We start from the raw sequence: 143,661 nt of genomic DNA on the forward strand, positions 1-143,661 counted from the left end.
TTTAAATAAAGTAAATACATGCTGATATGCTACTATTTACATAGGGTAACATGCTGATATTTAGTCCTGCAGTTCTGACTATAATGTCGACAGACATAATAAGTACTTTCCCCCTCCATTTTAGTTGCATAGATTCAGAGAGGGCTACATTCAATGGATAGTGCTGCAAAGCTAATTAGAAGAGCATAAGCAGATATAGACCCAGACATAGCAGAATTGAAGGAGGATGAGGATGCCATTGTGGAAATTCTTACACACTTACTCAAAGTCAATCTTAAATGAATAAATGTTTATTTGTCAGTGCACTGGAAAGGTTCCAACAAACTTAATGTGCCATAGTGAATGTCTGGCAGAAGCTCTGCCTGGGCAGTCCAGCGGTTGTGTCATGCCCTGACCTTAGTTATCTTTGTTTTCTTTATTATTTTGGTTAGGTCAGGGTGTGACAAGGGTGGTTCGTGTAGTTTTTGTATGTTTATGTTTTTTTTCTAGTCTAGGTGTTTTTATGTCTATGGTTGCCTAGATTGGTTCTCAATCAGAGGCAGCTGTTTATCGTTGTCTCTGATTGGGGACCATATTTAGGTAGACATATTCCTTGGATTGTTTGTGGGTTGTTATGTCTATGTGTAGTTGCGTGTCAGCACTAGTGGTTATAGCATCATGGTCATTTTGTTAGTTTGTGTAAGTGGTCTTCGTTTTAATAAAATAATGTATTCATCTCACGCTGCACCTTGGTCTCATTGTTATGACGAATGTGACCGGTTGTATTACATACGGCTGGCTATACACAGACAAGTTATATTTGCATGATTTAGCATAATTATTGAATCATTACCGTTTTGTTTCATCCATGTGACAGACCAATGCTGGTTCATAACATGTGACAGACTGAGACCTTGAAACTGAGATCTTTCGTTCTTTCTCAAAACAAGATCTGGGTGTACTGAAATGGCAGCTACTGATAGTGAGGATTTGTATGGTCAGCCACTTGCATGAACACAGAAATTGGTTATTTAGAACAGCACATAAACAGAACACAGAAATTAGTTATAAGAATAGCACAATCGTTAACATTTCCCTTACAATGCCATCATAGTGTCACACCCTGATCTGTTTCACCTGTCTTTGTGCTTGTCTCCACCCCCCACCAGGTGGCTCCCATCTCCCCTCATTGTCCCCTATGTATTTATACCTGTGTTTTCTGTGTATGTTGCCAGTTTGTTTTGTTTGTCAAGCCTACCAGCAGTTTTCCCCTTGCGCCTGTCTTTTTTAAAAGTAGTTTCTGTTTTCTAGTTTTCCCGGTTTTGACTGTTCTGTCTGTCCTGAGCCTGCCCGCCGTCCTGTACCTTGCCCCTACCCTGAGACTGCTTGTCGTTCTGTACCTTTTGGACTCTGATCTGGATTACTGACCTCTGCCTGCTCTTAACCTGTCGTTTTGCCTGCCCGCTGCTCTAGTAATAAAACATTACTTTTACACTGTCTGCAACTGGGTCTTCCCTAAAACGTGGTACAAAGACATTAATGTATCTTTTGATGGCACTTGGCATGAGAGGATTCACTTCCCACTAAGGGATAGATGTGTGCATTGGTGCTGGTACCAGCAAGCCCTAGAAAATGGTGAAGATCCACCCAGTCACAAAAACCACGGAGGCCATACATTTTTAATAGTGGTTGCCCAGAAAGTGGTGCATGTATATCATAGGATGTCAAATGATAACCTTCTCAAAATAATGTTTCACGGAGGAACCCAGAATGCAAATGAATGTCTGAACTCTGTAATATGGTCGCAATGCCCCAAAACTGTCTTCATGGGCAAAAGCTTCATTGAGGCAGCCACTGCTATATCAAATCTGATGGACAAATTGCGGTTTGACAGCACTTTGGTGACACTAGAAGCAATCCGAGAGAAGGATATGAGGTGTGTTGTGAGTGCTGACGCTGCTTCAACGGAGTGTGCCAAGGGTAGGCACAGGTCCCATTACACGGTCAAGAAAGTAAAGCGGCACCAGCAACCACTCAGAGGGCCTTACATATGGGGCAGGCATAGCTGATTAATGTTCTGCACATTTAAACAGCCAAACCAAAGCCTTATATGTGACATTGAGAAAATTGATATGAGAATTTGCCCAAAACTGCAGATTTTCCCAACAGACCAGCATTCAAAGCATATTTTATGCTCTATTGCTTGAAACAAATGTATTAAAGGTGCTCATGAATTTGTAAAAGGTATATTGATGTTTATTTGTCAGTTTAGAAGTGATATATGAATGAGATATTAATGTGAGAAATTGTCATATTTATGGCCAGTACATTTGAATTGCATTAGCTTATCTTTAATACAGTTCTCTCTATTCCTTCAAAATGTCATGAGGCATTCATGATTTGATTTCCTTTATTTATTTGATTGTTTATTGATTTAGTTGACATTGCCAATATGTGAAATAGAGTAAAAGACATGCATTCACTCTTACAATAGTTGACAATGTCGGCTGGTGTCCCGCCCTGGCCTTGGTTATCTTTGTTTTCTTTATTATTTTGGTTAGGTCAGGGTGTGACATGGGTGATGTATGTTTTAACTTGTCTAGGGGTTGTTGTATGTTTATGGGGCTGTTTCCCTTCTAGGTTTATTGTATGTCTATGGTTGCCTAGATTGGTTCTCAATTAGAGACAGCTGTCTATCGTTGTCTCTGATTGGGAACCATATGTAGGCAGCCATATTCTGTGGGTACTTTGTGGGTGATTGTTTCCTGTCTTTGTGTTCTCTGCACCAGATAGCACAGTTTCGGTTTTGACGTATTTGTTGTATTTGCGTAGTGTTCACGTTTTCGTCTTTCATTAAAACATGTTGAGCACGTACTACACTGCGTATTGGTCCGATCCCTGCTACACCTCCTCTTCAGAAAAAGAGTAGGAAATCAGCCGTGACAGCTGGTTACTTTGAGGGGCTTGTTGACAGTGCTTACTGTGGAAATGGCGCCACCTAGTGGGTTTTAGTGGTGTCTGATGCTACTTATTTCAATGGGCCAAAATCTGGAGTGGAAAAATTTCTGCTGTAGCTCCACTCAGGATTTTGGTAACTTTAAAATCCACAAGGTCAAACAATTGATTAACTCTTACTGTGATTTATTTTTGATTAAATAGATTCTAGCTAAGTATTCTATCAGATGAATATCCCAGCCTGTACTAGCTAAACAGTCTTGTAGCCTCATGTTTGAATCTGAAAGTTCGCTGGTTTGAATCCCTGAGCTGGCAAGGTGGAAAAATCTGCTGTTCTGCCCTTGAGCAAGGCAGTTAACCCCCAACAAAATCTGCTCCCTGGGTGCCGATGACATGGATGTTGGTCATGATCAAGAGTGTGTGCGTGTGTGTGTGCAACTGGGGCTGAAGTTTTATAAAATATAATTTATGGTTCAGCTGCTATTGGCATAGAGAGACACCCACACCCTATAAGGGCTGGCAAAATCTGGCAGAGAGAGGGGAACAGGACAGGGGGCAGGACAGGGCCTGGAATCAGACTGAGTAATGACGCAGTGAAATGTACCCGGATTCTCTCAGTACGCCAAGACACTTTAAATACACTACGTGACTAAAAGTATGTGGGCACCTGCTCGTCGAGCATTGCATTCCAATGTCATGGGCGTTAATATGGAGTTGGTCCCCCCTTTACTGCTATAACAGCCTTCACTCTTCTCGGAAGGATTTCCATTAGATGTTGGAACATTGCTGCAGGGACTTCCTTCTATTCAGCCATGAGCATTAGTGAGGTTGGACACTGATGAACCATGAAAAACAGCCCCAGACCGCTATTCCTCCTCCTACAGTTGGTACTATGCAATCGGCAGTGGTGGAAAAAGTACTCAATTGTCATACTTGAGTAAAAGTAAAGATACCTTATTAGAAATCGACTCAAGTAAAAGTGAAAGTCCCCCAGTAAAATACTACTTGAGTAAAAGTCCAAAAGTATTTGGTTTTAAATATACTTAAGTATCAAAAGTAAAATTATAAATCATTTCAATTTCCTTATATTAAGCAAGCCAGACGACACTATTTTCTTTTCTTTTTTTATTGACGGATAGCCAGGGGCACACTCCAACCCTCAGACATAATTTACCAATGAAGCATTTGTGTTTCGTGAGTCTGCCAGATCAGAGACAGTAGAGATGACCAGGGATGTTCTCTTGATAAGTGTAAGAAGTACTTTTGGGTGTCAGGGAAAATGTATGGAGTAAAAACTACATTATTTTCTTTAGGAATGTAGTGAAGTAAAACTAAAAGTTGGCAAAAAACGACTTAAGTAGTACTTTAAAGTATTGTTACTTAAGCGCTTTACACCACTGGTATTTGGGCAGGTAGCGTTCACCTAGCATCCACCTAACCCGTATTCGTTGGTCAGACTGCCTGATAGTAAAGCGTGATTCATCACTCTAGAGAACGCGTTTCCATTGCTTCATTGTTCAATACTGGTGAGCTTTACACCACTCCAGCTGACTCTTACCATTGCACATGGTGATCTCAGGCTTGTGAGCTGGTGCTTGGCCATGGAAAACCATTTCATGAAGCTCCCGACGAACAGTTATTGTGCCGACGTTGCTTCCTGAGGCAGTTTGGAACTCAGCAGTGAGTGTTGCAGCCGAGGGCAGGCAATATTTATGCACTACGCGCATCAGCAATCTGCGGTCCTGTTCTGTGAGCTTGTGTGGCCTACCACTTTGTGGCTGAGCCGTTGTTGCTCCTAGACGTTTCCCGTTCACAATAACAGCACTTACATTTGACCGGAGCAGCTTTAGTAGGGCAGAAATTTCACGAACTGACTTGTTGGAAATGTTGTGGCTCGTTGAATGTCACTTCAGTAAGGCCATTCTACTGCCAATGTTTGTCAACCGAGATTGCATGGCTGTTTGCTCGATTTTTATACACCTGTCAGCAACAAGTAGGGCTAAAATAGCTGAATCCAGTCATTTGAAGGGGTGTCCACATACATATGTATATATATTGTACGTTACCAAGAACCAAGACTGTATTTCACAACCCCTGTTCAAATGCTAGAGCCAAATTCAAATAAATTCAACATGCCACATTGGCTTCAGAAAGCACCAGAAACTTGTTTAAGAGAGTGTTTGATTCATACTGCTCTCTTCTACCATTCCTTGCTGGCAAAGTACCAGGATGTTGTCTCTGGTTTTGAATCTGAATTTGAAAACTGAATCTGAATGCATCTGAGAAGTTGAATAAATGACACTTTGGTAAACTTGAAATGATGGTTTGTAAACGTGATACACAGACAATTAATGCAATATCTACATAGCCTTGGGAAGTAGGAGTGCTGAGGGTGCTGCAGCACCCCTTGATAAATAAATTAGAAGACAAAATTATAATATTATTATTTCTTTAAATCCACAGAAATAGTGAACTGGGCCTTTATTACTCCTCTGCAGAGCAGAGAAAAATACTCTCTAGCATATTGAAGCTGAATATATAAAAATATTACATTTGAATAGTCAATTAAATTAAAGTGTAACGCAATATTGATTCAATTCAGTTTCAAATCATGAAATACAAGTTCAATTTATTAATTCAATGATTACATTTGTGCATTCCACATATTGGGATGAGCACTAACAATGCAATGACACAAACAATTGTGTGTATGTGTATTTTGTGTGTTCATGTATGTGTACAGTATTTAGCAACATGTTTTGTTAGGCAGGCCTCAACAGAAAGGAGTGGTGCTGTGCACAGGGTGTTTTCCACTGCTCTGGGTGAAGGCCTAGCCTGTGCCTGTGCTTAGTGTTGGGAATGTGGTTGTACCGTATAGGCAGGGCGTGTGTTAGGGGTGACCCCCAGCTCCCATTAGAGCCATGAGGGGTCAGGAGTTATTTCATTCAAGTAGAGACATTTGGGTAAACAGTTTTATTCAGCGGACAGTGATGACTTAGACATTAGCTCTACAGCCTGCATGGAAGGGGGATCTCCTCTGAGTTTAATCACTTATTTAAGCTGAAGGTTAGTGTGATCAACTAGGGTTTCGACCAAGGTTTCAAACCTGGGCCTTCTGAGCACCACAAGGCTGTCTTAGCCCATTGAGCTAAAAACCTAGGCACGTGTCAGGTAAGGTAATTCATCACACCTCTGCATCCCTGGTGCCAGGGTCTTTTGTCGGGTTACTTACAGATGCAGGCTTTCTGGTGCTCAGACAGGATAGGAAAATAATCTGCCACAGGAACTGGAACTGCCAACCCAGTGGTATAAGCTACAAAAGTACAGTACGTGTCATCCATGGTCATATACTGTCCACACATCCCTGGTCACATACTGTCCCCGCATCCCTGGTCATATACTGTCCACACATCAATGGTCAACCAACTCTCGCTTAGGGCACCCAAAAGGCTACAGCCGACCCTCCAAGAGTACGTCCTGTACATCACAGGATGTTGGTGGCACCTTAATTGGGGAGGACAGGCTTGTGGTAATGGCTGGAGCGGAATTGTGGAATGGTATCAAATAAATCAAACACATGATTTCCATGTGTTCGATGCCATTCCATAAGCCCTGTTCTAGCCATTATTATGAGCCTTTCTCCCCTCAGCAGCCTTCTGTGCTGTACACACATTTTGGGCTGGTGGCTTTGTAGCATGCATTTTTATGCAGAGTAGAACCTACATGATACAGTATACTGTGGTCAATTGAATAAAATTTTTGCTGAACATAGGCTTTCTGGGACTGGTTAGCCTGGACTAGATATTAGGGGTAGAAAACAAACAAGACAGTTTAGGTAGGTGGGGGGGAAGTGTTTGCGTTTAATGGTGGACACCCAACCCCTGTAATAAATATAGCCTCCACCTGACCACACAGTACACGTGACTGGGCAGGCTCTGGTTTCAATGGGGGTTGACCGACCAGCGATACCCACCACCATGCAAACAAGCACTCCTCTCCCTCCTCACTGTCAACCATATAATAGCACTGATCTTTAAATAGAAAGTTCAATAAACACAAACTGCGTTCACTAGATGTCTTAGTAGTCGGTTTATTGGTCTGTTTTCAAAATACAGGTGGGCTAGTTTTGTGGGATTTTATACATAATTTCCCCAAAATGTCAAACAGCAGTTAACATGGTGGTGAATAAAATTGTGGTCATAAAGATTGTATTTGTTGCGGTTTAAAAAAAAGCTGAAACAACTTTATATGATGTTCAGGATGAGGTGAAGACAGATCTTATTTATTTCTCAAAGGCCCAGTCAAAAGTGTGATTTTCCTGTTATATATATATATATATATATAAATATACACACACATACATAGAGTTGAAGTGGAAGGTTTACATACACCTTAGCCAAATACACAATTAAACTCAGTTTTTCACAATTCCTGACATTTAATCCTAGTACAAATTCCCTGTTTTAGGTCAGTTAGGATCACCACTTTATTTAAAAAATGTGACATTTCAGAATAGTAGAGAGAATGATTTATTTCAGCTTTTATTTATTTCATCACATTCCCAATGGGTCAGAAGTTTACATGCACTCAATTAGTATTTGGTAGCATTGACTTTAAATTGTTTAACTTCGGTCAAACGTTTCGGGTAGCCTTCCACAATAAGTTGTTGTGAATTTTGGCCCATTCCTCCTGACAGAGCTAGTGTAACTGAGTCAGGTTTGTAGGCCTCCTTGCTCGCACACGCGTTTTCAGTTCTGCCCACACATTTTCTATGGGATTGAGGTCAGGGCTTTGTGATGGCCACTCCATTACCTTGACTTTGTTGTCCTTAAGCCATTTTGCCACAACTGGCCAAACAGCTCTATTTTTGTTTCAGCAGACCAGAGGACATTTCTCCAAAAAGTATGATCTTTGTCCCCATGTGCAGTTGCAAACCGTATTCTGGCTTTTTTTATGGCGGTGTTGGAGCAGTGGCTTCTTCCTTGCTGAGCAGCCTTTCAGGTTATGTCAATATAAGACTCGCTTTACTGTGGATATAGATACTTTTGTACCTGTTTCCTCCAGCATCTTCACAAAGTCCTTTGCTGTTGTTCTGGGATTGATTTTCACTTTTTCCACCAAAGTACGTTCATCTCTAGGAGACAAAACGCATCTCCTTCCTGAGTGGTTTGACGGCTGCGTGGTCCCATGGTGTTTATACTTGCGTACTATTGTTTGTACAGATGAACGTGGTACCTTCAGGCATTTAGAAATTGCTCCCAATGATGAAAAAAAAAATTCTGAGGTCTTGGCTGATTACTTTTGATTTTCCCATGATGTCAAGCAAAGAGGCACTGGGTTTGTATGTAGGCCTTGAAATACATCCACAGGTACACCTCCAATTGACTCAAATTATGTCAATTAGCCTCTCAGAAGCTTCTAAAGCCATGACATCATTTTCTGGAATTTCCCAAGCTGTTTAAAGGCACAGTCAACTTAGTGTATGTAAACTTCTGACCCACTGGAATTGTGATACACTGAATTATAATTGAAATAATCTGTCTGTAAACTATTTTTGGGAAAATTACTTGTCATGCACAAAGTAGATATCCTATCTGACTTGCCAAAAGTATAGTTTGTTAACAAGAAATTTGTGGAGTGGTTGAAAAACTAGTGTTAATGACTCCAACCTAAGTGTATGTAAACTTCCGACTTCAACTGTATATAGGTCCTGGATGGCAGGAAGCTTTACCCCAGTGATGTACTGGGCCGTACGCACTACCCTTTGTAGTGAGTTATGGTCAGATGCCGAGCAGTTGCCATAACAGGCGATGATGCCAGGTGGTACATTTGCTAAAAGATCAATAATAAGAGATTTCAAAAACTCTCTGCCAATAACAGCTATTTTTCAGTTTTCCACTTCCCACAGACCGTTCCCCGAAAGTCCACGTTAAATTATTGCTTGAGAAATGTAAGTAATTCCACAAGAGGAAGGATCAGGGTAGGATTATGGACTTGGAAATGTTATGAGGAATCCTAACGGAGCCCTCTTTGTTGGATGAGTAACCCCCTCCACAACCCTGCTCCTTTGTCTCCCACCTTAAGCACTGAGCCAGAAGTTGAAACACCTTATGTTATGTTCAGTCGTGGCCAAAAGTTTTGAGAATGACACAAATAATCATTTTCACAAAGTCTGCTGCTTCAGTGTCTTTAGATATTTTTGTCAGATGTTACTATGGAATACTGAAGTATAGTTACAAGCATTTCATAAGTGTCAAAGGCTTTTATTGACAATTACATGAAGTTGATGCCAAGAGTCAATATTTGCAGTGTTGACCCTTCTTTTTCAAGACCTCTGCAATCCGCCCTGGCATGCTGTCAATTAACTTATGGGTCACATCCTGACTGATGGCAGCCCATTCTTGCATAATTCAATGCTTGGAGTTTGTCAGAATTAGTTGTTTTTTGTTTGTCCACCTGCCTCTTGAGGATTGACCACAACTTCTCAATGGGAGTAAGGTCTGTGGAGTTTCCTGGCTATGGACCCAAAATATCAATGTTTTGTTCCCTGAACCACTTAGTTATCACTTTTGACATATGGCAAGGTGCTCCATCATGTTGGAAAAGGAATTGTTTGTCACCAAACCGTTCCTGGATGGTTGGGAGAAAATGCTCTCGGAGGATGTGTTGGTACCATTCTTTATTCATGGCTGTGTTCGCAAAATTGTGAGTGAGCCCATTCCCTTGGCTGAGAAGCAACACCATACATGAATGGTCTCAGGATGCTTTACTGTTGGCATGACACAGGACTGATCCAATCCCTGTACCTTTTGCAGAATATCAGTCTGTCCCTGATGTTTTTCCTGTAGAGAAGTGGCTTCTTTGCTGCCCTTCTTGACACCAGGCCATCCTCCAAAGGTCTTCGCCTGTGCGTGCAGATGAACTCACACCTGCCTGCTGCCATTCCTGAGCAAGCTCTGTACTGGTGGTGCCCCGATCTCGCAGCTGAACTAACTTTAGGAGATGGTCCTGGCACTTGCTGGACTTTCTTGGGCTCCCTGCAGCCTTCTTCACAACAATTGAACTGCTCTCCTTGAAGTTCTTGATGATCCAATAAATAGTTGATTTAGGTGCAATCTTACTGGCAGCAATGTCCTTGCCTGTGCCTTGCCTTTTTGTGCAAAGCAATGATGACAGCACGTGTTTCCTTGCAGGTAACCATGGTTGACAGAGGAAGAATAATGATTCCAAGCACCACCATCCTTTTGAAGCTTCCAGTCTGTTATTCGAACTCAATCAGCATGACAGAGTGATCTCCAGCCTTGTCCTTGTCAACACTCACACCTGTGTTAACGAGAGAATCACTGACATGATGTCAGCTGGTCCTTTTGTGGCAGGGCTGAAATGCAGTGGGAATGTTTTGGGGGGATTCAGTTCATTTGCATGGCAAAGAGGGACTTTGCAATTCATTTCAATTCATCTGATCACTCTTCATAACGTTCTGGAGTATATGCAAATTGCCATCATACAAACTGAGGCAGCAGACTTTGAAAATAAATATTTGTGTCATTCTCAAAACTTTTGGACACGACTGTATGCCTATGTAGTGTTCAGAATCAGGTTTCAAAAGGCTATAAGTATTTTTGGAAGCTGCAGCTTGGCGCCATGCTGTTCTGACATGGGTTGTAAAGTTGACATGGCTACCTCCTCCAAAGGGTCAAGTTGTACGGATTCCAAGCCTCTCTGCCTTTGTCAGCTTCTCTGATATGTTTTATTTTTCACCCTTTAGTTGATATCTGAGTCACAACGTTTGATCAAACATAACAATGTGGATTTAATCATATAGTACATTTAAGGTGGCAGGTATCCTAGTGGTTAGAGCGTTGGACTAGTAACCGAAAGGTTGCAAGATCAAATCCCCGAGCTGACAAGGTAAAAATCTGTCGTTCTGCTCCTGAACAAGGCAGTTAACCCACTGTTCCTAGGCCATCATTGAAAATAAGAATTTGTTCTTAAATGACTTGCCTAGTTAAATAAAGTCAAAATTTTTAAACATTGTTTAAAGTGTACTGTCACATCTACTCCCGTTCCTCTCCTTCAGCGTTCGACGTCGCTGGTTTACTAAAAAACGGTCCTGGCATTCATCATTATGAACACCTGGCATTCATCGGAGTGGGAGCTGTCACCTCTCACTCTGCCTGCCCTGTAAGAAGCTGAGCCCCTGGTTTGTGGGGCTGTTCAAGTTTCTCCGGAGGGTCAACGAGGTGACGTATAGGTCACATTAACTCCTGTTCCTCCCCTCCGGCAGTCGACATTGCCTGTTTACTAACCATCGATCCTGGCATTCATCATTCATCATTAGGTACACCTGGACTCCATCACTTCACTGATTACCTCCACTACATCGGTCACTCCGTTAGTTCTATGCCCCAGGCAGTATTGACTATGTGTTTCATGTCTATGCGCTACTCATGTTTGTTATATTGTTCTACATTCCGTTTTATTTTTATTAAACTCACCACCTGCACTTGCTTTCCTACTCCCGGCATATACGTAACATGTACAAAGATGACAGAAACATGGTTCAGGTATTTCCTAACAGCTGTACATTTCGATGAAACATGGTGAAGCCCCAAAATTGTCTTCCTTGTAAGCCTGTGTTTCAGACATAAGGAAGTGGATGGTGGAAAATGTTCTACTTTTAAAGTCGGACAAAACAGAGATGCTTGTTCTAGGTCCAAAGAAACAAAGATATATTCTGTTGAATCTGACAATTCATCTTGATGGTTGTACTGTCACGGCTGTTGAAGGATGAGAACCAAGGTGCAGCGTTGTGGTCGTACATTTTCTTTATTAACTTGTTATGGCTGCAATCCCGATATCGGGATAAGTGTCAACAACAACAGCTGAATAGCATAGCGCTACATTCAATAAATATTACGACAAATATTTATATTCATGAAATCACAAGTGCAATATAAGAAACACAGCTTAGCCTTTTGTTAATCCACCTGTCGTGTCAGATTTTTGTGTAAGCGTTTGTGTAAGTTTATCGATCGCACTACAAAACATTAAGTACACTTAGCATCAGGAAGCTTGGTCACGAAAATCAGAAAAGCAATCAAATTAATCGTTTACCTTTGATCTTCGGATGTTTTCACTCACGAGACTCCCAAGTACACAACAAATGTCCCATTTGTTCCATAAAGATGATTTTTATATCCAAAATACCTCCATTTGTTTGTCGCGTTATGTTCAGAAATCCACAGGAAAGAGCGGACACGACAACGCAGACGAAAATTCCAAATTGTTTCCATAATGTTCACAGAAACATGTCAAACGTTTTTTATAATCAATCCTCAGGTAGTTTTTAAAATATATAATCGATAATATATCAACCGCAAATGTCTTTCACAGTAGTAGAGGGAAAGGAAATGGCTGTCCGAATTCTGTTGCGTGAGCAAAACTCATGTGACCACTTGACGCGATGTTATCGTTCTGGCTCATTTTTCAAAATAAAAGCCTGAAACTATGTCTGAAGACTGTTGACACCTTGAGGACACGATAGGAAAAGGAATCTGGTTCATATCCCTATGGAACAAGGAGTTTTCAAAATAGAAGCTACTTCCTGTTTTGATTTTCCTCAGGGTTTCGCCTGCAATATCAGTTCTGTTATACTCATAGACAATATTTTGACAGTTTTGGAAACTTTAGAGTGTTTTCTATCCAATACTAATAATAATATGCATATATTAGCAACTGAGACTGAGGAGCTGGCCCTTTACAAAGGGCACCTTTTCATCCAAGCTACTCAATACTGCCCCTGCAGCCATAAAAAGTTAACTCAAAATGATGCCAAACAAAACAATAAACACTACAAAACCAAACCGTGAAGCTCAAAGGCTAGGGACATAAAAAGGATCTCTAAGGTCAGGGCGTGACAGTATCCCCCCCCAAAAAGGTGCGGACTCCGGCCGCAAAACCTGAACCTGAGGGTCTGGGTGGGCATCTATCCGCGGCGGCGGCTCAGGTGCGAGACGCAGACCCCGATCCACCGCTGGCTCACCCCACTTTGGTGGCACCTCTGTTGCGGGGACCCTCACCGCCGACCCCGGACTGGGCGCCCTCGTAGCGGGCCCAGGACTGGAGGCCGTCGTCTCTGGAGGCTCCGGACTGGAGAGCGTCGCTGGAAGCTCCGGACTGGAGGGCGACTCTGGAGGGACCGGGCTGGAAGCCGTCTCTGGAGGCTCGGGGCTGGGCGCAGGCACAGGACTCACCAGGCTGGGGAGACACACAAGAGACCTGTCTTTGGGAGCAGGCACAGGACTCACCAGGCTGGGGAGACATACAGGAGGCCTCTTCCTTGGCCGAGGCACCGGATACACTGGGCCATGGAGGCGCACTGGCGGTCTCGTGCGCAGAGCTGGCACCACCCGTTCTGGCTGGATGCCCGCTTCCACCCGGCAAATGCGGGACGCTGGAACCGAGCACACCGGCCCGTGAATGCTCATCCTCGACATAGTGAGCATCACCCCATAGCACGGGGCCTGACCAGTCACATGCTCGCCACGGTAAGCACGGGGAGTTGGCTCAGGTCTCCAACCTGACTCCGCCACACTCCCCTTGTGCCCCCCTCCCCCCAAAAAATTCTGGGGGCTGCCTCTCGGGCTTCCTTGCCAGCCGTGTTCCCTCATAATGTTGCCGCTCCGCCTTAGCTGCCTCCAGTTCCTCCTGTGGATGGTGATACTCCCCAACCTGCCTCCAGGGTCCCTTACCATCCAGGATCTCCTCCCATGTCCAGGAGTCCTCTTTACCACGTTGTTTGGTCCTTTCGTGGTGGGAGGTTCTGTTACGGCTGTTGAAGGATGAGGACCAAGGTGCAGAGTGGTGAGCGCACATTTTGATTATTAACTCAAAATGACGCCAAACAAAACAATAAACACTACAAAACCAAACCGTGAAGCTCAAAGGCTATGTGCCCTAAACAAAGTCAACTTCCCACAAACACAGGTGGGAAGAAGGGTACCTAAGTATGGTTCCCAATCAGCGACAACGATAGACAGCTGTCCCTGATTGAGAACCATACCCGGCCAAAACATAGAAATAGAAAATCATAGAAACACAAAACATAGAATGCCCACCCCAACTCACGCCCTGACCAAACCAAAATAGACATAAAAAGGATCTCTAAGGTCAGGGCGTGACATGTACAGTCGTCTCAAATAAAACTGTGAAGGACCTTGGCGTTACTCTGGAACCTGATCTCTTTTTTGACGAACAAATCAAGACTTTCAAGGACAGCTTTTTTCCATCTATGTAACATTGCAAAAATCAGAAACTTTCTGTCCAAAAATGATGCAAAAAGATTTACCCATGCTTTTGTCACTTCTATACTAGACTACTGCAATGCTCTACTTTCCCAGGTAAAGCACTAAATAAACTTCAGTTAGTGCTAAACACGGCTGCTAGAATCTTAACCAAAATTATCATATTACTCCAGTGCTAGCCTCTCTACAATGGCTTCCTGTTAAGGTTAGCCCTGATTTCAAGGTTTTACTGCTAACCTACAAAGCATTACATGGGCTTGCTCCTACCTATGTTTACAATTTGGTCCTGACGTACATACCTACACATACACTACGGTCACAGGACGCAGGCCTCCTTACTGTCCCTAGAATTTCTAAGCAAACAGCTGGAGGCAGGGCTTTCTCCTATAGAGCTCCATTTTTATGGAATGACCTGCCTATCCATATGAGAGATGCAGACTCGGTCTCAACCTTTAAGTCTTTATTGAAGACTCATCTCTTCAGTAGGTCCTATGATTGAGTGTAGTCTGGCCCAGGAGTGTGAAGGTGAACGGAAAGGCACTGGAGCAACAGTGTGTACGGGTTCGTGCCGTGGGGGAGATCTTCGTGGACTATACTCGGCCTTGTCTCAGGATAGTAAGTTGGTGGTTGAAGATATCCCTCTAGTGGTGTGAGGTCTGTGCTTTCGCAAAGTGGGAGGGGTTATATCCTGCCTGTTTGGCCCTGTCCAGGGGTATCATCGGATGGGGCCACAGTGTCTCCTGACCTCTCCTGTCTTAGCCTCCAGTATTTATGCTGCAATACTTTGTGTCGGGGGTCAGTCTGTTATATCTGGAGTATTTCTCCTGTCTTATCCAGTGTTCTGTGTGAATTTAAGTAGGCTTTCTCTAATTCTCTCCCTCTCTTTTTCTCTCTCTCTCTCTTTTTCTCTCTGAGGGCCTGAGCCCTAGGACCATGGCTCAGGACTACCTGGCCTGATGACTCCTTGCTGCCCCCAGTCCACCTGGTCGTGCTGCTGCTCCAGATTCAACTGTTCTGCCTGCGGCTATGGAACCCTGACCTGTTCACCGGACGTGCTACCTTGTTCCAGACCTGCTGTTTTAAACTCTCTAGAGACAGCAGGAGTGGAAGAGATACTCTGAATGATCGGCTATGAAAAGCCAACTGACATCTACTCCTGAGGTGTTGACCTGTTGCACTGTCTACAACAGCTGTGATTATTATTATCTGACCCTGCTGGTCATCTATGAACATTTGAACATCTTGGCCATGTTCTGTTATAATCTCCACCCGGCCCAGCCAGAAGAGGACTGGCCACCCCTCATAGCCTGGTTCCTCTCTAGGTTTCTTCCTAGGTTCCGGCCTTTCTAGGGAGTTTTTCCTAGCCACTGTGCTTCTACACTTGCATTGCTTGCTATTTGGGGTTTTAGGCTGGGTTTCTGAACAGCACGTTGTGACATCAGCTGATGTAAATACATTTGATTGATTGATTGATACTGTATCTACAACATTACATGAAATAACATTTCTAACCAAATTTGGCTATTCACATCCCTTGGTCAGTTTACCTTGCACTAGCTTCTATAGGATAGGGGCAGCATTTGGAATTTTGGATGAAAAGCATACCCAATTTCAACTGCCTGCTACTCATCCCCAGAAGATAAGATATGCATATTATAAGTAGATTTGGGCCGGAAGTTGAACAGAATTTTGACAACATTCAAGTTTGTGCTCAAATGAGAGGGACCGTTAGCCAACGTTAGCCAGTTAGTTTGGGTGATTGACTGCCGTTGTGTGGTCAGAACACTCGGATCCTAGGCGAAAGTGTCCAATGTGCGCTCTGAACATTCCGACAGCGAAACGCTCAAAAATGTACAAACAGACAATCTGACCACGCTCTGCACTCCAGATTGAATTTAGGAACACACCCTTTATGACCATATTATGACAGGTTATGACAGGTTATGTCAGCTGTTATGACATATAATTGTCATAACGTGTCATGACACTGGGTGTCAACTAAAGTGTTGCAAAAGTATCTGCAGTCTATGTGTTGAGGTGGTCGGACTATGAGGAGAGAGGGTTTCCATATCCTGTGTAGTCATAGTGCTTTCGTAGCTTCTGGAGTGTAAAGTTCTGTCGGTTCACATGCATCGTACAATATAGCGGCCCTCCATTGCATAGCTGTTCCAGCTCAGATCTGGGCAGCTGTAGTGTGTGAAATGTTTGCAGCTGCAATATCAGGAGACCGAGAGACATTCTCAGACACTGCTACTTGCCTCAGACCTACAGCTCGACTAATGATTATGGGGAAGAAACACACTCAAAAAACACAGGCCCATTACTGCACTGCTGAGGTTTTCGCTATCAAGTTGTAAGTTAAGGGTTGTCTGCCCATGCCAGCCAAGTAGACTCATTCCAATTTCATAATGCAACAACATCTTTAATTTAGAAAGTATATCCATTGCAAAAATCTGGATGGTCAGCTTTAATCAGAGCGACATTTAAAGATGCAGTAAGTCATGTCAGAAGGTAGCAGATTCTTTACTTAGCATCAACAGCTGCAAATTCCAATGAACCTACATCACGTTTTGAATTTCACTTTCCTTGCTTTGTCTGACAACACTACTATGAGCCTAGCAAATAAGTTTTGTGGGTCAGAGTGCAGTATTTATTTAGTTTCATAGACCAAACGTTTGCATGTTTTGCTCACTGGGTTTAGCCACAGAGGGAGCAAGGTTGCCCTGGCAAGTTCAGGGGGTTGTGTAGCAACTTCTGCATTGCACGACAAAATCCCATGATTGGTGAATCTGTTCGGAATTAACAGCTAGAGTGACAGCTAAAATGGCTTGAAAAAATACGATTTCAACTAATAAGGAAAAGTATCTAACAAAATAACAACATTATGACATTCACTAATCATAAACTATTTACATATAATAGACATTTCGGTACATATAATTTACAATTTGTGGACAAAATTCTTACTTACTCAGTCTTTAAGAGTGCTGATGAGTGACGACTGTTTAGGAATGTGTGGGAATGGGCATGGGGAGGCCAGCAAGGGGTGGGTGGCGGGAACTGGGAAAGAGCCCAATTTGGTCATCCGCTGTTGATGGTGAACATGCAGGAGACGGCTGTGTAACAAGAGAAAGGGTTTTGATTCAGGGCAAGAACATCGTGACCAGCCCACACCCTCCATATCCGCTCACGGTGGTAGTGGAGGGAGGGGTAGAAAACATGCGAACGCAATCATTTAAGCACACTTCAACAAAACAACACCGAGCTGTGCATGAGGGCCTCCGCTGACCCGCTGACCCACTGCTAAATAGCTAACAAAATGGCTACCCAGACTATATTCATTGACGTTTCAATTTTATTTTTGGACTGACTCTACAAACACTCACACACTTCCACTCCATCACACACTCACACACTTAATTTGCTCACACCCACATAACACATTCATACTGAGTCTACACACATGCACACATACAATCATCACATACACCGCTGCTACTCTGATCATCATATACTCTGATGCCTGATACATATAGTATCTAGGGGTCTATTTTAACAAACCTAACGCACTGGTAAATCTATGCGCTGGCGGTTTCGCTATAGGTTATGGGGTGTGTCAGAAATATTTGTAATATTTTCACTATCACAATTATCAGCCCACTTGCTGCCGTTGGCGCGAAAGGGCTGTGAGTGTGCCCCTCACTCACTAAAATTGCACTTAAATGAGCTTGCCTGGCACAATTGAACCAATGGAATTCATGGGTTTTACGTTGCATCACAATATTGTTATGACGATTCTCTTGAGCACTGCTCCCCGACTGAGCATTTTACTTAAATAATTTTCAGTTGGTGCTGATAAAGATTTCGTCCAAAGTTCATCATAGTGGCTTGGAAAGCAAATAATTAGCAGGAAAACCTTTGTCATCATTGTGATTGACTTTAGACGCACTATAAGTTTTTCTAGCTACAGTAGCTAAGATTGAGGGGACAGCACCATATTTTAGCTAGCTAATGTTAGCATTTCTAGCTATTTTTGACAAACTTTGCAAGCTAATGGCAACATGAACATCTCTAGAATACATTTTACAATATCATAATGATAGCAGTTATGTAGCAATGTAAACGTTTTTCCACACCACTATAGTTTAATTTAGATTAAACAGTTATCAGCCACCATTTAGAATGACTGGGCACCACTAATTCTCCGGCAAAACTATGGCTGAGGCATCTTTAGAACATTCATAATAATGGCATGAAGTGAACGAGTGACAGAGGTGCAACCCATGAATAGCCCCAAAAGCGAAAAACTTGCCCATCTGGCCCTCCACATAGGCGCAATCAAACACTCTTTGCTGAAAAGAAAACAAATACTAATTGAACGCAGGTCTATTTCCAACATGATGAATTTAGCATTTAGGATCATCAGCGATGGGCCTGCCTCCGTCCCTCAACAGACACATGTCCCCGCCCCCATGATTTGCTTCCAACGCTGCCAAAATGTACTTTATGCAAATACTCCGTCTGGATGAAAACCTAACGATGAGCAAACTAGATATGCTGTTCAATGTGTCTGCATGCGAATAGGAAAGACTAGCCGCACGCACACGCACACGAGAGGCCTGCATTGATATAAGGCGGTAATAAAGATAACCAAATTCTTAACATTCACTTGACATGTAAATAACACGCATTACACATGCATTACTAATTCACATGTAATAAGCTAAACACGTTAGAAGAGAAACCTACAAAAGAAAAAACAGTAGCGTTCATGGGGTAACTAATAACCTTGCATTTCGTGAAGTAACACCCGTACTTAACTTTTTTTTCTCTACCTGCATTGGCTTTGCTGATAGCTACTTTATTGAAGACAAATGTACTTACCATGACTGAGATATGGGGTTGTCCCACCTAGCTATCTTAAGATAAATGTACTAACTCTAAGTAGCTCTAGATAAGAGTGTGTGCTAAATGACTAAAATGTAAATGTATAGGACGCCATGTGAAAAGGGAAAAGAATACCAGCTTTTTTAAACCCTTAGGCTACTCCTGACAAGGAAGGACCCCTGCTAATTCATGGCATGGCTGGCAAAAGCGTTGCTCAGTTTTTTGTTGTTGTTACTTACTTCTCCCAGTCCACCCCATTCAAAGAAACCCTCCCACCATCATGACGTCCCATGGAAAGACTATCGCAAAAGAGTCGATTCTTCATCTCCTTGACTTTTGACTCGACTAGTCTACTTCCATTTTATTAAAAAAATAAAATAAATTGCCGCTAAAATCAATTATTCCAGGATAGTGTTAGATACATACATCTACAATACAATAGCATGTTTCTGAATGAAAGAGCAGCTACCAGCTGTCCTTTTATTGTGTTTTAATCTTTTCATGCGTGTGTTCCAAATATCTCTAATGGTCCCCCTACATGAATTTTTTATGCACGTGATATCAGAGTGCGCTCACTGTTCCAAAATTGGATTTTTACGCAACAGGACAGTTCATCCACGCTAACCTCCTTCCCCAAGCACTTCCCAATTGTTTCTGCAAATCAAGTCTGCAGAAATTTGCACATCTCCTGTCAAAACAGGACCTGCACACAAGTGTTCACATTTTCCCTCTGGTGACTGCATCGCATTCATTGTTGTTTTCATTACTACATGATAATAACTTTGGAAATGTGTGCGTTTATGTCAAAGTAAGTGCCTTATTACATTATAATAGTTTCTGTATGTCGTGTTATGTCATTTCTACTGTAGCTCACTGTATGTATGGAGTATAATATATTTGTGTGTATTCCTTATAACCGCAGACACTCGAGGTAACGTTACTAATTTCATATAACCTTTATGGCATTATATTCAATCGTGCTTATGTACAGTAGCTAGCTACATTCTTCTATTAGCTCTGTAAAACAATGCTAATTGCATCAGAGAAGTATTAGCTTGTGTTTTATTTTGAAGCTACCCTGGCCTTATGACCATGGTTTGTTTTCATTTGGCCTATTTAGCATAGCTTTGTTCTGCCCTGCCCTGCCCTTGTGGAGCTCAACAGTTACTGTTTCTTACTGTTATAACTCATTAGTGATTTTGTCAATGCTATATATTATTTTTTATAGCAGTGTTATGTTACTTTTTTGCAATATTGTTTTATTGCTATATCCTGATATTGTATTCTAATTACTAATAATTCCTCTTTATTCTGTACTTTCAGAAACCATACACACAAACAGTATTTGCCAATATCATAACTGGAGCTGGACACCATTTGAGCTGAAGATTGAGGCCAACTGTAATAAAGCCTGTGTGTAGCTGGTGTAGAGGAGTCAGGCGTATTTACTCAAAATTGCACAAATACAACACAAAAATTCCCGAGCCCACAATAACGTGACATATTACAAAACAAACAATCACTCACAAACAAACATTGGGGAACAGAGGGTTAAATAATGAACAAGTAATTGGGGAATTGAAACAAGGTGTGCAAGACAAAGACAAAACAAATGGAAAATGAAAAGTGGATCGGCGATGGCTAGAAGGCCGGTGAAGTCGACCACCGAACCCTGCCCGAACAAGGAGAGGGACCGAGTTCGGCGGAAGTCGTGACACCAGCTTTTGTTTGGTAGCGTATACTCCTTAACTGTTGTGCTGGATGAAAACACAGCAATAAAACACATAGGCCGATAGGTAATAGTCATCTATTTATTGAAGTATTGGTGATGGTTGAACAACAACAACAAAAACTTGTTTTACTAGAGGGAAAAATGGAATATGCAAAACCCATATTTCATATTCATGCAGTGATTGAACAACAACTGCATTTCCACCCCCCACCTCTAAAGGCATAGTATCATGGCAGGTCACCTGTCAAGTCACCTGTCAGGTCAGTCAGTCAGTAATTGCTACAGATAAGTTCAATAACGCTGGAGCATATGATACTCCCCAAAGCATGGTGAAACACATAGAGGTGTGTCATACGCTAAACACATGTACTTTGTCAACCTCCTCTGCTTCCTTCTCCTGGTGCCATTTAGTCAGACTTTGCAGTGCCTCCGTGTGCGACTACCTTGAGCAGCAGTTTGAGGGACTTTGCAGGGAAAATGCCGTGCAGTGAGGCGTAGGGGATTGTCTGCAGCAGGACAACCCCAGTGGATGGGCGCAGAGGGGTGAGGTGCTTCTCCTGCAGCTCTCTCATGAGGTTCTCTCTCTACTTTTGGTAGGTAATTACTTTACCTATGAGGGAGTGGGGAGGAAGAGGGAAGGGAGAGGATGATGAGGCAGTGGGTAGGTGGGTGAGATATTGTCACTATAATTGCATAATGGAACCTTATGTGACTTGTATGTGAGCTGTATGTCCAATTACAAAAAATACCCTTTTCAGTAATCATCTCACCTGTCACATGGCCGTAAACTATGTGGCCATTGAGGGCAGCAGTGTCGATCAGATGGAAAAATATCTTCTTATACCACTTGGTAGTTCTCCGAGTGCATTCCAAAATATGTTTTCTTATGGTCCTTTGCCCGTTTGTCTTTGATTGATTTGCACTTTTCGCACCAAAGTACGTTCATCTCTAGGAGACAGAATGCCTGCGGTATGCCGGCTGCGTGGTCCTATGGTGTTTATACTTGCGTACAATGGTTTGTACAGATGAACGTTGAACCTTCAGGCATTTGGAAATTGCTCCCAAGGATGAACCAGACTTGTGGAGGTCTACAATGTTTTTTCTGAGGTCTTGGCTGATTTCTTTTGATTTTCCCATGATGTCTGGCAAAGAGTCACTGAGTTTGAAGGTAGGCCTTGAAATACATCCACAGGTACACCTCCAATTGACAAAACGTACGTCAATTAGCCCATGACATAATTTTCTGGCGTTTCCCAAGCTGTTTAAAGGCACAGGCAGCTAGCTTAGTGTATGTAAACTTCTGATCCACTGGAATTGTGAAACAGTGAATTATAAGTGAAATAATCTGTCAGTAAACAATTGTTGTAAAATTGACTTGTGTCACACAAAGTAGATGTCCTAACCGACTTGCCAAAACTATAGTTTTGTTAAAACTTCTCTGGGATAGGTGGCAGTATTTTCACGTCCGGATGAAAAGCGTGTCCAAAGTAAACTGCCTGCTACTCAGGCCCAGATGCTAAGATGTGCATATTATTAGTAGATTTGGATAGAAAACACTCTGAAGTTTCTAAAACTGTTCGAATCATATCTGTGAGTATAACATAACTTATTTGGCAGGCGAAACCCCGAGGACAAACCGTTCAGATGTTTGTTTTTTTAGGTCAATCTCTTTTCAATGTTTTCATTGGGAATCCAGATTTCTAAGGGACTTTCTTGCAGTTACTATCGCTTCCACTGGATGTCAACAGTCTTTAGAAATTGGTTGAGGTTTATCATTTGAGAAATGAAGAAGTAGCACTGTTCAGAACGAGGGTAGAGAGACGTGTACTCTTTGTTAGAGGCACGTGACCTGAAAAGCACGCTCCACTTTGTTTTCCTCCGGTATTGAACACAGTTAATCCAGTCTTAAATTGTATCGATTATTTACGTAAAAAAATACCTCAAGTTGTATTAGGAAAGTAGTTTGAAATGTTTGGACAAAGCTTACAGGTAACTTATGATACATTTTGTAGTCATGTTGCGCGAGTTGGAACCTGTGTTTTTCTGGATCAAACGCGCCAAATAAATGGACGTTTTGGATATATATCGACGGAATTAATCGAACAAAAGGACCATTTGTGATGATTATGGGATATTTTGGAGTGCCCATAGAAGAAGCTCGTCAAAGGTAAGGCATGAATTATATCTTTATTTCTGTGTTTTGTGTCGCGCCTGGAGGGTTGAAATATGATTGTGTTTGTTTGCTGGGGTGCTGTCCTCAGATAATAGCATTGTTTGCTTTCGCCTTAAAGCCATTTTGAAATCTGACACGTTGGCTGGATTCACTACAAGTGTAGCTTTAATTTGGTGTATTGCATGTGTGATTTCACGAAAGTTAAATTTTTATAGTAAATTATTTGAATTTGGCGCTCTGCATTTTCACTGGATGTTAGCGTCCCACATATCCCAAAGAAGTTTAACAAGAAATTTGTGGAGTGGTTGAAAAACAAGTGTGACGACCCTCCCACTCTGTCTGCCGTATTCTCTCTTTGTTCTTGTTTCCTTATTAGGATGCCGGTGGGCGGAGTTGGGAGGGTCGTCAGCTACATGGGAAACGCCTGGGCCCGGTGTGTCCCAGGATAAATACACCACTTCCCCATTCATGGAGGAGACTCTCTCCATGCAGACACCTTTCTAGATTTTGTTGTGTTTCTTGGTGGCCTTTTGGTTATTTGCTTTGGCACCTTTCAACACCCTGCATTATCACATTCATGCATGCAAAACACTCACTTACACTACTGATTACTGATTACACACACCAGTGTATATTGTACTTAGTTACTTATTTAATAAATATATATTTTGTTACTCCTTATCTCCACGTTGTCTCCCTTTTGTTAAGGGCTTTGAGCCGGTTCGTGACACAAGTTTTAATGACTCCAACATAAGTGTATGTAAACTTCCGACTTCAACTGTATATACTGTATTTTATACCATCTAATGCATCTTGCCTATGCCGCTCTGTCATTGCTCATCCATATATTTATATGTATATATTCTTATTCCATTCCTTTACTTAGATTTGTGTGTATTGGGTAGTTGTTGTGGAATGTTTAGATTATACGTTAGATATTGCTGCACTGTCGGAACTAGAGGCACAAGCATTTTCGCTACCCTCGCAATAACATCTGCTAACCATGTGTGTGACCAATAAAATTGGATTTGATTTGAACAACATCTTCAGCCTGAAGGATGAGTGGATAAACACGTTTATGTCAATCCCTGCATGTTTTTTTCAAGTCTCATGGAATGTAAGCCTACATAGAACACCACACATTGGCTGCTACTGTAGGTGTAACCGGTGTGAAATGGCTAGCTAGTTAGCGGTGGTGCGCGCTAATAGCGTTTCAATCGGTAACATCACTCTGAAGTATTGGTTCTCCTTGCAGATAGGTAACGATGCTTCGTGGGTGACTGTTGTTGATGTGTGCAGAGGGTCCCTGGTTCGAGCCCGGGTAGGGGCGAGGGGACGGACTAAAGTTATACTGTTACATTGATGCTGTTGACCCGGATCACTGGTTGCTGCGGAAAAGGAGGAGGTCAAAAGGGGGGTGAGTGTAACCGATGTGAAATGGCTAGCTAGTTAGCGGTGGTGCTTGCTAATAGCGTTTCAATTGGTGATGTCACTCGCTCTGAGACCTTGAAGTAGTGGTTCCCCTCTGCAAGGGCCGCGGCTTTTGTGGAGCGATGGGTAACGATGCTTCGTGGGTGACTGTTGTTGATGTGTGCAGAGGGTCCCTGGTACGAGCCCGGGTAGGGGCGAGGGGACGGACTAAAGTTATACTGTTACATAGGCTGAATGATATAGCAGCAATTTCCATGTTAAAATATTATGAGATGCATTTTTTCTATTGTTTTTGATGATAGGCCACTCTGTTAGGCCTACATTATAATCAAATAGCAGTAGCCTACTTGACCACTGTTAAAGTTCTGTCGGTTCACATGCATCGTACAGTGCATCGTACAGTCGTGCATCGTACATCGTGCATCGTACAGTATAACGGCCCTCCATTGCATAGCTGTTCCAGCTCAGATCTGGGCGGCTGTAGTGTGTGAAATGTTTGCAACTGCAATACCAGGAGACATTCTCAGACACTGCTACTTGCCTCGACCTACAACTCGACTAATGATTATGGGGAAGAAACACACTCAAAACACACAGGCCTATTACTGCACTGCTGAGGTTATTACTATCAAGTTGTAAGTTAACAGTGTTGTCTGCCCATGCCAGCCCAGTAGACTCATTCCAATTTCATAATGCAACAACAACACAATCTTTAATTTAGAAATTGCAAAAATCTGGATGGTCAGCTTTAATCAGAGCGACATTTAAAGATGCAGTATGTCATGTCAGAAGGTAGCGGATACTTTACTTACCATCAACAGCTGCAAATGCCAATAAAACTACATCACGTTTTGAATTTCACTTTCCTTTCTTTGTCTAACACTACCTTTAATCTAGCAAATACGTTTTGTGGATCAGAGTGCAGAATTTATTTAGCTTCATTGTACAGACGTTTGCATGTTTCTATCACGTTTCAGGTAAGACCAAAATGCAGACTGTGTCGAATTAACAATATTTATTTGTCACGCCCTGACCTGAGAGAGCCATTTTATGTCTCTATTTTGGTTTGGTCAGGGTGTGATTTGGGTGGGCATTCTATGTTTTGTTTTCTAGGTTTTTGTGCTTCTATGTTTTGCCTGGGTATGGTTCTCAATCAGGGACAGCTGTCTATCGTTGTCCCTGATTGAGAATCATACTTAGGCAGCCTTCTTGTGGATAGGTGACTTTGTTAGAGGCATTATAGCCGGAGTTAAGCTTCACGGTTGTTTCCTTGTTTTGTTGGCTACATCTTCTACAAATAAAAGGAATATGTACGCTCTCCACGCTGCATGATGCCCGTGACATTATTACAGCAAAAGGAGCAGGCAAATGACAGGTCAAGGCAGGCAGGGGTTGATAATCCAGAGTCGTGGGGGACAGGTACACTACGGCAGGCAGGCTCATGGTCAGGGTGGGCAGAAAGGTCAAAACCAGGAAAACTAGAAGGAACAAACAAGAGACAGGAGCAGAGGGAAAAATGCTGGTAGGCTTGACGAAACAAAACGAGCTGGCAACAGACAAACAGAAAACACAGGTATAAATACACAGGGGATAATGGGGAAGATGGACGACACCTGGAGGGGGGTGGAGACAAGCACAAGGACAGGTGAAACAGATCAGGGCGTGACAGTTTCACTCACTGGGTTTAGCCACAGAGGGAGCAAGGTTGTCCTGGCAAGTGCAGGGGGGTTGCCTAGCAACACGTGCCTCAGAGGGAATCAACTTCTGCATTGCGTGACAAATTCCCATGATTTGTGAATCTGTTCTGAATTAACAGCTAGAGCGACAGCTAAAATGGCTTTGAAAAAATACGACTTCAGCTAATAAGAAGTATCTAACAAAATAACAACATTATGTCATTCACTAATCATAAACTATTGACATATAATAGACATTTCAGTACATTTGTGGACATAATTCTTACTTACTCAACCTTTAAGAGTGCTGATGAGTGATTATTGTCTTGGGATGTTGGGGAATGGGCATGGGGAGGCCGGCAAGGGGGTTGGTGGCAGGAGTTGGGAAAGAGACTCATTTGGTCAGCCCCCTGTTGAAGGTGAAAATGCAGGAGACAGCTGTGTAACAAGAGACATGGTTTTGATTCAAGGCAAGGGCACCGTGACCAGCCCACACTCCACCCCTCCATGTCCGCTCACAGTGGGTCGGGGTTCAGTGTGTGAGGTTGGGACTGGGGTGAGGGTAGACATAGTGTGTGCAGGTTGGGCTGCAGGCTGTTGCCATTGCCAATTGGCCAGATCACACCATAGACTGGCAGGGTTGGGATGCCTGTCTCCCCAAGGCACTTCACCTACATTGGACTTTCTCTGCCTCAGTGTTGGTCTCCTCTTTCTTTGTCCAGGCCCTGTAACCCTGCTGCAAATAGAGCAAGCAGTATATTCCGACAGGAGGATGACAATAATGCTGTCAGTGGTGCTGTCGGACATTTCAAGACGTTACGTTTAATCACTGACCTTTCACCTTTGAAACAAAGACAGTATTGTCAAGATTAGCCACGTTAGCTAGCTCATCTAGCTCATCTAGCTAAATTGGTTGAAGAATTGTTCTGACTAGAAAACTCTAGAACGCAATCATTTATGCACACTTCAACAAAAACAACACTGAGCTGTGCATGAGGGCCCCCGCCGACCCAGAGGACTTGGTGAGAGCATCTTGACTGTCAGCATCACTGCTTGGTATGTCAACTATACCGCCCTCAGGCACATGGCGCTATAGAGGGTGATGCGGCAGCCCAGTACATCACTAGGGCCAAGATCCATGCCATCCAGACCTCTATGTCAGGCAGTGTGAAAGGAAGGACCGGAAAATTGTTAAAGACTCCAGCCAACTAAGCCATAGACTGTTCTCTCTGCTTCTGCACGGCATGTGGTACCAGAGCAACAGGTCTGACACCAACAGCTTCTATTTCCAAGCCATAAGACTGATAAATAGCTAAGAAAATGGCTACAGGGACTATGTGCATTGACCCTTTCATTTTATTTTTGGACTGACTCTATAAACACTCACAGAACTCTACACACTCCCACTGACACACCAACAGACGCACACTCACACATACACTTAATTTGCTCACACACACATAACATGCACACACATTCATACAATCATCATATCCGCTGCTGCTACTCTGATTATCATATACTCTGATGCCATACCCCTATACATACTAGAGGTCAATTGATTAATCCGAATGGCCGATTAATTAGGGCCGATTTCAAGTTTTCATAACAATCGGAAATCTGTATTTTTGGTCACCGATTTTTTTTTTATACCTTTATTTAACTAGGCAAGTCAGTTAAGAACACATTCTTATTTTCAATGACGGCCTAGGAACGGTGGGTTAACTGCCTCGTTCAGGGGCAGAACAACAGATTTTCACCTTGTCAGCTCGGGATTCAATCTTGCAAGTTTACAGTTAACTAGTCCAACGCAATAACGACCTGCCTCTCTCTCGTTGCACTCCGCAAGGAGACTGACTGCCTGTTACACGAATGCAGTAAGAAAAGGTAAGTTGCTAGCTAGCATTAAACTTATCTTATAAAAAACAATCAATCATAATCACTAGTTAACTACACATGGTTGATGATATTACTAGATATTATCTAGCGTGTCCTGCGTTGCATGTAATCTGACTGAACATGCAAGTATCTAAGTATCTGACTGAGCAGTGGTAGGCAGAAGCAGGCGCGTAAACATTCATTCAAAAAGCACTTTCGTGCGTTTTGCCAGCAGCTCTTCGTTGTGCGTCAAGCATTGCGCTGTTTATGACTTAAGCCTATCAACTCCCGAGTTGAGGCAGGTGTAACCTAAGTGAAATGGCTAGGTAGTTAGCTTGCGCTAATAGTGTTTCAAACTTTACTCGCTCTGAGCCTTGGGGTGGTTGTTTCCCTTGCTCTGCATGGGTAACGCTGCTTCGATGGTGGTTGTTGTTGTTGTTGTGTTACTGGTTCGAGCCCAGGGAGGAGCGAGGAGAGGGACGGAAGCTATACTGTTACACTGGCAATACTAAAGTGCCTATAAGAACATTCAATAGTCAAATATTAATGAAATACAAATGGTATAGATGGTCAGTTTGCCAAGCTCAGGACTATAATCGCTGCCAACAAAGTACTGAGTAAAGTACCTAATTCTGAATTCTTATGTCAATGTGATATTTCAGTGTATCAATTTTAGGATAACATTTAGAATAATGTAACAAAATGTAACAACAAAATTTGGAAATAGTCAAGGGGTATGAAAACTTTACGAATGCACTGTACTCCTCTCAAACTTGATATTTCAATAAAGCTTTGGTGAAACCTGTTAAGGATATGGCAGACATACGCCCCCTTTGGAGAGATTGGGTACCCCTAGTAAACTGGAAGAAAAATCTATCCAATTTCTATCCAATTATTATTGGATAGAAAACACTCTAAAGATTCTAAAACCGTTGGAATTATGTCTGTAAGTATAGCAGAACTCACAGGGCAGGCATTCTTCCAAACTAGTTTTTGTGGCCATGAAAGTTGGAGCAACTTTGACGTCATGGCCCCCACCCTTCCCAACCAGCTATGATTCTGGGGACACTTTCTATCTCTTCCGCTAGATGTCCTCTTTCATTAGAGCTTCCAATCGTTCAAATCCCGCGAGAATTGACCCTATGGGAGTGAAATTAGTGCGTGCCACGAGAGAATAGGCTGTGCGTATGGGCGCGAATTGGTCCCAGCCATTCCTTTGTTTCCAGCACTCAAGAGAAGGGCAGACGATGGCCGATTGAATTGAAGTTTGTTTTGCACGTCTAAAACATCATAAAGCTTGCTTCTGCACTTAGTTTGACCTGTTTAGTCGACATATAATGTGTAATTTTGAAGTTTTGATGCGCAACTTATCCGGACCAGAGGACGTTTTGGGTGCATTTCAGCTGATGTTATTAGCAGTAGCTAATACAAAGACGCAAGACTTGAAACCAAACGATGTATTGGGTAAGTATGAAGCCTTCCAGAACATTCTGAACGAAGACCATCGAAGGTAAGGGAATATTTATGCTTAAATCTGTGTTTCTGTTGACTCCAACATTACGTGGAAATGTAGCTTGGAACTGAGCGCTGTCTCAGCATATGGAATAGTGTGCGATTTCTGTAACGTTAAAAATAAATCTAACACAGCGGTTGCATAAAGAAGCAGTGTATCTTTCTAACTATATGTAGAACATGTATATTTAGTCAAAGTTTATGATGTCTATTTACGTTATCTTGCCGCGCTACATAGATTTCCTGCGGGCATTTTTGAGTAATTTCTGAAGGTGAACTCACTGTAAATGGACATTTATGGATATAAATGGCATATTATTGAAAAAAAAAATATGTACTGTGTAATATGTCATATTACTGTCATCTGATGAAGATTTTCAAAAGGTTAGTGAGCGATTTATTTTTTAATCCTGCGTTTGTTGATTGCATGTTTTGGCTATTGAAATGAGCTGTGTCTGGTGGTGGTTTTACATATATATGTGCTATGTTTTCGCCGTAAAACATTTTAGAAATCTGACTTGCTGGCTAGATGAACAAGATGTGTGTCTTTCATTTGAGCTATTGGACTTGTTAATGTGTGGAGGTTAAATATTTTTAAGAATATTTTTGCGTTCCATGCGCCACCGTTTCAGCTGAACGTGGGAGGGTTGATTCCCAATTGGGAACCAGTATCGTAGACAGGTTAAGATTTATTTCCAAGTGGTCTTAGGAGCCTTTATCGACAGTCTTTTTTTATTTATTTTTTTGAAATTTTACCCCCTTTTCTCCCCAATTTCGTGGTATCCAATTGTTAGTAGTTACGATCTTGCCTCATCGCTATAACTCCCGTACGGGCTCGGGAGAGACGAAGGTCGAAAGCCATGCGTCCTCGGAACCACAACCCAACCAAGCCGCACTGCTTCTTAACACAGCGCGCATCCAACCCGGAAGCCAGCCGCACCAATGTGTCGGAGGAAACACCGTGCACCTGGCGACCTGGTTAGCGTGCACTGCGCCCGGCCCGCCACAGGAGTCGCTGGTGCGCGATGAGACAAGGATATCCCTACCGGCCAAACCCTCCCTAACCCGGACGACGCTAGGCCAATTGTGCGTCGCCCCACGGACCGTCGCAGTTCTTCTTATTTCTATTTCTTGTGTTTTTGTTCTACTTTACTTTTTTTTGTATAGTACTACTGATATTGATTACTGTATTGTTGGTAAAGAGCTTACAAAAAAGGCATTTTACTGTACTTGTGCACGTGACAAAACTCGAAACTCATATTTATGACGTCAACAACTAGGAAATACAACATCCAGAGGAGCACTATGGCTGAGGCATCTTTAGAACATTCATAATAATGGCATGAATTGACCGAGTGACAGAGGTGCAACCCATGAATAGCCCCAAAAGAAAAAAACCTGCCCATCTGGCCCTCCAGATAGGCTCAATCAAACACTCTTTGTTGGAAAGAAAACAAATACTAATGGAACGCAGGTCTGCTTCCCACAAGATGGATTTAGCATTTGATATTATACGGCAATCTATTTTCATGGCCTCAAATGTGTATTCACTTGAATTCTTATCCCTTGATGCTTGTCTCGTCGTGAACTGAAATGCCGGCTAAAACACGTCCTCCTTGGTATTCGAATGGTATTTCCTCACATGAATACGGGAAAGCCAACATCAGAGAAAGGGAGACCAGCATATTCATCTTAGTAAGTGAGGCAGATTACGTTGGGTCTCTTCTAACATATCACCGGAAAGACTTCCCTGACAGACATGACCGTCAGGATATGGATCTTCCAATCTTTCTTTGACAGCACCTCTAGTCATACAGTGGCCATAAAGAAGCCCAGAACAAGACTGGGTCAGAGTAGACTTTTAGAGTTTTCATTGTCCCTTTGCTTTCTTTTTACAGTGAAGCATGGTGGTGACAGTATCATGTTGTGGTGAGGTTTATCATTGGCAGGGACTTGGAAACAAGTCCAGACGTGAACCCAATCGAACATCTCTGGAGAGACCTTAACATTGCTGTGCAGTAACGCTCCCCATCAAACCTGGGCTTGAGAGGATTTGCAGAGAAGAATAGGAGAAACTCCCCAAATGCAGTTTGCCAAGCTCAGGGCTATAATCGCTGCCAAAGGTGCTTCAACAAAGTCCTGAGTAAGGGGTCTGAATTTCGCTAGAATCAATTATTGTAGGATAGTGTTAGATACATATATCTATAATACAATAGCATGTTTCTCAATTAAAGAGCAGCTACCAGCTGTCCTTTTATTGTGTTTTAAATTAATGTTTAAAAAAAAAGCAGCTAAGCTGACGTATTGATTAGCCTTGATTATTTTCGTTTTGGAGTTGGAGTCAAGAGAGTCAATTCCAATTACTCTGCTAGCAGGAGTCTGGAGTCGACTGCAAAAATCTTGGATGGAATCCAAAAAACACCAGATCCCCTCCACAGGCACTATGGCAGGGGGACAGGGGAGGGGCGGGAGGGGTTCAGAGGGTGAGTGTGCAGCTGCAGCCTCGTCTTGGATGACTAAGATGTAAATCCAGTCCTTCCGTAAAGTAAACTGTGTATCAGAGACCGGCTTGGGCCAATGAGAGACCGGAATGCAGTAAAATGGGCAGCCAATGGCTGCGTGTCTGCCCGGTATATAAGCTGAGGGCAAGGACCTTCAGAGTTGGGTGACCTCTATATTTTGGCTCTGGTGAACAGGATCTGATCCCAAGGACTGTTACTTTTTTTCTTGTCTGGTGTGCAGGTAACTCAATGTTGCGCTTTGTATGAATAGCTAAAGCTTTGGGAAGCCAGGTTGGTGGTTTTGATTAGTTGGACTTGGAAAAGCTTCTGAGCAAAAACATTTTTGGGGGGAGAATAGGTGTACAACATGTCATTTTAGAGTTAGCTAAATAATTTTTGGGGGGAGGTGCTTTACCTCTCCTGCACATGTAGCTACTTTTCTTTTGTCTTTCTTTTGCCTTTTAATTGTCATCATACTTAAAAAATGAATAGGCTTAACGATGCAAAATCAATAATGTAAATGTACATATGGGGCATTCTGGAAACGTTTCAGATCAGTAGAATATTTGACAGCATATTTTAGTAGGAGTCTGATTCTCTTGGCTCGTTTGACAAAGACCGATTCGTTTTGAAAAAATGAAGTTGTGAAGTTGTGAACTGTTGCAAAGTTTTATAAGGTTTGTTTCAGCAAATAGTTCTCTAGTGTGGATACTGAGGTAAATAAGTAAGTGTCTCACAATCCGATACAGTATGAGGCGTCTAAACATCTCTGGAACAGGTGTAAAAAAATATATAAAAAAATAGCTTGAATGTCTAGCAGTTGCTTTCGGACAGTTACTGTAACAGTCACATCCTTTCATTGCCTTTGGACATGGGTATGTGATGCAACAACTGTGTCAATACTTACGGCCAGATGTCCCAGCATCGTCCGGGTTATAGGGGAGGGTTTGGCCGACCGGGATGTCCTTATCCCATCGTGCTCTAACGACTCCTTGTGACATGCCCGCAAGCTGTCTTCGGTTGCCAGTTGTACAGTGTTTCCTCTGACACATTGGTGCTGCTGGCTTCTGGGTTAAGTGACCAGTGTGTCAAGAAGCAGTGCAGCTTGGCAGGGTCGTGTTTCGGGGGATGCATGGCTCTCGACCTTCACCTCTCCTGAGTCCGTATGGGAGTTGCAGCGATGTGACAAGACTGTAACTACCAATTGGATATCACGAAAATGGGATAAAAGTTGAAAAAAAAATAATAAGAAAGAAATACAATTTGTGAATTGGTAAATGACCTATCAAGTATAGTGAATACAATTCAATTAATGAGTTGGCCTTTAAAATCAATTGACCCTTGTGTTAAGAACTATAAAAAACAAGAGGGGCTGGAAAAGGTAATGGCACAACAGCCAGTTGGTCTCTCTGATGGATAGGACCCAACGTGTTGAGTGATCGCACTGTAGGGTATGGGGCTATATTGTGAGGGGGGGCTCTTTGTGTGAGTGGACGGTGTGGAAATATGTTCCATGCATAAGGGAGAAAGGTAATATAGGTTAGGGGTGGAATGTTAGAGGTTGGGGTGAGGGTGTTTAAATATATCCAACAAACGTGCTTCTCCTGCTTATCTATTCCAAACAGAATCATGACACAGTGGACGGCGCTCCTTATAGACTCTACTCCACTGTCAGTGTCAGGGAACTTCATTTCAGATAGGTTAATATTAGGTTTTGTGGGTTGTTTTCTGTGCAAATAGACATTAAAGATCTAAAGATTTCCTATTTTCTTTCTCCCCTGCAGTATTAAACACAATCATGCCTTTCGGTAACACCCACAACAACTTCAAACTCAACTTTAAAGTTGAGGAGGAGTACCCTGACCTCACAAAGCACAACAACCACATGGCCAAGGTGCTGACCAAGGACATGTACGCCAAGCTGAGGGACAAGCAGACCCCCTCCGGCTTCACCCTGGATGACGTCATCCAGACCGGTGTAGACAACCCTGGTGAGTGACATACATTTCCCACACAACCCCGGTGGATAGTCACTAACCGCCGCAAACACACAATACACCCCTGTCAAAGATAAAGCTGAGCAGGTATCAAAACCCTACAACAGTCTGCACAACCAAGTTAGCGCTCTAAGAATCAATAGATCGTAATATCATTGCAATTAAAACATATAAAAATAATACATGCCATTTAGCAGATGCTTATATCCCATTTACAGTCAAGACATACTAATACCACAACCATACATGATACTAGATTTGCAGGTTACCTTATTCAATATGCAGCATACATTTCACATGTATTCAATATGCAGCATACACCACATAGTGGTATATTAATGTTTGTACTCTGTAGACCTGCTGGCTTCTTACAGCCACTTCTCTCTCTGTCTTCAGGTCACCCCTTCATCATGACCGTTGGCTGCGTGGCTGGTGATGAGGAGTCCTACGAGGTCTTCAAGGATCTGTTGGACCCCATCATCTCAGACCGTCATAGCGGTTACAAGCCCACAGACAAGCACAAGACCGACCTGAACTTCGAGAACCTGAAGGTAGGGCTTTGTATACATTTGTTGGACATGTTTTCTTGGTTTCATTCTCGATTAGATGTAGAATGGAAAGATGGCAACGGTATCTCTGCAGCACATAGGAGGTTGGGAATCACAGACTTGTTGAAATGTTCAGGTCTAAAACTCAGTTGTGACCTTGTTTCTGTGTAGGGAGGTGATGACCTGGACCCTAACTACGTCCTGTCCAGCCGTGTGCGTACCGGCCGCAGCATCAAGGGATACACCCTGCCACCCCACAACAGCCGTGGCGAGCGCAGAGCAGTGGAGAGACTGTCTGTCGAGGGTGAGCCACCCAGCTATCAATAGCTACATATGCATCCATAGGATTGTTCATGAAGCTAGACAGTAAAACTAACAAAAGGGTATTTATCGGAAATTGAGATGGAGATCAAAAGTGAATCCTTAGTTGCAATGACTTGTGCATGGCGTCAAATAACTCCATATAGGAGATACCATGTTAAGAGTGAGGGGAAACTGAGGGGTTTTCTGTCTCTCCAGCCCTGGACACCCTGGATGGTGAGTTCAAGGGAAAGTACTACCCCCTGAATAAGATGACCGATGCCGAGCAGGAGCAGCTGATCGCCGACCACTTCTTGTTTGATAAGCCCGTCTCCCCCCTGCTGCTGGGTGCTGGTATGGCCCGTGACTGGCCCGACGCAAGAGGAATCTGGTGAGTAACCCGAGCACAGGCCCACACCAAAACAATACTGTTTGTGGAAACAGATGGTGTATTGTGCAGAACATCCCACAATGTATCGTGGCGATGCGTCATGTGAAACCCCGTCCCTCCTTTCTGAAGGCACAACGATGCCAAAAGCTTCTTGGTCTGGGTGAATGAGGAGGATCACCTGCGTGTCATCTCCATGGAGAAGGGTGGCAACATGAAGGAGGTCTTCAGACGCTTCTGCGTTGGTCTGAAAAGGGTACGTTCTTGTACTCAAACCATTTTGATATGGCCCAAAAACACCCCTAAAACAATGGAAATACATGAAACAAAGAGAGACAAAGACAACAATGTTGATATATGGTTGTTTCTCTTACCTGACAGATTGAGGAGACTTTCAAAAAGCACAACCACGGCTTCATGTGGAACGAGCATCTCGGCTATGTGCTGACCTGCCCATCCAACCTGGGAACCGGCCTGCGTGGTGGAGTGCACGTCAAGCTGCCCAAGCTGAGCACACATGCCAAGTTCGAGGAGATCCTGGGCAGGCTGCGTCTGCAGAAGCGTGGCACAGGTACACACACGCACAACAGAAAAACACATCCAGAACAGCTGCTGATATATTCAACTCTAATTCGTCACAGATCACAGCTGTCTTCCCTTTCACAACAAAACATGTAAAAGGAGATTAGCATGAGCGAAAGCTATTATGAAATAGCCATGTCCCACAGCTGTTAATTCATTGAGTCTGTATTTTGTTGACATCTGGATCATTTATAGTATCAGTAGGGATGCAGAGATAGTCTGAGACAAACACTTACACTCGCCTCTCTCCCCATTTTCCTCGCTCTCTCCAGGTGGCGTGGACACCGCCTCCGTGGGTGGAGTGTTCGACATCTCCAACGCTGACCGTCTGGGCTCCTCTGAGGTGGATCAGGTCCAGATGGTGGTCGATGGTGTCAAGCTCATGGTGGAGATGGAGAAGAAGCTGGAGAAGGGAGAGGCCATCGACGGCATGATCCCCGCCCAGAAGTAAAGAGTTGTTGACGTCGCTATTCATCTTTTGTTTTTCTACTGTCAAGTCATGTGAAATCGAGCCAAACCAACTACCGCGCAGAGGAAACTGATGGTCGCTCTAGAGACTCTTGACTGCTGCTCACATCTTTTTCTTCAGCCTTTTTCTTTTTCTCCTTTTTCTTCCTTTTCTTCCTTCAGACGTTTCTTCCCACTTCTCTCCTGTTCAGTCAGTAACATCAGGGGATCAGTCTCCACTACAGTCGGCTTGCCTGACAGATGTGGCGTCACCTTAATTTGAACTTTGGTTCTAAAAAGTTACCATTTCAATTGTGATTCAATAAACCTGGCCCCATGAACCAAAACGGATGTCAACATAGCTTGGTCTTTCTTGGTCATACACTCGTGATAAGTCACTGTAAATGTTAAAACAAGTCTAACATTGTTCACTTTAACCATAAAAAAGTGTTTATATGGTCCCACAGTACACAGAGTTAATTGTACGCTTTCAATTTCACAGATATTCTGTAAATAGTTGCAAATTAAGTTAACATTGGCCAACACTGTTGGTTATTGTTGGATTCCCTCTACTATGGTGTAACAAAAAAATTGTAATCCCTCAGAAATGTCTTAACTCTAATAGTGACTACCTTTTTAACACACAGGCACTGGCAGGGTTTTCAAAGTGTTGTTACAAAGTAGCAATGCAGGTTGAGGCCCACAAATTGGAATCAACATTGAAACAAAATTGTGTGGTGGTTGTGTTTTAGCTGGATAGTAGGCAAATATGCTATTAACAAGCCTAACTGTCCAACAATAAAGCATGAACATGAGTAATTATCAACAGTAAGAGCAACAGCAACAAACAAGTGATGTTAAATATTTATCACTTAACAACAACATAAACCGTAAACAATGCGTAGCCATTCATATTTGTACATTTCCCTGGAAAATGTATATTTCCATGAACATTAGGGAGGTAGTTTTAAAGTTCCAAGAATGTTTGTTTTTTATGTTTATGCAATGTGTTTTTGACAACTTTCCTGCAAATTCATGAAAGGTCACACAGCATGTCAGGGCCTTCAGCAGAAGAATTGGAGGCGTGTTTATAAGAACATCAGTAGTTAAAGCGACTTTGGGTCCTTATCAGCGACTTTGAGACCTTGAAAGCGCTAAATATACTGAACAAAAATATAAACGCAACATGTAAAATGTTGGTCCCATGTTTCATGAGCTGAAATAAAATATCCCAGAAATGTTCCATAGGCACACATTTGTTTACATTCCTATTAGTGAGCATTTCTCCTTCGCCAAGATCATCCATCCACCTGACAGGTGTGGCATATCAAGAAGCTGATGAAACAGCATGATCCTTACACAGGTGGAAAATAAAAGGCCACTCTAAAATGTGCAGTGTTGTTACACAACACAGTGCCACAGATGTCTCAAGTTGAGGGAGCATGCAATTACCATGGAATGTCCACCAGAGCTGTTGCCAGAGAATTTAATGTTAATTTCTCTACCATAAGATGCCTCCAATGTCATTTTAGAAAATTTGGCAGCACGTCTAAACGGCCTCACAACTGCCGCCCACGTGTAACCTCTTCAGCCAAGGACCTCCACACACTGCTTCTTCACATGTGGGATCATCTGAGACCAGCCACCCGGACAGCTGAATTTGCACAACTGAAGAATTTCTGCACAAATTGTCAGAAAACGTCTCAGGGACGCTCATCTGCGTGCTTGTCATCCTCTTAAATAGTCTTGACCTGACTGCAGTTCGGCGTCGTAACCGACTTCAGTTGGCAAGTGCTCACCTTCGATGGCCACTGGCAAACTGGAGAAGTCAGCTCTTCACTGAAGAATCCCGGTTTCAACTGTACCGGGCAGATGCAGACAGCATGTATGGTGTGGGGTGAGTGGTTTGCTGAAGTCAACGTTGTGAACAGAGGTGTCAGTGGGGTTATGGTATAGGCAGGCATCAGCTACGGACAATGAACACAATTGCATTTTATCGATGGCAATTTCAATGCACAGAGATACCATGACGAGATTCTGATGCACATTGTCGTGTCATTCATCCTCCGCCATTACCTCATGTTTCAGCATGATAATGCACGGCCCCATATCACAAGGATCTGTACACAATTCCTGGATGCTGAAAATGTCCCAGTTCTTCCATGGCCTGAATAAACACCAGACATTTCACCCATTGAGCATGATTGGGATGCTCTGGATCGACGTGTAGGACAGCGTGTTCTAGTTCCTGCCAATATCCAGCAACTTTACACAGCCATTGAAGAGGAGTGGGACAACATTCCACACAGGTCACAATCAACAGCCGGATCAACTCTATACGAAGAAGATGTGTCACGCTGCTTGAGGCAAATGGTCACACCAGATACTGACTGGTTTTCTGATCCATGCCCCTACCGTTTTTTTAAAGGTATCTGTAACCAACTGATGCATATACATATGTATTCCCAGTAAATTGAAATCCATAGACTAGAGCCTAACGAATTTATTTAAATTGACTGATTTCCTTATATGAACTGTAAATGAGTAAAATCTTAGAAATAGTTGCATGTTGCGTTTATCTTTTTGTTCCGTGTAAATACCATTCATTATTATTATTATTATTTGGTGAAGTTAACAGAATTTTCCTACATTAGGTGCCATTTATGAAAACTTTGGTTTGCATTACACTATTAAAATGACACACAGTGAAAAGGTATTTGCTCCTTTCTGATTTTTGCAAATTTTTTGATAGTGACTTTTATCAGATCTTCAACCAAACCTAATATTAGATAAAGGGAACCTGAGTTTACAAAAAGAAAAATGGATACTTATTTTATGTATTTAACTAACAAAGTTACGCAACACCCCCTGTGTGAAAAAGTAATTGCCCATTTACACTCAATAACTGGTTGTGCCACTTTTAGCTGCATTGACTCCAACCAAACACTTCCTGTAGTTGTTGATCAGTCTCTCATGTCGCTGTTGAGGAGTTTTGGCCCTCTCTTCCATGCAGAACTGCTTCAACTCAATGACATTTGTTGGTTTTCAAGCATGAACTGTTCGTTTCAAGTCCTGCCACAACATCTCAATTGGGATTAGGTCTGGACTTTGCTTTTTAGCCATTTTCATGTAGTCTTGACTGTGTGTTTTTGATCATTGTCTTGCAGCATGACCAAGCTGCACTTTAGCTTCAGCTCACAAACGGATGGCCTGACATTCTCCTGTAGAATTCTCTGATACAGAGCAGAATTTATGGTTCCTTCTATTAAGGCAAGTCGTCCAGGTCCTGAGGCAGCAAAGCATCCCCAAAGCATCACACTACCACCACCATGCTTGACCGTTGGTATGAGGTTCTTTTTGTGGAATGCAGTTTGGTTTTCGCCAGGTACAATGGGACCCATGTCATCCAAAAAGGTATACTTGTGAATCATCTGTCCATAGAACATTCTCCCAAGAGTCTTGATAATCATCCAGTTGCTTCCAGGTGCTTTTTGGCAAACTTGAGTCAACTTTTTGGACTACATGGTAATTCTGGGGACATACAGTACCAGTCAGAAGTTTGGACACACCTACTCATTCAAGGGTTTTTCTTTATTTTTACTATTTTTTACATTGTAGAATAATAGTGAAGACATCAAAACTATGAAATAACAAATATGGAATCATGTAGTAACCAAAAAAGAGTTAAACAAATCCAAATATATTTTATATTTGAGATTCTTCAAATTAGCCACCCTTTGCCTTGATGACAGCTTTGCACACTCTTGGCATTCTCTCAGCCAGCTTCTGGAATGCATTCCAATTAACAGGTGTGCATTGTTAAAAGTTAATTTGTGTAATTTCCTTCTTAATGCATTTGAGTCAATCAGTTGTGTTGTGACAAGGTAGGGTTGGTATAAAGAAGATAGCCCTATTTGGTAAAAGACCAAGTCCATATTATGGCAAGAACAACTCAAATAAGCAAAGAGAAATGGCAGTCGATCATTACTTTAAGACATGCAGGTCAGTCAATTCTGAAAAGTTGAAGTACTCTGAAAGTTTCTTTAAGTGCAGTCGCAAAAACCATCAAGCGCTATGATGAAACTGGCGCTCATGAGGACCGCCACAGGAAAGAAAGACCCAGAGTTACCTCTGCTGCAGAGGATAAGTTCATTAGTTACCAGCCTCAGAAATTTCAGCCCACAGAGTTCAAGTAACAGACACATCTCAACATCAACTGTTCAGAGGAGACTGCGTGAATCAAGCCTTCATGGTTGAATTGCTGCAAAGAAACCACTACTAAAGGACACCAGTAAGAAGTAGAGACTTGCTTGGGCCAAGAAACACGAGCAATGGACATTAGACCTGTGGAAATCTGTGCTTTGGTCTGATGAGTCCAATTTAGAGATTTTTGGTTCCAACCGCCATGTCTATGTGAGACGCAGAGTAGGTGAACGGATGATCTCAGCATGTGTGGTTCCCACAGTGAAGCCTACAGTTCCAAAAAAGGGCTCCCCCGCCACTAAATTCCTAATGTAACCCCAGGTTGAAACTTGACTATAGAAGGTGTAAAGGTTGAGGAGGAGGGAAGACAAGATTCATTATATGTCTGTGTTCTGTAGGACTAGTATTGTTCTCCTATAAGGGATCCTGTCATGGGGCAGAGCATACCAAACCGGACTGCTAATCGTGCAGAAAATAAAATGGCCAGAATATGGCTGTGTGTCTGCCTGGTATTTAAACTGAGGCAAAGACCTTCAGAGTTTGTTGTGGCTCTGATGAACAGGATCTGATCCCAAGGACAGTTACTTCATTCTTGTCTGGTCTTCAGGCAAAATCCCAACTCTTCATTTGTCCCGCAGTTGCCTCTTCACTGTTGACATTGAGACTGGTGTTTTGCGGGTACTATTTAATCAAGCTGCCAGTTGAGAACTTGTGAGGAGTCTGTTTCTAAAACTAGACACTCTAATGCACTTGTCCTCTTGCTCAGTTGTGCACCGGGGAATCCCGCTCCGCTTTCTATTCTGGTTCGAGCCAGTTTGCGCTGTTCTGCGAAGGGAGTAGTACACAGCGTTGTACGAGATCTTCAGTTTCTTGGCAATTTCTCACATGGAATAGCCTTCATTTCTCAGAACAAGAATAGACTGATGAGTTTCAGAAGAAAGGTCTTTGTTTCTGGCCATTTTGAGTCTGTAATCAAACCCATAAACGCTGACGCTCCAGATACTCAACTAGTCTAAAGAAGGCCAGTTTTATAGCTTATTTAATTAGAACAAGGTTTCAGCTGTGCTAACATAATTGCAAAAGGGTTTTCTAATGATCAATTAGCCTTTTAAAATGATAAACGTGGATTAGCTAACACAACGTGCCATTGGAACACAGGAGTGATGGTTGCAGATAATGGGCCACTGTACGACTATGTAGATATTCCATAAAAAAATCAGCCATTTCCAGCTACAATAGTCATTTATAACATTAACATTGTCTACACTGTATTTCGGATCATTTTGATGTTATTTTAATGGACAAGAAACAACAAATGTCGGTACATATAAGTGTCTTCTATCGGCTGAAAGCTTAAATTCTTGTTAATAGAACTGCACTGTACAATTTACAGTAGATATTACTGCAAATATCTATTGTTTGAGAAGAGCTCTTAACAACGAAACACTTTTTTCACCGCGATAGGTTTGATAAATTCCCCTCTGAAGGTGAAATGTGTACTGACATTCTGGAATCTTGCTCTGATTTATTATTCAACGGGTCCCAGAGATAACATGATGTGTCGTTTTGTTAGATACAATCATTTTTCATATCCTAAAAAGGTCCATATAGCATGCACGATCGATTTTGTATTTACACTCGTTCAATTTTCAAAAAAAGGAATCTGTGAAAATCTAATTCTAAAGATTGAGATCCTAGAACATAACCAGACTTCACTATATCATTAGGGGTGTAGTATTTTATTTTACCTTTATTTCACTAGGCAAGTCAGTTAAGAACAAATTCTTATTTTCAATGACGGCCTAGGAACAGTGGGTTAACTGCCTGTTCAGGGGCAGAACGACAGATTTGTACCTTGTCAGCTCGGGGGTTTGAACTTGCAACCTTCCAGTTACTAGTCCACACTCAAACCACTAGGCTACCCTATCCTATAGGACACCAAATTTGATCAGAGAGCGATGCCTTCATGGCACGCCGATAACACGGGCAATCTTCACTTTATCAACTGTAATTTTGTCAAATAAGCACCAATCGGGGTCAAACAAAGCTAGACAGATAGCCAATGAGCTGGGTTTTACGGGAGTATCAGGAAACCCCATATCTGTCGCAAAATGTAGCTGCTAAACTTGTCCGTCTGCACATGCCCTCTTGTCGACACCATTGGAATTACAACCAAAGTGATGGCTAGACGTGGGACTTTTCTGTTGCATTTCAAAGATGGTGGTGGAAAAAATATGGTCGTTTTTTTCTTTATATTTTCTTCTAATAGATTATTGACTATTGTGTTATATTCTCCTACCTTCAATTCACATTTCCACACACTTCAAAGTGTTTCCTTTCAAATGGTACCAAGAATATGCCTATCCTTGCTTTATGGCCTGAGTTACTGGCTGTTAGATTTGGGTCATTTTAGGTGACAATTGGGAAAAAAAGGGGCTATCCCCAATAAGTTTTTAAGCATCAAAGGTAAATGTAATTGCAAAAATAAGCTTTTTACAAATGACTTCTATTAGGCAATCCAAACGGCACAAGTTTCTTGTTTTTTTATTTATTTATGGATAGTCAAGGGCACATTCCAACACTCAGACATAATTTACGAATTAATAATTTGCATTTAGTGAGTCTGCCAGATCAGAGGCAGTAGCGACGAACAGGGGTGTTCTCTTGATAAGTGTGTGAATTGGACCAATTTCATGTTCTGTTAAACATACAAAATGTAACGACTACTTTTCGGTGTCAGGGAAAATGCATGGAGTATAAAGTACATTATTTTGGGGGGGAATGTAGTGGAGTAAAAGTAGTCAAAACTATAAATAGTGAAGTACAGATACCCGTAGTACTTTAAATTATTTTAACTTCAGTACTTTAAACCACTGGCATTCTGGTGAATTGGTTTGAGTTTAAAATCAATTGATATTTGAAAATATCTCATAGGCTACGTGTCAGATTCTCTTGACATATTTGACAATGAAAATGCTGATAGGGTGATCACACTGTAGGGTAGGGAGCTACAAGTAACTGTCAAAATAAAGGAAACATCAACATAGTGTCTTAATAGGGTGTGGGGCCACCACGAGCTGCCAGAACAGCTTCAACGCACCTTGGCATAGATTATACAAGGGTCTCGAACTCTATTGGAGGGATGTGACACCATTCTTCCACAATAAGTTCCATAATTTGGCATTTTGTTAAGGGTGGTGGAAAATGCTATCTTAGGCCCCGCTCCAGAATCTCCCATAAGTGTTCAATTGGGTTGAGATCTGGTGACTCAGACGGCCATGGCTTATCTTGAAACATCAGCAAGTTGAGCAGTCTTCGTCACTGAAACTCCTGCCAGACGTGCCAACAATCACACCTATTTTAAAGTCACTGAGACCTATTCTTCTAGCCATTGTAGCCAAAATAATGGGCAACTGAGCCTGCTCAGCATTTTATACAAGACCCTAAGCATGATGGGATGTTAATTCCACACCTGTGTGGAAGCACTTGCTTTCAATATACTTTGTATCCCTCAATTACTCAAGTTTTCCTTTATGTTGGCAGTTACCTGTATACTGTAAAGTGAAGGGGGGCTGCGTTTGTTCTCTTTGCAGTGTGAGTGTAATGTATGGGGTGAATATGTATACTAATCAAAAATATAAACACAACATGCAACAATTTCAAAGATTTTACCACGTCACAGTTCATATAAAAAAATCTGTCTATTTAAATAAATGTATAAGGCCCTAATCTATGGATTTCACATGACTGGGAATACATATATGCATCTGTTGGTCACAGATATCTTAAAAAAAGGAAGGGGCGTGGGTCAGAAAACCAGTCAGTATCCAGTCAGTATCTAGTGTGATCATGCAGCACGACACATCCTTCGCATTGAGTTGATCAGGCTGTTGATTGTGGACTGTGGAACGTTGTCCCACTCCTCTTCAGTGGCTGTGCGAAGTTGCTGGATATTGGCGGGAAATGGAACATGCTGCGTACACGTAGATACAGAGCATCCTAAACATGCTCAATGGGTTATATGTCTGGTAAGTATGCAGGCAATCGAAGAACTGGGACATTTTCAGCTTCACGGAATATTGTAAAGATCCTTGCGACATTGGGTCATGCATTATCATGCTGGAACATGAAGTGATGGCGGTGGATGGATGGCACGACAATGGGCCTCAGGATCTCGTCATGGTATCAGTGTGCATTGAAATTTCCATTGATAAAATGCAATGGTGTTCGTTGTTCGTAGCTTATAACATTGACATCAGCAAGCCGCTCACACACTCAACGCCATACACACTGTCTGCCTGGTACAGTTGAAACAAATATTCATCTGAGAAGAGCACACTTCTCCAGCTTGCCAGTGATGGTGAGCGTTTGCCCACTGAAGTCTGTTATGACACCGAACTGCAGTCAGGACAAGACCCTGGAGAAGATATTGTTTATGACAGTTTGTGCAGAAATTATTTGGTTGTGCACACCCACAGTTTCATCAGCTTTCCAGGTGGCCGGTCTCAGATGATCCCACAGGTGAAGAAGCCCGATGTGGAGGTCCGTGGTTGTCCTGGGCTGGCGTAGTTACACGTGGTCTGCGTTTGTGAGGCCTGTTTGACATACTGCCAAATTCTGTAAATCGACATAGGAGGCAGCTTATAGTAGAGAAATTAACATTAAATTGTCTGGCAACAGCTCTGGTGGGCATTCCTGCAGTCAGCATGCCAATTGCACTTTCCCTCCAAATTTGAGACATCTGTGGCATTGTGTTGTGTGACAAAACTGCACATTTTAGAGTGGCCTTTCATTGTCCCCAGCACAAGATGCAGCTGTGTAATGATCATGCTGTTTAATCAGCGTCTTGACATGTCACACCTGTCAGGTGGATTGATTACCTTGGCAAAGGAGAAATGCTCACTAACAGGGATGTAGACAAATGTGTGCTCACAATTTAAGAGAAATATGCTTTCTGTGCGAATGGAACATTTCTGGGATCTTTTATTTCAGCTTATGAAACATGGGACCAACACGTTACATGTTGTGTTTATATTTTTGGTCAGTGTGTGTAAGTGGACAAAGGGAATGAAGGGTAGGGGTGTTCAAGAGAGGGGTTGAGTGTGAGATAGTGGTAAGGGGACTGAAGAGAGGATTATATATGGTGAGGATTATATATGGTGGGTGGAATGTTGAAGAGGTTATGAGGTCGGGGGGTGAGGGTGTTAAAAATATCCAATGCATAAGCGCTCCCCCTTAACTATTCTGAATAACTTGACACAGTGCACATGGATATTGTTACTAGGATACCGTTTAGTCTTTGCAGCTGTTCTATTGAATCTCCTCGACTGTCAGTGTCTGGGAACATTCTTGATAGGTTACTATCATATTTGGTGGTTTCAAAGCCATTCAGGGATTCCTAATGTGTCTGTACGATGCTGTTTTTCTGTGCAAATTATGGACAATAAAAATCTAAAGATCAAAGAGGTTTTTTTCCCCCCACAGTGTTAGAAACGCAAGCATGCCTTTCGGTGACACCCACAACAACTTCAAACTCAACTTCAAAGTTGAGGAGGAGTACCCTGACCTCACCAAGCACATCAACCACATGGCCAAGGTGCTGACCAAGGACATGTACGCCAAGCTGAGGGGCAAGCAAACCTCCTCCAGGCTTCACACAGGATGACCGCATCCAGACAGGTGTCGACAACCCTAGTGAGTGCCACACATCTCCTATACACCCCCTGAGGATAGACAATAACCACCTCAAACACACAACTCTCAGAAGTAGAACTGAGCAGATATCCCTACAATAGTCTGCACAACCATTGTAGCCTGCTGAGCTAAAGCTTAGGCATCAATCAATCATAATCAATCATAATGCCATCGCTTAAGAGATATCAATACCATAATATATAATATAGCCTAGACTATGGTTGCAAAAAAAAACATTTACAATAAAAACATATTGTCATAGTAAAATAAATAAAAGTGTGTACATTTAAAAATATGTATATTTAATGCTGAAACCCTCATATTAAACACCAATGGTATCCACTAAGTTGACGGTTTATATTTAGGTAGATTTTTTACAGCTTTGTCATTCTAATTAAAAAAATTATAATAATCTTAATACATTTTACATGCAGTGTTATTGCCGGTCGGGGTTAAGAATACAGTGGTTAAAATGTATAGGAACAAAAAAAATGGCCAAACTGCATTTACTTACATTTACCCTCCACTACACCACTGTGTACATGTACAAGGCCACACAGAGGTCCAGATTTAATTACACACACCTGTGATAATCTGAAGTACCCAAAAAGGCTACTAGATATCATCTGATAAAATAAAATGGAAAACAAATGTGAACGTTACCAAAATTCTTTCCAGTAATACCCTCCCTTTGCAACCCTGGATGAAGTGGTAGGAGTTGGTGCTGCCTGGGAGATGATGTAGCCTATAACCAAGACTGCACTCCAGTCATTGAGTGGGATGGACACAAGAACCCAGTTAAAGAGTTTCAATAATGCAACATTGTAATATAGGTGAATTGGTAAACTGTTTGTTCATGGTGAAAACCAAACTCAAACTGAGGAGAAATGGCCAACTGTCAGTTTTAGCGGGAGTCATTGCTCATGAGTTTCTGAGCAGAAAACGGGAAGCTCGCAAAGGTATTTGCAGGTTTAACATATGCACAAGCTGCAACAATGTTTGTGGGCTTTTAGTTTCATACAATAGATACCTGCTCCCATATCCATGTTAGCGAATATAATATTGCAGGGATCATCAGCCGCGAGCCAATTTTTTTCTTGAGCAGATGGTTACGGGGCCGTAACATAATTACAAATAATTTGTAGACTGCATATTGACCGCAAGAAGCCCAAACATATATAATATTTGACTAAAGCATAACCATTTCAAACCTTGCTTAAATTTGTATACACTCACGTCTCTATTATGTGTAGGAATACTTGGGAACAAATTTCCGAAATGTATATAACTTGGAGCTGATTTGATGGTGTTTTTACAGTCTTTTATGTCCAACAATTAAATAAATAAATAAAAAATTTGGGTTTTTTGCTCAGAAAACATGGGGGGCCAAATAAAATCACAAGCGGGCCAAATTCGGCTGACGGCCCACCAGTTGGGGAATCTTGTAATACTGTATGTGTAACTTGCATTTTACATATCACACACTTTCTTGAAGTCTTGCATATTTTTACACCACAGAGTGGTATATTAAAGTCAGTAAGCCTACTCCTTAGATGTGCTGCCTTCTTACCCTCCTCTCCTCTCTCTGTCTTCAGGTCACCCCTTCATCATGACCATTGGCTGAGTGGCTGGTGATGAGGAGTCCTACGAGGTCTTCAAGGATCTGTTGGACCCCATCATCTCAGACCGTCATAGTGGTTACAAGCCCACAGACAAGCACAAGACGGACCTGAATTTCAAGAACCTGAAGGTAGAGACGTTCCTCTGACATGTTTGATGGGTTTCATTCACTATAGGAGGAGTACTGCTGAGCAAAAGTAGTGTGGAAATGTTTTGAATAATCTCTTCAGGACATAGGGGGTTGGGATTCACAAAGTTGTTTGAGTCACTTCAAATGTTCAGGTCTAAAACTCAGTTGTGACCTTGATTCTGTGTAGGGAGGTGATGACCTGGACCCCAACTACGTCCTGTCCAGCCATGTGCGCACCAGCCGCAGCATCAAGGGATATGCCCTGCCCCTCCACGACAGCCGTGGTTACCGCAGAGCAATGGAGAGACTGTCCGTCAAGGGTGAGCCTCCCATCTACCAATAGCCACTCATGCAATCACAGGATTGTGCATGAAGCTAGGTAGTAAGGTGAGCGAAAGGGAGTTTACTGGAAATATAGATAAGGCTCGTATTAACAAAGTGCTACATTTTTTCCTCCAGAAACAACATGATTATGGATAAGTGGGGACCTGAACCTAAATCAGCACTCCTACTCTGAGACGCTTTGTGGATACAGGTCCAGAATTCTTATTGAACAGCTTCTAGCTGTTAAGAGTTGGAGGATGGTAGAACATAATATTTAATGGGTTTTTCTGTGTCTCCAGCTCTAAACACCCTGGACGGTGTGTTCAAGGGAAAGCACTACCCCCTGAAGGGCATGACAGATGCCAAGCAGGACCAGCTGACCAATGACCACTTCTTGTTTGACAAGCCCCCGTCTCCCCCTGCTGTTGGGTGCTGTTATGGCCCATGACTGGCCCGACTTTAGAGGAATCTGGTACCCAGAACACAGACCCATTTATTTTTCTTCCTTCTGCCATTTTTTCTCACTTTTCTCCTATTCAGTCGGTAATGTCCTGGGATCAGCATCCACTGTAGTCGGGCTTGTCTGACAGATGTGGCATCACATGGGTTGTTAAAATGTATCAGTAAAAGTTATCATTGAAACTGTGGTCCAATAATCTCCATGAACAAATACAGATGCTGACGTCTTTCTTGGTCATGCACTCAATGTAGAGTTAACACTCTTGTCGTATTGTCTCACACTACACTAATATATATATATTTTATTTAACTAGGCAAGTTGGTTAAGAACAAATTCTTATTTACAATAACGGCCTACCCCAGCCAAACCCGGACGACGCTGGACCAATTGTGCGCAGCCCTATGGGACTCCCAATCATAGCCGGATGTGATACAGCCTGAACTCGAACCAGGGACTGTAGTGACACCTCTTGCACTGAGATGCAGCAAGTTAGACCAATGCAACACTCGGGAGCCCTAATACAGTGCCTTGCAAAAGTATTCGGCCCCCTTGAACTTTGCGACCTTTTGCCACATTTCAGGCTTCAAACATAAAGATATAAAACTGTATTTTGTTGTGAAGAATCAACAACAAGTGGGACACAATTATGAAGTGGAACGACATTTATTGGATATTTCAAACTTTTTTAACAAATCAAAAACTGAAAAATTGGGCGTGCAAAATTATTCAGCCCCTTTACTTTCAGTGCAGCAAACTCTCTCCAGAAGTTCAGTGAGGATCTCTGAATGATCCAATGTTGACCTAAATGACTAATGATGATAAATACAATCCACCTGTGTGTAATCAAGTCTCCGTATAAATGCACCTGCACTGTGATAGTCTCAGAGGTCCGTCAAAAGCGCAGAGAGCATCATGAAGAACAAGGAACACACCAGGCAGGTCCGAGATACTGTTGTGAAGAAGTTTAAAGCCGGATTTGGATACAAAAAGATTTCCCAAGCTTTAAACATCCCAAGGAGCACTGTGCAAGCGATAATATTGAAATGGAAGGAGTATCAGACCACTGCAAATCTACCAAGACCTGGCCGTCCCTCTAAACTTTCAGCTCATACAAGGAGAAGACTGATCAGAGATGCAGCCAAGAGGCCCATGATCACTCTGGATGAACAGCAGAGATCTACAGCTGAGGTGGGAGACTCTGTCCATAGGACAACAATCAGTCGTATATTGCACAAATCTGGCCTTTATGGAAGAGTGGCAAGAAGAAAGCCATTTCTTAAAGATATCCATAAAAAGTGTCGTTTAAAGTTTGCCACAAGCCACCTGGGAGACACACCAAACGTGGAAGAAGGTGCTCTGGTCAGATGAAACCAAAATTGAACTTTTTGGCAACAATGCAAAACGTTATGTTTGGCGTAAAAGCAACACAGCTGAACACACCATCCCCACTGTCAAACATGGTGGTGGCAGCATCATGGTTTGGGCCTGCTTTTCTTCAGCAGGGACAGGGAAGATGGTTAAAATTGATGGGAAGATGGATGGAGCCAAATACAGGACCATTCTGGAAGAAAACCTGATGCAGTCTGCAAAAGACCTGAGACTGGGACGGAGATTTGTCTTCCAACAAGACAATGATCCAAAACGTAAAGCAAAATCTACAATGGAATGGTTCAAAAATAAACATATCCAGGTGTTAGAATGGCCAAGTCAAAGTCCAGACCTGAATCCAATCGAGAATCTGTGGAAAGAACTGAAAACTGCTGTTCACAAATGCTCTCCATCCAACCTCACTGAGCTCGAGCTGTTTTGCAAGGAGGAATGGGAAAACATTTCAGTCTCTCGATGTGCAAAACTGATAGAGACATACCCCAAGCGACTTACAGCTGTAATCGCAGCAAAAGGTGGCGCTACAAAGTATTAACTTAAGGGGGCTGAATAATTTTGCACGCCCAATTTTTCAGTTTTTGATTTGTTAAAAAAGTTTGAAATATCCAATAAATGTCGTTCCACTTCATGATTGTGTCCCACTTGTTGTTGATTCTTCACAAAAAAATACAGTTTTATATCTTTATGTTTGAAGCCTGAAATGTGGCAAAAGGTCGCAAAGTTCAAGGGGCCGAATACTTTCGCAAGGCACTGTATATCAATATTACAATTTCAAAAGGGTTAGCTTTCTAACCATTTACAACGTTTCTGTTACTCTGTGAATAGTTGAACATTAACACTGGCTAACACTGCCTATTGTTGTATTTACTCTTCACTGGCGTCAAGTGTTACAAATAAACTGCATCCGAGTAAATGTAAACTCTAATAGTGACTACATTTGAACAGTATAGGGTGTAAACGTGAAATGTTATACAAAACCAGCTCTGTGTAAATATTTTGCCTCTAATAGAATGTACTTTTTAACACTGTAGGGTGTAGAATATACTAATAGTTAAAGGCGCTGTTGTTAAGACAGTGTAGCACTTACAGGGTATTCGAAGTGTTGTTACGAAGTAGCAAGGGCACGTTGACGCTCACAACCTGGAGTAAACATTTATATAGCTTTGTGTGGTGGTTGTGTGTTTGCTGGGTGGTAGGTCAAGATGTTTTCCAAAAGCCTAACTGTCAAATGAAGTTATTATCTGTAGTAAGATCAACAGCAAGAATCAATTGATGCTCAATCATGAGGCGAACATAGAAATCCATCAAACAAACAAAAAACAAAGAAACAATGGCAACATCTGTGACTTTAATTTCTCGTCCGCTCCATGTTTCTCACTTTCTCTCTAGACCAAAAGCAACAGGGCTTTTGGGTAACACAATCTCACATTGTTTGTTTCTGAATGGGTCAAGGGGTGTACAGAACTAGGCGTCCAGGTCAAAATGTGTCTGTTCATCCGTTTCATTGGCCTCTATTGCATATTACATCATTTCCAAAAATAAACAGTTCTAGCATGACAATGTACATTACTTAAATACTGAGCCCCTGGGGTCACAATACTGTGTTCAACAACCATCTATACCACAGACAGTCTCTTATAGGCATACCAGCACACATTGAACTATCTTTCTGCATTTCATAGGTTTGTATTATATTCCACCTGGAAACAATGTCAGCCCATCATTTTTTTCCTTCACCTTAGCATGTTCATCAACCAGATGCTTTACTTTAATTCTGTAAAGACTTAAACAGACGTTACTATTGCTTGAACGCACCCAAGGTTTTCCTATCAGATCTGCCTGACATTTGTGTTTATCAGGGATAGTGTGAATTGAAACATCAATTTAAAATGTCAGAATTTGCAACAACACATTAGACACATTTTACATTTTGTTATGCGGGTGGAGAAAATCAGAGACTTGTGAAGTACATTTCTGAAAACCCAGTGGATAATCCTTTTAAGTTACATTTGCAGAATTCAGGAAGTAAAATTGTCCAAATTGAACCAATTTCCCTGTAAGTAATAGAAGATTGACTGAAATCATTGCAATTGGCCAAAAGCCTGCCATTTGTACTTGGTACCATTTCTCTGTACCGTATATATATATATATATATATATATATATATATATATCCAAACACTGACTGCATTTTTATGAATAATGGATATGAATCATTTCAACCCCCCCCCCCTCCCTAAAACCCAAACTTTGAAGTCATGCAGGATTGCAGGTTGGTATTGTTCCACATTGTCATTGACAGAAACTGCTTTAAACTAGAAGTACTTCCCTTGCTCTAGCTATAAATAAACCTTGAGCTCTAAGATATATACTATATTCATATATTTTCTATACAGCCATAAACTGGCTGATATAAATGCAGATTTTTTATTACGATATTATTCTAAAAAATAAATAAAGTACCTGTGCAAATATCCACAAATTGAAGTGTTCACATTTAAGACATTGGCGCCCTCCAGTGGCTCGTTGTGGGCTTTGCCCGAGATTCCACTGGAAGGAGCTGATTCAAGTCAAAGCAAAGTGCATCAAGGTCTATATTACCTAATGCTAATATACACCACAATGTTATAGGACTGACCCTCCTCAGGCCCGTGAATCTATCTGTCTGTACTGTTGAGGGCTGTGTATTGTTGTAGATTAGTATTGCTCTCCTCTATAGGGGATCCTGTCATGTGGCAGCGTAGCAGACCAAACGGCACTGAGGAGGTTCTGAAGAGATGATTTAACGACGTGTCTGTGAAGTGGAAGACAGCTGGGAGTGTTTTCGAAAAATAAAACAAGAGGAGGATTGCAAAAACAAACGGACATACGGACAGTAAAAACGCTTGTGGTGAAGATTGAAATAAAAAAAAAGAGATCCAAAGTTAAATGACCACGTTGTTCTGACTGGTTATGTCACCATGAGCAAAAAGCCACAACTGAGTTCGAGAGTATTACCAGTAAATAATCAGGCAGAAATCTTGTAGCCTACATGAACATCATAGTACATCATTCATTCTTATCAGGGGGGAATGTGAGGAAGCCTTTTTTAGCTTATTTTCCAGCATTGAACATGTACTATATGTAGGCATAAGGGGTGCAAGAGGGAAAACACAGCATCCCAGTCACACTGCCTTTAAGGCTCTCTCTCTCTAAATGACTCATCTGTGTGTCTATGCATTCCTCCCCCCACACCTCACAGCAACCCACCGTCATCAACAGTAGACAAAACCAGTTTGATCTGAAGATAACCAGTGCCAAAATGCTAAAGGGTGTCAGAGTTGAGGCATGTGTAACAGTAGGAATGGGATTGGACAGTTGCAGTTACCTCAGGGAAAAAAACTGATTTTGATGTTCACCTTCAATGTTGAGAGATAGCTGAAGATAAAACATCAGGGCACGGAATAGAATCCAAACAAAATGGCATTGCATCACATTGAAAGAAATATGACTTATTCCAAAACAGATCTGGATCAAGTATTATCTCTATTTGAGTTTCTATATCGAGTTTCTCTGAACTATGTAGCCTATTTCAGTGGGCAAATATTGTTTAAAAAAATATTACTAAAATACTCTCTCTTTTTGCCCAACGTTTAGGGCAGAGTATCTAAGGGTATTTGAAATGTTAAATAATCATTTATTTCAACCCAGGTCTGTTCCAGATTTGGTTCACTATGAAGCCTGACAGCTTTGCATTTTGGCAAAGCCATGTGGCGTTCAAGGGCACAATGTTCTGCACTGAACTGCTTTTGCATTGAAACAAAAATGGCTTTCCCAGTCACCCTTTTAGTCATTAGACATTGAGTTAAACTAGTTTATGCTGAGGAACAACTCACTGTGCAACTGTTTCATGACTTGAATTCAACTCTGTTCAAGAAAGGTAAAAGGGAGAGATCAAACCGTGAGAGGTAGGGGATAAAATGCTTAGAAATGGCATGATATGATTATTGATGATGACCAGTGCCAACACAGACATTGATCCCAGCCAATCAGAGGGATAAAAGAGTTTCTACGGAATAGGAATTTGGCAAAGGAATTACTTTCCAAGGGTGTGTGCAGGAAACCAAAGCTACAGATAGCTAAAGATGTTTGAAGGTGAAAAAATGTATAGCGCTACGAACCACAGTTTTGATCTACAGTGCATTCGGAATGTTTTCAGACCCCTTGAATTTTTCCACATTTTGTTACGTTACAGCCTTATTCTAAAATGGATTGAATAAAACATTTTCCTCATCAATCTACACACAATACCCCATAATGACAAAGCGAAAAACAGGTTTTTAGACATTTTTGCAATTGTATTAAAAATAAAAAATTGAAATATTACATTTACATAAGTATTCAGACCCTTTACTCAGTACTTTGTTGAAGCACCTTTGGCAGCGACTACAGCCTAGATTATTTTTGGGTATGATGCTACAAGCTTGGCACACCTGTATTTGGGGAGTTTCTCCTATTTCTTCTCTACAGAGAAGCTCTGTCAGGTTGGATGGGGAGCGTCGCTGCACAGCTATTTTCAGGTCTCTCCAGGGATGTTCGATCGGGTTCAAGTCTGAGCTCTGGCGGGGCAACTCAAGGACATTCAAAGACTTGTACCGAAGCTGCTCCTGCGCTGTCTTGGCTGTGTGCTTACACGGAACCCAAACCGGCTGTGCGCGTGCGCCATCATGCGCTATTGTGCATACATTTATTTTGTCCCCCTACACCAAACGCGATCACGACAAGCAGGTTAAAATATCAAAACAAACTCTGAACCAATGACATTAATTTGGGGACAGGTCGAAAAGCCTTAAACATGTATGGCAATTAGGCTAGTTAGCTTGCACTTGCTAGCTAATTTGTCCTATTTAGATAGCTTGCTGTTGCTAGTTAATTTGTCCTGGGATATAAACATCGAGTTGTTATTTTACCTGGAAGGCACAAGGTGCCCTACGCCGACAATTAATCCACACATAAAACAGCCAACCAAATCGTTTCTAGTCATCTCTCCTCCTTCCAGGCCTTTTCATCGTTTAATTTATATGGCGATTGGCATCTAAACTTTCGTAGTTTTACCACGACAACCGGCAACAGTTCATCATTCAACCAATGAGGAGATGGCATGTGGGTACTTGCTTCTATAAACTAACGAGGAGATGGAAGAGGCAGGACTTGCAGCGCGATCGGCATCAGAAATAGAAAGGAGTCCTATTTTAGCCCTTGGCATCGCAGACGCTCATTGGTGCACGCGAGCAGTGTGGGTGAAATAATTGAATAACATGGATTTCTAAATGTATTTTGTGACGCTCGCGCACGCGACGTGTCCGGTCTAGTCAGCATGTTAGAATCGTTGTCCTGTTGGAAAGTGAACTTTTTCCCCAGTCTGAGGTCCTGAGCGCTCTGGAGCAGGTTTTCATCAAGGATCTCTCTGTACTTTCCTCCATTCATCTTTCCCTCGATCCTGACTAGTTTCCCAGTCCCTGCCGCTGAAAAACATCCCCACAGCATGATGCTGCAATCACCATGCTTCAACATAGGGATGGTGCCAAGTTTCCTCCAGAATTGGCGCTTGGCATTCAGGCCAAATAGTTTAAGTGACTTTTGGAAAACTCCAAGTGGGCTTTCATGTGCATTTTACTGAGGAGTAGCTTCCGTCTGGCCACACTACCATAAAGGCCAGAATGGTGGAGGGCTGCAGAGATAGTTGTCCTTCTGGAAGGTTTTCCCATTTCCAAAGAGGAACTCTGGAGCTCTGTCAGAGTGACCATTGGATTCTTGCTCAGTTTGGCCGGGTGGCCAGCTCTAGGAAGAGTTTTGGTAGTTCCAAACATCTTCCATTTAAGATTGATGGAGGCCACTGTGTTCTTGGGGACCTTCAATGCTGCAGACATTTTTTTGTAGCCTTCCCCAGATCTGTGCCTTGACACAATCCTGTCTCGGAGCTCTACGGACAATTCCCTCGACCTCATGGCTTGGTTTTTGCTTTGACATGCACTGTCGACTGTGGGTCCTTATATAGGCAGTTGTGTGCCTTTCCAAATCATGGCCAATCAATTGAATTTACCACAGATGGACTCCAATCAAGTTGTAAAAACATCTCAAGGATGATCAATGGAAACAGGTTGCACCTGAGCTAAATTTAAAGTCTCATAGCGAAGGGTCTGAACACTTATGTAAATAAGGTATTTCTGTTATATTTGTTTCATACAAATGTCTAAAAACCTGTTTTTCGCTTTGTCATTATGGGGTATTGTGTGTAGATTGATGAGAAAAAATACATGTTTTATCCATTTTAGAATGAGGCTGTAAAGTAAAAAAATGTGAAAAAAGTCAAGGGGTTTGAATACTTTCCGAATGCACTGTACATAGATTCAGTTTTCGTATTGGCACTGATATCTAAAATGGAGCATGATATGTACTAAAGTGTATACTGCCTGACATTACACATTAACATAATAGCTTATTATGGTGTTTGGTTTGTACAATACTACAAAAGTGAAACCTATATCAGTCCAGTTTATTTATGTCATATGCAGTAAGACTAACTGAGATAGATTCATGATGTGTCCGAGATAACATCCCCAGCTACTACCTTTTTCAGTTGATGATGTTAGTGGAAATGGATGTGAAGGTTCCCATTGGCTGGTACAAAGTGTCTTGTCAACTTCTGTCATTGCCCAACAATCCAATCCCGCCTATACTGTGCACAAATAGAAAAACAGAGTAACCTTTGATGCCGCTTGTCAAATCCTTGAGTTAACTGTCTCTATTTGTGCATATCGTCCACAGAAGTCCTTGGATGATCACTTCATCAGTATCAATGTTCAAATGGGAGAAGAAAGAGCAATACATACATAGATGTAGGATCTTAATTTGAGCCAGTTAGCTACAGCAGGAAAATAATCCTGCAGCAACAGGAATTATGAATTATTATGTGGATTATAATTAATGGAAATGTTTTATGGGTTGATACATTTTTCGTAAGGGAAAATAAAGTCTGAAATTTTGAAGTGGAAATTACAAACTTCAGAAGCCTTTTTAAACCTCAAATACACTACAAGTTTTACATTTCCTGTATTGCAGGAAAGTTATCCTGCAACAGGGTGATCAAATCAAGATCCTATATCTGTACACGAGAAATGTTTTCGAGAATGTTTTTGATGTTGTCGGTACGGAGTTGGTGATCGTTAAAAAAGACAATGATACCAATCATAAAAGTAATAGTCATTATGGCTAGAGGTAACAGTAAAACATTTTAAGCTGGATTCCTGTCTGATCAGGTTCCAGTGGGTGAAGCTGTTCAGTTGTAGTGGTGAGAGGGACGCGGGGGGTACATTTGGGTCTGGGTGGTGTGGCGATGGGGGCGGGTGGTTAGGTTGAGACTGGTGCGGAGGGGGGTAGGGCTATAGCCACGTAAGAGACAGGGGCAAATGTATTTTATCTTGAGTCCAGCCCCACATCCCTCTTTCTCTGTATTTCTCTTTCCATCATTCTCAACCCCCATTATATTCAGAGTTCGAGGTCCTTTGAGATTTGCATGGCGATGTCCCGGAAAACGAGCGGTGCTCCCCAAAGTCGTGTATAGCGCACCCCGTTGGAAGTCTTATTGTTGGAGGCACCACCCCCCGTGGAGAGGTGGCACACCTCTGCCTTGAAGGCCACGCAACCTCCGGACGCCCCGTGGGTGCAGGAGAGCAGGAAGGGGCCGGCGTGGTGGACCTGGCAGCCGCAGCCCCGTGCCGCCTCCCACAGAGCCAGCACCACCTCCGCTGGGTCCCGCCGCCCCCGGGGTACCCTCAGATTCCAGCCACATCCGATGGCCCGGGGCTCGGCCGCTTTTTGATGCCCAGGTAAATGGCGACTGGTGACCAGAAAGGGAGAGCGACAGAAAAAAAAGAAAGAGAAAGGACAGAGTGGTGGGAGAGTAAAAGAAAAAGGAGGAGAGAAGAGTTGTTAGAGGGAAAGGGGTGGGTAAGGAGAAAAGAAAGTGAGAATGGGTGGTTGAATCTAGTAAAGGCCCAATGCAGCCATTTTTATATCAATATCAAATATTTTCTGGGTAACAATTAAGTACCTTACTGCAATATATTTCATTTGTTTTTAGCAAAAACATATTTCTTAATCAAGAATTTTGCTAGGAGTGGGGAGGGGGAAACTGAACAATAGCTGTATTGGCAGAGAGGTTTGGAACTCTATTTGTTTTAGGTCTCTTTACCAATTTACCGATGGTGATGTCACCATTGCAAGCAAAAACTCCAGACGATGCAAGCCTGTTGATTAGAAGGTCCTGTGTATATTGTATTTTCAACCAGCAACTATCAGAAAATAACACTGATCAACATTTTCGACAGCACTGGGCCTTTAAATTTAAGAATGAATTTTCAGTTAATGTGAGCAAGTTTACTGTCTAAAACATGACAACAACCTAACACGGTTATGTTGGGGTTATAGATGAGGTGACAAAGGGTTGCCGGATATACTGACCTTGTGACATATACTGACCTTGTGACCGCAGATCGGCAGATTCCCTCAGGTTCATTTGTGACCCTGCGTAGAGAACACACACACACACACACAATTAAATGGGGAATCAGAGAGGTGTTTTAAGGGAGATGCAGTTCCATGTCCACCAAGTACACAGAGAGAGTCACCATCAATCCACAATACTTTGAAGCCATTCAAAAAGAAAGGAAATCATAGAGTGAGGACAAGCAAACGACAACAGCGACAAAAAAACTCCAGGTATTCATCGGTTGTACGTTGCGTCACAATATTGTTTTATAAGTTCTATATTGAGGGCTGACTCCCGAGTGAACATTCTACTCAATGCATTGTCAACTGCCATTGATTAACATTTCTAAAGGAGGCAAATAATTAGTAGGAAAACCTTTTGTTGTCATTGTGATTAGAGGTCGACCGATTAATTAGAGCCTATTTCAAGTTCTCATAACAATCGGTAATCTGCATTTTTGGACACCGATTATGGCCGATTACATTGCACTCCACGAGGAGACTCCGTGGCAGGCTTGACTACCTGTTATGCGAGTGCAGCAAGGAGCCAAGGTAAGGTGCATTAAACTTATCTTGTAAAAAAACAATCAATCTTAACATAATCACTAGTTAACTACATATGGTTGATGATATTACTAGTTTATCTAGCTTGTCCTGCGTTGCATATAATCGATGCGGTGCCTGTTAATTTATCATTGAATCACAGCCTACTTTGCCAAACAGGTGATTTAACAAGCACATTCACGAAAAAAGCACTGTCGTTGCACCAATGTGTACCTAACCATAAACATCAACGCCTTTCTTAAAATCAATACACAAGTATATATTTTTAAACCTGTATATTTAGTTAATATTGCCTGATAACATGACTTTCTTTTAACTAGGGAAATTGTGTCACTTCTCTTGTGTTCAGTGCAACAGAGTCAGGGTATATGCAGCAGTTTAGGCCGCCTGGCTCGTTGCGAACTGTGTGAAGACCATTTCTTCCCAACAAAGACAGCCAGCTTGTCACGGTCGTCCTCCTCTTCATCTGAAGAGGAGAGGCGAGAAGGATCAGAGGACCAATATGCAGCGTGGTATGTGTTCATAGTGAATTTTAATAAAGAGAACACTGAACTCTATACAAAAGAGTAACAATAAACAATAAACCAAATACGACCGTGAAGCTACAAATGAGACCTGTGCTGACACAAGCCACTAACATAGACAATCACCCACAAACAAACAGTGCAACCCAGGCTACCTAAGTATGATTCTCAATCAGAGACAACTAATGACACCTGCCTCTGATTGAGAACCATACTAGGCCGAAACATAGAAATCCCCAAATCATAGAAAATCAAACATATACTGCCCACCCAACTCACGCCCTGACCATACTAACTAAATACAAAAACAAAGGAAATAAAGGTCAGAACGTGACACAGCTTCGCCAAACGGGGGATGATTAACAAAAGCGCATTTGCAAAAAAAGCACAATCGTTGCACGAATGTACCTAACCATAAACATCAATGCCTTTCTTAAAATCAAAATTAAACCTGCATATTTAGTTAAAATAAATTAATGTTAGCAGGCAATATTACCTAGGGAAATTGTGTCACTTCTCTTGCGTTAATTGCACGCAGAGTCAGGGTATATGCAACAGTTTGGGCCGCCTGGCTCGTTGCAAACTAATTTGCCAGAATTTTACATACAGTAATTATGACATAGCATTGAAGGTTGTGCAATGTAACAGCAATATTTAGACTTATGGATGCCACCCGTTAGATAAAATACAGAAGGTTCCGTATTTCACTGAAAGAATAAATGTTTTGTTTTCGACATTAATGTTTCCGGATTTGACCATATTAATGACCCAAGGCTTGTATTTCTGTGTGTTATTATATTATAATTAAGTCTATGATTTGATAGAGCAGTCTGACTGAGTGGTGGTAGGCAGCAGCAGGCTCGTAAGCATTCACACAGCACTTTCCTGCGTTTGCAATGCTTCAAGCATTGGGCTGTTTATGACTTCAAGCCTATCAACTCCCGAGATTAGGCTGTATTTGGTCCTCCAATAATCAGTATGGCGTTGAAAAATCATAGTCGGTCGACCTCTAATTGTGATGTCTTCATATTACCTTTAGATGCAGTATAATGTTAGCTAGCTAGATAAGCGTGAGAGGAGAGCACCGGATTTAAGCTAACGTTAGCATTGCTAGGTATTTTTGATAAACTTTGCTAGCTAATGACAACATTGTCTTCTGTCCAAAGTAAATGTAACAACATCATGGTGATGACAAAGTTGTTTCCTACTTATTATTTGCCTACTATTAATGTCATTATATGTTCATGCCACTACAGTATACTGTAAAGACGAAACAATCATTAGCCTCTGTTCAGAATGACTGGGCACCACTCGACATTCAGGAGCCACTATGGCTGACAGCGTCTTGAGAATGTTGATAACAATGTGGTGACGCGATCAGATGACGTAGTTGCAACTCATGTATACAGGTCAGAGTATGGAGTGATAAGAGTGCAACATACTTTTTATTGGCACAAATATCACTCTGTATCAGAGCGCCCTGACTTGCACAACAGAGTAATATAATAACGCTGTATCAATATAAGAAATGAATAAACAACCCCAAGCGTCTCATATTGTGTTTGTTCATTGAGAACAGTAAACTGTACTGATGTGATTACATTCCATGTCTTTTAAGGCGAAGTGGGAGAATCCACAGCAGTGTAAATGTTGGTGCATTCTGTGACACCAACTGTCCATCACTATCAATTTCACCTAGGGTTGCAAAGATACTGGATATTTACCAAAGTTACCGGAATCTTCTGTACTTTTTGTAATTAAAAGGTCATCTGTGGCAATCTATGGTAATTAGGATGAGTTTTTTTCATATATAGTATTAATTTTTTGTTGTTGATCTGTGTCCATATTGTCCATGAGTTTCTAGTGGATAGACCATATGGTTCAAGAGAAAATAGCCAAATGAATGAAAAAAGCATATAATTAACAATTGCATTATTTTCAATTAACTCTGCAACTCTTACAACTATTGACTTTTTTCACAACTGCCACCAATTCCGCGCAAAAATATTTACAATAAAGACATATTGACATAGTAATATAAATAAAAGTGCGTACATTTAAAAAAACACCAATGGTATTCACTAAGTTGATGGTTTATATTTAGGACGATTTTTGACAGTTTTGTCATTCTAATTAAAAAATATATATATATTCTACATTTTACATGCAGTGAGGTAATGGTAAAGTAAAAAAAAATGGTGGGTAAACTGATCGCCGGTCGCGGTTTAAAAAAATACAGTGGTTAAACTGTATAGGAACAAAAACATATGGCTAAATTGCATTTACTTACATTTACCCCCCACTACACCACCACCGTTTCCGTGTGATAAGGCCACATAGTTCCAGAGGTAATTAGAGACACCTGTGATAATCTGAAGTATCAAAAACGTCACTACAGTAGATAGTCATCTGATAAAATGCGCACAAAAAAAAAAAAAACTGATAGTTTAATGGTAAACTTTGAACGTTTCCGGTAATATACCCTCAATTTGCAACCCTAATTCCACCACACAACAAAGATAATCCTCATGCCCGGGAATAAAATGTCATTCAAAATAAAACTAAAACAAAGTAGATGGAGTCACAAGAAGACCTTATCCACTACGATGGTGCCCCTGGAACAAATACTTATTTTAACAGAAGCCCAATGTATTATAAAGGCTACATAACACTTTCATAACAATGCCATAACAGATGTCATAGGTGTCAGTTTTTTATGACAAATGCCTTTACACTGTCAAAATGATACAGACTATGTTTACTGTAGATTAGCCAATCGTCTAGCAAAACTGCCATAGTTAATTCATGGTTTGTGTCGTGACAGTTTAAAGTCAGTTGCAGCAAGTCAAAACGGTTTATGACATGTCATTGTAATGACAGTGTTATGTAGCCCTTATGATGCAACATTCAAGTAAAGTGTTACCCCCAAGACAATGGATGACAAGGGTATGCCAAAGGAATTAACCAAAAAGCAGAGAGCTGCAGAACAAAGACAAGTGGGAAGACAGGCAGGCAGGCATACTACAGCATACAAGTACTAGGCAAATTAGACAGGTTGGTAAGACATAGACAAACAGGTAGGCATGCAGACAGACAAAAATAAATGTAACAGACAGGCAAACATATAAGTAAGTAAACAAGCACACAGTCAGACAGGTGCGCGCACACACACATACATACACACACACACACACATCCAGTAGGTTAGGCAGGCAGACATGCAGGCAGACAGAAGCTAGTATCATGGGAACTTACTAACTGTTTTTGATCCCTGGGGAAGGGTACAACCCGAGACTGATTTGTTTGAGCCCTGGCGCTTAGAGGGGTCAAGATTGACCCTGATGTACGGAAAGGAAGAGGAAGAGCAAGAGAGAGAAATAAAGGGGAGAGGAGGAGGGGGAGAAAGAGAATATCATTGAATCATGGCCAAGGGAGTGGTGGATAACAGGTCAGCTATAGTTGATTGGCACGGAGGAAGCACATGCTTCCTTACATTATATATACGGTACCAGTCGAAAGTTCAGACATACCTACTCATTCGAGAGTTTCTCTATTTTTACTATTTTCTACATTGTACAATAATAGTGAAGACGTCAACACCATGAAATAACACATTTGGAGTCATGTAGTAACCAAAAAAGTGTTAAACAAATCAGAATATATTTTATATTTGAGATTCTTCAAAGTAGCCACCCTTTGCCTTGATGACAGCTTTGTACACTCTTGGCATTCTCTCAACCAGCTTCATTGGGTAATCACCTGGAATGCATTTCAATTAACAGGTGTGTCTTATTAAAAGTTAATTTGTGGAATTTCTTTCCTTCTTAATGAGTTTGAGCCAATCAGTTGTGTTTTGACAAGGTAGGAGTGGTATACAGAAGATAGCCCTATTTGGTAAAAGACCAAGTCCATATTATGGCAAGAATAGCTCAAATAAGCAAGGAGAAATGACAGTCCATCATTACTTTTAAACATGCTTGTCAGTCAATGCGGAAAGTTTCTTCAAATGCAGTCGCAAAAACCATCAAGCGCTATGATGAAACTGGCTCTAATGAGGACCGCCACAGGAAAGGAAAACCCAGAGTTACCTCTGCAATAAAGGATAATTTCATTAGAGTTACCAGCCTCAGAAATTGCAGCTCAAATAAATGCTTCACGGAGTTCAAGTAACAGACACATCTAAACATCAACTGTTCAGAGGAGACTGCGTGAATTAGGCCTTCATGGTCGAATTGCTGCATAGAAAGCACTACTAAAGGACACCAATAATAAGAAGAGACTTGCTTGGGCCAAGAAACACAAGCAATGGACATTAGACCGGTGGAAATCTGTCCTTTGGACTGATGAGTCCAAATTTGAGATTTTTGGTTCCAACCACTGTCTTTGTGAGACGCAGAGTAGGTGAACATATAATGTCAGCATGTGTGGTTCCCACCATGAAGCATGGAGGAGGAGGAGGAGGTGTGGGGGTGCTTTGCTGGTGACACTGTCTGTGATTTATTTAGATTTCAAGGCACACTTAACCAGCATGGCTACCACAGCATTCTGCAGCGATACGCCATCACATCTGGTTTGCACTTAGTGGGACTATCATTTGTTTTTCAACAGGACAATGACCCAACAGACCTCCAGGCTGTGTAAAGGCTATTTGACCAAGAAGGAGAGTGATGGATTGTTGCATTAGATGACCTAGCCTCCACAATCACCCAACCTCAATCCAATTGAGATGATTTGGGATGAGTTGGGCCAAAGGGTGAAGGAAAAGCAGCCAACAAGTGCTCAGCATATGTGGGAACTCCTTCAAGACTGTTGGAAAAGCATTCCAGGCAAAGCTGGTTGAGAAAATGCCAAGAGTGTGCAAAGCTGTCTTCAAGGCAAAGGATGGCTACTTTGAAGAATCTAAAATATAAAAAACACTTTTTTGGTAACTACAGTGCCTTGCGAAAGTATTCGGCCCCCTTGAACTTTGCGACCTTTTGCCACATTTCAGGCTTCAAACATAAAGATATAAGACTGTATTTTTTTGTGAAGAATCAACAACAAGTGGGACACAATCATGAAGTGGAACGACATTTATTGGATATTTCAAACTTTTTTAACAAAACAAAAACTGAAAACCTGGGCGTGCAAACTTATTCAGCCCCCTTAAGTTAATATTTTGTAGCGCCACCTTTTGCTGTGATTACAGCTGTAAGTTGCTTGGGGTATGTCTCTATCAGTTTTACACATCGAGAGACTGACATTTTTTCCCATTCCTCCTTGCAAAACAGCTCGAGCTCAGTGAGGTTGGATGGAGAGCATTTGTGAACAGCAGTTTTCAGTTCTTTCCACAGATTCTCGATTGGATTCAGGTCTGGACTTTGACTTGGCCATTCTAACACCTGGATATGTTTATTTTTTAACCATTCCATTGTAGATTTTGCTTTATGTTTTGGATCATTGTCTTGTTGGAAGACAAATCTCCGTCCCAGTCTCAGGTCTTTTGCAGACTCCATCAGGTTTTCTCCCAGAATGGTCCTGTATTTGGCTCCATCCATCTTCCCATCAATTTTAACCATCTTCCCTGTCCCTGCTGAAGAAAAGCATTCCCAAACCATGATGCTGCCACCACCATGTTTGACAGTGGGGATGGTGTGTTGCTTTTACGCCAAACATAACGTTTTGCATTGTTGCCAAAAAGTTCAATTTTGGTTTCATCTGACCAGAGCACCTTCTTCCACATGTTTGGTGTGTCTACCAGGTGGCTTGTGGCAAACTTTAAACGACACTTTTTATGGATATCTTTAAGAAATGGCTTTCTTCTTGCCACTCTTCCATAAAGGCCAGATTTGTGCAATATACGACTGATTGTTGTCCTATGGACAGAGTCTCCCACCTCAGCTGTAGATCTCTGCAGTTCATCCAGAGTGATCATGGGCCTCTTGGCTGCATCTCTGATCAGTCTTCTCCTTGTATGAGCTGAAAGTTTAGAGGGACGGCCAGGTCTTGGTAGATTTGCAGTGGTCTGATACTCCTTCCATTTCAATATTATCGCTTGCACAGTGCTCCTTGGGATGTTTAAAGCTTGGGAAATCTTTTTGTATCCAAATCCGGCTTTAAACTTCTTCACAACAGTATCTCGGACCTGCCTGGTGTGTTCCTTGTTCTTCATGATGCTCTCTGCGCTTTTAACGGACCTCTGAGACTATCACAGTGCAGGTGCATTTATACGGAGACTTGATTACACACAGGTGGATTGTATTTATCATCATTAGTCATTTAGGTCAACATTGGATCATTCAGAGATCCTCACTGAACTTCTGGAGAGAGTTTGCTGCACTGAAAGTAAAGGGGCTGAATAATTTTGCACGCCCAATTTTTCAGTTTTTGATTTGTTAAAAAAGTTTGAAATATCCAATAAATGTCGTTCCACTTCATGATTGTGTCCCACTTGTTGTTGATTCTTCACAAAAAAATACAGTTTTATATCTTTATGTTTGAAGCCTGAAATGTGTCAAAAAGTCGCAAAGTTCAAAGGGGCCGAATACTTTTTCAAGGCACTGTACATGATTCCATATGTGTTATTTCATAGTGTTGATGTCTTCACTATTATTTTACAATGTAGATAACAGTAAAAATAAAGAAAAAACCTTGAATGAGTAGGTGTGTCCAAACTTTTGACTGGTACTGTATGTGATTATATGCACTGCTCCAAAAAATAAAGGGAACACTTAAACAACACAATGTAACTCCAAGTCAATCACACTTCTGTGAAATCAAACTGTCCACTTAGGAAGCAACACTGATTGACAATAATTTCACATGCTATTGTGCAAATGGAATAGACAACAGGTGGAAATTATAGGCAATTAGCAAGACACCCCCGATAAAGGAGTGGTTCTGCAGGTGGTGACCACAGACCACTTCTCAATTCCTATGCTTCCTGGCTGATGTTTTGGTCACTTTTGAATGCTGGTGATGCTTTCACTCTAGTGGTAGCATGAGACGGAGTCTACAACCCACACAAGTGGCTCAGGTAGTGCAGCTCATCCAGGATGGCACATCAATGCGAGCTGTGGCAAGAAGGTTTGCTGTATCCGTCAGCATAGTGTCCAGAGCATGGAGGCGCTACCAGGAGACAGGCCAGTACATCAGGAGACGTGGAGGAGGCCGTAGGAGGGAAACAACCCAGCAGCAGGACCGCTACCTCCGCATTTGTGCAAGGAGGAGCAGGAGGAGCACTGCCAGAGCCCTGCAAAATGACCCCCAGCAGGCCACAAATGTGCATGTGTCTGCTCAAACGGTCAGAAACAAACTCCATGAGGGTGGTATGAGGGCCCAACGTCCACAGGTGGGGGTTGTGCTTACAGCCCAACACCGTGCAGGACGTTTGGCATTTGCCAGAGAACACCAAGATTGGCAAATTCTCCACTGGCGCCCTGTGGTCTTCACAGATGAAAGCAGGTTCACACTGAGCACATGTGACAGACGTGACAGTCTGGAGACGCCGTGGAGAACGTTCTGCTGCCTGCAACATCCTCCAGCATGACCGGTTTGGCGGTGGGTCAGTCATGGTGTGGCATTTCTTTGGGGGGCCGCACAGCCCTCCATGTGCTCGCCAGAGGTAGCCTGACTGCCATTAGGTACCGAGATGAGATCCTCAGACCCCTTGTGAGACCATATGCTGGTGCGGTTGGCCCTGGGTTCCTCCTAATGCAAGACAATGCTAGACCTCATGTGGCTGGAGTGTGTCAGCAGTTCCTGCAAGAGGAAGGCATTGATGCTATGGACTGGCCCGCCCGTTCCCCAGACCTGAATCCAATTGAGCACATCTGGGACATCACGTCTCGCTCCATCCACCAACGCCACGTTGCACCACAGACTGTCCAGGAGTTGGCGGATGCTTTAGTCCAGGTCTGGGAGGAGATCCCTCAGGAGACCATCCGCCACCTCATCAGGAGCATGCCCAGGCATTGTAGGGAGGTCATTCAGGCACGTGGAGGCCACACACACTACTGAGCCTCATTTTGACTTGTTTTAAGGACATTACATCAAAGTTGGATCAGCCTGTAGTGTGGTTTTCCACTTTAATTTTGAGTGTGACTCCAAATTCAGACCTCCATGGGTTGATACATTTGATTTCCATTGATAATTTTTGTGTGATTTTGTTGTCAGCACATTCAACTATGTAAAGAAAAAAGTATTTAATAAGAATATTTCATTCATTCAGATCTAGGATGTGTTATTTTAGTGCTCCCTTTATTTTTTTGAGCAGTGTATAATAGCTGAGGCCAGGGAGAGCTGGGTAAGTCCAAGGAAAGAGGTTGTTCTTGGTCAAGCAAGCCAAGGTAAAAACGTATTTAGCTCTGTTTCCAATGTCAGGACCCAAGGCTGTGCCCTGTAACGTTTTGCAACGGAGAATGAATATCTGTGATCTTCTTGAACAACTTCAGGTAGTAGGCCTACCTCCCCTGTTTCCCATTCTAAACATGACCCTGGTCCAAGACTACCTTCTTGTGAGTTTTGAGGTAGGTGTTACAGAGGTGACTTTTACGGAGGTGACTGTTACGGAGGTGACTGGTACGGAGGTGACTGTAACGGAGCTGACTGTAACGGAGCTGACTGTAACGGAGTTGACCGCTTACCTGCGTGTGAGTTTGGAGGTGAGTTTGGTAAAGAGGTTGGAAGTGGCGCGGCTGCGGGCGTGCGGCAGTGGACTGGCGTCGTGGTGGGACAGCGTGGGGGAGGTGGGCGGGGCCGAGTAGACGGGCGGGCCCCGGTCCCTCAACTGGCCCCCATGAAAAGTGCTCCGGATCGTGGAGCCCCGTGTCAGACGGCAGCGCTCGCCAGAGGAGGAGGCCCCAGCCCCGGAGATGCTCAGGGTGGAGGGGGAGGTGGGGGGTAGGCGGTGGGACAGCGAGCTGGAGGAGAGAAGCAATTAGAATTAGACAAATGTTACAGTCCACACAAAGTGGACATTTGTCTTTGACTTCACAATAACAAGGTTGACATAAAAAAACAACAACACTAAAAATATCATCATCAGCGGACATGAGAGGACATCTTTTCGAGAGTCTCTCCCCCCCTTGTCCTTCCATGCCCTTTACCTGTTCTCCTTGCCATTCTGCAGCAAGGAGTGTCTGTCGGTGCTGGAGCGGTCCGTGCAGACGTATGTGTTCCGGCGGGTCATAGCACTTCCCGGGATATTGTTCTGGGAAAGTAGGAGGGCGGGATCAGAACAAATGTCCAAATCAGACATTACCAAGTTGTCACTGCATACTACCAAAGTGGAGTACTCAATGGCTGTTTCCAAATGTTCATACTAGCGTTCTACATAGTAGGCTGATTGGGAATGTGAAAATATAATGTTTTATAGTATGTGAAATGTAGAAAATGTTGGCTGCTTTAAAGTTGGTCTCCTTAGTTGCTACATCCATTTTTTATTTGTTTGTTCTTTTGGCACCGTAACCCATCGTATCCCATCAGAACCTAAAATACAAGCTTATTTTTCTCCAATGTTCGTAAACAATGTCAAATTAAACAAACAATTTATAGCCTCAAAACATTTGTAAAACTATCATTTTGATATCATGGACGGTCAGTCCTTGCTTCCATAGCTCTAGTCTATGAATTTGAGAGTGGTTTCATTTCTCCAGGTCCATCCCTCAGCTTTTTACAAAAATACAGGCAGGGTGACCCTTTGTTATTGTTTCAATTAAGGATTCTAGTTTGAAATGCCACGATGTCATACTAATTTCGGCTTCTCATCTCGTAAGATTTCGGTGCATACTATTGAGAAAGAGAATTGTCTTTTCCGACCCATGTGTGTGTGACAACAGCTGATAATCAAACAAGGGGGTGTTCTGCACAAAAATTAATGAACCCAATTGCGCATTAGATGGCGCCTTCCATTTTCTAACCTAGAGTGCATCTGAAACGGCACCCTATTCCTTGTATAGTAATGCACTACTTAGGGCAGTGATCACCAACCACACTTTGCCTTCCCATTATTTGTTTTGTACTGTGGACAGTGTGCACTTGATTCAACAGTCGTAGCACAGGGAATGCAAATTATTCCCATTTTGAACCATTTCATGTGTCTGACAGTAGAACTCCGCCTACCCGGCAGGCCCAGAGAGCAAATCAAGAGCACCTATAGGCTTACCGCTGGCCAATCAGATATCTCAGATCACCGTGTCTGCACAGCCTCGAGCGCACAGCAAAGTTGATACTGTGAGATTTCAAATCTTTTAAAACCATGACTAGAGAGAGACTCTGTTTTTAAGAGTAAGTTCATGTTTAAGTTGTTATTCAACACTATCAACACTTCGGTCAAAACTTTTATAAGCCATAAGATGCGTGTTCTCTCTACTTCCACTCACGTTACAACAAGCACTACAGCTGCAATGATTGAGTATAGGAAAGTGTTCCGATAAGCTTGCCTTGTTATTATTAGCGGCTTGTGTCTTTTTCAATACCAACGAATATTTCACTTTCTTTGGTCATAGGTGTAACAACATGAATGTGTACATGAGGCAGAAATAATGCAGTGCGACTTGAGTTTCATCATCTGCTGGAAAAATGTGTTTCCTTTTGTAACAGGAGGGAGGAAGAGCGGAGGCTTTTTAAAGTCATCTTTAAATTAAATCTGAGAGGCAGAGCTCAGCTTGCATTTTGACTCAGATAGTGATCTTGACTCAGAAAAGGCTGGTGAGCACTGACTTAGGGAACAAGGGGCCATTTCAAACACAGAGCTTGAAACATAAATCTTTGCTAGGCCGCATCCTAAATGGCACCCTATTCTCTGTATAGTAATGCACTACTTAGGAAATAGCACAGGAGATTGGTGGAACCTTAATCGGGGAGGACGGGCTCGTGGTAATGGCTGGAGCGGGATGAGTGGAATGGTTGATGCCATTCAATTTGCGCCGTTCCGGACATTATTATGAGCCGTCCTCCCCTCAGCAGCCTCCACTGGGGAATAGAGTTCCATTTCAAATGCAGCCCTTTTAACTCCCCCCCCCCCCCCCCTCCCAACCCACCATTCCTACCTCACTGTTTCTCACTGTGGTGGCCGTCATCTCCTTGCGGCGGTCAGGGATCTCTGACTTGTTGGGATTATTAGCACTGCTGACCATGGGGCTGGAGGGGGGCAGCGAGCGACTGCCCATCACACTGCAGCTGGCCTTACGCGGTGGCATGCGCCCCTCCCGCAGCTCCCGGTCACCCGTGCTGGTGGGGCTCCGCTTGGGGTGCATGACGGGCATGGAGGGCCCACCTGAGGGGCGACCACACATGTTAACACTGTCACACAGACACAGAGACATATATTTACACACATGCACACACAGGCAGGCACACATATACACTTGTGTGTACACAGGCACGGACAAAGACACATATGCGCATGCACGCACGCACCCATACACACACTTAGTCAGTGGCCAGGACAGGAGCTGAGTATATGGGGCAGATATGAGACCAGGTGAGGAAAGGTAGAGTACAGTGAAATCTACAGTAGAAGGGTTAGGGTTAGAGTAGACGAGAGGATACAGTAGAAGGTACAGTGAAATATACAGTAGAATGCACAGTAGAACTCTCACAGAAGTCACTGTGCCGCCGCTGCCTGTGATAGGTGGAGGTGCTGCGCTGGGTCTTGCTATGCGAGGAAGAGGAGGAAGAGGAGCCTGCAGTGGCTGAGGAGTGTTTGTTGGTCCCATTGGTGATGGGGCTGGGCCGGATCCGTGCCAAGGACAGGGTACTGGCCAAACGAGACTCGCTGCCATCCTGTTACCAAGAAAACCACCTCCTTTTAGCCTGCTGCATGGACTGAATATGGAGCCACCAAGAGCATTGTGGCATTCTGTGTACCGGTATGCTGTTTTTCATCAAATTCACATAATATGGCTATATAAATATCAAAATACCTATTTTGTTAAACACATTCGTACCTAATTCAAGCATACATACTGATTACTAGGGCTTGCTGTGTATTTCTGTATAATAGATCATTGATATCTTGTGCTGCCATCTGGTGGTCAGTCCCAGACATCTCACCTCGTTCTTGAGGCCCAGCAGTAGATAAGTGGCGGTAACCTCATTGTACTTCTGGTTGAGCAGAGCGTCCTTGATCTCCTCTGGAGTGAAGCCCATCCCCACCATCACCTCTGAGGACCACAAATGAGGGGAGATGAGGAAAAAGAAGGCAGACATTTTGGAAATAATTTTAAGCTAATGTTCCTGCTGAATTTCAGGAACAGATTTCAACTAGGACTTAAAGATACATATATCTGAAATATGTTTCATGAGAATGTCAAATCGGCATGAAATGAACTGTCTAAAGATGTCATGAGAGCCAAAATGAAAGAGTAACACATTGCCCTTAGAGCCAAAATGGTGGATGGCAACCCAGTGGCCTGAACATAGCTAGCTCACCTATGCGACTAGTGTCACTGTAGTCCTCGACAGGCTCTATATGGGGCTTCAGGGAATCCTCATCATACCCTGCATTTATCCACTTGTCCTTCATGACTTGCTGTGGCATCACAACAAGATTCAATGTTAGAAAGTAAAGTTGGAAATTGTGTGTGCATGTGTGATTGTGTGTGTGATTGTGTGTGTGTGTGTGTGTGTGTGTGTGTGTCAGTGGAGGCTCCTCAGAGGAGGAAGGGGAGGAACATCCTAGAAATCCTAAAAATAGAGAATTGGTTTTAGATAAAACTATACTAAATATATTCACGTCACCAAATAACTGATTAAAACACTGTTTTGTAATGAAGGTCTACGGTAGCCTCAACAACACCCTCTAGGTTAGCATCCTTGTGTAGCTAGAGGATACTATTTTCCGTCCTCCTCTGGGTACATTGACATCAATACAATGGTTCTCACCCCCTTCCATAGACTTACAAAGTAATTATGATGACTTCTGGAGAACGTCCTCCAACCTATCATAGAATGAATCTAGTACTGAAAGCATAAGCTACAGCTAGCTAGCAATGTAGTGTATGACGTGTGGTAAGTAGTTGACTCAAAGAGAGAGAAAGACAACACTTGAACAGTTTTGAACAAATTAATTTCTTCAAAGTATAAGGAGGAGCAAAGAGAGAGAGGTAGCTATATTTTCTCATGTTTTTTCTTATTATTATTTTACCTGTCACACAGAATGTTTTGCAACTGTTTGGACTGATTAAGCCCCAGATCAGTTGGATGCAGGCAAGAGTGTGCAAGATGGTATTAAATGTGTCACTGTCTGTCACCTTGATTACTCCAATTTGATTTGATTTGGTGTGGAAAATTGTATTTGATGTATGTGTGTGTGTGTGTGTGTGTGTGTGTGTGTGTGTGTGTGTGTGTGTGTGTGTGTGTTGGGGTGTTGGGGATGTAGGTGATATTCATGTTATGGTGGTTTGGTGCTTTATTACATGTTGGGCTATTAGTGTGTGACATATACTGCTGTTATTATTCCCTTTTTACACTACTGAGACAAGCCAAACCGAGCTGTACTGGGATGGCATGGTTACGAATCCACTATAATTGCTGAATCTACGTAGCAAAGGTCAATGTGAAAAGAAAATATCCAAGCCAGATCAGTACGGTTTGGGATGGTCCTATATATGGTCCTGGTTATATCCTTCCTGTTTGGCCCTGTCCGGGGGTGTCCTCGGAGTGGGCCACAGTGTCTCCTGACCCCTCCTGTCTCAGCCTCCAGTATTTATGCTGCAGTAGTTTATGTGTCGGGGGGCTAGGGTCAGTTTGTTATATCTGGAGTACTTCTCCTGTCCTATTTGGTGTCCTGTGTGAATCTAAGTGTGCGTTCTCTAATTCTCTCCTTCTCTCTTTCTCTCTCTCGGAGGACCTGAGCCCTAGGACCATGCCCCAGGACTACCTGACATGATGACTCCTTGCTGTCCCCAGTCCACCTGGCTGTGCTGCTGCTCCAGTTTCAACTGTTCTGCCTTATTATTATTCGACCATGCTGGTCATTTATGAACATTTGAACATCTTGGCCATGTTCTGTTATAATCTCCACCCAGCACAGCCAGAAGAGGACTGGCCATCCCACATATGCTCTCTCTAATTCTCTCTTTCTTTCTCTCTCTCGGAGGACCTGAGCCCTAGGACTATGCCCCAGGAATACCTGACATGATGACTCCTTGCTGTCCCCAGTCCACCTGACTGTGCTGCTGCTCCAGTTTCAACTGTTCTGCCTTATTATTATTCGACCATGCTGGTCATTTATGAACATTTGAACATCTTGACCATGTTTTGTTATAATCTCCACCCGGCACAGCCAGAAGAGGACTGGCCACCCCACATAGCCTGGTTCCTCTCTAGGTTTCTTCCTAGGTTTTGGCCTTTCTAGGGAGTTTTTCCTAGCCACCGTGCTTCTACACCTGCATTGCTTGCTGTTTGGGGTTTTAGGCTGGGTTTCTGTACAGCACTTTGAGACATCAGCTGATGTACGAAGGGCTATATAAATAAATTTGATTTGATTTGATTTGATCCTATAGTGTGAATCAGGCATTGGTGTTGGGGGGTTGGTCCTCCTCACATCTAGGGTGCAGCGCTTGGTAGGGTTGAGCACCAGGAACCGGCGTAAGATCCCCTCGCAGTCGGTGGACATGTAGAAGGGCACGCGATACTTTCCCCTCAGGACGCGCTCACGAAGCTCCTATAGGATGCGATGGAGAGGAGAGGTCAAGGTAAAGGTCAGAGGTTAAGGGTTAGTGTCGGTGGACATGTAGAAAGGCACAAGAAACTTTTCCCTCAGGAAGTGCTCACGCAGCTCCTGTGGGCAGTGACAAACACACATGTTTTTAAGCACACGACGAACACACACTACACCTACACTGTCAAACACAGATCAAAAACACATTGCAAGCACACACCAAACATGTGTTGTCAAGCACACCAAATACATATGAAAACAGAAATTGTCAAACACACATCAAACACAACAGGCCAACCCAGACACATACCAACACAGACATATAGTACAGTAGAAATAAGACACCCATTGGACACTAAAAGTACTCTGCACAACGCTATAACCTAGGAAGCATTCGGATTACCAGCCACACAGACACACTGCCCCCACCTCTCCCCACACACGCGTATACAGCGTACACAGCATGTCTCCCAGACGCCAGACGTCCACCTCTAACAAACACACACCTTGAGGTTCTGCCCGTCGAAGGGCAGCGATCCTGACACCAGCGTGTACAGTATGACCCCCAGGCTCCAGACATCCACCTCGGGCCCGTCGTATTTCTTCCCCTGGAACAGTTCCGGGGCGGCGTAGGGTGGAGAGCCACAGAACGTGTCCAGCTTGTTGCCCAGTGTGAACTCGTTGCTGAAGCCGAAGTCGGCAATTTTGATGTTGGCGTTGGCATCCAGCAGGAGATTTTCGGCCTGGAGAAGGGACGGGGGAGGATAGGGAGAGGGTAGGGTAAGGGTAGGAAGAGAAGGAGGGAGGGGTGAAAGAAGGCATGGAGGAAAGGGATGGAGGGATGAAGGGAGGAGATGGAGGGGGAGAAAGAGAGCATGTCATATTGGATTTTAGGCTATAGGATATACACTGCTCAAAAGAAAAAGGGAACACTAAAATAACACATCCTAGATCTGAATGAATGAAATATTCTTATTAAATACTTTTTTCTTTACATAGTTGAATGTGCTGACAACAAAATCACACAAAAATTATCAATGGAAAACAAATGTATCAACCCATGGAGGTCTGGATTTGGAGTCACACTCAAAATGAAAGTGGAAAACCACACTACAGGCTGATCCAACTTTGATGTAATGTCCTTAAAACAAGTCAAAATGAGGCTCAGTAGTGTGTGTGGCCTCCACGTGCCTGTATGACCTCCCTGCAACGCCTGGGCATGCTCCTGATGAGGTGGCGGATGGTCTCCTGAGGGATCTCCTCCCAGACCTGGACTAAAGCATCCGCCAACTCCTGGACAGTCTGTGGTGCAATGGTGGATGGAGCGAGACGTGATGTCCCAGATGTGCTCAATTGGATTCAGGTCTGGGGAACGGGCGGGCCAGTCCATAGCATCAATGCCTTCCTCTTGCAGGAACTGCTTACACACTCCAGCCACATGAGGTCTAGCATTGTCTTGCATTAGGAGGAACCCAGGGCCAACCGCACCAGCATATGGTCTCACAAGGGGTCTGAGGATCTCATCTCGGTACGTAATGGCAGTCAGGCTACCTCTGGCGAGCACATGGAGGGCTGTGCGGCCCCCCAAAGAAATGCCACCCCACACCATGACTGACCCACCACCAAACCGGTCATGCTGGAGGATGTTGCAGGCAGCAGAACGTTCTCCACGGCGTCTCCAGACTGTCACGTCTGTCACATGTGCTCAGTGTGAACCTGCTTTCATCTGTGAAGAGCACAGGGCGCCAGTGGCAAATTTGCCAATCTTGGTGTTCTCTGGCAAATGCCAAATGTCCTGCACGGTGTTGGGCTGTAAGCACAACCCCCACCTGTGGATGTCGGGCCCTCATACCACCCTCATGGAGTCTGTTTCTGACCGTTTGAGCAGACACATGCACATTTGTGGCCTGCTAGAGGTCATTTTGCAGGGCTCTGGTAGTGCTCCTCCTGCTCCTCCTTGGCGGAGGTAGCGGTCCTGCTGCTGGGTTGTTTCCCTCCTACGGCCTCCTCCACGTCTCCTGATGTACTGGCCTGTCTCCTGGTAGCGCCTCCATGCTCTGGACACTACGCTGACAGACACAGCAAACCTTCTTGCCACAGCTCGCATTGATGTGCCATCCTGGATGAGCTGCACTACCTGAGCCTCTTGTGCGGTTTGTAGACTCCGTCTCATGCTACCACTAGAGTGAAAGCACCGCCAGCATTCAAAAGTGACCAAAACATCAGCCAGGAAGCATAGGAACTGAGAAGTGGTCTGTGGTCACCACCTGCAGAACCACTCCTTTATTGGGGGTGTCTTGCTAATTGCCTATAATTTCCACCTGTTGTCTATTCCATTTGCACAACAGCATGTGAAATTTATTGTCAATCAGTCTTGCTTCCTAAGTAGACAGTTTGATTTCACAGAAGTGTGATTGACTTGGAGTTACATTGTGTTGTTTAAGTGTTCCCTTTATTTTTTTGAGCAGTGTATTATAGATAAGTACATCGGAAACACTGGGAGAAGAAGTGACTCACATTCCGTCTGTCTGTGTTTATGTTCAAGGATGTAAATATCCAATAATAATCACAATACCTGTAAAACTTCAATTAATAGCCTAGGCGTTTATTTGCTTAAATCACGGAACACAACAGTCGCTTAGTAGAGACACACTTCTAGTTGAGCCAGGTGTATATTTCCTTATTGCGCAAAGCTTTTCCTCATTTGCATAGTTATTTGTTTAACACTCACTTCCCTCATTTTAATAAATGTCTTAATTTGCTGCACTCATGTGTTATTGTTTACACACACACATTTATTTTGTCTTAGTATGCCTCTATTAAAACCTTTTTTTTAATTCATTGACAATTATTCCCCTCTTTGACTGCATTTTTGGCAGTTTTAACTTTCGCCATTAGATATGTGTTTGTCCCACCTAGCTATTATAAGATGAATGCACTAACTGTAAGTAGCTCTGGATAAGAGTGTCTGCTAAATGTGACCCGTTTCAGGAAACTAGGCGTATATCGCAAGTCACGACTTCACAGGAGAGCCATTTTAACGTTTATTTTTATCAAAATGTGTTTTTTGGTAGAAATGCCTTCTGGAATATGTTAACTTTCATGTGCCTTGATAACAAACTTGTATGCCATCTGTAAATACAAATAAAATTGTTACATTACGAGCCTTATTGGTTAAGCCATGCCACAGAAAAAGTCAGAAACCTTCCCACTAGTAATGATTGGCTGAGATAATGAGCGGGCTGGACATCCCGAGAGAGGAGTTCCGATTGGTCTGCCATATAGAAGGCTTGTGTCTATTTAGCTGGTCAGTCTGTGTTGGTAATCCTGTCGAACGTGGCTTTAAAATGTTTTATTGTGTAGTGGAGCTGCATAAGTGTTGCTCTCCACTTTCAAGTTTTGAAATCAGTGGAATTAGAGTATGATAGCTAAAGAAATGGAGAAAACCCTTGCCTCTGGATTACATCTTCAAACTAAGGGCAACCGTGGCATGGTATCCATGACAGGGAGACGCGTCCATCATGTATGATGATGTATACAGGTAGGATAGTCTAGCGTCAGCTAGCTACATTTTCAGATATTACACATTTCTAATTTTGACAGAAAGTGGTTTCATTTCAAGCTATTGTGTACTGTTAACGTTAGCTTGGCACTATGTTCATTGTTGTTTAACTAGCTAACTTTAACTGGCTGGCTCGTTGGCTAACGTTACGTGATGTGTGTGATCTTACACGTTGTTAACCTAGCTAGGTTCATTGTTTACCTAGCTAGCTAGCTACATGTCTTAAGGCCGGTGTCAGTAAACGTCTGCAAAAAAGCGTAATGAAATTGTTGCCAGCAGAACTGGTTAGGATATTTCCATGTTATCCAGAGGTAAACAAATAATCAACCAGAGAGTCAAGTGTGCGCTCTGAACGCACCGAGAGCTAAACGAGATGGGTGGGGCTAAAGCTTAAGAGGGTGTGAATGGTGCTGAATGGGTATAGACAACAAAATAGCTCTTCACTAGATACCAAAACATTCAAAGGCCATTGTCTCAAAAGTGAGTTTACAAGCTTTTCAATCAAGCTCTATAGAATGTCCTCATTCTTACCTTCAAGTCTCGGTGGACAATGTTCTTCATGTGGCAGTAGTGGACAGCAGACACGATCTGGAGGACAGAGAGACAGGTTAGTAGACAGACGGACTGACAGACAAACAGACAAATAGACACAAAGACATACAGTTGAAGTCGGAAGTTTACATACACTTAGGTTCTACTCATTAAAACTTGTTTTTCAACCACTCCACAAATGTCTTGTTAACGAACAATATTTTTGGCAAGTTGATTAAGACATCTACTTTGTGCACGACACAAGTCATTTTCCAGCAATTGTTTACAGACAGATAATTTAACTTAGAATTCACTGTATCACAATTCCAGTGGGTCAGAAGTTCACATACACTAAGTTGACTGTGCCTTTAAACAGCTTGGAAAATTCCAGAAAATGAAGTCATGGCTTTAGAAGCTTCTGATAGGCTAATTGACATCATTTGAGTCAATTTGAGTCAATTGGAGGTGTACCTGTGGATGTATTTCAAGGCCTACCTTCAAACTCAGTGCCTCTTTGCTGGGAAAAATGGCAAAATCAAAAGAAATCAGCCAAGACCTGGTTCATCCTTGGGAGCAATTTCCAAACGCCTCAAGGTACCACATTCATCTGTACAAACAATAGTACGCAAGTATAAATCACCATGGGACCATGCAGCCGTCATTCCGCTCAGGAAGAAGAAGCGTTCTTTCTCCTAGTGATGGACGTACTTTTGTGCGAAAAGTGCAAATTAATCCCAGAACAACAGCAAAGGACCTTGTGAAGATTCTGGAGGAAACAGGTACAAAAGTATCTATATAAAGAGTAAAACGAGTCCTATATCCACATAACCTGAAAGGCCACTCAGCAAGGAAGAAGCCACTGCATCATGAGGAAGTAAAATGATGTGGATATATTGAAGCAACATCTCAAGACATCAGTTAAAGCTTGGTCGCAAATGGGTCTTCCAAATGGACAATGACCCCAAGCATACTTCCAAAGTTGTGGCAAAATGGCATAAGGACAACAAAGTCAAGGTATTGGGGTGGCCATCACAAAGCCCTGACCTCAATCCTATAGAACATTTGTGGGCAGAACTGAAAAGCGTGTGCGAGCAAGGAGGCCTACAAACCTGACTCAGTTACACCAGCTCTGTCTGGAGGAATGGGCCAAAATGTACCCAACTTATTGCGGGAAGCTCGTGGAAGGCTACCCGAAATGTTTGACCCAATTTAAACAATTTAAAGTCAATGCTACCAAATACTATTTGATTGTATGTAAACTTCTGACCCACCGGGAATGTGATGAAAGAAATAAAAGCTGAAATACATCATTCTCTCTGATATTATTCTGACATTTCACATTCTTAAAAGAAGGTGGTGATCCTAACTGACCTAAGGCAGGGAATTTTTACTATGATTAAATGTCAGGAAATGTGGAAAAACTGAGTTTAAATGTATTTGGCTAAGGTGTATGTAACCTTCCGACTTCAACTGTACATAGACAGACAGACAGACAGACAGACAGACAGACAGACAGACAGACAGACAGACAGACAGACAGACAGACAGACAGGTTAGCAGGCAGCCAGACAGACAGGTTAGCAGGCAGCCAGTCAGCTAGCAAGCCAAATGGAAAAGAAAGACAGAAAGACAAACAGAGCGGCAGACAAGACAGAGATGTACAGACGGACACAGATAGAAAGTTTAGCGGCCAGCCAGACAGTCAACTAGACAAAGACAGATAGACAGACAAACAGACAGACAGATAGGCAGTATAGACGGCCTACAGGTGTGTGAGGCACAGTGGTCGTCATACCTGCCGAAATTTGGCTCTGGCTTCAATCTCCTTCATTCTCCCATGAGATACGAGGTAGTCAAACACTTCACCTGAAAAAAAAGAAGAGTGGTCAACATGATGATGAAGGAGATATGTGACAAAATATGTTTCAATGCATTATAATGTACACTCAATCTTGCTTAAACACTTTCCTGGCTCCATATTCTACTCGTACTGTACTCGTATTGTACTCCATATTTTATTCTTAGAATATTCTGTATTTCCAACCATCATTAACAGTTATTAAACTAATATGTTTCCAGTAGCTAATATCAAAGGCCTAACAGTAATGTTGTCATGACAGAGACTGTGGGGCTGTGGCCTGCTGCCTCCTATATTCTATCCCAATGACATTTCATGCTGGTAGAAATATTTTCCCTGGCCACTAAAACCCCAGTCCTAAGCTATAAGCCTATTACCACACTCCCCCTTACATTTATCATATAATTTCATAGAACACCAAAGGTAAAATATGCAACATTATGTTGTGTTTACATACACATACAGTAGGAGTACGTAATGTACAACCGTTGCATTAGGTTGTGATTTTGAGTAATCTCCATTGGTTTATTTATACTTTTCCCCCTGTTAATCAAACACAAGCTAATCAGCCATTACGGAGAGACAGTAGCTAAGTCTATTGAAACAGACAGGAAGGCAGATGCACCCACCTCCACTGGCATACTCCATGATTAGATAAAGGGTCTTATCCGTCTCAATCACTTCGAACAGCTGCACTGTAGTAGGCAAAAATAAAATCAGATTAAAAAGAATAAATTAATAAAATCCCCTTTCATTAAAAAACACAAATCTCTGTCTCGGCCTGCTAAATACAGTGGTGCATGACGCCGGTCTTGTCTAATGGCATTAATTTTTTTTCATCTTTAGAAAATCCTGTTCCCTACCCCCCTTGCCAACCCAATCCTGGGCCCTCTATCCCCAACCCTGGGCCTACTGTAGCTAGCTACTGTATGTGCAAGTAGTGTAGTGTATCAGTCTATTAAACACAGTGAGAGGCTTAGACAAAAGCCTGCCATCTGGGTAGATGAGACAGGAATGGACCATTTAGACTACACATGTTATTACACTAGTATACAAACATTAAGATCACCTGCTCTTTCCATGACATAAACTGACCAGCTGAATCCAGATGAAAGCCATGATCACTTATTGATGTGATTTGTTAAATCCACGTCAATCAGTGTAAATGAAGGGGAGGAGACAGGTTAAAGTAGGATTTTTAATCCTTGAGACAATTAAGACATGGATTGTGCATGTGTGCCATTCAGAGGGTGAATGGGCAAGACAAAATATTTGAGTGCCTTTGAACGGGGTATGGTAGCAGGTGCCAGGAGCAAAAACTGCAACATATCAACATAAACAAACACACACATGCACACACACTCACACGCAAGAACACACGTACGTACGCACGCACAAACACACACATACTTACATAAAGTGTATTGAGAAAGTATTCAGGCCCATTGACTTTTTTCACATTTTGTTACATTACAGCCTTATTCTAAAATTGATGAAATTGTTTTCTTACCTAATCAATCTACAAACAATACCCCATAATGACAAAGCAAAAACAGGTTTTCAGAAATGTTTGCAAATTTATAAAATAAAAAAAACAGAAATATCACATTTACATAAGTATTCAGACCCTTTACTCAGTACTTTGTTCAAGCACCTTCAGCCGCGATTACAGCCTCGAGTCTTCTTGGGTATGTCATGTGCCTTTAACTGAGGAGTGGCTTCTGTCTGGCCACTCTACCGTAAAGGTCTGATTGGTGGAGTGCTGCAGAGATGGTTGTCCTTCTGGAAGGATCTCCCATCTCCACAGAGCAACTCTGGGGCTCTGTCAGAGTGACCATTGGGTTCTTGATTACCCCCTTGATCAAGGCCCTTCTCCCCCGATTGCTCAGTTTGGCCAGGCGGCCAGCTCTAGGAAGAATCTTGGTGGTTCCATTTAAGAATGATGGAGGCCACTGTGTTCTTGGGGACCTTCAATGCTGCAGAAATGTTTTGGTACCCTTCCCCAGATCTGTGCCTTGACACAAACCTGTCTCTGAGCTCTACGGACAATTCCTTTGACCTCATGGCTATGTGTTTGCTCTGACATGCACTGTCAACTGTGGGACCTTTATATAGACAGGTGTGTGCCTTTCCAAATCATGTCCAATCCATTTAATTTAACACAGGTGGACTCCAATCAAGTTGTAGAAACATCTCAAGGATGATCAATGGAAACAGGATCTACCTGAGCTCCATTTTGAGTCTCATAGCAAAAGGTCTGAATACTTATGTAAATAAGGTACTTCTGTTTGTGATTTTTAATACATTTGCCAAAATGTCTCAAAACCCATTTTTGCTTTGTCATTATGGGGTATTGTGTGTAGATTAACAAATTAATTTAATCAATTTTAGAATAAGGCTGTAACATCACAAAATATGGAAAAAGTCAAGGGGTCTGAATACTTTCCGAATGCACTGTATAACAGATTCTTAAATGTAGGCCCTTACCTATGTTTGGATGATTTAAACCTTTCATTATCCGAACCTCTCGAAAGAGCTGTGAAACGTAGAAGGAAGTGTGTTAGAAGTGAATAGAATACAAATAATATATTAATATGGGGTCTTGAACTGATAGTAGATGTTATAGCAATGTGTACAATTTGTTTTTTCAACATTTGCTGTAGGTCTACACTTTGTCATAAAGCAGAAGATTAAATTTGAACCATTCGTCTGGCTCATAATAACTTTAAGGCTCCTTAACATAAAGACCATCGTTGCAAATCAGCAGCAACTCCCCCACGTCATCTAGTCAGAATCAGAAAGAAGATAGCATGATAAGCTTTTCTATCCTCTTTCTTCAATCCTTCTCCTTATTCTATATGTCTCTCTCTCCCGGTTTCCTCCTTCTTCATTCAATCCCTTATTTTCTCAGGTTTTTCCTCTGGCAATGCCCAACGTCACTGTTGCCATAGCAACCCTGCTTCTCCAGCTGTGCCAGAGGGAATCACGGGATACGCCAATGTGTCTCGTCGTCGTTGTCAAGAAATCCCAGAATTCCACTGACCAAACACGCCCCAGCCCAATCGCTACCACAATCTCCCATCTGACCTACTGTCACTGATATACTACTAACAAACAGCATATAGGGTGAATTTACAGATACATTGGATTTGGTCAGTTGTATACCCATCTTGTGAGACTGCATAGCAGGCCAGGTTATGCTAATATGGGCTCTTTCATGTTTTCTGTATTGAGGATTTTCTCTAGACCACAGGTATGTAAAGTAACCTGCTATCATCGCTGGCCAATTGTAGAGCGCTCTCCCCTGTCCCTACCCAATCCCGGCCCTCTTTTGGCAATCTAGGCCCAATCCAATAGATAGCAAGTGTTTTCTCTGACAATGGCCCAATCACATTGTTTGGTCTCATGCAGCCACCCAATCAGTGTCCTCTCTCGCACAGTCGCCCAATCGAAGATAAGCGAGAGAATTGAGAAGGATTTATGAATGAAGGCATAGGCCTGCATATGATCACAGATCCTGGAAAGACATGCCATCCAGGCAAGAACATTGTAACTCAAGGGAAAGACATAGTAGCCATGAATTAGAACCTAGACAGTGGCCAGACGAAAGATCATCAATTTGAATGATCCTATACTGTATGTCCTCAAAGAGATAAAATGTACAACAGATCAAAACGAAAGGGAATAGGTCCAAATGTTATAAGATAGTAGGAGTCATAATTTAAAGCCTTATAGATTATATGTATAACATAATACATTCCTCACCATATGGAGAGTGAAGCTACATTTTTTATTTTTTTTTACTTTACTCATTATAGCATTTTGCATTTGAGATCAAATTATGAGGAGACAGTACATTATGCCACTTTTTATTTGAGGGTATTTTCATATCGGTTTTACCATTAAGCCACGAAAAGCACTTTATGTATCTACACAGCAAACCGGGGAACATTCCCAGAACATTTCCTAAGATTCTCATTAAGTTCTAGTTTTTATCATTAGGATGATAAAATCCCATTCAAAGAATGTTTTCGCTAACAATTATTACTTTTATTCATGTTTTTAATGAAATATTATTGGAATGTTCTCCTAACATTCACTAAAATGTTGATCAGATGTTACCACAGAACATTTACTTAAGGTTGTCTTTAGGTTAACAGGGAAAATAATAACACAATGTTCCGGTAATGTTCTTTAAACATACTGCCGCAACAAAATGCGGGAGCAATATAAGTGGTTACGGGAACATTCTGCTAATGTTGATGGATATGTTATTCAAACACCCATAAAAACCAGGAGGGATTATTCCTCATAAAGTTATAGTGTGACATTATAACATGATGGTTCTAATAAAGTTCCTTGAACATACTTCTGCAATAAAATGTTGGAGTTGTTAAAAAAACAATATTCAGCTAATGGTGATGGATTCCTAATAACACCAATAACAACAAACATGAAAAAATCCAGTAAATTTGTGTAATAATGTTGATGTAACATTATACGAAGTTACCAAACTTTTATACAAATGTAATTTCAATCTTCTTTTTTTATGCTATCTGAATTGATAGTTACAGTCTTGTCCCATTACTGCAACTCCTATATGGATTCGGGAGAGGTGAATGTCGAGAACCATGCGTCCTCTGAAACACGACCCTGCCAAGCCGCGCTGCTTCTTGACACACTGTTCGCTTAACCCGCACCAATGTGCACCAATGTGTCGGAGGACAACTGGCAACCGAAGTCAGGGTGCATGCGCCCAGCCCGCCACAAGGAGTCGCTAGAGTGCGATGGGACAAGGGCATCCAGGCTGGCCAAAACCTCCGATGCTGGGCCAAATGTGCATAGCCTCATGAGTCTCCAGGTCACGGCTGGCTGCGACACAGCCTGGGATTGAACCTGGGTCTGTAGTGACGCCTCACGCCCTGCGATGCAGTGCCTTAGACCTCTGTGCCACTCGGGAGGCCCTCACTTCAATCTTCTGACCATTATATTTTATTAGGGAATTGTCCAAACATAGCCATAGCTTTTTAAGAAATGTAGATAGATTTTAGGTACATGTGCCTCACCCTAATCATTTGGTATATTTTCCCCTTTTAATTTTGCCTACTGCTCTGACTTGGTGGTGCACATGTAGCCTATAACCTGTTTTAGAGAAATTAAATCATTGAATATTGTAAGAGCTTTCATTGTCTGCTTACATGCCCCCTTTATTTATCCTACAGTTCTGACTTGTTGTACAGGGAGAACACTGTAAAAATGGCCCTTGTTCTGAATTCTGTCGATGTACATTTCAAAAGTGCTGAACAAATAGTTATATTGACTACGTCCATCTTAGCTCGCTCATTAATTAATCAAAATTACTGCTTGCCTCTTATCCACTTGTCGTCCCCTTTTGCCATAGTTTGTACATTTCAATTGCCAGGGAGAGAACCTCTGTAGAACAAAGGGAGTCCTCCCGCCAATACAACCAAACGGTTGGAGTGGTTGAAGAACAATTATGTCAGATCAGTTGTGTTTTGGGATCCCATGAAGGACAGTATAAGAACATAACTGTATCTCTGAATGTGTATTCCCAGTGATCAGATTCACATCAAAATGTTGCTGATATGATTAAACATGAAACTATTTGTGAGAAGATGTAATGTGATGTTAGCCTTCTAAATGATATAATTGTTTTTTATATGAAGTCTTAGCCAAGTCATTGGCCACACCCACGTGAGCACAGATGTTACGTCGGGTCATGGAACGCCCCCCTTTTCCCAAAGAGAATAAAACCCACTTCTGACAAAATGTACATTAGACCAGAGAGCCAGGCACTGTAGCTACATGTTGGAATGGTTGGCAATTTAAATATAGACCAGACAGCGTGAAGCGGTGGCTACATGGCTGAGAAATGGTTTAAAGACTACAATACCAGGAAATGGTAAGAACCTCAAACTCTCGAGTGAAGAAGACTACACAGGAACATTCAGTCTGTTTAAATACGGTTAGCCTAGGAAACTCGAACCGAAGTATCTATTCTAGTAACCTCGACCAAGAACCACCGGGTGGCACTTCAAAAAAATCCATTCTAAAAGAACATTTCCATATCCAACGACCATAGAATGTCTGGAAGATACATTCTAACAGACAAAACCACAGACTTTCTTTCGAATTACACCCTAGACAGACCGGCGATATCAACAGAGAGACAACAAAGGCACACAATTGTAAATATATACAGTGGTTCCTCCATTAAAAGTTGTGAGCTTGCACCGCGGGACTTAGAGCTACCCAGCGTCACGACTTCATTGCTCCAGACCACCACAAGGGGAAGTTAGAGCACTCATTATGCATTTGGGTCCCAAGGTTTTTATATGACCAAACATATTGAGTGGTTTCAATGACGATATTTGACGCGAGTCACCCGTCCTTGGGCAAAGCTGGCTAACAAAATGTACAATTTAGAGGAATATGTTAGTTTTTTTTATAACCTTTATTTAACTAGGCAAGTCAGTTAAGAACAAATTCTTATTTTCAATGACGGCCTAGGAACAGTGTACCTTGCCAGCTCGGGGGTTTACCAGCTCCGGTTACTAGTCCAACGCTCTAACCACTAGCCTACCCTGCCGCCTAGTTAATGTAGAGAAAAAGGTTTGTGCATATTTGTCATAAAGTTAATTTACGAAAATCGCTATTTAGCAAGTTATCTGACTAGCTAACATTAGCCAGCTAGCTAGTGTTGGGAGAATGAATTTGTAATTCGTGTTGTTTAATGTTTTAGGGACTCCTGAGAAAACCAGCAAACCAGGCTGTCGTCTTGTGAAACAGTGGATGTAAAGAATCTATCTAGCTAAAGCATTTACTGCAAATTGAATGCACAATTGTGTAAGCTTGCCTTGCAACATAGCTAAGTATTTACTTGCTTATTGTGTAGTGGAGGATAAAAATAACTGCATGACTATGGATGTGTAGCTAGCTACAGTATGTAGCTGATCTGTGTATGGACCCTAAAACGTTTGGTATGAATATTAGTTTAGAACCTATCTATGAACCTCAGCTATCATAGTTGTTGTATCAACTTCAAGTCTGAATGGCATTAATGAAGCCTATGTGTAACCGGTGTGAAATAGCTAGCTAGTTATCGGGGTGCGCTCTAATAGCGTTTCAATCGTTGACGTCACTCGCTCTGAGACCTTGAAGTAGTTGTTCCCCTTGCTCTGCAAAAGCTGTGGCTGTACTTTTTTCTTTACATAGTTGAATGTGCTGACAACAAAATCACACAAAAATTATCAATGGAAAACAAATGTATCAACCCATGGAGGTCTGGATTTGGAGTCACACTCAAAATTAAAGTGGAAAACCACACTACATGTTATGGTGCGTGAATGAGGACCCAAAAGCGAATTAACAAACAGAGTACTTTAATGACGAACATACGTGGGCTCAGATGGACAGGTAGATTCCGACAGGACAGGACAAGGTTGCAGCACACACGATGATAGTCTGGTTCAGGCATGAGACACACAAACAAACAAACAAGAATCCGACAAGGACAGGAGCAGAAACAGAGAGAGATATAGGGACCTAATCAGAGGGAAAAAGGGAACAGGTGGGGAACGGGGTGAATGGGTAATTAGGAGGAGACAAGGCACAGCTGGGGAAAAGAGGGGGAGAAAAGGTAACATAACAACGACCAGCAGAGGGAGACAGGGTGAAGGGAAAGGACAGAGACAAGACAACATGACAGTACCCCCCCACTCACCGAGCGCCTCCTGGCGCACTCGAGGAGGAAGCCTGGCGGCAACGGAGGAAATCATCGATCAGCGCACGGTCCAGCACGTCCCGAGAGGGAACCCAACTCCTCTCCTCAGGACCGTACCCCTCCCAATCTACTAGGTACTGATGACCACGGCCCCGAGGACGCATGTCCAAAATCCTACGGACCCTGTAGATGGGTGCGCCCTCGACAAGGATGGGGGGGGGGGGGGGAAGACGAGCGGGGGCGCGAAGAACGGGCTTGACACAGGAGACATGGAAGACCGGGTGGACGCGACGAAGATATCGCGGCAGAAGAAGTCGCACTGCGACAGGGTTAATGATTTGAGAAATACGGAACGGACCAATGAACCGCGGGGTCAACTTGCGAGAAGCGGTCTTAAGGGGAAGGTTCTGAGTGGAGAGCCAAACTCTCTGACCGCGACAATATCTAGGACTCTTAGTTCTACGCTTATTAGCAGCTCTCACAGTCTGCGCCCTATAACGGCAAAGTGCAGACCTGACCCTCTTCCAGGTGCGCTCGCAACGTTGGACAAAAGCCTGAGCGGAGGGGACGCTGGACTCGGCGAACTGAGATGAGAACAGCGGAGGCTGGTACCCGAGGCTACTCTGAAAAGGAGATAGCCCTGTCGCAGACGAAGGAAGCGAGTTGTGGGCGTATTCTGCCCAGGGGAGCTGTTCTGACCAAGACGCAGGGTTGCGAAAAGAAAGACTGCGTAAGATGCGACCAATAGTCTGATTGGCCCGTTCTGCTTGACCGTTAGACTGGGGGTGAAAGCCGGAAGAGAGACTGACGGAAGCCCCAATCAAACGGCAAAACTCCCTCCAAAATTGAGACGTGAATTGCGGACCTCTGTCCGAAACGACGTCTGACGGAAGGCCATGAATTCTGAAAACATTCTCGATGATGATTTGTGCCGTCTCTTTAGCAGAAGGAAGCTTAGCAAGGGGAATAAAATGAGCCGCCTTAGAGAACCTGTCGACAACCGTAAGAATAACAGTCTTCCCCGCTGACGAAGGCAGTCCGGTGACAAAATCTAAGGCGATGTGAGACCACGGTCGAGAGGGAATGGGAAGCGGCCTGAGACGGCCGGCAGGAGGGGAGTTACCGGACTTAGTCTGCGCGCAGACCGAACAAGCAGCCACGAAACGACGCATGTCATGCTCCCGGGTGGGCCACCAAAAACGCTGGCGAATGGAAGCAAGCGTACCCCGAACGCCAGGGTGGCCGGCTAACTTGGCAGAGTGAGCCCACTGAAGAACGGCCAGACGAGTAGGAACGGGAACGAAAAGAAGGTTCCTAGGACAAGCGCGCGGCGACGGAGTGTGAGTGAGCGCTTGCTTTACCTGCCTCTCAATTCCCCAGACAGTCAACCCGACAACACGCCCCTCAGGGAGAATCCCCTCGGGGTCAGTGGAGGCTACTGAAGAACTGAAGAGACGAGATAAAGCATCAGGCTTGGTGTTCTTAGAGCCCGGACGATAAGAAATCACGAACTCGAAACGAGCGAAAAACAGCGCCCAACGCGCCTGACGCGCATTAAGTCGTTTGGCAGAACGGATGTACTCAAGGTTCCTATGGTCAGTCCAAACGACAAAAGGAACGGTCGCCCCCTCCAACCACTGTCGCCATTCGCCTAGGGCTAACCGGATGGCGAGCAGTTCGCGGTCTCCCACATCATAGTTACGTTCCGACGGGGACAGGCGATGAGAAAAATACGCGCATGGGTGGACCTTGTCGTCAGAGAGGGAGCGCTGAGAAAGAATGGCTCCCACGCCCACCTCTGACGCGTCAACCTCGACAACGAACTGTCTAGAGACGTCAGGTGTAACAAGGATAGGAGCGGATGTAAAACGATTCTTGAGGAGATCAAAAGCTCCCTGGGCGGAAACGGACCACTTAAAGCACGTCTTGACAGAAGTAAGGGCTGTGAGAGGAGCTGCCACCTGACCGAAATTACGGATGAAACGACGATAGAAGTTCGCGAAGCCGAGAAAGCGCTGCAGCTCGACGCGTGACTTAGGAGCGGGCCAATCAATGACAGCTTGGACCTTAGCGGGATCCATCTTAATGCCTTCAGCGGAAATAACAGAACCGAGAAATGTGACGGAGGAGGCATGAAAAGTGCACTTCTCAGCCTTCACAAAAAGACAATTCTCTAAAAGGCGCTGGAGGACACGTCGAACGTGCTGAAGATGAATCTGGAGTGACGGTGAAAAAATCAGGATATCGTCAAGGTAAACGAAAACAAAGATGTTCAGCATGTCTCTCAGGACATCATTGACTAATGCCTGAAAGACAGCTGGAGCGTTAGCGAGGCCGAAAGGAAGAACCCGGTATTCAAAGTGCCCTAACGGAGTGTTAAACGCCGTCTTCCACTCGTCCCCCTCCCTGATGCGCACGAGATGGTAAGCGTTACGAAGGTCCAACTTAGTGAAAAACCTGGCTCCCTGCAGGATCTCGAAGGCTGAAGACATAAGAGGAAGCGGATAACGATTCTTAACTGTTATGTCATTCAGCCCTCGATAATCTATGCAGGGGCGCAGAGACCCGTCCTTCTTCTTGACAAAAAAAAACCCCGCTCCGGCGGGAGAGGAGGAGGGGACTATGGTACCGGCGTCAAGAGCTACAGACAAATAATCCTCGAGAGCCTTACGTTCGGGAGCCGACAGAGAGTATAGTCTACCCCGGGGGGGAGTGGTTCCCGGAAGGAGATCAATACTACAATCATACGACCGGTGTGGAGGAAGAGAGGTGGCCCTGGACCGACTGAACACCGTGCGCAGATCGTGATATTCCTCCGGCACCCCTGTCAAATCACCAGGCTCCTCCTGTGAAGAAGAGACAGAGGAAACAGGAGGGATAGCAGACATTAAACATTTCACATGACAAGAGACGTTCCAGGAGAGGATAGAATTACTAGACCAATTAATGGAAGGATTATGACAAACTAGCCAGGGATGGCCCAAAACAACAGGTGTAAAAGGTGAACGAAAAATCAAAAAAGAAATGGTTTCGCTATGATTACCAGAAACAGTGAGGGTTAAAGGTAGCGTCTCACGCTGAATCCTGGGGAGAGGACTACCATCCAGGGCGAACAAGGCCGTGGACTCCCTTAACTGTCTGAGAGGAATGTCATGTTCCCGAGCCCAGGTCTCGTCCATAAAACAGCCCTCCGCCCCAGAGTCTATTAAGGCACTGCAGGAAGCTGACGAACCGGTCCAGCGTAGATGGACCGACAAGGTAGTGCAGGATCTTGAAGGAGAGACAGGAGTAGTAGCGCTCACCAGTAGCCCTCCGCTTACTGATGAGCTCTGGCTTTTACTGGACATGAAGTGACAAAATGACCAGCAGAACCGCAATAGAGACAGAGGCGGTTGGTGATTCTCCGTTCCCTCTCCTTAGTCGAGATGCGGATACCTCCCAGCTGCATAGGCTCAGCTCCCGAGCCGGCAGAGGAAGATGGTAGTGATGCGGAGAGGGGGGCAACGGAGAACGCGAGCTCCTTTCCACGAGCTCGGTGACGAAGATCAACCCGTCGCTCAATGCGAATAGCGAGTTCAATCAAGGAATCCACGCTGGAAGGAACCTCCCGGGAGAGAATCTCATCCTTTACCTCTGCGCGGAGACCCTCCAGAAGACGAGCGAGCAAAGCCGGCTCGTTCCAGCCACTGGAGGCAGCAAGAGTGCGAAACTCAATAGAGTAGTCTGTTATGGATCGATTGCCTTGACATAGGGAAGACAGGGCCCTGGAAGCCTCCTCCCCAAAAACAGATCGATCAAAAACCCGTATCATCTCCTCCTTAAAGTCCTGATACTGGTTAGTACACTCAGCCCTTGCCTCCCAGATTGCCGTGCCCCACTCACGAGCCCGTCCAGTAAGGAGAGATATGACGTAGGCGACACGAGCAGTGCTCCTGGCGTAAGTGTTGGGCTGGAGAGAAAACACAATATCACACTGGGTGAGGAACGAGCGGCATTCAGTGGGCTCCCCAGAGTAACACGGCGGGTTATTGATTCTGGGCTCCGGAGATTCGAAAGCCCTGGAAGTGGCCGGTGGATCGAGGCGGAGATGGTGAACCTGTTCTGTGAGGTTGGAGACTTGGGTGGCCAGGGTCTCAACGGCATGTCGAGCAGCAGACAATTCCTGCTCGTGTCTGCCTAGCATCGCTCCCTGGATCTCGACGGCTGAGTGGAGAGGATCCGAAGTCGCTGGGTCCATTCTTGGTCGGATTCTTCTGTTATGGTGCGTGAATGAGGACCCAAAAGCGAATTAACAAACAGAGTACTTTAATGACGAACATACGTGGGCTCAGATGGACAGGTAGATTCCGACAGGACAGGACAAGGTTGCAGCACACACGATGATAGTCTGGTTCAGGCATGAGACACACAAACAAACAAACAAGAATCCGACAAGGACAGGAGCAGAAACAGAGAGAGATATAGGGACCTAATCAGAGGGAAAAAGGGAACAGGTGGGGAACGGGGTGAATGGGTAATTAGGAGGAGACAAGGCACAGCTGGGGAAAAGAGGGGGAGAAAAGGTAACATAACAACGACCAGCAGAGGGAGACAGGGTGAAGGGAAAGGACAGAGACAAGACAACATGACACTACAGGCTGATCCAACTTTGATGTAATGTCCTTAAAACAAGTCAAAATGAGGCTCAGTAGTGTGTGTGGCCTCCACGTGCCTGTATGACCTCCCTGCAACGCCTGGGCATGCTCCTGATGAGGTGGCGGATGGTCTCCTGAGGGATCTCCTCCCAGACCTGGACTAAAGCATCCGCCAACTCCTGGACAGTCTGTGGTGCAACGTGGCGTTGGTGGATGGAGCGAGACATGATGTCCCAGATGTGCTCAATTGGATTCAGGTCTGGGGAACGGGCGGGCCAGTCCATAGCATCAATGCCTTCCTCTTGCAGGAACTGCTTACACACTCCAGCCACATGAGGTCTAGCATTGTCTTGCATTAGGAGGAACCCAGGGCCAACCGCACCAGCATATGGTCTCACAATGGGTCTGAGGATCTCATCTCGGTATCTAATGGCAGTCAGGCTACCTCTGGCGAGCACATGGAGTGCTGTGTGGCCCCCCAAAGAAATGCCACCCCACACCATGACTGACCCACCGCCAAACCGGTCATGCTGGAGGATGTTGCAGGCAGCAGAACGTTCTCCACGGCTTCTCCAGACTCTGTCACGTCTGTCACATGTGCTCAGTGTGAACCTGCTTTCATCTGTGAAGAGCACAGGGAGTCAGTGGTGAATTTGCCAAACTTGGTGTTCTCTGGCAAATGCCAAACGTCCTGCACGGTGTTGGGCTGTAAGCACAACCCCCACCTGTTGATGTCGGGCCCTCATACCACCCTCATGGAGTCTGTTTCTGACCGTTTGAGCAGACACAAGAACATTTGTCGCCTGCTGGAGGTCATTTTGCAGGGCTCTGGCAGTGCTCCTCCTGCTCCTCCTTGCACAAAGGCGGAGGTAGCGGTCCTGCTGTTGGGTTGTTTCCCTCCTAAGGCCTCCTCCACGTCTCCTGATGTACTGGCCTGTCTCCTGGTAGCGCTTTCATGCTCTGGACACTACGCTGACATACACAGCAAACCTTCTTGCCACAGCTCGAATTGATGTTCCATTCTGGATGAGCTGCACTACCTGAGCCACTTGTGTGGGTTGAAGACTTCGTCTCATGCTACCACTAGAGTGAAAGCACCGCCAGCATTCAAAAGTGACCAAAACATCAGCCAGGAAGCATAGGAACTGAGAAGTGGTCTGTGGTCACCACCTGCAGAACCACTCCTTTATTGGGGGTGTCTTGCTAATTGCCTATAATTTCCACCTGTTGTCTATTCCATTTGCACAACAGCATGTGAAATGTATTGTCAATCAGTGTTGCTTCCTAAGTGGACAGTTTGATTTCACAGAAGTGTGATTTACTTGGAGTTACATTGTGTTGTTTAAGTGTTCCCTTTATTTTTTTGAGCAGTGTACTTCCAATGAGTTTGCAGAGTCACAAGCTTTACGCAGTCATTGTGTGCAATGGATATGGGACCAAACATGGGGCCAAATATTCAACTATAATACACTATAATGGAAAACTGTATGTAATACAGTAATTTTTGGTATTGTCAACATCCACATTCTCTGAAACTTTTTACTGCAACATACTGTAAATTGTGACCGAGTGGCTCGATTCGGTCTCATGAATTTTGAATGGTGTTTTGTATATTGGATAAAAGTAGAGGCTCAGAGCTACAAAATTGTATTTTCATCTCAAATCCAAAATACTGGAGTATAGAGACAAAATAATAAAAAATTGCTTCACTGCCTAAATACATACAGTATGGTGAGGACTGTATGCCATTTAGAAAAATATTTTTATCCAAAGTGACATACAGTCATGCGTGCAGACATTTCAGTATGGGTGGCCCCAGCAGGAATCAAACTCACTATGATGACACTAGGAGCTCATAGAGACTCAAATCCTGATCCTGACTCATGTCGATGTCATTAATCCACATACTGTATGAGATGGTCCCATAGTCAAGCAAAATCATGATGTGAAGCTGAACGTAACAGACGTTCTCCCAGTCCAGCACTATCTTCCCCACATACTGTACATACACACAGCACCATTATGAACAATTACTTCATCCTTGATTGGCTCTTTCCGGTCTGTTCACTTCATGCCCCCCGGCATGTGTGACGCCACAGAGCCAGGAGGGGGGGGGGGGGGGAGAGAGAGAGAGAGAGAGAGAGAGAGAGAGAGAGAGAGAGAGAGAGAGAGACAGAGAGAGAGAGAGAGAGAGACAGAGAGAGAGAGAGAGAGAGAGAGCATATACATGCTCTGAGCCCATCTACAGAGCAGCCCGGGCCTCTGACTAATGCATGAGGGGGGTTATGAGTCAATGTTACCATGTGCAGAAAAAGTATTCAGACCCCTTTACTTTTACAAATGTTGTTACGTTACAGCCTTATTCTGAAATTGATTAAATAGATACAAATCCTCTTCAATCTACACACAATACCCCATAATGGCAAAGTGAAAACAGTTTTATATTTAAATGTTTGCTAATTTAAAAAAAAAATTCCAACTTATATATCTTATTTACATAAGTATTCAGACCCTTTTCTATGAGACTTGATATTTATCTCAGGTGCATCTTGTTTCCCAAAATGTTTTAAATGTGCAAACATTTCTACAAACCAGTTTTTGCTTTGTCATTATGGGGTATTGTGTGGAGATTGATGAGGGGGAAAAATGATTTAATCCATTTTAGAATATGGCTGTTAGCTAACAAAATGTGGAAAAAGTCAAAGGGTCTGAATACTTTCCGAATGCACTGTATACAATGCCTTGCGAAAGTATTCGGCCCCCTTGAACTTTGCGACCTTTTGCCACATTTCAGGCTTCAAACATAAAGATATAAAACTGTATTTTTTTTGTGAAGAATCAACAACAAGTGGGACACAATCATGAAGTGGAATGACATTTATTGGATATTTCAAACTTTTTTAACAAATCAAAAACTGAAAAATTGGGCGTGCAATATTGTTTCACAGAACTGTGATTGACTTGGAGTTACATTGTGTTGTTTAAGTGTTCCCTTTATTTTTTTGAGCAGTGTATATATATATATATATATGTATATATGAACAATGCAAAGGAGCAAGATAAATAAATAAATACAGTATGGGGATGAGGTAGTTGGATGGGCTATTTACAGATGGGCTATGTACAGGTGCAGTGATCTGTGAGCTGCTCTGACAGCTGGTGCTTAAAGCTAGTGAGGGAGATATGAGTCTCCAGCTTCAGTGATTTTTGCAGCTCCTTTTAGTCATTGGCAGCAGAGAACTGGAAGGAAAGGCGGCCAAAGGAAGAATTGGCTTTGGGGGTAACCAGTGAGATATACCTGCTGGAGCGGGTGCTAGGGGTGGGTGCTGCTATGGTGACCAGTGAACTGAGATAAGGTGGGGCTTTACCTAGCAGAGACTTGTAGATGACGTGGAGCCAGTGGGTTTGGCGACCAGTATGAAGCGAGGGCCAGCAAACGAGAGAGTACAGGTCGCAGTGGTGGATAGTATATGGGGCTTTGGTGACAAAATGGATGGCCCTGTGATAGACTGCATCCAATTTGTTGAGTAGAGTGGTGGAGTCCATTTTGTAAATGACATCGCCGAAGTTGAGGATTGGTAGGATGGTCAGTTTTACAAGGGTATGATTGGCAGCATGAGTGAAGGATGCTTTTTTGCAAAGTAGGAAGATTCAAGATTTAATTTTGGATTGGAGATGCTTAATGTGAGTCTGGAAGGAGAGTTTACAGTCTAACCAGACACCTAGGTATTTGTAGTTGTCAGAACCGTCCAGAGTAGTGATGCTGGACGGGCGGGCAGGTGCGGGCAGCGATCGGTTGGAGAGCATGCATTTAGTTTTACTTGCATTAAAGAGCAGTTGGAGGCCACGGGAGGAGAGTTGTATGGCATTGAATGCTCGTCTGGAGGTTAGTTAGCACAGTGTCCAAAGAAGGGCCAGAGGTATACAGAATGGTGTCGTCTGCATAGAGGTGGATCAGAGAATCACCAGCAGCAAGAGCGACATCATTGATGTATACAGAGAAGAGAGTCGGCCGATTTGACACACTGAACTCTATCAGAGAAGTAGTTGGTGAACCAGGCAAGGCAATCATTTGAGAAACCAAGGCTGTTGAGTCTGCCGATAAAAATGTGGTAATTGACAGAGTCGAAAGCCTTGTCCAGGTCAATGAATATGGCTGCACAGTAATGTCTCTTATCGATGGCGGTTATGATATCGTTTAGGACTTTGAGCGTGACTGAGGTGCAGCCATGACCATCTCTGAAACAAGATTGCATAGCGGAGAAGGTACGGTGGGATTCGAAATGGTCGGTAATCTGTTTGTTAACTTGGCTTTTGAAGACCTTAGAAAGGTAGGGTAGGATAGATATAGGTCTATAGCAGTTTGGGTCTAGAGTGTCATGACTGTGGCAGCTTTCCAATCTTTGGGAATCTCAGACGATACGAAAGAGAGGTTGAACAGGCTAGTGATAGGGGTTGCAACAATTTCAGCAGATCATTTTAGAACGATAGGGTCCAGATTGTCTAGCCCGGCTGATTTGTAGGGGTCCTGGTAGGAGAGAGGTTGGTCGGGAAGGATGGGTGGGCATATAACGTGAACATTTAGCAACCCAAAGGCTGTGTGTTCGAATCTGGATAACTTTAGAATTTGAACAAATTAGCTACTTTGCAACTCATTATTACTTTTGAGCTAATTTTCAACCACTTAGTATGTTAGCTAACCCTTCCCCTAACCATAACCCTTTAAACTAACTCCTAAACCTAGCCCTTTAACTACTTAGCTAGTATGTTATCTAGCCCTAACATTAACCCCTAACGCCTAAACCTAACCTTAACCTCTAACCCCAACCTTAACCCCTAGCCAAGCTAACGTTAGCCACCTAGCTAGCCTAGCTAACATTTTAAAAAATGAATTTGTGTAATGTACATGAATGTGTTATGAAGAAAGAAAATCATGTAATACACACAAAATGCGTTGTGATGAAAAGCATGTAATACACACTAAAATGTGGACTTTTTTCTGTGCCTGTCACAAATTTCAAATCAGTCATTTGTGTCTATTTCACATTAATCTGTGATAGTGTGTTGGGGTAAGGAGGGCATTTATTATGCATTTATTAAGTGTTCATTAAGCGTTTATTAAGGTCGTGTCCACTGTGACTGATGAAACACAGATTGATTTTTTTTAAAGTAAATTGCCAAGACTCACCTTTTGTAGGCTGGTTGGATTCAACTGAGTTTTGTCAATTATTTTTATTGCAACCTGGAGGAGACATGAGGATAACTTTTTACAACATTTTACAAAAAAAGCACAATGAGAAGATGAAAACAACCCAGTAGTACAACATAGCTTTCTCCAACAAGCTTCAAGTAATGAAGATTAATATCCCTATTCACATTCATTATTTTCCTATCCATGGCCAGACGCCCCAGAACCAATGTCCCACTTCTTTAGTTCCCCATTCCAGTCAAACCTATCCCTATTCCTCCCAACCCTCTATTTTAGCATTGCACCCATCTATACTCTAATCATTGACCCCAGGAAGACAAGGGGTTGCTTAGGCCAAAGATAATGGGGAACCATCTGAATAAAGAAGAACCACAACTACAGATCCCCCTCCATCCACTTCCTACCCCCACCACTCACTCTACCCCTATCCCTACCCAAGTCTCATCTCTCTACCCTATATTCCAACCCAATCATTAAAACAGACCAATACCAAATCAACCCCTAGACTTTACACCCTATGCACTAGGTCTAGGAGTCAATTTGGGATTGGGCCCCATGCATTCATCCATGCTCTAACACACTACCATGGAAATGGACACTATTGCATCATATTTCTGCTTTCTAAGACCACTACCCTTCCTCTGCATCATATCCCTTACCCAACAACCCCCCACCCGCCACCCTCCCCATGCCCCAGCCTCACCTCCTTGCCCGTCAGGATATGGCGGGCCAGCTTGACCTTGGCGAAGTTGCCCTTGCCGATGGTCTTAAGCAGGCGGTAGTTGCCGATGTGCGGAGTCTCGTCAGAGCAGGAGGCGATGGAGTTCCTGCAGCGGGCGCCCAGTGAGCGGCTGGACAGGCTAGTGCCCTTGTCTGAGCGACTGGCGGCTAGAGACACATGCTGGGGGGAGAGGAGAGAGGGGAGAGGGGGTCACCACCAGCGCCCCCATTACCACTACCATGCAAAGCCTGGGAACTCCAAGACCCTTTTCAAAATAGGGTTCCACCCAAACCATACTTAGCACGCTCTGATATTTTATTTTCACATTTCCATCTCCAGTACGGTTTCTCCAACTATGGTAGATGCATAACAAGGCCAGCCCAGTATAGCTTGGCTCAGCCTAGTGGGGTGAAATGATACAAGACAAACTCAGAGACCAATTGCTATTTTACACTACTGTACCAACTGCTGACCTGAACCACACTACTGAGCTGGCTCGGATTAAAGGAATTTTGTTTTCATATGGCCCCTTCCAGCACGGTTTCAGCACTAACTATGGTGGATGTGTAACCAGGCCAGTACAGTTTGGCTTGGCTCAGCTCGGCATGGTAGTGTTTAAGGTACCACTGTACACTACTGGACTGGTCTGCCATTATAGCATGGTGGCTCTGGCTCTCTAATATGGCAGGAAATTACTGAGAGTGAACTTATCTAACTAAGATAATGTCACATCAGTGTTTTCCCTAGATCTATTTGCTCATAGGCAGGGGGTTAAGTGCCTGAAAGCAACACCCTGGACTGCTGGTACACCATAGTTCTTCACTGAAATTGTTTTCAAATTTGTAATATTATCGTTGATTTGGACATCGTCATGCCTGGGTTGCGTTCAACGGGGCATAATGTTGTGGAATGTTACACACCGTTTGTCTACTGATCATGGCCCTGGTATAGCTTAGTGTATAGAAATTCATGAGATCATTCATTTCCAGGTGAACATATGAATATGTCATGACAAATACTACTATTCATAGAATATCTTGTCTGATCTCTCTGATAACTGGGACAAAGGTACAAGTGTATGAGGTGACTAGTCACATGAGCCCTACAACTACTGAGCTAGTTTTCATAAAACCAGGGTTTGAGTGTTTGCTTTAGACTGTGTCGAGTGCCATTTCGGGAGGGTTTGCAGTTTTCTATTGGTTCCATTGCAAGAGGTAAGCTCAATCAAGCACAGCTAAAGTATTTTAAATAATTTCAAATAGAATTTGAACCCAGGTCTGGTATGCATGGCATGCTGGTAGGTGCTCCATCCCAGAACCCAATAGCTTTCGACCTAGGTGCTGTGAAGATTCAGTCCAAAGCTTGAGTTATGGCTAATTTTAAGTTAGGTAGGCAGCAAAGCGTAAGATTTTTTTTAAACTATGTGTTTTTTACAGGAACATAGATACATGTGTTTTAGTAGGATGCAGCTCCTTGTCATGTGACCAAACAGAAGCAGGGCCCAAAGCAGAGGGAAACAGATACCAGAGAAAGGACTGAGAGAAAAACAAAGAGAGCGAGAGAAACAGAGAGAGAGGCAGGGAGAGAGAGAGAGAGAGAGAGAGAGAGAGAGAGAAAGAAAGCATAAGCAGACAGTGGTCCCTGGCTGGTCTTGAGTACAGAGTATCTTTCCCAACATGTTTTCCTTTATTTCTCGTGCCCTCTCTCATCGCCTCCTTCTCAAAACACATTGGAAGAGAAGATCAGAGGGGAGGGACCTTGGATCTTATCCTCCAATGCGGTTTGAGGAAGTGAGGCGAGAGAAAGCAAGGAATCAAGGAAAGATAAAATGAGGAGGAGACTATGTACTGGATGCACACAGGATGAGGAACTTTAGAGTTAATCTTCTTGTTGATTTCGGACTGATGTACAGTGCCATCGGAAAGTATTCAGACTCCTTGACTGTTTCCACATTTTGTTAGGTTACAGCCTTATAATGACAAAGCAAAAACAGGTTTTTGGACATTTTAGCAAATTTCTAAACAAAAAAATCTGAAATATGACATCTACATAAGTATTCAGACCCTTTACTCAGTACTTTGTTGAAGCACCTGTAGCAGTGATTACAGCCTTGAGTCTTCTTGGGGATGATGCAACAAGCTTGCCATACCTGTATTTGGGGAGTTTCTCCCATTCTTCTCTGCAGATCCTCTCAAGCTCTGTCAGATTGGATGGGGAGTGTTGCTGCACAGCTAATTTCAGGTCTCTCCAGAGATGTTCGATCAGGTTCAAGTCCGGGCTCTGGCTGGGCCAATCAAGAACATTCAGAGACTTGTCCCGAAGCCACTCCTGCATTGTCTTGGCTATGTGCTTGGGGTTTTTGAACCTTCACCCCAGTCTGAGGTCCTGAGAGCTCTGGAGCAGGTTTTCATCAAGGATCTCTCTGTATTTTGTTCCGTTCATCTTTTCCTCAGTCCTGACTAGTCTCCCAGTCCCTTCAGCTGAAAAACATCTCCACAGCATGATTCTGCCATCACCATGCTTCAACGTAGGGATGGTGCCAGGTTTCCTCTAGACGTGACGCTTGGCATTCAGGCAAAATAGTTCAATATTGGTTTCATCAGACCAGAGAATCTTGTTTCTCATGGTCTGAGAGTCTTTAGGTGCCTTTTGGCAAACTCCAAGTGGGCTGTCATGTGCCTTTTACTGAGGAGTGGCTTCCGTCTGGCCATAAATTCCGTCTGGCCATACCATAAAGGCCTGATTGATGGAGTGCTGCAGAGATGGTTGTCCTTCTGGAAGGTTCTCCCATCTCCACAGAGGAAATCTAGAGCTCTATCTGAGTGACCATCGGGCTCAACTCCCCCGATTGCTCACCTTGGCCAGATGACCAGCTCTAGAAAGACTCTTGGTGTTTCCAAACTTCTTCCATTTATGAATGATGGAGGCCACTGTGTTCTTGGGGACCTTCAATGCTGCAGAAATGTTTTGGTAGCTTTCCCCAGATCGTTGCCTCGACACAATCCTGTCTCCGTGCTCCTTCGAACCCATGGCTTGGTTTTTGCTCTGACATGCACTGTCAACTGTGGGACCTTAAGTAGACAGGGTAGTGCCTTTCAAAATCATGTCCAATTAAAGTAATTTACCACAGGAGAATTCCAATCAAGTTGTAGAAACATCTCAAGGATGATCAATGGAAACTGGATGCACCTGAGCTCAATTCCAAGTCTCATAGCAAAGGGTCTGAATACTTAAGTAAAGGTATTTCTGTTATTGTTTTTTTTTACAAATTTGCAAAAATGTAAAAATACCAGTTTTCACTTTGTCATTATGGGGTATTGTGTGTAAATTGCTAAGGATGTGTTTTTTTAATCAATTTTAGATTACAGCTGTAACGTAACAAAATGTGGAAAAGGTCAAGGGGTTTCAGAATGCACTGTATATGTATACATTTGTACATTCCCACCTTCAATGCCTAAAAACTCTCTATGGTGAGATGACTATGAATGTGAACTTGACTCAACTGGCTGTTGTTGAGTCAGGATCATTACGAGATGATTCTAAGACATTATAAAGGGGTTGTACGTGCTCATGATAAGCATTATAATGGGATACTTTAAGTAAAGTGTTACCATGAGGTTTACTATTGGTACACAGTTCACCGTCCAACCCTGGCCTGGCCCACCGTCGTCCTTCCCTGCAGTCAAATCACCAAATCGCCCTCTAGTGGCCTCATGGGTGGACAGTTATTAATATTTTTAATAATTTCATAATTAAATCTTAAGGATCCACCCCTTTTAAAAATGTTTTTGCCTAAAATGGCATAAACAAATCTAACTGCCTGTAGCTCAAGACCTGAAGCAAGGATATGCATATTATTGATACCATTTGAGAGGAAACACTTTGAAGTTTGTGGAAATGTGAAATAAATGTAGGAGAATAACACATTAGATCTGGTAAAAGATAATACAAAGAAAAAAACGTGTTTTTTTTTGTACCATCATCTTTGAAATGCAAGAGAAAGGCCATTATGTATTATTCCAGCCCAGGAGCAATTTAGATTTTGGCCACTAGATGGCAGCAATGTATGTGCACAGTTTTACTTGATCCAATGAACCATTGCATTTCTGTTCAAATGTTGTATCAAGACTGCCAAAATGTGCCTAATTGGTTAATTAATACATATTCAAGTTCATAACTGTGCACTCTCCTCAAACAATAGCATGGTAAATTGGACAATGCGGTTAGATTAACAAGAATGTAAGCTTTCTACCAATATCAGATATGTCTATGTCCTGGGAAATTTTCTTGTTACTTACAACCTCATACTTATCACATTAACCTACGTTAGCTCAACCATACCGCGGGGGACCCAGAGATCCTGTAGAGGTTAATAAAGATACTCTTTTAAAACAGTTTTGTTATATTTAAAATGTCTATGATGTACGGTACCAGTCAAAAGTTTGGAGACACCTACTCATGCCAGGGTTTTTCTTTATTTTTACTATTTTCTACATTGTAGAATAATAGTGCAGAGATCCAAACTGTGAAATAACACGTGAAATCATGTAGTAACCAAAAAAAAGTGTTATATTTTATATTTCAGATTCTTCAAAGTAGCCACCCTTTGCCTTGATGACAGCTTTGCACATTCTTGGCATTCTCTCAACCTGATGGTTTGGGATGAGTTTGACCGCAGAGTGAAGGAAAAGCAGCCAACAAGTGCTCAGCATATGTGGGAACTCCTTCAAGACAGTTGGAAAAACATTCCAGGAGTCGCTGGTTGTCATCAAGGCATGAGAGGGGTGGTGATTGGTGAGAGTAGAGGAAGAGGGGACATGGAGTGTGCCCCAACTGGCACAATATTCCCTTTAAAGTGCACTACTTTGGAATAGGGAAACTCTGGTCAAAAGTTGTTAACTATACTGAACAAAAATATAAACGCAACATGTAAAGTGTTGGTCCCATGTTTCATGAGCTGAAATAAAAGATCTCAGAAGTTTTCCATTTGCACAAAAAGCTTCTCTCTCTCAAATGTTGTACACACATTTTTTTTTTACATCCCTGTTAATGAGCATTTCTCCTTTGCCAAGATAATCCAACCACCTGGCAGGTGTGGCATATCAAGTAGCTGGTTAAACAGCATGATCATTACACAGGTGCACCTTGTGCTGGGGACAATAAAAGGCCACTCTAAAATGTGCAGTTTTGTAACAAAGCACAATGCCACAGATGTCTCAAATTTTGAGGGAGCGTGCAATTGGCATGCTGACTGCAGGAATGTCCACCAGAGCTGTTGCCAGAAAATGTAATGTTAATTTCTCTACCATAAGCCACCTCCAGCATAATTTTAGCGAATTTGGCAGTACGTCCAACCGGCCTCACAACCCAGACCACGTGTAACCATGCCAGCCCAGGACCTCCAAATCGGGCTTCTTCAGCTGAGGGATAGTCTGAGACCAGCCAACCATACAACTGATGAAACTGAGAAGTATTTCTGTCTGTAATAAAGCCCTTTTGTGGAGAAAAACTCATTCTCAGCAGGGGCGCAGCCATGGGTACTGCACCCCTGCTCAGTCATCTGAAATCCATAGATTAGGGCCTAATTTATGTATTTCAATTGATTTATTTCCTTATGTGACCTGCAACTCAGTAAAATCATTGAAATTGTTGCATATTGCATTTATATTTTTGTTCAGTATATATCGTGAAGAAGCCCATTTGGCTCTGGTCAAAAGTAGTGCACTATATGGTGAATACGGTGCCATTTGTAATGCGGTCATGGTCTCCACACAAAGATTTGGGCCTGGGAATAATAACAGATTGCTTCATCAGACAGGTCCTCAATAAACACACATAATTTCAGCAGTGAAATCAGTATTTATGGAATCACATCTAAAGAGAAACCCCCAAAGTGCATATTAGGCTATGCATATTAGATAGGCCTTCATAGATAGATGGAGATACAAAAATACTGTACACACACTCACACACACACACACACACACACTGTACATATCCATTGTTGCTTGTGCAGGCCCTACTGCTACTGGCTAGTGGAAGCTGTAGCCTAGCAGATGGCGCTCCGCTGTTACACCCATAGCCCTGGATAGTACGCCGCTATACCCAGCAATGGATAGCGTTTTGCACAACATTGTATGCAATAATCGAAAACAGTTATCTTAAAGACTTTTCTCGTTTTTATTATTCCGAATGGTTGTAGGTGCGACAGTATGCCAGGCATAACGAGGTTTCACCACACAAGGGGAATACATGGGCAATAAGTGACATCACTATATATACAGCTATAATAAGAGGTGACGGTTCTTAGTATGAGCTTCTGCGCATATCCACGGAGTGTTACCGTATGTGGATGGATTCATCCCGGGCTGTTTCCCTACAGCCATCAGCTATTTTGCTGTTTAGACGTTATAAGGATACGGCCCATTTTGAGATAATCTGCTATGCTAAATTTCCACCCACTCTCATACCCAGGCTCTTTTTTTAACAACCAAAATGCACACCATATAATAATTAGGCCTATGCATTACAAATAAATATGGTGAATGCAAAGCCCCATGTTATGAACCATATTTCTATACTCTACATAGGATGTATAATTTCTGCATTGACACTCAAATTATGGGGATAATTATTGCACTTACATGGTCCGTGCTCCTGTCGTTTCCAGACGGTAATGCAGAACGAGAAGACATTTTCCCTGAGTTTTTCCCGAATTACTGTATGTTTGCGTTTATATTTACAGGATCAGGCTCCACTAATAATAACATCCGACATTGGCAGTTCCGCAGCTGAGATCACGTCCCAATCAACCTGTTTATTCTCCAACCGGCGACGCCGTAGTCGAGAGGAGACCTCTACCTGTCATGGCAGCAGTAGCCAACCGATATCTGGGGTGTCTTCAAGCAAGCTGCATTTCTCTGGCAAAATTCGCTCAATTCGGTAATTTTGCACCAAAAGCAACGCAAACCCACGATTTAACGTCAATTATGGACTGAAACTGTGTGATGTTTGGCCAAAACCCACTGTTTCTGCGGCGACTTTCCGCCCCCTGCCTCATTTCGGCATATAAAACAAATATACGGCTTTGGGATGAGCGTCTCTGTTTATCATAATAATAGGCTACTGTTTAATCTATCAATTCCCCATCGCTTTGCTGCATGCAACCGACGACGATTGCATTAATCCGCGGGAAAACAGAGGGTATCTTGCATGAAAAACACCGAATTGTTCATAACCCTGATGGCTGCGATGCGCCACTTCTCGCGTCAGAGACGCTGACTGACACATCCACCGACCGAAAACGCACCTACGAGCGTAAAGTTGAGCGTAAAAGAAACCTAGCCAAAAACGGAAGATGGAAAGTCTGTGTTTAAATCAGTGACGCATTTTCAATATTTCTTATACACAGTAGTGGTTAGCTATAGCCTAAATCCGTATTTAGATAGATAAACAAACAACTCACACCGCCACGCTTTCCAATTCACCCATCAATTTTTACAGTCTTCTCCCATCCAAAGACAGCACTCCAGAGCTGGTGCACAAATTGGGATTCTTGTAGGCTACAGAAATATCAATATATGTCAAAATCGAATGAAATCCGTAGCCTGGTTAATTTTCTTATGATATGAAGATTCATGTGAATAAATTATTCCAAAAAAGGTTTAGTTAATTGGACAGACAGCATTGTAGACTTGAACTATTCTAATTACAACTGTGTAGCTGCAGATCAAATCAGAACGAAGCCTTGTGTGGCCTATAGCCTGATATTAAACAATAGTTTTACAGTGTATAATTGAGAAGTGAGGGTATTTGAATGTTTGCACATCTAAATCATATAAAGAAAACATATTTTATGTGTTATACCATCAAGCCTATCACAGTTGTGAGTAGACTATGGAACAATGTGTAAGTACACGATTATAAGAGTCAAGCTGCCTATGTAAGAGCAATGTTGATATTTTAATTTGTGCACTCATGCACTGACTGAGTAGGCTAAATATTCCATATTTATTGTTGTGATTTAGGGGGGTGACTGGGGGTGCAGTTGGGGCATGTTCAGCTGTCCCAGAGAAGGATAGGATCTAACAGTTAACCCTCTCTCAGTCAAAGAGTTGCAAAATTCCTCCAACCAGGGTTTTGGGAAGTTACCTTATTTGGTAACTCTACAGTTGTTTATACCTTATGTTACTGATCACTCAAGTGCCCTCCCTCAAATCTACCAAAGACACAGAATGGGAATATGTCTGTATGTAATATTGTATGTGGACAAGTATTATGTCAATAAGGAGGGTGGCAACAGCAGCCGGAAGGTTGCTGGTTCTAGCCAAGGGCCAGCGATAAAAAAAAAAGGGAATTGAACTGATAGGGGTAGGGGTGCTGATGTCCAGCCTGACCACATTAAACAGACATAGGATATGTTGCGTACATTTGTATCCCTCCATTTAGTATGATATGTTATGTTAAATTACAAATATATTACTGGTTACTTAAAGTGATGCTCCAGTGATTTTGTATAATTTCAGCCAGTAGTTTTGAAAGTAGTGCTCACGAGTCAAAACAGGTCATAGAAAATTGTGCACAATTGTGTACCACTTTATCCATTTCATATGTTACCTCCTGCACGTTTTTTTGCCATTCTTATGATATGTTACTAATTCCAATTCATACAAGAATTTGTAAGTGCTTAAAATCCCGGACTGCATCTTTTCTTAATTAAGACATAAACAAAATTATGATATTGTACGATAGATCGGGTAAGAAGTTTTTGTATAATATTTTACCACCACTATTCCATTCATAACGTAAGGTAACATATTATACTAAATGAAGGGATACAAATGTACATCCCAAATCCTACAAATTGCCTTGAGGCCAGGTTGTGGTATCTGATCCCAGGTACAAACCAATGCCATTGTGCCCTTGAGCAAGGCACTTAAACCTAAATTGCTCTCCATCCAGCGGTGCTGCACCGCGGCTGACCCTATGCCAGGCTCGAGTCAAAAGTAGTGAACTATAGGGAATAGGGTACCATTTCGGGAATAAACCATCTCAAAATGCAGCTTGGTCTATCAGCACATGATCAGTCAGCATATACTAACCCATAAGTTTGGTGATATTGGTGCTAGTGCAACCAATAGGACGATTGGGATCCTTTCCTATTCAGGTATGGGCCTTGTTCAAATACTCATAACATGCATCCTTCCTCCCTTCCTCCCTTGAGCTTATGTGAATTGGTGGAATTAATATAGTGGAAATCTTGATGTTAGATTGGTGATAAGCCATTGCTGTTAGATCAGTGATTACTTCAAGGAAGGGCGAAAGGATGGAAGGAAGGATGTATTCAAACAGGGCCTTCCTCTAACCATCAGGTGCCCATGCCTGTAGTGCTTCACAGTTTCCAGCAGATGGTAGCAGTGTGTTGCTTTTACTTTCTACTGCCAGAGAACCAAGTACCCTCTGACTGGCTGTCCCATCATTTCTGGGCATGTATTCACAAAGCTTCTTAGAGTATGAGTGCTGATCTAGGATACATTACCCCTTTTAGATCCAAATGAATACGATTGTATGGGCATGGAGGACCTTCATATTGTGATGTCAGATCTATAGCTTGTGGTGCAAATGGCTCTGTCTGTTGTGTGACCTGTCATCTCTGTCATGTTGTCTGAAAATGTTGATTATAGACGTTTACACAGTGTTCAAGAATGTGAGAAAAATTCCTATAGAGGCCAATAGAGAAAACTGAACTACTTGGCTACTCTTGACTGACTCTGAGATTTACTGATTTAATGAGACATTTACAATGTTTATTCTTAAAAAATCCATCTATGTTTGCTTCCCGAGAGGTGTAGCAGTCTAAGGCACAAAGCCGGCTGTGTAGCCCCATAGGGCGGCACACAATTGGCCCAGCACCATCTGGGATTAGGGGAGGGTTTGACCAGAAGGCTTTCCTTGGCTCATCACCCTCTAGCAACTCCTTGTGGTGGGTCGGGCACCTTCAAGCTGACTTCGGGCATAAGTCGAACGATGTTTCCTCCGACACATTGGTGCGGCTGGCTTCCGGGTTAAGCGAGCAGTGTGTTAAGAAGCCGTATGGATTGGCGGGTCATGATTTGGAGGATGCCTGTCTCGACCTTCACCTCTCCTGAGCCCGTTGTGGAGATGCAGCGATGAGACAAGATCGTAACTACCAATTGGTATATGAAATTGGGGAGAAAAATGGGGTAAAATCCATTTTACATGTAACAGTGTTGCTTCTGTCCTGGGCTTGAACCAGGGGCCCTCTGAAAACATCGACATCTGCCTCCCATGAAGCATTGTTACCTATGGCTCCACAAAAGTAAAGGCACTTGCAGAGCAAGGGAAACAATTACTTCAAGGTGTCAGTGAGTGAAGTCACCAATTGAAACGCTACTAGCGCGCACCGGTAACTAGCTAGCCATTTCACACCAGTTACATATAGGCTATCGTAATTGATCAGCAGGAAATCCTGTGGACTTGTGGCTTTAAGTAACAATAAAAGAGAAACATAATTCTGTTAATTTGGAGGGTCATATTTAATTTTATTTTTATTTTTATTAGATTTTAAGTGTTTCACACTGCAAACAACTTTGGAAATAATTGATTTAGCATCCTAGCCTTTAATGCTATACTCTGCCTCTTCTAGCCTCTGGGTAGCGACAATGAGCTGTGTTTGTAATATCACTACAAGCCAGACTGGTGTAAGCATTCAGCAATGCATGCAGTCCCTCGCTGGATTAACAAATATTCACATCAATACATCTTAGCATTCTTAGATAAGAGCGACAGGGATGAAGACAGAGAGGGAAAACTGAATGAGGGAGAGAGGGAGAAAAAACACAGAAAGGGGAATACCTTCCAGTTGCGGAGACAAAAGAAGAAGATGAGTAGGCACCCGTCTCAAAGGTCTTGTGGTCTCATTGTAAACTGTGGAAGAGCTTTGCGGTTGTGTGGAATCAGAGTATGCACCCCCAAATGGCTGTTCCGGTGCCATTTGGGACAAGGTACCAGAGGGACGAGGCAGCAGGGCCGTGTGGGGACTGGGGAGGATGTCATGTTAACAAGGTCAAACCACAACTCCCTAATGATGAAAGATGGAAGGGGGTTCACACAGAGGTGACAGGCGTCACAGAGAAATCATGACGGTCCATCTCTCTCCAGGGAGAGCATGATGTCCCTGCCACATGTTTGGGACTCATTTAGACTCATTTATTATTCCGTAAAAACACCCTTCCACAGTAAATTAGCCAAATGTTTATGTTGTACGATGTACCCTCTTCTGCCTGGTAGCAACCTGGACACATGCGCTGCTGTATTTGTTTGTTTACAGCAGTAGGCCTACTACGATTCCAAGACAATTTTCCCCCTCAGGGACAATAAAAATGTTTTACTGTTCTACGCTATCCTTTCCTATACTATCCTAAACCCTATACTTTCCTTTCTTTTCTTATCCCATCCTATCCTTTCATATCCTATTCTATACCCTATACTTTCCTTGCTTATCCTATCCATTCGTGTCCTATCCTATCCTATGATTAGGGACTGTCTTGATGTACTGCATGTTCAACAATAATCATGTTGACTCACAATAGTGGGCTTTATCGATAAACCACAACAATACATGTAGTCTACATTTTGACAACAACAATAAAACCTGATAATGAGTCCCGGCGGTATTCAAGCACCAAACTGAAGACAGCGGACTGAAACAAGGAGGGGAGGGGATTATATCTGTCTGTCAATTACAGATTAAAAAGGAATACCCAGCCATGATTTGTCCAACGATGCCTCTCTACCAGACAAACTCAATGCGTGCTTCGACAAAAATAACAATGAGCCGTGCATGAGGGCCCTTGGCGACACAGGGGACTGGGTGATCTTGCTCTCCGAGGCCGACCCGAGGAAAGTTTTAAATCAGGTCAATACTCTCAAGGCCGCGGGACCGGATGTTATTCCAGGGCGCATTCTCAGAGCGTCCCCTCCGGTACTCCCTGTTCACCCATGACTGCGTGGCAGCGCACGACTCCAACACCATCATCAAGTTTGCTGACGACATGGATGTGATAGGCCTGATCGTCAGTAACCATGAGACAGCCAACAGGGAGGAAGTCAGTGACCTGGCAGTATGGTGTCAGGAAAACAACCTCTCCCTCCACGTCAGTAAGACCAAGGAGCTGATAGTCGGGCTGCAGTGGAGTGGGTCGAGCTGTCAAGTTCCTTGTGTCCAAATCACTAAGGACTTAAAATGGTCCACACACACAGTTCTACAGCTGCACCATTGAGAGCATCTTTACTGACTGCATCACTGCTTTGTATGGCTACAGAGGGTGGTGTGGACAGCCCAGTACATCACTGGGCCCAGCTCCCTGTCATCCAGGACCTCTATATCAGGCAGTGTGAAAGAAAGGCCCAGAAAATAGTATGACTCCAGCCACCCACGCCATAGACTGTACTCTGCTTCCGTACAGCAAGCAACAAGTCTGACACCAGCAGGCCCCTGAACAGCTTCTATCCCCAAGCCACACGACTGATAAATAGCTACCAAAATGGCTACACAGACTATCTGCATTGACCCTTCTATTTTATTTTTGACTTTTGCACTGACTCTATGCACACTCACAGGACAACACACACACACACACACACACACACACACACACACACTTCATTTGCTCACACACACATAACACGCACACACATTCATGCTGACTCTACACACAAGAACACACACTCATATACAATCATCAAATACACTGCTGCTACTCTGTTTATCATATATCTCCTGACGCCTAGTTACTTTACCCCTATACTGTACATATCTACCACTCCAGCATCCCTGCACATTGCAAATATGGTATTGGCACTGACCCTGGAACTGACCCTGTATATAGCTTACTTTTCTTATGTTCTTCTTCTTTCTGTTTCTCGTGTGTCTTTGTTCTACTTCACTTTTTTTAAGTACTACTGATATTGATTTCTGCATTGTTGGGAAAGAGCTTGCAAGAAAGACGTGTACATGTGACAATAAAACATGAAACTAAGAAATAATCAGTTTTGTTTTCTGTTGTAAAATATTTTGTTACAGTGTGCCCTAATGAATACAACTAAGTAGTAGTTCCACGTTGGCTGACTTCAGCGAGGATGCCAAAAAGTTCCATAGGTCAGCATGTCTCCACAGGAGGGGGAAGTGGCAAGCTGAGTGCATGGTGCTCTCAGCTCGGGGATCTCCGATAAGGATCACACTGGGGGTCTAATGCTGTGTGTTTACCCTTGATTCTACCTCAGGTTTGGGCTTCCTGCAACGCCTCGAGAGAGCAGGGAGCACAACCTTGCTTACGTAAATAAGGCAGGGGGAGAAAAGCACACAGAGCCAAAGGTGAGACCCTGTTGCTATATTTCAAGACAGCCACCATTGTTTGTGTTCCAGACTTCTTTCTTGTCATGTAAAGTAGTTTCCGTTCCTGGGATCGGATCGCGCCAATAAATGTGTTGTTCTGCAGAAACAGACACATTTTTTGGAGGGAGGTGAACGATAAAAACAAAACACCGTGGGGGAGGCCCTTTTAGAGAACAACTGTCTTTATTGTACTCTTTGTCTAGCTATTAGCTCCATTTGTTCACAACTCTGACACTTCGCCCAAAGCACATTTTAAAGGAAAAGTCACATTTAGGAGGGGTAAAAAGAGGACATCTTTCACAATACAGACATATTTGCTGTGCAAGTGTAGAATATTCATTTGCCCACTATTGTCGTCGCTAAATAATCCTGCAGCAAAAAAGATTTTAACGTTTAGTCCACAATGTTGCTCGATCAGCAGTTAGGCTATTAGCTGGACAAAAGTAGCGAACATGAAAAGTGCAATGTTAATATAACCATGTGCTATGTTGTTTTCATAACCAAGAGGGAAGGTGGCAATTTTCAGTTGTGAAGTAAAAAATACAAATTGGATAAATGCATCATGCTTTGAACTTGGCTAATGGCGATTGGCTAATGGCATACAAGCTGTGTCCACCATAAACTAAAAGTACAGGTATCATGCTCACTAACAAATTACAGTGTTCAAAATCCGTATTAATAGATTATGTTTTAGAAATAATGTTTTGTTGTTGCATTTAAAGGAATAGTCCACTCAAAACCACAAATTCCTATGATTTACATAGTTAAATAATATAAATACAGTACCATTCAACAGTTTGGACACACCTACTCATTCCAGGGTTTTTCTTTATTTGGACTATTTTCTACATTGTAGAATACTAGTGAAGAAATGAAAACTATGAAATAACACATATGGAATCATGTAGTAACCAAATGTGTTAAACATCAAAATATATTTTATATTTGAGATTCTTTAAAGTAGCCACCCTTTGCCTTGATGACAGCTTTGCACACTCTTCGCATACTTGACGGGTACTGTAGATGGATGGATGTGTTCCAGACAAGTATGCCCATACCATCTATTGGCTGATCTGGAGTGCAGGTAATTGTTTGTATAAGCTTTATGAAATGTGATGGTGACAGTGACAGAACTATATAGCTATAACACGTTCCTACACAATTTCCTGATTTCACAGACCGATCACATAGAAGTTAAATCGTGGTGAAAATTGTTATTTTACCCGCTGAGATAACATAGGCTTTCACCAAATTGACAGGCGTTTCAAGAGGTCAGCATGTGGGAGAAGTCGGAGGTCAGGGATGATAGACAAGTTTCCCACTAGTAATTACCAGTTGGAGGGATGTTCAAGTGGACTTTTCCCAGTCATATGTGTTAAATACCACCTTTCCACTTTGTTAGGAACACAGGTGAAGACCAGTTTTCAGTGAATTTATGTAAATTCTCAGCAACAAAAGAGTCATCAAATTAAGATCCTACATCTGTAGTAGGAGTGTTAATCAAACGTAAAACATTTTTTAACAACGTAATAAACCAGCTCACATCAACAAATGCAAATCTACTAACCACGTGTCATTAGGTTCATGAGGTTTTGGAAAAGGCTCTCAGACTGCTACTCTTACTTACGACTTGACAGTGACTATCACAATATCACTTTGCTTACAGGCTCACATACTATATCTTTCCTTTTAGTTCACTGTTTCAAAGGTTTGGTGTGTGTGTAGAAAAACTCAAATACCTGACTAAGTGTAAAAGTGAGAACTATAGCCCCCCTAGCATGGCCCATGGACTTCCCCTTATGATCTATAATGAAAACACAGCCAATGAGGATGTCAGTTTGTCCACCCTGTTTTCCATTTAAAGATCTGACAGCACAGTCCCTGGAGTTATAGGCCTACTCGGGCAGATTATAGGCAGACTATCACATTCAACCTGTAATGGATCCCTTTTAGCCCATCTATCCTATTTAAAATGGACTGAAGACAGAAACTGATAACTTTGTCCAGACAAGCAAAATGCTTGTCTTCCTAGCTCCAACAGTGCAGTAGTATCTAACAATTCACAACAATACACAAATCTAAAAGTAAAAGAATGGAATAAAAAATATATAAAAATATTAGGACGAGCATGTCTGAGTGGCATTGACTAAAACACAGTAGAATACAGTATAGACAATGAAATGCGTTAAACAGTATGTAAACACCATTAAATTGACCAGTGATTCCATGTCTATGTACATAGGGCATCAGCCTCTAAGGTGCAGGGTTGAGTAACCGGGTGGTAGTTGGCTAGTGATGGCAATTTAACAGTCTGATGGTCTTGAGATTGAAGATGTTTTTTTAGTCTCTCGGTCCCAGCTTTGATACACCTGTACTGACCTCGCCTTCTGGATGGTCGCAGGGTGAACAGACCATGGCTCGGGTGAATGATATCCTTAAGGATATTTTTGGCCTTCCTGTGACATTGGGTTCTGTAGGTGTCCTGGAGGGCAGGCAGTGTGCCCCCTGTGATGCGTTGACGTACCAGGCGGTGATACAGCTCGACAGGATTCTCTCAATTGTACTTCTGTAAAAGTTGATTAGGTTATTAGGGGCCAAGCCAAATTTCTTCAGCCTCCTGAGGTTGAAGAGGTGCTGTTGCGCCTTCTTCACCTCACTGTCTGTGTGGGTGGACCATTTCAGATTGTCAGTATTGTGTTAAACTTCTCCACTGCGGTCCCATCCATGTGAATAGGGACGTGCTCTCTCTGCTGTTTTCTGAAGTCCACGATCAGCTCCTTTGTTTTGTTGATGTTGTGGGAGAGGTTATTTTCCTGGCACCACTCTGCCAAGGTCCTCACCTCCTCCCTGTAGGCTGTCTCATCATTGTTGGTAGTCAGGCTCACTACTGTTGTGTAGCCTGCAAACTTGATGAATGAGTTAGAGGCGTGTGTGGCCACTCAGTCATGGTAGAACAGAGAGAACAGGAGGAGGCTGAGCATGCACCCTTGTGGGGCCCCTGTGTTGAGGATCAGTGTAGTGGAGGTGGTGTTTCCTACCTTCACCACCTGGGGGCGGCTCGTCAGTAAGTCCAGGACCCAGTTGCACAGGGCGGGGTTCAGACCCAGGGCCCCAAGCTTATTGATGAGCTTGGAGGGTACTATGGTGTTGAAGGCTGAGCTATAGTCAATGAACAGCATTCTTACATGGGTATTCCTGTTTGATAGGTTAGTGTGCAGTGCAATGGCGATTGCATCATCTATGGATCTATTAGCGCGGCATCCAAATTTAAGTGGGTCTAAGATGTCAGGTAAGGCGGAGGTGATATGATCCTTAACTAGCCTCTCAAAGCACTTCATGATGACAGAGTGCTACGGGGCGATAGTCATTTAGTTCAGTTACCTTGCTTTCTTGGGCACCATAGTTCCTGTACCGTTCTTGAAGCAAGTGGGGACAGCAGACTGAGATAGGGAGAGACTGAATATGTCCGTAAACACTCCAGCCAGCTGGTCTGAGCATGCTCTGAGGACACGACTAGGTATACAGTCTAGGCCGGCAGCCTTGCGAGGGTTACCACGCTTAAATGTTTTACTCACGTCGGCCACGGAGAACGAGAGCCCACAGTCCTTGGGTGCGGACCACGTCGGTGGCACTGTGTTATCCTCAAAGCAGGTGAAGAATATGTTTAGTTTGTCCAGAAGCAAGACGCCGATGTCTGCGACATTGCTGGTTTTCCCTTTGAATATGTGATTGTCTGTATACCCTGCCACATACGTTTCGTGTCTGTACTGATGTTTTGCCTGTTTGATTACCTCATGGAGGGACTAATTACACTGTTTTTATTCAACCATATTCCCAGTCACCTTGCCGTGGTTAAATACGGTGGTTTGCGCTTTCAGTTTAGCGCGAATGCAGCCGTCTATCTATGGTTTTTGGTTTGGGTAGGTTTTAATAGTCACAGTGGGAACAACATCTCCTATACACTTCCTGATGAACTCAGTCACTGTGTCCGTTTATACGTCACTGTTATTCTCAGAGGCAACCCGGAACATATCCCAGTCCGCGTGATCAAAACAAGCTTGAAGCATCGATTCTGTTTGGTCAGACCAGCTTTGAATAGACTTTAGCACGGGAACTTCATGTTTGAATTTCTGTCCAGGATGCTGGATTGAATTCCCAATCTGACAAGGTAAAAATCTGTTGTTCTGCCCCTGAGCAAAGCAGTTAACCCACTGTTCCCTGGGCGCCAATGATGTGGCTGTCAATTAAGGAAGTCCCCTGCACCTCTCTGATTCAAAGGGGTTGGGTTAAATGCAGAAGACACATTTCAGTTAAATGCATTCAGTTGTACAACTGACAAGGTATCCCCCTTTCCCTAGCTATAGCAAGATGAGCTAAAATCTAACGAAGGAACATTAGATAAACCCTCTCAAAATGTTCAGTGAGTTGGCTGTCAAAATTGCACTGATAAACAATGGGGAATTGTAGCCTCCTCGTCCTTCTGCAGCATGCCTGTCAATGCATGCTTGTCCCAACCAAGCATCCAAGCTAACTTGCTAAAGTTGGCTAGCTTGCTAGCTACTTCAAGACACAAATAAGAGAACACCTCACTCTGACAATTTTACTCGCCGTAGCAGAGCTGGTTGGGCTGTTTACATGTTATCCAGAGCATTCTTGGATATTCTTGGTGATTTGTAACGGCTTTCCTCTTCCTCTTCTGAGGAGGAGTAGCAAGGATCGGACCAATCTGCAGCGTGGTAAGTTTAATAATAATATGCAGCATGATACTTTAATAATAACTGAACACGACTCAATACAAAAATAACAAAGAGAATGAAACCGAAAACCGAAACAGTCCTGAATGGTGACACAAACAACAAAACAGGAAACAATCACCCACACCACACAGGTGGGAAAAGCCTACCTAAAATCAGTCAGAGGCAACTAACGACACCTGCCTCTGATTGAGAACCGTACCAGGCCAAACACAAAACACAACATAGAAAAACGAACATAGACAACCCACCCCAACTCACGCCCTGACCATACTAAAACAAAGACATAACAAAAGAACTAAGGTCAGAACGTGACAGTATGTCTATGGTGGCCTGGTATGGTTCCCAGTCAGAGGCAGCTGTTTATCGTTGTCTCTGATTGGGGATCATATTTAGGTAGCCATTTCCCTTTGGTGTTTGTGGGATCTTGTCTATGTTTAGTTGCCTGTCAGCATTAGTTTGTATAGCGTCACGTTTCGGTTGGTTGGTTGTTTGTTGTTTTTGTTCATTCATTAAAAAGAGAATGTATGCATACCACGCTGGGCCTTGGTCCGATCCTTACGACAAACGTGACAACCAGTATGAACGATGTCGCAAACTGCTGTTCAAGCTTTGTTCAAGCCCTCAAGAACTGTTGTAAATATAATAATCTGTTTGCATCTGCCAATTTATTGGCTGTCCAGTATCCAGACAACCTGTCCCCAGAGCTTCCAATACAATACACTCTTCCTGTAGTGTGTTGAGGAGAGCAAATAAGGAGAATGAGAGGCTAAATTAATTATTGATAAACATGCACCTGTTAAAGAACACCCTTTGTTCTGTTAGACAAGTAACTATTTAACCACATTATAGCAGGGGGTGTAAAGCCATAACACAAGCGTTTTTCCAACAGAAGACTATGATCAATAATGTCAAAAGCTGCACTGAAGTCTAACAAGACATCCCCCACAATCATTTTATCATCAATTTATTTTAGCCAATCATCAGCCATTTGTTTAAGTGCTGTGCTTGTTGAGTGTCCTTCCCTATAAGCCTGCTGAAAGTCTGTTGGCAATTAGTTTATCGTGAAATAGCATTGTATCTGGTCAAACACCAATTTTTCCAGAAGTTGATTGGCTGATTGGTCGGTTATAGGAGCCAGTAAAGGGGACTGTACTATTCTTGAGTAGCGGAATGATTTTAGCTTCCCTCCAGGCCTGAGGGCACACCCTCACCAGTAGGCTAAAATTGAAGGAGTGGCTAATAGGAGTGGCAGTATCATTTGCTATTATGCTCAGTCGTTTTCCTTCCAGATTGTCAGACCCCGGTGGCTTGTCATTGTTGATAGACAACAACAAAAAAATGCACCCCTTCCACACTGACTTTATGGAATTCAAAAGTACAATTCTTGTCTTTCATAATTTGGTCCAATATACTTGGATGTGTAGTGTCAGCATTTGTTGCTGGCATGTCATCCCTAAGTTTGCTTTTAATGCCAATGAAAAGTAATTCAAGTAGTTGGCAATATCAGTGGGCTTTGTGATGAATGAGCCATCTGATTCAATGAATGATGGAGCCAAGTTGTTTTAAAAATTTAATTGAAGGTGCCCCAAAGCTTTTTTACTATCATTCATTACATAATTTATTTTTTCATAGTATAGTTTATTTTTATTTCGTTTTGTCATATGATTTCTTAATTTGCATTATGTTTGCGATTCAGTTGGGCTGCCAGTATAACGATGTGCGCTGGGAGTCGGGATGGAAGTTCAGGGAGTGCACAATTTAAGAAATGAACAAAATAAGAAACACGAACAACACAGAGACAGGAAACTGAACAGAAACAATGACACCTGGGGAAGGAACCAAAGGGAGTGACATATATAGGGAAGGTAATCAAGGAGATGACGCGCAGGTCTGTGTAACGATGGTGACCGGTGTGCGCCATAATGAGCAGCCTGGTGACCTAGAGGCCGTAGAGGGAGCAAACGTGACAGTACCCCCTCCCCAATACGTGGCTCCAGCCGGAGGACACCGACCAAAATGACGATCCCAGGGATCAGGAGTGGACCGGTCACCTCTGCTGAGGTGGGGGAAACCTGTCAGTCTGGCTGAGACGCGGGAGCATGACGACCTAGAGCGCCGGAGAGAGAGCATACATGACGGTACCCCCTCCCTGTCGCTTTCGGCTCCAGCCACAGGACACCAACCAAAGGGACGATCCCGGGGATCCGGAGCAGACCGGTCACCTCCGCTGAGGTGCTGAAACCTGACGAACTGGCTGGGGCGTGGGAGCCCGTCGAGCCCGCTGAGACGTGGCAGCCCGTCGAGCCCGCTGAGGCGTAGCAGCACGTCGAGCCCGCTGAGACGTGGCAGCACGTCGAGCCCGCTGAGACGTGGGAGCCCGTCGAGCCCGCTGAGACGTGGCAGCCCGTCGAGCCCGCTGAGACGTGGGAGCCCGTCGAGCCCGCTGAGACGTGGCAGCACGTCGAGCCCGCTGAGACGTGGGAGCCCGTCGAGCCCGCTGAGACGTGGCAGCACGTCGAGCCCGCTGAGGCGTAGCAGCACGTCGAGCCCGCTGAGACGTGGCAGGCCGCAGATGCGAGGCCGCAGATGCAGGGGAACCCCACAAACCTGTCTAAGGCCTCCCAGGTAGATCCGGTTCAGACACCCAAACCCGACATCACCTCCAACACAATTTTTGTTTTCAATTAAAAACACCCCCTGATGCTTTCCTTTGATGAGGCGTCATTCTATAGCGATGTGCGCTGGGAGTCGGGAAGCAAGTTTAGGGAGTGTATAATTTAATAACAAATAACAAAATAAAAATAATAATAAAACAAGAAACACGAACAACGCACAGACAGGAAACTGAAACAATGACGCCTGGGGAAGGAACCAAAGGGAGTGACATATAAAGGGCAGGTAATCAAGGAGGTGATGAGTCCAGGTGAGTCTGAAAACGCGCAGGTACACGTAATGATGGTGGCCTGAATTGATTCCCAATCAGAGACAGCTGTTTATCGTTGTCTCTGATTGGGGATCCTATTTAGGTTGCCATTTTGGTTTTGTGGGTTATTGTCTATGTGTAGTTGCCTGTCAGCACTAGTGTCGCATAGCGTCATGGTCGTTATGTTGTTTTGTTAGTTTGTTTAGTGTTCTTCGTGTAAATATAAGAAGAATGTATTCATATCACGCTGCACCTTGGTCTCCTCTATACGACGACCATGACAGAATAACCCACCAAACCAGGACCAAGCAGCGTGAAAAGGAGGAACAGCGCTTAATGGGGAAATGGACCTGGGAGGAGATATTAGATGGAGCAGGACCCTGGACACAGCCGTCCTAAGGAGGAGTTAAAGGCAGCGAAAGCGGAACGACGATACTATGAGGATAAAAAACGGAGAATAGAGGAACAGCGACAATATGAAGGTACACGGCTAGCACGGAAGCCCGAGAGGCACTGTCACGCCCTGACCTTAGTTATCTTTGTTTTCTTTATTATTTTGGTTAGGTCAGGGTGTGACAAGGGTGATTGGTTTAGTTTTTGTATTGTCTAGTTTTTTTGTCCTGTCAAGTGTCAGCTAAAATACACAACACAGACAACACTGAAGAATGGGACAAGTAGACAAAGTGAAAATAAGTCAGTGATTGTATCCGTATCAGTTTGTATGAACTTGAGTGGTTACATTACAATCCATGTTGACAGAATGTCTGTTCGACAGAGATGGACTGTTGTACTCCCAGGTAAGGCCCTTACTTCTGATACCACTGAAAGCCACAGCATTCAGTCAGGCAGCTTAAATAAAGAAGATGTGTGTTACCATCCAGGCCCATGTCACAGCATGACAAATTCATTGTGTACCTTTCATCACCAAAGCCATATTAGAATTTACCACACATGTTGATGAACAATTCAAACCTTTTGTTAGTGTCATTGACATATGGAAATACATATACAATATTAAATTAATTAGCTCGGTTGGTCAGGGCTGCTTTCAGTACATAAAACATAATAGAACGTTCAGTTGAACAGAAACGGTGCTGTATTGAACTGCCAGTTGAAAAATGGGGAGGGGTTGGGTTGTGGGTTCAAAATGCACCGCTGTCCTAAATATGTCACTGATTCCTTCAAGGCACACCCCGCGCACCCACCGAATGGAGCAAACGTATCTCAAAGTCTGTTCAAGAACGTACAAGAACATTATTGAAAAACCTGTAGTTCAGTACAAAACATTCCGGAACGTCGCAAACGTTCAAGCGAACTGAACGCACCCCTGGTGTGGTGCCTAATTGGAGCAAAATCTTGCAGTATTTGCCGCACTCCAGGAACAGGGTTGCCTACCCCTGCTCTAGGGGCCTGTGGTGAAGCTACTGCTGTGCTAGGTATTGGGCAACAGCTTTCTTCCAGGTCCCATATTCACAAAGCTTCTCAGAGTAGGGATAGTGATCTATGTAATTGTACTCAGTGTGAAGGCAAAACTGATCCTAAAATCAGTACTCTTACTCTGGGATTCTTTGTGAATATGGGCCCTGGCCTGTCAGCATGCTGTCCGGTTAGTAATGCCAACAACAAAAACATGAATAAGAATTAGCTTAGTCAGTCAGTAACTTGTTTTGCCACATAAACTGAAATTAGGCGAACTATTACAATTTTATCAACCAGGAAATGGCGGAGCAATTTCTGCCTATTTTGTATTTATATGGATCCATATCAGCTACTCTTCCTGGGGTCCAGCAAAATGAAAGCAGTTATGCATATTGCACCTTTAATGGAATTTTTATAAACTTTATGAAACAGAAGAATAGCTAGCAAATCAATTATTTCACCTATGTATCCATTGTAGCAGCTAACTGACCCATGTTTTCAATGCATGCCTCCACACCTAGAAGCAGGTAATCTGGAGATGCATAGTTTTCAACAGCGGCCAGCACTGCCAGAGTAAGCTAGCCACAATAACAGTTAGCCAAAATAGTGGCATGTGCGGTTCTCCTTTAAAATAAAAGTACTGCATTGAAAATGATGCAAACAGATACAAATAGTGGAATCATGTCATATTTGGGCTAGATGATGCTTTAACAAGTTTGGAATGTTGCTATATCAATTCAACAAAAGACAAATCAGTTGAAATCGCACTGTGGATGTATAAGACTTCATCATTTCATTGGAACATACTGTATGCACTGTACAGCCTAACCCCATTTCATGGACTCAATTTCCATAGGTATCAGCCTATTCAGTGAGACCCACAGAACTGTGAAGAGGTTACACACATATTAGTGTCATAGCTCTTATTATAGGACTTTGAATGTGGGAAATCACCTCACTATTCAAGTTCAATTTTAAACTTTATTGTCCCAGAGGGCAAATGGTTTTGCAGAAAATAAGAATAAAAAACAGCATTGACCATATAAAATCCACATGGATCACAATGACCCACAGTTATTGTGAATTCAACGATCTAGCTCGTACATCAAGTCATAGGGCTGACAGCCATCCATACAAATATGTGTGATTTTGCAAATACGGGCCTTTTTGTGTCTCAGGATTAGATTACAGTGCCTTGAGAAAGTATTCGGCCCCCTTGAACTTTGCGAACTTTTGCCACATTTCAGGCTTCAAACATAAAGATATAAAACTGTATTTTTTTGTGAAGAATCAACAACAAGTGGGACACAATCATGAAGTGGAACGACATTTATTGGATATTTCAAACTTTTTTAACAAATCAAAAACTGAAAAATTGGGCGTGCAAAATTATTCAGCCCCTTTACTTTCAGTGCAGCAAACTCTCTCCAGAAGTTCAGTGAGGATCTCTGAATGATCCAATGTTGACCTAAATGACTAATGATGCTAAATACAATCCACCTGTGTGTAATCAAGTCTCCGTATAAATGCACCTGCACTGTGATAGTCTCAGAGGTCCGTCAAAAGCGCAGAGAGCATCATGAAGAACAAGGAACACACCAGGCAGGTCCGAGATACTGTTGTGAAGAAGTTTAAAGCCGGATTTGGATACAAAAAGATTTCCCAAGCTTTAAACATCCCAAGGAGCACTGTGCAAGCGATAATATTGAAATGGAAGGAGTATCAGACCACTGCAAATCTACCAAGACCTGGCCGTCCCTCTAAACTTTCAGCTCATACAAGGAGAAGACTGATCAGAGATGCAGCCAAGAGGCCCATGATCACTCTGGATGAACTGCAGAGATCTACAGCTGAGGTGGGAGACTCTGTCCATAGGACAACAATCAGTCGTATTTTGCACAAATCTGGCCTTTATGGAAGAGTGGCAAGAAGAAAGCCATTTCTTAAAGATATCCATAAAAAGTGTTGTTTAAAGTTTGCCACAAGCCACCTGGGAGACACACCAAACATGTGGAAGAAGGTGCTCTGGTCAGATGAAACCAAAATTGAACTTTTTGGCAACAATGCAAAACGTTATGTTTGGCGTAAAAGCAACACAGCTGAACACACCATCCCCACTGTCAAACATGGTGGTGGCAGCATCATGGTTTGGGCCTGCTTTTCTTCAGCAGGGACAGGGAAGATGGTTAAAATTGATGGGAAGATGGATGGAGCCAAATAGAAGACAACCTGATGGAGTCTGCAAAAGACCTGAGACTGGGACGGAGATTTGTCTTCCAACAAGACAATGATCCAAAACATAAAGCACAATCTACAATGGAATGGTTCAAAAATAAACATATCCAGGTGTTAGAATGGCCAAGTCAAAGTCCAGACCTGAATCCAATCGAGAATCTGTGGAAAGAACTGAAAACTGCTGTTCACAAATGCTCTCCATCCAACCTCACTGAGCTCGAGCTGTTTTGCAAGGAGGAATGGGAAGAAATTTCACTCTCTCAATGTGCAAAACTGATAGAGGCATACCCCAAGCGACTTACAGCTGTAATCGCAGCAAAAGGTGGCGCTACAAAGTATTAACTTAAGGTGGCTGAATAATTTTGCACGCCCAATTTTTCAGTTTTTGATTTGTTAAAAAAGTTTGAAATATCCAATAAATGTCGTTCCACTTCATGATTGTGTCCCACTTGTTGTTGATTCTTCACAAAAAATACAGTTTTATATCTTTATGTTTGAAGCCTGAAATGTGGCAAAAGGTCGCAAAGTTCAAGGGGGCCGAATACTTTCGCAAGGCACTGTATGTAGATAAAATGTGAATTTAGATTTTATTTTTATTTTACATCATTAAGTAGAGACAAATAAGCTTAACAATTTTTTTTTTCAATATTTTATTTTTTTATTAAGCATTCCATGTCTGGATTTAGTTTTTCACTGTGTGGAAAATAAGTATTTGGTCAATAACAAAAGTTTATCTCAATACTTGAGATACTTATATACCCTTTGTTGGCAATGACAGAGGTCAAACGTTTTCTGTAAGTCTTCACAAGGTTTTCACACACTGTTGCTGGTATTTTGGCCCATTCCTCCATGCAGATCTCCTCTAGAGCAGTGATGTTTTGGGGCTGTTGCTGGGCAGCACGGTCTTTCAACTCCCTCCAAAGATTTTCTATGGGGTTGAGATCTGGAGACTGGCTAGGCCACTCCAGGACCTTGAAATGCTTCTTCCGAAGCCACTCCTTCGTTTGTGTGTTTGGGATCATTGTCATGCTGAAAGACCCAGCCACGTTTCATCTTCAATGCCCTTGCTGATGGAAGGTTCTCCTTTGTGAAGACTTACAGAAAACGTTTGACCTCTGTCATTGCCAAGGGTATTTAACAAAGTATTGAGATAAACTTTTGTTATTAACCAAATACTTATTTTCCACCATAATTAGCAAATAAATTCATAAAAAATCCTACAATGTGATTTTCTGGATTTTTTTCTGATTTTGTCTGTCATAGTTTACCTATGATGAAAATTACAGGCCTCTCTCATCTTTTTAAGTGGGAGAACTTGCACAATTGGTGGCTGACTAAATACTTTTTTGCCCCACTGTAGATGTGCATAAGCCACTTGTTACTTTTTTTTGCGTCTCTAAGTATTGGGTCATTACCACCACGACAAGCAAATTACATGAAAGTAATGTTATTTAAAAAAAAATAGTTCTTGGTTACCATGGATGTTAATAGTGACAGTGGACCACATGGATGTCATGGAGGGAGATTCACATTTTGATGCCTGGAATGACAGAAAAATAAAGGTAAATATGACTTGAGAAGATAATGTTTATATTGTATGTCATTACCAAAAAGGTAATTTCCAAAAAAATGTTAAATTATGTTTTAATTATGTGTATTTAGGATACATTGTATGCTAGCTGTTCAACTGGAGTTAGCATGCTAGAATCCCTTTTATTTATGACCAAATACTGTAAAAATGTCATTCACACCACATGTCATTACCACCACATAATGAACTGTGATGTTAAGGACAGAATGTGGTGGTAATGACTAAATGTATTAGATATTCCATTTTGATTTACCTTAAGACACACAAATGACATATACTGTATGATCGTGGTTAAGTTGAAATTTAACACTTATTTGCTAAATAAGACTATTACATTTTGTATTATGTTAGGATGATTGAGTGATTTTGATGTCTATTTATGTGACTTGCTATGGTTATTACTGACTTGAAATATTATTATTATAATTGTTTTCTATAAGATGCCCCCTACATCAACCAAGGAGAGGACAAGGACACACTCTATATACAAATGTATGTGGACACTCCTTCAAATTAGTGATTTGGCTATTTCAGCCACACCCGTTGCACACAGCCATGCAATCTCCATAGACAAACATTGGCAGTAGAATAGCCAGTAGTGAGAGCTCAATAACTTTCAAAGTGGCACCGTCATCGGATGCCACCTTTCCAACAAGCCAGTTCGTCAAGAGCTGCCCCGGTCAACTGTAAGTGCTATTATTGTGAAGTGGAAACGTCTAGGAGCAACAACGACTCATCCGCAAAGTGGTAGGCCACACAAGCTCACAGAACGGGACCACCGAGGTAAGATTTGTCTGTCCTTGGTTACATCACACTACCAATTTCCAAACTGCCTCTGGAAGCAATGTCAGCACAGGAACTGTTTGTTTCTTGTTAAGCAATAGAGTGCATTAAGGACAAAACCTAATCTTGAGTGAGCACACACCTGTCTCATGTGTCTGAATCCATAGACTGCAGCCGGTGAACAGTAATTTGTTTAATGTCAACCAGTGTTTTCAACCTTGTATATGTATTTATGCCTAATGCATTAAATCCCAAATTGTTCTAAAATATGCTTTAAGTTCTTGAGGCATGTAACCTTTGTTTTTTGAGGTTCTAAATGGTCTGTTCTATATCTTCAATAAAATTAAACATGTACAACTGTGACAAAATGTTTAATGGTATTTTATATGAAATGTAATTTCCACCACAATCTGCCATTACCACAACTGTACATATTTTTGAGGAAAATGTGTATTAAATTACAATTGATATTGATGATTTTTCCTATATGTGAATCTTATATGCATGTTCTTAAGATAATTCCTAAAATAATGTAAAATATTAAGATTTTGATTTGGTAAATAGATGTTTTTGAGTATCATTCCCTTGGAAGCTGCAGTGTACCCAAGTGGCGTCGGGAGCAACTGCTTGCACGAGCGTTACCACTCCACTATGTCTCCCTGTCATGGCTTTTGCGCAGTACAGATACCATATTGAGCAGCAGCTACGTTTGGCTACAGACCGTTGGTGGAATTCCCGCGAGAGAGTAACAGTTAATGTGATTGGATGTTAATTAGGCTACCTGTATTTGAAACTGTTATTTCACTGAACACGAGATGGTTTAAGCGAGGCTGTTCAGGCGAGAAAAAAACCCTCACCCAAATGTATAGCCCCATTGGAAAATATAAATGGACTGTTTGAAAATGTGAAGTTTAAATTATTATTTTTTTAAATGTGACATTTTTAAAATATGTGAATCACATTTTTATTTGGCGTACCCTCGGCGGCATTGCGAGTACCCCTGGTTGGGAATACCTGTTTAATAAGGGTATCTGTACTTTACTATTTATATTTTTGACCATTTTACTTTACTGCAATCCTAATCTGGCGGACTCACTAAACACAAATGCTTTGTTTGTAAATTGTTTGAGTGTGCCCCTGACTATCCTTAAATAAAAAACAAGAACATTGTGCTGTCTGGTTTGCTTAATATAAGGAATTTGAAATGATTCAAACTTTGACTTTTGATACTTATATTTTAGCAGTTACATTTAAAACCAAATACTTTTAGACTTTTACTTAAATTATGTTTTATTGGGTGACTTTCACATTCACTTGAATCATTTCTCTTTTAAGGATGACAATTGATGACAACCTACATAATGCATAGTGCATTTATTATCCTTTATTTATTACTGAAATTGAAAACCGTGATTATTTTTCTATAATCAAACCCGAAACTGAACCAAACTCAAGAAGAACTAATCGCTCAGAACTAGTTGCCGTACCATCACATAAAATAAAATGTTAAGACAGACTCTATATAATATTTTATAAAATAGAGTCATCAAGGTCCTGTCTACATGTAACTTTGCCAGTTTCCTGAGACAAAACTGCGCTTTGTCATATATTATCTCAGAATGTACTGTAGTCTGAACATGTGGGAAACATAGTAGAAGAACCTGGATCATTTGAAATGTAAGAACATTGCACCAACGGAAAACACATTCATTTAGAGTATTCACATTTCATGTGAATACTCTAAAATCTGCATAAAAACAATATATGCATTTTCCCACCAGCGATGTGTTTCCATCAACTTGACTTGTTGCAAATAAAAGGCTGTGTATGATGACGTAGTGTAATCAGTTTTTTGGTTAAATTCCCATGTACCAAATAAAAAATACAACTTAAACAACTACTGATGGTTTTCTCACAAAACAATGTTGAGTTGTATAGCGAGTGTGCACTCAGCACTCAGGACGCAGACTATATATACACTAAACAAAAATATAAACGCAACATGCAACAATTTACTGAGTTACAGTTCATATAAGAAAATCCATCAATTGAAATAAAGTCATTAGGCCCTAATCTATGGGAATACAGATATGCATCTGTTGGTAGGGGTGTGGATTTAAAAAAGGTAGGGATGTGTATTAGAAAAACAGTCAGTATCTGGTGTAATCACCATTTGCCTCATGCAGCGCGACACATCTGTGGAATGTTGTCCCACACTTCTTCAATGGCTATGCGAAGTTGCTGGCTATAGGCAGGAACTGCAACACGCTGTCGTTCACGTCGATCCAGAGCATCCCAAACAAACTCAATGGGTGGCATGTCTGGTGAGTATGCAGGCCACGGAAGACCTGGGACATTTTCAGCTTCAAGGAATTGTGTACAGATCCTTGCAACATGCTGAAACATGAGGTGATGGCGGCGGATGAATGGCATGACAATGGGCCTCAGGATCTCGTGGCGGTATCGCTGTGCATTCAAATTGCCATCGATAAAATGCAATTGTGTTCGCTGTCCGTGCCAGCCCATACCATAAAACCACCACCACGGGGCACTCTGTTCACAACGTTGACATCAGCAAACCACTCGCCCACACAACGCCATACATGCTGTCAGCCATCGGCCTGGTACAGTTGAAACCGGGATTCATCCATGAAGAACACTTGTCAGTTGTCATCGAAGGTGAGCATTTGCCCACTGAAGTCGGTTACGACGCGGAACTGCAGTCAGGTCAAGAACCTGGTGAGGACAACAAGCACGCAGATGAGCTTCCCAGAGATGGTGTCTGACCGTTTGTCTGCAAAAATTATTTGGTTGTACAAACTCACAGTTTCATCCGCTAGGAGGCTGGTCTCAGACAATCCCACAGGTGAAGAAGCCGGATGTGGAAGTCCTGGGTTGGTGTGGTTACACATGGTCTATGGTTGTGAGGCCGGTTGGATATACTGCCAAATGTTCTAAAACGATGTTGGAGGTTGGCTTATGGTAAATAAATGAACAGTAAATTCTCTAGGAACAGATCTGGTGGACATTGCTGCAGTCAGCATGCCAATTGCTCGCTCCCTCAAACCTTGAGACATCTGTGGCATTGTGTTGTGTGACAAAACTGCACAATTTAGAATGGCCTTTTATTTTCCCCAGTACAAGGTGCACCTGTGTAATGATCAAGCTGTTTAATCAGCTTCTTGATATGCCACACCTGTTAGGTGGATTATTTTGGCAAATTAGAAACGCTCACTAACAGGAATGTAACCAAATTTCTGCACAGAATTTGAGAGAAATAAGCTTTTTGTGCGTATGGAAAATGTCTTGAATCTATCAGCTCATGAAACATGGGACCAACACTTTACATAATGCGTTTTTATTTTTGTTCATCGTGTGAAGTTCATCATGATTTATTTTATCTGTAGCCTAATAAACCGCATGCTTTCCTGATGAGTTGAAGTGGGAGGACCTCACAACATGTCATCGTGGGACTCCAAATTTACCTAGATGTGATTCTGATTATATCAATACTTGTGCATAAAAGCATTTCCACCAGCATTTCTCGCATAATGTGAATTTTCTCACAAGTGATGAGTTTCAACCAAACTGACTTGTTGCAGATAAAAATCAGTGTGTGATGACGTAGTGCACACAACATTTTTGTTGCTTAAGTTTTTATGTACCAAATAGAAATCTAAAGTTCTACCGATAGTTTTGTAACAAAAACTGTTGCATTAAATGGCAAATGTGCCTACTATGGTCTTGGCAGATGTGCTCTAGCCAACAGTTTGCAGATACAGTGTGGGTAGGCTGTGTGGATAGGCTAGTCTACATGAGGAGCTTTGTATTTGGCAAACAGCATTCCAGTATTGATCATCATGTCACCAGAATTAGACCCTCAATATTTATTGGAAAGGAGCATCAAGATCACTGCACTTTCACCACCCTGTGAATTTTAGCGTAATTTATTTCATCTGTAGCCAAAAAACTGCATGGTTTCCGTAGTCGTAGTGGAACTCCAAGTTTACTTCGAAATGGTGGTTGTTATATCACTATTTCTGCATAAAGGCGTTTCCACCACCATTTCTCGCATAATACTGTACATTTTACCGACACAAAAACATCCTACCATGTCGAACGAACGAATTATCTGTCGGCATTTATAAAACTGTACCGAAACTTCCTGTTTCAATCACAACTGACTTGATTTTTTAAAATTAGGTATGACTCACATAAAAACTGTGAATGGAAATGTGGTTAGTGTACATACATACATAATTACCATAATTGACATCAGTCCTCATTTAAGTATGCTTACCTACACATAAAAGCCAGGGAGCAGACCTAAAGGCATTTTTTGTAACATCATTGAAATGAGTCAAATTGCTATGCAAATTTCCCTTCTAATATTTGCATTGCTGGTATGACTGTTTTGACTTCACAACCGCCTGTTAGAGCTCTGTTATTTCCAAAATAAACATCAGGTAACATTTTTCAAGAAGAGACAGTTAAAGGGTAAAGCTGAAAGTAAAGTGAATTTCTTGGCCAAATTATCCCAAAAGGTATATAATTTGATTGTGTAGCTTAATTAAGTTACTTTAAGATGATTTGTGCAGATAATTTAAAACCTTCTAATTTTGACTTTGTATTGACTTGCATTGGTGATTGGATAAAAATGCTGAAGTTAGTATTTGGTGACAGCAGCCAGGTAAACTGAACCAAAGCATGGATTGCTGTCTCTCCATGTCCAAAGACTGCTTACAGGGTAAGGACACAAATATGTAATTGTGTAATTTGGATGAACTATCCCTTTAAGTTTGTCCAATTGAGATACAATCTTTTTCTCAAAAGAGACATGGAAAAGGGATGACATTTACAGTGTTAAGGTTTGGACAGTCTGATGACCTAAAGGAATAGTTAAACTTTCTTACTCATCATTATTCATGATACATAAAGTGCATTCATTTCTAAATGGTATAACAGATACTGTATGAATGACAATGCCCTCAAATAAAAGGTGGCATTCTGTATTGTAACCTCATATAAAACATTTGATCTCAAATCCAAAATATTGGTGTATAGAGCCAAATTAAACGTTTTAGCTTCATTGTCCAAATTAATACATAGTGGAGTGTATCTCTCGTACCTCTCCTGTCACTGCCATGTCTGGTCAATAAAATATAGGAAATATTTAGAGTTAAACACAACAACAAAAAATATAGACCATGATGGACCCCAACAGAGTATTTTGGGCATATAAATAACATCATTGTGCAATAGATTGTATTTCTATAAATTCAAGCTCCTGTTTGCATTATGAATACGAGGTGAGGTGATCTGTCCTGTGTGTGATGAGTGTAGACAGTGCTCCTGTATCGCAACCAGATCTCTAAGGACAGGGGATGTGGTCGCATAAATAAAGAAAGCTGCATACGCACGCAGGATGAATAAGGCATCCCTCTGTGTTTTTCTCACATTTATTCAAATGTCCAAACAGTTTACTCAAAGGAAAACAAATATCCCAGCCACTTTGGATGTTTACAGTGTCAGTGACATCATGCAACTCAGGCCCAACAAAATATTTATAGGGACATACTTTGGCCAATTCAGTCTTGTGTTTCGTGGCATTGTATTATTATGTTTGAAATATGGGCGATCTCTCTCACTTTGTCAGAATTATGAATTGCCCTCAAGCCAGAATTAATCTTGTGTAGAAAAAAATGTAAACACAATTAACGAAGTAAAGAAATGAATGAATGAATAATTTATTATTAAACCCTGAGCTTATTTTTTATAGGGTTGTTTATAGTTCTCCTTATCCTTCTGTACGTTCTCATATTGAGTTTGATCCGTTTTCACAATGAATATGTATTTTTGTGCATGACATGGCACATTTTAAAAACACAAGCATGGAACCTTAAATTTGACTTTGTGGCTTACATGATTTCGTCTTAGAGAGAACACTTGTGGAAGACGTCTAAGTCAGATTAGATTTTATCAAGGTTATTTTACGATGCCCTCTGAAGAAAAGTGTACATCTGCTTCTCATGTTCTGGTCAAGGGTAATAATTTAAGGTGGACATGGATACTGACACAAACAGGGTGGGTGATCCACCAGCCAGGAATCCAGAGAAAAATACGGAGGCCTCTGCATCCCAAATGGCACCCTATTCCACTTATTGTGCACTACTTTTGACCAGGGAGCCCAGAGGTCCTGGTCAAAAGTGGTGCACTGTATAGGGAATAGGGAGCCATTTGGGATGCACTCTGAGTCTTATTCTCAGTTCACAGGTTACGGAACCATATGTCTCCTACAGTGCTAAATAAAGAGTAACCTGATGGATACACTGTGATAACATAAATCAGGATATCCCATCGGGTTTGACGAAGTGCCCTATTGTTTTGATTCAAGTGGGTAGCCATCCTGACAGACGCAGAGCAGACGTATTCAGTAGTGGAAGAGGACATGGGGTTCTATTGAGTCTTCCTCTGTCGGCTGGCGTGTTATGGCGGGCTGCATTGTGATGTGTTGTTTATAGGAACGTTGTTAAGCAAGCTATAGGCAGTCGATGCCACAACCCTGCCCTGCTGGGTCGTCACCCACTAGGAGAGAAAGAGTGCCCACTGGGCACACAATGGATGAATCAACGTTGTTTCAACATAATGTGATGTGGAATCAACGTGAAAAATACATTGTATTTGAAAAACATAATCAACCAATACTGTTTTCCTTCTCAATTCAACCAGCGTTGTAAACAATGTCGTGAACAGGATGAAAAATATTTTTTACTTTTCTATGTGGAATTTTTGATGCAATTTCAACTTCTACATAGTTCTGATGATTATGTTTAAATTAGATTGATGGAACAACCAGTTAGTCAGGTTAAGTCAATGTATTTACGGGGATGTTTTACCCTAATTTCAATGTTGACAATGCTGGTTGAAAATAGTACTGGTTGATTACTTTTTTCAAATCCAATGTATTTTCCAAGTTGATTCCACATCACAATACTTTGACAAATAATGTTGAAACAATGTTGATTCAACCAGTATGTGCCCACGTGGGTGGACACAACTCAACCGTGAGGCACACTCAGGCCAGAAGCTTGTATTTATAATCAAAGGGAATAGATGGTTGCTGTGCTCCAGACTGGGCCGACCCCTTCTCTCCCTCCCTCCTCAACACAGTCAGGAAAATCCAGAGCAAACAACAACAACAAAAATGTAGGAACCAAACCATGAAAATTTGTATTCATTGAGCGGAAAAAGAGAGGGGGAGGCGGTTGAGGCTTTGTTCCGAAAACAAACAGTGGATTGTTGGTGATTAAGTCAGATGTGTTTTCCAGTGCTGGCCAGTATTAATTAGGAGGAAGCTGGGTGGTTCTTCCCAGGGACTTCATTGTGATGTTCTGTTGCTGTTGCGCCATTAAAGGACCTGATCAGTGGGAACCTCCATGTACATGAGCTCATTTGGTTCCTGCCCCTACCTGCCTGCCTCTGCCAAAAAGGTTGGTCCTTGCCTGGAATACACACCGGTGGCATCCGTGTCCGTAGTGTTCTAGGTATATGAAAGGATTTCTGATGATGCCGTTAGATATGCATATAAATTTGAGTCAGCCAGCCAAGATTCAACATTCAAAGCAATGCCAAACTTAAATTGACTTACTTCCTGTCCTTTACAAGACTTGCCTAAATGGACAAAACATTGTGCTTTTCTAGGTCAAATAGCCTAGTCTCACAGTGTTCTGTACACTTTGGATGTTTCAACAGGGTTAGCATTGGAGCTAACATGGCTACAGCTAAAGGGTTAGCTCCAATCAACCGGTGGTGTAAAGTACTTAAGTTAAAATACTTGAAAGTACTACTTAAGTTAGATTTTTTTGTGGTACCTGTACTTTACTTTATTTATATTTTTAACAACTTTTACTTTCACTTCGCTACATAACTATAGAAATAATGTACTTTTTACTCCTTATATTTTCCCTGACACCAAAAAGTAGTCATTACATTTGGAAAGCTTAGCAGGGCAGGAAAATTGTCTAATTCACACACTTATCAAGAGAACATCCCTAGTCATCCCTACTGCCTCTGTAACCGATGTGAAATGGCTAGCTAGTGAGCGGTGGTGCGCACTAATAGCGTTTCAATCGGTGATGTCACTTGCTCTGAGACCTTGAAGTAGTGGTTCCCCTTGCTCTGCCAGGGCCGTGGCTTTTGTGGAGCGATGGGTAACGATGCTTCGTGGGTGACTGTTGTCTGTGTGCAGAGGGTCCCTGGTTCGAGCCCGGATATGGGCGAGGGGACGGTCTAAAGTTATACTGTTACATTGATGCTGTTGACCCAGATCACTGGTAGCCACGGCTTTTGTGGAGCGATGGGTAACGATGCTTCTTGAGTGACTGGTTGATGTGTGCAGAGGGTCCCTGGTTCAAGCCCAGGTTGGGGCGAGGAGAGGGACGGAAGCTATTCTGTTACATTGATGCTGTTGACCCGGATCACTGGTTGCTGCGGAAAAGGAGGAGTTCAAAAAGGAGGTGAGTGTAACCAATGTGAAATGGCTAGCTAGTTAGCGGTGGTGCGCACTAATAGCATTTCAATTGGTGACGTCACTTGCTCTGAGACCTTGAAGTAGTGGTTCCCCTTGCTCCGCAAGGGCCGTAGCCTTTGTTTGAGCAATGGGTAACAATGCTTCGAGGGTGACTGTTGATGTGTGCAGAGGGTTCCTGGTTCAAGCCCAGCTTGGGGCGAGGAGAGGGACGGACTAAAGTTATACTGTTACACCTCTGATCTGGCAGACTCACTAAACACACATGCTTTGTTTGTAAATGATGTATGAGCACAACTGTGTCCCTGGCTATCCGTAAATTTAAAAAACAAGAACATCTGGTTTGCTTAATATAAGGAATGAAAAATGATTTATACTTTTACTTTTGATACTTAAGTACATTTAAAACCAAATACTTTTAGACTTTTACTCAAGTAGTATTTTACTGGGTGACTTTCAGTTTTACTTGAGTCATTTTCTTTTGAGGTATCTTTACACTTACTCAAGTATGAAAATTGTATACTTTCTCCACCACTGCAATCAATTTTTATATTGACTGGCTAAGTTTAAGCTTTGATCAAAGCTTAAAATTGTTTTATTGTGAGCGAAAGTCGCACCTATTATTTATCTTAGGTCAATATATGAGGACATTTCTTGATCTAAACTTACCCTCGCAGTGATGCTGCAAGTGCAAGCTAAGTATTAGTAACTTGTTTTGATTATTTTCTGAGTCCTGTCTGTTTCAAATGTTTAGGTTACTTTGCGCACTTTGTTTGTGCGTTTACAAGAGGAAATGTCAACCATAGTGTTTACTTAGCATAGTGACAGGAGGCAAGATGCAATAACCATTGGCAGGAAGAAACTGTGAAAGTTAGGCAAAAATTATATCGTAGTACAATTTAAGTTTTTCTACCAAGTATTTCTCCCAACTTGTTTAGGCCTGTATTACAGATATATTCCACGTTATGGCCGACTCATCTCAGAATCGGCTTCCTATCGCATCACTGGCCTGGGGAGACTACAGTATGTAGCAAACCTGATACACAAACATAGAGAGTACCTCGAAACTGTTAAAGGGGGAGAGAGAGAGGAAAAGAGAAGAGGGAGGATTAGGAAAGGATTGATGACAACCCCAGTCAGAGGAAGAGCGAGGAGAGACATGACAGACAAAGTGAGCTGACAGGGGAGATAAGAATGCTATGGACGGAAACTTTCATGTCTGGTATTCTAACCATTGGGAATGAAGTCTGTAGACTAACCTTTCCTCTTTGTTTCAGATGACAGAGCAGCCTGGCACCAGGGACTGCTGTCAACTTTGGTTGTCTGACAACTGAAGACTTCCTAACTCTATTGTTTACCCATAGGGTTGCAAAATTCGAGTACCTTTCCCAAAATCCAAACCTTTTTCAGAATGACATGTTGGAGGATTCCTGCTTATTCCTTCTTGATTCCAGGAAACTTCCAGACAGGACTTTGGGGAAGTTAACATAATTTTGCAAACCTACCCTGGTAGTTCAGTGGCCTTGTGGTTAGTATACGCCCTGAGATTGGAAGGTTGGGAACCCAATCACCGTCCTACCAATGATGCATCTCCGCTTGGCAGAGGAGAAACAGTGCCTTACAAAAGTATTCATCCCCCTTGACGTTTTTCCTATTTTGCTATGAAGCCCCTAAATAAGATATGGTACAACCAATTACCTTCAGAAGTCACATAATTAGTTAAATATAGTCCACCTGTGTGCAATCTAAGTGTCACATGATCTCAGTATATATACCCCTGTTTTGAAAGGCCCCAGAGTCTGCAACACACTAAGCAAGGGGCACCATCAAGCAAACAACACCATGAAGACCAAGGAGCTCTCCAAATAGGTCAGGGACAAAGTGGAGGAGAAGTACAGATCAGAGTTGGGTTATAAAAAAATATCAGAAACGTTGAACATCCCACGGAGCACCAATAAATCCATTATTAAAAAATGGAAAGAATATGGCACCACAACAAACCTGCCAAGATAGTGCCGCCCACCACAACTCACAGACCAGGCAAGGAGGGCATTAATCAGAGAGACAACAAAGACACCAAAGATAAGGAGGAGGGAGCTGTGAAGCTCCACAGCAAAGATTGGGGTATCTGTCCATAGGACCACTTTAAGCTGCACACTCCACAGAGCTGGGCTTTAGGGAAGAGTGGCCAGAAAAAAGCCATTGCTTAAAGAAAAAAATAGGCAATCACATTTGGTGTTTGACCAAAAGTCATGTGGGAGACTCCCCAAACATTTTGGAAGAAGGTACTCTGGTCAGATGAGACTAAAATTGAGCTTTTTGGCCATCAAGGAAAACGCTATGTCTGGAGAAAACTCAACTCCTCACATCACCCCGAGATTACCATCCCCACAATGAAGCATGTTGGTGGCAGCATCATGCTGTGGGGATGTTTTTAATCGACAGGGACTGGGAGACTGGTCAGAATTGAAGGAATGATGGATAGCTCTAAATACAGGGAAATTCTGGAGGGAGACCTGTTTCAGTCTCCCAGAGTTTTGAGACTAGGACGGAGGTTCCCCTTCCAGCAGGACAATGACCCTAAGAATACTGCAAAAGCAACACTCGAGTGGTTGAAGGGGAAATATTAAAAATGTCTTGGAATGGCCTAGTCAAAACCCAGACCTCAATCCAATTGAGAATCTGTGGTATGACTTAAAGAATGCTGTACACCAGCAGACCCCATCCAACTCGAAGGAGCTGGAGCGGTTTTGCCTTGAAGAACGGACAAAAATCCCAGTAGCTAGATGTGCCAAGCTTATAGAGACATACATTTCTGTTATTTTGTCTTATTTCTTGTTTGTTTCACAGTAAAAAAATATATGTATCTTCAAAGTGGTAGGCATGTTGTGTAAATCAAATGATACAAACCACCAAAAATCTATTTTAATTCCAGGCTTTAAGGCAACAAAATAGGAAAAACGCCAAGGTGGGTGAATACTTTCGCAAGCCACTGTACACTATATAGTGCCTTCGGAAAGTATTCAGACCCCTTGATTCAGACCCCCTTCCAAATTTTGTTACGTTACAGCCTTATTCTAAAATGTATTTCTTTCCTCATCAATAGTGACAAAGCAAAAACATTTGCTAATGAATTAAACACAAATAACTGAAATATCACATTTAGATAGGTATTCAGACCCTTTACTCAGTCCTTTGTTGAAGCACTTTTGCCAGCGATTACAGCATCAAGTCTTCTTGGGTATGACTCTACGAGCTTGGCACAGCACAATCTTCTCTGCAGATCCTCTCAAGCTTTGTCAGGATGGATGGGGAGCATTGCTGCACAGCTATTTTCAGGTCTTTCCAGAGATGTTTTATCAGGTTCAAGTCCGGCCTTTGGCTGGGCCACTCAAGAACATTCAGGGACTTGTCCCGAAGCCACTCCTGCGTTGTCTTGATTGTGTGCTTAGTGTCATTGTCCTGTTGGAAGGTGAACTTTCAACCCAGTCTGAGGTCCTGAGCTCTCTGGAACAGGTTTTCATCAAGGATCTCTCTGTACTTTGCTCCATTCATCTTTCCCTCGATTCTGACTAGTCTCCCAGTCCCTGCTGCTGATAAACACCCCCACAGCATGATGCTGACACCAACATGCTTCACTGTAGCTATGGTGCCAGGTTTCCTCCAGCTGTGGTGCTTGGCATTCAGGCCAACGAGTTCAATCTTGGTTTCATCAGACCAGAGGAACTTGTTTCTCATGGTCTGAGAATCTTTAGGTGCCTTTAGTCAAACTCCAAGGAGGCTGTCAAGTGCCTTTTACTGGGGAGTGGCTTCCGTCTGGCAACTCTAACATAAAGGCATGATTGGTGGAGTGCTGCAGAGATGGCTGTCCTTCTGGAAGATCTCCCATCTGCACAAAGGAACTCTAGAGCTCTGTCAGAGTGATCATCGAGTTCTTGGTCACCTCCTTGACCAAGGCCCTTCTCCCCCAGTTTGGTCGGGCGGCCAGCCATAGGAAGAGTCTTTGAGCGGGTTGAGAGTTTCAAGTTCCTTGGTGTCCACATAACCAATGAATGATCATGGTCCAAACACACTAAAACATTTGTGAATAGGGCACAACAACACCTTTCCCCCCAGGAGACTGAAAGGATTTGGCATGGGGCCCCAGATCCTCAAAAAGTTAAACAACTGCACCATCGAGAGCATCCTGACTGGCTGCATCACTGCCTGGTATGGCAACTGCTTGGCATCTGACATAAGGTGCTACAGAGGGTAGTACGTACGGCCCAGTACATCACCGGGGCCAAGATTCCTGCCATCCATGACCTATATACTAGGCGGTGTGAGAGGAAGGCCCAAAAAATTGTCAAAGACTCCAGTCACCCAAGTCATAGACTGTTCTCTCTGCTACCGCACGGCAAAAGGTACCGGAGGGCCAAGTTTAGGACCAAAAGGCTTCTTAAAACCTGTTTGGGATAAGGGGCAGCATTTTCAGCATACTTCCTTTGACATGTTTCTACGAACTGTAATATGACTTTTCTTCTGAACTTTCGCCTGGACTTGCCCGCGTGTCGTGTGTTTTGATTTTTGAACTGAACGTACTAATAAAAGGAGGTATTTGTACATAAATGATGGACTTTATCGAACAAATCAAACAATAATCAAATTTATTGTGGAACTGGGATTCCTGGGAGTGCATTCTGATGAAGATCATCAAAGGTAAATGAATATTTATAACGTTATTTCTGACTTCTGTTGACTCCACAACATGGCGGATATCTGTATGACTTGTTTTGTTGTCTGAGCACTGTACTCAGATTATTGCATGGTTTGCATTTTCGGTAAAGTTTTTTTTAAATCTGACACAGCAATTGCATTAAGGAGAAGGATATCTCTAATTCTGTGCACAACACTTGTATCTTATATTAAAGTTTATGATGACTATTTCTGTAAATTGATGGGGCTCTCTGCAAATTCACCGGATGTTTTCCAGGCACAACATTACTGAACAATAACGCGCCAATGTAAACTGAGATTTTTGGATATAAATATGAACTTTATCGAACAAACAAACATTGGTTAACATGAAGCCCTTTGAGTGCCATCTGATGAAGATCATCAAAGGTTAGTGATTCATTTGATCTCTATTTCTGCTTTTTGTGACTCCTCTCTTTGGCTGGAAAATGGATGTACATGTTTTTGTGACTAGGCTCTGACCTAACATGTTATGCTTTCGCTGTAAAGCCTTTTTGAAATCGGACACAATGGGTAGATTAACAAGAAATTATGCTTAATTTGGTGTATTGCACTTGTGAATGTATGAAAGCTAGCGGAACCCCTAGCCATAAGAAGTTTAACAGCTTCTACCCCAAGTCATAAGACTGCTGAACAATTAACTTCTTATGGCTGCAGGGGCAGTATTGAGTAGCTTGGATGAAAAGGTGCCCATTGTAAACGACCAGCTCCTCAGTCTCAGTTGCTTATATATGCATATTATTATTAGTATTGGATAGAAAACACTCTAAAGTTTCCAAAACTGTCAAAATATTGTCTGTGAGTATAACATAACTGATATTGCAGGCGAAACCCTGAGGAAAATCAAAACAGGAAGTGGCTACTATTTTAAAAACTCCATGTTCCACAGCCTCCCTTTGCTCTAGTTAAAGGGATATCAACCAGATTCCTTTTCCTATCGCTTGCTCAAGGTGTCAACAGTCTTCAGACATAGTTTCAGGCTTTTATTTTGAAAAATGAGCCAGTACGATAACATTGCGTCAAGTGGTCGCATGAATTTTGCTCGTGCAACAGAGCAACATTGCTTTTCCCTCTCCTACTGATAAAGACATTTGCGGTTGATATATTATCGATTATATATTTTAAAAACAACCTGAAGATTGATTATAAAAAACATTTGACATGTTTCTGTGGACATTACGGAAACTATTTGGAATTTGTCTGCGTTGTCGTGACTGCTCTTTTTTCTGGATTTATTTTTTTTATTACCCCTTGAGGTATCCAATTGTTAGTAGCCGCTATCCCCCCACAGGAGTCGCCCGGCCCGCCACGCCACAGGAGTCGCTGGTGCGCGGTGAGACAAGGATATCCTTACCAGCCAAACCCTCCCTAACGACGCTAGGCCAATTGTGTGTCTCCCCACGGACCTCCCGGTTGCGGCCGGTTATGACAGAGCCTGGGCGCGAACCCAGTCTCTGGTGGCACAGCTGGCCCTGCAGTACGGCGACCTTAACCACTGCACCACCCGGGAGGCCTCCTGTCTGAACATAACGTGCCAAACAAACTTTGGATATAAAAATAATCTTTATGGAACAAAAGGAACATTTGTTGTGTAATTGGGAGTCTCGTTAGTGAAAACATCCGAAGATCATCTAAGGTAAACAATTAATTTGATTACATTTCTGATTTTCGTGACCAGCTACTTGATGCTAAGTGTACTTAATGTTTTCTCGAGTGATTGATAAACTTACACAAACGCTTGGATTGCTTTTGCTGTAAAGCACATTTTCAAAATCTGACACGACAGGTGGATTAACAAAAGGCTAAGCTGTGTTTTCCTATATTGCATTTGTGATTTCATGAATATAAATATTTTTAGTAATATTCATTGAATGTAGCGCTATGCAATTCAGCGGTTGTTGATGACAATTATCCCGTTAACGGGATTTCAGCCATAACAAGTTAATCCCCCTGTATATAGCCTTGTTATTGTTGTGTAATTATTATTATTATTTTTTTTTTTTAAACATTAGTTCATTTAGTAAATATTTTCTTAACTCTATTTCTTGAACTGCATTGTTGGTAAAGGGCTTTAAGTAAGCATTTCACGGTAAGATCTACACCTGTTGTATTCGGCACATGTGACAAATAACATTTGATTTGGTGGTTCCAAACTTCTTCCATTTAAGTATGATGGAGGCCCGTGTGTGACCTTCCATGATGCAGACATTTTTGGTACCCTTCCCCAGATCTGTGCCTCGGCGCAATCCTATCTCTGAGCTCTACGGACAGTTCCTTCAACCTTATAGCTTGGTTTTTGCTCTGACATGCACTGTCAACTGTGAGACCTTATATAGACAGGTGTGTGTCTTTCCAAATCATCTCCAATAAATTTAATTTACCACAGGTGGACTCCAATCAAGTTGTAGAAACATCTCAAGGATGTTCAATGGAAACAGGATGCAACTCAATTTCAAGTCTCACAGCAAAGGGTCTGAATATTATGTAAATAAGCTATTTCTGTTTTTTATTTTTAATACATTTGCAAAAATGTCTCAACCTGTTTTAGCTTTGTCATTATGGGGTATTGTGTTTAAATTGCTGAAGATTTGTTTGTATTTTTTAAATCCAATTTAGAATAAGGCTGTAATGTAACAAAATGTGGAAAATGTCATGGGTCTGAATAATTCCAAAGGTGCTGTATATAGAAAAGTACGAGGACACCCCTTCAAATGAGTGGATTTGGCTATTTCAGCCACACCCGTTGCTGACAGGTGTATAAATATGAGCATGCAGCCATGCAATCTCCATATAGAAACATTGTCAGTAGAAATGCCTTACTGAAGAGCTCAGTGACTTTCAACGTGGCACCATCATAGGATGCCACCTTTCTAACAGGTCAGTTCATCAAATTTTTGCCCTGCTAGAGCTGCCCCAGTCATCTGAAAGTGCTGTTATTGTGAAATTGAAACGTATAGGAGCGACAACGTCTCAGCCGCAAAGTGGTAGGCCACACAAGCTTACAGAAGAGAACCGCAGAGTGCTGAAGCGCATGGCGCATAGAAATCGTCTATCCTCGGTTGCAGCCCTCACTACCAAGTTCCAAACTGCCTCTGGAAGCAACTTCAGCACAATAACTGTTCGTCGGGAGTTTCATGAAATGGCTTGACATTCTAGACATTCTAGACGATTCTGTGCTTCCAGCTTTGCGTCAACAGTTTGGGGAAGGCCCTTTCCTGTTTCAGCACAACAATGCCCCCATGCATAAAGCGAGGTCCATACAGAAATGGTTTTGTGTGGAAGAACTTGACTGGCCTGCACAGAGCCCTGACCTCAATCCCATCGAACATCTTTGGGATGAATTGGAACGCCGACTGCGAGCCAGGCCTAATTGCCCAACATCAGTGCCCGACCTCACTAATGCTCTTGTGGCTGAATGGAAGCAAGTCCCCACAGCAATGGTCCAACATCTAGTGGAAAGCCTTTCTCAGAACGGTGGAGGCTGTTATAGCAGCAAAGGGGGGACAAACTCCATATTAATGCCCATGATTATGGAATGAGATGTTCGATTAGCAGGTGTCCACATACTTTTGACCATGTAGTGTAGATTGGGGGTAGGGCCCTGTGATAGACTAGCATCCTGTCCAGAAACAGACTCCTGCTTCTACTGTATGCACCGTTCAGACTCGTGCAAGGCTTTTTTTACTTACCCTGGTTGGTCTGCTGCAACCCTCCAGGACCAGGCGGGCTGGTGCAGGTGAGTCATGAATACTCACAGTAGGTAAATGGGACACTGTGTGCTATTGGTCACCATTGAAAAACAAGGATGTTCAAGTGGTCAATGTGAACAATCTGCTCTGAGTATAGAATTTTCTGCCATGTGTTGTAATTTTCCCATGGAAAAGGGTAAGAAAGCTACACATAGACATATAGTGACATAGGCTTTTAGAGATACAGGCCAATTTAGGGAGTGTGTGAAAAGAATACACAGCACATAACCCATACTGAGGTTGTCTGACTTGTTTTGAACAGCCCATGAGTGTTTATAAAGCATGAAAAAGATCCAGCGTGGCTGAACCCACAGTCCGACCAGCAAAAAGGAAGTTCCCTCCTAGTGTGTGGCGTAAACTTGGCTCCAATAAAAGCATCCGTTTGCCACCTCGGCGGTAGACAACACGTAGCCTTTGTTTACCACAAAACATCCCCTCGGACGAGTCTGGAGGTACGACCCTTCAGTTTCCCTTTGCAATCAAGCACCATATTGGAGCCAAGGTGGAACCCAAATGGACATACAGTAGCTTCCATAACACATGGTGGAGTATTCTTGATACACACAGGAAACTGTTTAGTGTGAAAAACCCAGTAGCGTTGCAGTTCTTGACACAAGCTTATGCGCCTGGCACCTACTAGGCACTTAAATATTTTGTCTTGCTAATACACCTTCTGAATGGCACACATACACAATCCATGTCTCAATTGTCTCAAGGCTTAAAAATCCTTCTTTAACCTGTCTCCTCCCCTTCAGCTACACCAATTGAAGTGGATTTAACAAGTGACATCAATAAGGGATCACAGCTCTCAACTGGATTCACCTGGTCAGTCTGTCATGGAAAGAGAATGCGTCTTTAATGTTTTGTACAGTCAGTGTATACCCTTCCTCATAC

The 143,661-nt window shown here is 42.7% G+C and overlaps 3 protein-coding genes across 8 annotated transcripts; 2 read left to right on the forward strand and 1 right to left on the reverse strand.

Moving 5' to 3' along the window:
• Nucleotides 1-32,192: 32,192 nt before the first annotated feature.
• Nucleotides 32,193-36,639, forward strand: LOC110537651 (creatine kinase M-type). Its single transcript, XM_021623857.3, has 8 exons — nucleotides 32,193-32,271; nucleotides 33,815-34,021; nucleotides 34,424-34,578; nucleotides 34,747-34,879; nucleotides 35,095-35,266; nucleotides 35,396-35,519; nucleotides 35,645-35,834; nucleotides 36,118-36,639. Exons 2-8 carry the CDS (start codon nucleotides 33,829-33,831, stop codon nucleotides 36,294-36,296), a joined length of 1,146 nt encoding a protein of 381 aa, XP_021479532.1. The 5' UTR covers nucleotides 32,193-32,271; nucleotides 33,815-33,828; the 3' UTR covers nucleotides 36,297-36,639.
• A 9,356-nt stretch (nucleotides 36,640-45,995) lies between these two features.
• Nucleotides 45,996-48,711, forward strand: LOC110537652 (creatine kinase M-type-like). Its single transcript, XM_090191381.1, has 4 exons — nucleotides 45,996-46,125; nucleotides 47,815-47,939; nucleotides 48,127-48,259; nucleotides 48,563-48,711. Exons 1-4 carry the CDS (start codon nucleotides 45,996-45,998, stop codon nucleotides 48,709-48,711), a joined length of 537 nt encoding a protein of 178 aa, XP_090047507.1.
• A 2,728-nt stretch (nucleotides 48,712-51,439) lies between these two features.
• On the reverse strand, nucleotides 51,440-106,131 carry LOC110537653 (MAP/microtubule affinity-regulating kinase 4). 6 transcript variants are annotated; one of them, XM_021623858.3, is made up of 18 exons: nucleotides 105,277-106,131; nucleotides 98,615-98,812; nucleotides 97,891-97,944; nucleotides 82,812-82,860; nucleotides 80,954-81,019; nucleotides 80,262-80,332; nucleotides 78,467-78,523; nucleotides 74,880-75,116; nucleotides 74,257-74,376; nucleotides 72,141-72,240; nucleotides 71,763-71,872; nucleotides 71,309-71,492; nucleotides 70,757-70,983; nucleotides 68,813-68,916; nucleotides 68,351-68,626; nucleotides 62,982-63,064; nucleotides 58,612-58,674; nucleotides 51,440-57,988 (listed from the first exon to the last, which is right to left on the reverse strand). In XM_021623858.3, the coding sequence occupies exons 1-18, from the start codon at nucleotides 105,325-105,327 to the stop codon at nucleotides 57,924-57,926; spliced, it is 2,115 nt and encodes a 704-aa protein (XP_021479533.2). In that variant the 5' UTR covers nucleotides 105,328-106,131; the 3' UTR covers nucleotides 51,440-57,923. The 6 variants fall into 6 exon arrangements, with proteins under 6 accessions (XP_021479533.2, XP_090048682.1, XP_090048680.1 ...); XM_090192556.1 differs by having other exon boundaries at nucleotides 56,353-57,988; nucleotides 58,630-58,674; nucleotides 62,978-63,064; XM_021623861.3 differs by having other exon boundaries at nucleotides 57,464-57,988; nucleotides 58,630-58,674.
• Nucleotides 106,132-143,661: the final 37,530 nt, after the last annotated feature.

Source organism: Oncorhynchus mykiss, chromosome 12 (assembly GCF_057628025.1).
Source record: "Oncorhynchus mykiss isolate SJ-2025 chromosome 12, ASM5762802v1, whole genome shotgun sequence".
NCBI classification, from domain to species: Eukaryota; Metazoa; Chordata; class Actinopteri; order Salmoniformes; family Salmonidae; genus Oncorhynchus; species Oncorhynchus mykiss.

Bases quoted from the DNA above. Each gene is read 5' to 3' on its own strand.
- LOC110537651 (XM_021623857.3), top strand. From the start codon at position 33,829: ATGCCTTTCGGTAACACCCACAACAACTTCAAACTCAACTTTAAAGTT. The intron at 34,880-35,094 runs GTGAGCCACCCA...CTGTCTCTCCAG, and splicing joins GGAGAGACTGTCTGTCGAGG to CCCTGGACACCCTGGATGGT. The intron at 35,835-36,117 runs GTACACACACGC...CGCTCTCTCCAG, and splicing joins TCTGCAGAAGCGTGGCACAG to GTGGCGTGGACACCGCCTCC.
- LOC110537652 (XM_090191381.1), top strand. From the start codon at position 45,996: ATGCCTTTCGGTGACACCCACAACAACTTCAAACTCAACTTCAAAGTT. The intron at 47,940-48,126 runs GTAGAGACGTTC...GATTCTGTGTAG, and splicing joins TGAATTTCAAGAACCTGAAG to GGAGGTGATGACCTGGACCC. The intron at 48,260-48,562 runs GTGAGCCTCCCA...CTGTGTCTCCAG, and splicing joins GGAGAGACTGTCCGTCAAGG to CTCTAAACACCCTGGACGGT.
- LOC110537653 (XM_090192556.1), bottom strand. From the start codon at position 105,327: ATGTCTTCTCGTTCTGCATTACCGTCTGGAAACGACAGGAGCACGGAC. The intron at 80,333-80,953 runs GTGGGTGCATCT...CTTTTTTTTCAG, and splicing joins CATGGAGTATGCCAGTGGAG to GTGAAGTGTTTGACTACCTC. The intron at 57,989-58,629 runs GTCAGTATATGT...TCTGGTCACCAG, and splicing joins TGCCGATCTGCGGTCACAAG to TCGCCATTTACCTGGGCATC.